General features: G+C 44.9%; 1 protein-coding gene across 2 annotated transcripts; it reads left to right on the forward strand.

Moving 5' to 3' along the window:
• Positions 1-7,075: 7,075 nt before the first annotated feature.
• Positions 7,076-117,232, forward strand: VPS37C (VPS37C subunit of ESCRT-I). Of its 2 annotated transcripts, XM_069628884.1 has the most exons (5): positions 7,076-7,214; positions 39,873-39,981; positions 80,973-81,144; positions 81,622-81,704; positions 112,637-117,232. In XM_069628884.1, exons 2-5 carry the CDS (start codon positions 39,889-39,891, stop codon positions 113,438-113,440), a joined length of 1,152 nt encoding a protein of 383 aa, XP_069484985.1. In that variant the 5' UTR covers positions 7,076-7,214; positions 39,873-39,888; the 3' UTR covers positions 113,441-117,232. The 2 variants fall into 2 exon arrangements, with proteins under 2 accessions (XP_069484985.1, XP_069484986.1); XM_069628885.1 differs by lacking the exon at positions 7,076-7,214 and having other exon boundaries at positions 39,933-40,055.
• Positions 117,233-144,179: the final 26,947 nt, after the last annotated feature.

Genomic DNA, 144,179 nt, shown 5'->3' on the forward strand with positions numbered 1-144,179 from the left:
ATTGCAATCGCAATGGGGGTCGCCACTGCCGTGAACCCAAATAAGCAAGTAATACGGCACGAAAAAAGCACCTGCAGGGCAGCATCAGTGTTTTAGTGCACTGTGTTGCAGTGGAAGGATAGTGAAAGATGGTAGTAAGCAAGGAGAGATGTGGTCGACCTTGTACGTTGGTGGTATAGGCGACCTCAATCGTTGTTCATCAGCTCGTTATCAGGTGCTTCCAATGGGAACTGTGATTCGATGAATTTGACTGCTCCATCCGGAACCGTGAAAAAGTAGACCTTATTGTGGTAGGTGAATTTCAGGCGCGCCGGGAATAACATAGCGTATTCGATGTTCCTTTCACAAAGCATTTTCTTCACCCCATTAAATTGTCTGCGCTCCGCCTGGACCCCCACCGAGAAGTCCGGGAAAATTCTAATTATTTGCGAGTCCATTCTCAGTTCGCCCTTCTCACGCGCAAGGCGCAATATATGGTCTCTGTCTCTATAGCTGAGGACTTTCGCTATTATTGGCCTGGGTAAATCACCTGGCTTGGGGCGAGGAGCGAGTGAGCGATGGGCCCGCTCAATGGTGAAAGTGGAGGGTCGCCAAGGAGGTCTTTGAGGAGGGATTCGATCGCCAGCTCAATGCTGCCCTTCAGTGCAGACTCCGGAACCCCCACTATGCGGATATTGTTTATCCGTGATCTCGATTCGAGATCGTCGCACTTGGCTTTGACGCTCTTCATGTCGCGCACCAACACTGACACAGTATTTTGGAGGGTGAGTATGCCGTCCTCGTTTGCCCCTATTCTGGATTTGGCCTCTGTGATCCTGGTGCCATGCTGGTCCAGCTTCGACCTTAGTGAGGCAACATTAGCGTTTATATCATCTAACTTCTCGTGGAAGGAGGCGAAGTTCTTTGCCATGGACTCCATCATTGTTGTCAGGTCAGGTTGAGGGGGGTCCAGCGGGGTCCCCGCGTCGGCATCATTTGAGGGGGTGGCGCTCTGGTCCACCCTGAGCGCTGGCTTGGTAAACTTATCCAGATCCCTGTCCTGTTTGCTCCGCGGTGCTTGTTTGGCATCCCAAGTGCAGGTGGTATTTAGTGGAGATAGAGGAAGGTGTCACTTGCGCAGTTCGGGGGGAGGTCAGGTAGGCCCAGGGGGCGACAGAGCCAGGTGGTATGGGGGTGGTAGACACAGTCTAGGCGATAATGGGCGCTGACTGGGCTCCTCGTCGGGATTACCTTCACTGTGGTCCGATAGGGGGGGCAAGCAGGAGCTGGCAGGTCAGGGGCAGGGCACTGTGTCCTGCCCTCGGGGTCAGCTGGAGAGCACTGGGCCCAGGCGTAGCAGAAGTGGAGCCCCAAGGTTAGTCGATCTCATGGGGAGGGCAGAGTGGGCCTCAGGTTCAAAGTACGCTCAAGTGTGGGCACGTTAGGTGAGGCGCAAGGGGGATTGCCCTGTTGGCCCTGCCTAGTGTGGCAGGGTGAGTCCTGGATGTCAGGCAGTGGGGCCACTTCACACGCCCGAGGGGTAGGATCCTAGTGTAACAACAGTAGTCGAGCGTGGGAGCCGGGGGCAGTGTGTTTGGGTAATGTGATTAAAGCACCTTTAGTGCCGCAGCCCCCCAGCTCCTCACCTCTGGCCACAGCAGTCCTGGTGGCGCACGATACGGGCCACGCAGTGGATGGAGTGGCCTCGGCGCCCGCGTCCGCATGGGGCACGGCGCAAGCACAGCCACTCGTCTTCAGCTGCCCGGAGTGTTGGGCCCAGCCCACAGGCACACGGGTGGGGAGCGGGTGGCCAGCACTGGGCGGATGTCTCCCACAGCACACTGCGGGGCGGAGCACGTATTAGCCCTCTGCCGGGGAGGGGACGCAGCTCTGCAGCCCGCGGCGGCCAGGGGTGCAGCGGCTGTTGGGCGGATTCTCAGCTGGCACCGCCGCTGGGTCCCTCGCGGAGGGGCTGCAGAGCCACATAGGCAGGCAGACGCGCCTCAGGCGCCAGGAGCGAGGGCAGAGCGCGGGTCGGGGAAGGCCTCTCACGGCCCTCTCAGCACAGATGTCCGGGCACCACAACGCGGCCTCCGAGGTCCGATTCCTTTCAAAATTAGGCGTGGGTGCAGCTCAAGAACTGCGCTGCACTTGGCGAGTGTATTCGATACAGGGTATGATGTTTCGCTGCCGATGGAGTATGATGAGAAGTTGCTGGGAACGGAGCTCTTCAACTAGGCAGCCGGTTTGTAGGCTGCTCAACAGCGCCCCCTATCATATGAACTTCTATCCACATTCGCGCACCCATTCTTCAGGATACTGATCCTCTGCTCTGTAAATCAATGTTAAAAAGTTTTTTTAGTATTTTTGTGTCAAAAATGCTTTGTGTTTACTGTAATTTTCATTAAATCAGTAAAATAAATACATGTCAAGAATCTCCCACCTATACCCCTTTTGCTGCTACTTAGGTGCAGTTCAGAGAACCACTGTCAAAGTGCAGCCTTTAGCGGGCCATCCCACACTATGCCCCCCCTCTCCAGGGTCTAAGACATCTATGCAATGGTTACATTCTTCAGAATAATCACAAGGACAATTGTTATATATTTGGAAATACAACATCACATTTATTAGAGTCATACACAATTTGGGGGCGGTCCCAGCCACATAAGTAAAGCAAGATCTCCTTAGATTTCTAAGATAGCCCTTTTGGTTTGTCGGGCTATCATAATTTTATTGTTATCGGGGACACTTGTCACTTCCAGTTTTGCAGAGTAGCTGACACCTGCTTCTGATTATAAACTGTCAAGCAGTTATTTCCCAGGACCACTGAATCTCGTTGATGAGGAGTCTCAACTGTCCATAAGAGACTCAGTGCCCGTCAACTGAACCTGGCTCGAGTGCGACCATCAGGAACCGCCCACTGCCGAAACCACAGCATCAAATGCCTCACCGGCTAGGACCGTCCCGTAACTCCACTTGTGACAGAAAAGAAAAGTTAGCAAAACATTACACACCTTTATGAACAAACATATTTCTTAACTATTGTTAAGGACACTGCTCCTATGCTCTGTAAATCAATGTTTAAAAAGTTTTGTTAGCATTTTTGTGCCAAAATGATGTTTTGGCTGTAATTTTCATTAAATCAGTAACATAAATACATGTCAAGAATCTCCCACCTTTACCCCTTTTCCTACTTCTTGGGTGCGGTCCAGGGAACCACTGTCAAAGTGCAGCCCTTACTGAGGCCATCCCCGACTATGCCACCCCCCTCTCCAGGGTTTTAGACATCTATGCAATGGTTACATTCTTCATAACAATCACAAGGACAATTGATATATATTTGGAAACACAACATCACATTTATTAGAGTCATACACAATTTGAGGGCGGTCCCAGCCACATAAGTAAAGCAAGATCTCCTTAGATTTCTAAGATAGCCCTTTTGGTTTGTCGGGCTATAATAATTTTATTTTATCGGGGACACTTGTCACTTCCGGTTTTGCAGAGTAGCGGACACCCGCTTCTGATTATAAACTGTCAAGCAGTAATTTCCCGGGACTACTGAATCTCGTTGATGAGGAGTCTCAACTGTCCATAAAGGACTCAGTGCCCGTCAACTGAACCTGGCTCGAGTGCGGCCATCGGGAACCGCCCAATGCCAAAACTGCAGCGACAAACGCCTCTCTGGCTAGGACCGGCCTGTAACTAAGATTGTGACAGAGAAAGAAAAGTTTGCAAAACATTACAAACCTTTATGAACAAACATATTTGTTAACTATTGTTAAGGACACTGCTCCTATGCTCTCTAAATCAATGTTAAAAAGTTTTGTTAGCATTTTTGTGCCAAAAATGATTTGTTTTCAATGTAATTTTCATTAAATCAGTAAAATAAATACATGTCAAGAATCTCCCACCTATACCCCTTTCCCTACTACTTAGGTCTGATTCAGGGAACCACTGTCAAAGTGCAGCCCTTAGCGGGGCCATCCCCCATTATGCCCCCCCCCCTGTCCAGGGTGTAAGCCATCTATGCAATGGTTACATTCTTCATAATAATCACAAGGACAATTGTTATATATTTGGAAACACAACATCACATTTATTAGAGTCATACACAATTTGGGGGCAGTCCCAGCCACATAATTAAAGCATGATCTCCTTAGACTTCTAAGGTAGCCCCTTTGGTTTGTTTGTTTGTTTTGCTTTATTTGCTTGTATAGCGCACCTAACCCGGAGGTATCTGAGCGCTTTTACTTGCTATACAACAAGGGTTACACAAAGAACACTGAAATAACATAACAACTTTAACATGGTATATAAAAGTGGTTGCAGAGGAACCAAAAAAATACAATTACAGGATAGGTGGCAGAAAGAAGTGACAGACAAGGTACGTACCAGAAATAAGTTTTAGACTTGTGTTACAGATCAAGTTGTACGATTGCAGCGAGAAAGGTTAAGAGTCCAAACATAGGGAGTATTCTTATACAGTGCAGGTAGAATACTAGACAGTGTGTCAACACCGGGATAGGTATAAGGAGAGGAAGTGGAGTGCAGTGCTGAGCACAGGTCCTGGATTTGTGAGACAAGTCAGGTTACCAGTTAGTAGAGGATATATACAAAGGTTCATAACATAGTTTAGGCCTGTCTTGAGGTGTGACCCTCAAGTGGTCGTCTGTTGATACATAACTAGGCTATGGGCAAAGTCAGGTGTCGCAGTTTGGTCAGGAATCACGATAGTACGTTTGTGGCGGTTAATTAGACTGGGAAAACAACCACGTTTTAACCTTGTTATGGAATGATCGGAACAGTGGTTCTGTCCTTAGGGCGGGTGGCAGAGTGTTCCCAGGTTTTGGCAGCTAGCACTGGGAAGCTAGCTCCTCCAGCTTTGGCCAGTTTGAATTTAGGTATGTTAAGGCAATGAGTGTAGTTTCTCTGGTAGGTCTAGTGGAGTCCTTTCTAGAGAATTTGTCGATTAGTTACTTGGGGGCTGAGTTGTTTAGACACTTGTGAGTGATCATTAGAGTTCTGAAAGTGATCCTGTCTTGAATAGGGAGCCAGTTAGTATTCCACCGGATTTGTGAGATATGGTTGGAGTGGGGAATATTTAAGGCTGTTCTGAGAGCGTTGTTTTGCAATATTTGAAGCTTGTGAAGGCTTTGTCAGGCTATCATCATTTTATTGTTCCCGGGGACTATTGTCACTTCTGGTTTTGCAGAGAAGCGGACGTCCGCTTCTGATTATAAACTGCTACGCAGTAATTTCCCGGGACCACTGAATCTCGTTGATGAGGAGTATCAACTGTCCAGTAGGGACTCAGTGCCCGTCAATCGAACCTGGCTCAAGTGCAGCCATCGGGGACCGCTCATGGCTAAAACTGCAGCGTCAAATGCCTCCCCGGCAAGGACCACCCCGTAACTCCACCTGTGACAGAAAAAGAAAAGTTAGCAAAACATTACACACCTTTATGAACAACCATGTTTGTTAACTACTAGTAAGGACACTGGTGCTCCGCTGTGTAAATCAACGTTAAAAAGTTTTGTTAGAATTTTTGTGCCAAAAATGATGTTTTCCCTGTAATTTTCATTAAATCAATAATCTAGATACATGTCAAGAATCTCCTGCATATACCCCTTTTGCTACTACTTAGGTGCGGTCCTGGGAACTACTGTGGAGTCGACAAACTCACTCCCAACCTCTCACGAGAAGACGGCAAACCGATGAGATGCGGTGACTGCCCAAGAAGCACGATTCGGAGTGCAGGAGTGGCAAAGGATGCCACGGCAGCCCTTGCGCTCCTCCTCAGTTCAGCCTAATGTCGACTGCAGCTGCATAGCTCCACATCCTGCACCATCCCATATAGCTGCTAGCTGATCTGTCACCAGCATAAGGACAGTAAGAGCCAGTATCTGTAAATATGCAAGTTGGCAATAAAGCATAGTTTGCAACCTTTTGCGTCAACAAGGCGGGTGAAAACACCTGACTTTCTTTTTGGCAGGTAAGAGCCCATAAAAGTGAATGGGCGTATGAGGGACCTGGCAGGTAATTCACCTGCTTGCATTCAGGGCCGGCCTTAAGGGCAGCAGCGCCCTGGGCAAAATAGCGCCCCCCCCCCCTCACTCACCGCGCACCCCTGCTTAACATGGGGCGGGCCGGAAGGGGGCGGGCCAGGATGGGCCACTTATTTTTTTTTCTTCTTTTAACCTCCTCGCCGAGGAGGTTAAATAGGGTGTGTTAGCACCCCATTGTCATTAAATGAGCCTGCCGCTGCGGGTGCATTCAATGACAATGAGGTGCCTGCCACTATGCCTGCTCGGGAACCCCTTGAAAGACTCCCCCGAGCTGGCGTGGTGGGGGCTAATGGTGCCTATGAAAAGTGCCCGCGGCGGAGGGGCGCATTTAAATGCACCCGCCGCCGCGGGCACATTTTACAGTAAAAGGCCGCCTGCCACGCCTTCTCCCACAAGTCCAGCTCAGGGGAGCCCTTGAAAGATTCCCCCGAGCTGGCGTGTCGGGTGCTAATGGCGCCCTGGGGGCGTGGCGCTCCGGGCGGTCGGCGCGCTCGCCCCCCCCGCCAAGGCCAGCTCTGCTCACAATGCGGGTGACACGTGCCAAAAGCGGGTGAGTTGAGCCTCCTCCTCTTACAAGTAACCTGTGTGCATGATCATTGAGAGGGCCACTACACACTGTCAAAGAGCAGCCAATTACTCTACTTGTATGTTGGTGGTTTGTCCCGTTTTTTTATTTAGAAATTCTGATCGCCCTCTACACAGGACAAATCACCACTGTACACAAGCAAAAAGGCATTTGCGTAGCATCGAAAATCCGAAATGTAAACTAGTTTGCACAAATTCGTCTGGGAATTGCTTGCATCACCATCGCTGCCCAGCACCCACACTCTTTCTCAATCTCAGAGGAATGTATGCGTTCTTCAGATTGCAAGCGCAGCCACAATGCTCGCTCCCGCAGAGGGGGTGGTGGAGGGGTTTGGAGGCTGGAGCTCAGCCACGCGCTAGCACAGACAACAGACGTATGTGGCCTGAGCGGAACGTGCCTCTCACGTGACGTGTAGGAGGTGAAACGAAACGTTGAAGGGTCCGTTTCTCAGATAGGAAGTAGCAGATAGTACCTATTCACTTTCGGGAGTGGCAGTAGGCGCAGCTTTGTTGCTCTTTAAATACGGAAATCGCGTAATGCTTACTTGAGACTTTTTGGGGGCAACCAAAACCTAACGTCAGGTGCGTTCGTTTAAACATGACTGAAACGTGACTTCATGTTTGTGTTGTGTACGTCCGATTTCAATTGACCTAAAGGGGGGGTGGATGTTTTCTCTGAAGTGATAATCTGATTGATACATTTCTTTTTAGAAATCTTTGTAACATGGTAGTTACGTATAATTGCTTCTTTTGAAGTCATCCAAGACTCTTAAGGACCAGAGCCCATTATTGTTGGAGAAGACCATGTTGCGTATGTGTGGCACATGACATGTGTCATCTAGTCTTTTGCAATTCATAGTGATACTGAAACATTTTGTATGCACAACCACTGTACGTTATGTTTCTGGATAACGAGAACGTTTCTGGCCACACTGTAATTGCACATGCAAGTTCCGTAGATATCTGCATAGTTATCTCATCAAGTGATCCTTAACGTTGACTTTCGACACTGAAATCTGCATGATGATGCTGTCAGTTCTTACTCTGTAGGTGTGAGGGTTTTATATTTCTCTGATTGAGGTTTGGTCGTTCTCTGTATGTTTACCTTGTTGGCTTTGTTTTCCTCCAGAGTACAACTCAATCTGTGCAAACAGCCTTAAAACAAACATTGGCAAAGCCAATAGGTCTTACTTTTTTTGCATGTGTGTGTGAATGCATATGGTTGTTTTGGTGGCTGCTGAGTGGTGAATTGGGGTGGATGGTTGCGTGACCATCCTATGGATATCTTTGTGAACGGATGGTGGGTGAGTGAAATGGTTGCATGGAAGAATGGATTGGCCTAGTTGGATCAGGGGTTGACTATATTTATGTTTGGCTGGGTGGATGGATGATTGGAAGAACACAGGTGACCATTAGTGGAAGAATAATGATAGATGAGTGGATGAATATGGCTTGCATGCAGGGCAGTTTCCAGCCAACTTGGTGCCCAGGGCGAAACATCAGAATGCGCACCCAACCCCCCCCCGCCCCCCCCACGACTGGCACATGTCCCTCCCAAGCTACACCTCTGCAGTGTGACAAAACCCCTCCTCAATATGAATAAATAATTGCTATATAAATGAAATGAAGCTGGTTTCATTACATTGTAATTCAAGTACTTTACAGAAGAATTCTAATGTGAAAACACAGCTTTTGCTGCCAAGTAAATGTTTTTTCTGTCACCTGCTCTTAGGGAAAGCCTTGCCTGAATGCAGTTTCAAACTGTCCATACTGGCGCACTGCGGTGTGAAAAGCCTATCGGGGTCTGTGGGCCCACTGACCTGGCCCTGTGTTGCAGGTGTTCTGTTCGTACCACCTCACTTGTATTTCGCAAGGGGCACTACTAGACTAACCATATGAATTATTTTCTGTTCGAAGGTTATCATTCCAAGATGGACAGTCTGGTACACTCTTATTGTACTCTTTCAAAATACCTGTCTGAGAGGGAAAGGAGACAAATAGCACCAATAAGGATACCTATATGCTTTTAATTAAATCACAGAGCATTTCAGGACTGTAACAGTGGTCAGAGATGTATACATTTGATAAACAAGTCTGTGATAAAAAGGATTGTGTGTGTGAATCTCTAAATTCATAACTGATGCATGGCTTGGTGCTGGCATCACGTTCACAATACTCACCCTAACATTAAAATGTTTTGTAACCATGAACCATGGACAGCTTATGTTTTTGGATGCGAGTATAAAATGGCTGCAATATCAGCCACTTGAATGGGGTAGAAGGGCTCTTTTTGCTTCTTGTTTATGAAGAATTTTAGAGGAGGAAGGGTTGGGTCTCGGTGTGGGCATGCCCAACCCCAATACAGAAACATATTTAGGTAATTATATCTACAGATAGGGCAGGATACTGCACAACAGAGACCCATTAAACAATGCACAGAAAGGCTACACAGAAAAGAATGTACCTCTTTCAAACTTTAGCCTGACCAGTAATAAGCTGATGAAGCGTTTTAAAGGGTCCACAGTTCCTCAGTCACTACCTCCTCATTATTACGCAGGCCTCAGGGGTTATTTCGGCAAAAACGAGCAGGCCCATGCTTTAACAGAGCTGGCATTAGCATCTGGCCTGCTAGTGGATTTACAATTTGCGGCAACTTCTTTGATTGTTTTATGTGTTTAAGTCTGGTCAGAGTGTGGCATGCTCATCAGAGCCACATACACAAAACATCCCAGTGTGCTCTTGTATTGACATTGGGCACATCAGACAAAAACAGGTGTATATGTATGTTCTTTTACATAAGGGAGCACCACATAGACGCCATAAACCAACATGGTGGTGACTTGTGCAGCACACAAATCATTGCTGCACACATCACTGCATTGATTTGCCGTGGACTACTGTCTGCACGGTGACACACAATTAATTCTACTTTCCTAATCAAGGTGCTAGGTGACATTGAGTTGCCATTTGGTGTGTGCACTAGGCAGTGGCTGGCTTGTTTAGACAACTAAAGTACCTTTTGATGCTGAGCAGATACCCATTAGAATACTTAAGCAAGAAAATTAGAGTTAACCTTCACAGGGATGCACCACATGTATAAGAGTATTAAAGGTTACATCAGTCGCACAGGACAGACCTCCAGCATTCCAATATTTGTGTTTATGGTGATTTATTTTTATATATAATATATATATACTGTACTAGACATATTGTGGCAATATATGCATGGTTGGGTTATTGCATTAGCACTTATTTCTGCAGGCACTAAGCACTTTATCTATATTGAAATTTATAGAGTATAATTTGTGGCCTACACGAGACATCTTGGCACAGCGTGGGCAACTAGCCGAATCAGATAATGGTTGTAGATTTTGTAACAATCTGCTTCAAAAGGAAACTTTAGAGCACTTAATTGTTGAGTGCCCTGCATTATGTTCAATACGAAACAACATGTTTAAAAGACATTTATCCACTGTTGCTAATATCCAACCTAACCTGAGATGGTCCTGTCTACTAAACTCACCTAACATGAGTATACTTATTGCCTCTGTCAATTTCATGAATAACCTTTGTTTGCCAATTTCATGAATAACCTTTGTTTGCCTATGACAATAGATGATTAATTTTTTTAAAGTTAAATACTATATGATTCAAATAATATGAATGGAAACTTGATGAATTTTAATTTCATGAAAAATTGTATAGATTTTGAATTATTGTATAAAATCATTTTTGTATGACAATCTTGTAAAAAATCATAAATGATTAAATAGAAGTGTATCCAATAGACACTCTGGAAAGTTGCATTTAGAAGTTCGCCCAATAACCTCTCTGGAAAATTGAATTTAGAAATGTGCCCAGTAGACGCTGTGCGAAAATTGCATTTAGAAGTGTACCCAATAACTTCTGCGAGAGTTACACTTAGAAGTGTGCCCAGTAGCCTCGCTGATAAATTGAATTTAGAAATGTTCCCAATAGCCTCTGTATGGAAAATTGTACTTAAGTTTGCCTAGTTGCCTCTCTGTGGAAAATAGAACTTAGAAGTTCGCCCAATCTGGGAAAGTTGCATTTAGAAGTTTGCACACTGAAAGAGCATATAACCATTCATACCACACCCCACGCTTACTCTCTCCTTTACATCACCACTCAACTAGAACACAGAGATACTATGACACCATTCGGTATAACTGTTCTCATATGAACATCCGCCGCTTACTCCACATCATTCTATGTAAACACTGCTGATCTCACACCCTCAGCCAGGCGTTTTCCCCAGGCCTAACGCAGCCACATCCGTTCCGGATTAATCCTGCCAGAACGAACACATTCTCCTGATCTCTCAACCACCGCACCTACCGATAAGAATCAGCTATTACACGCGTACCGCACGAGCTGCACACATATCCGGTGCACACACCCACCTTTTTGACTCTCCCTACTGATCTGAACTTCGGTTCCCAAGGGCGTTCAACCTACCAGCGCCTTCAGACCATACCAATGGTATATAAGGCGCTATATAAGTGCAAAATAACATAACATAACATAACATAACAAGTAAATAAAAAAAGAAATTGCTAATTTATCTTTATCATAGAGTAGAATATTCAGATTGCTGCTTATGATTGCTGCTATGTTGCACTGAGCAATTTATTACTATTTGGCAGCTAATATGCATATTTGCACAGACCACTGTGCAACTGAGCCTCTTATATTTACTTACAACCAGTGTCTTTGTCCAGTTTATATAAGGCGAGCACGCTGAATATATAGTGATGTCGTGATGCAGGGCAGCGATGAGTGGAGCATAGCATGACAGATTGTTGTTACTCATGGTGATCCGTTTCTCATATTGTATCCCATAGCCGAGTAAATTGCTCTCCCTTTTTCTTCTATTTTAACAGTGGATGCGAACTCCATGAATCGAGCGGCATCTATTTTAACTTTAAAATAGCATTACTACCATTATAGGAGAATGAGAAGATCGCTGATTTACAATTATACAGGGAGGATACGCAATTATCAGGCAGAATTAAATTGAGAATCGGATACACGTAAAGCAACGCAAAATAAAATGAAACTTATTCATTGATGTGATGCACACTCCTAGCAATTAATGCTTATGATAAAATGCTGTCACTAGAATTCAGAATGAGAATCACAAAGGAATATTCATTGTGTTAGCCTCAACATATCACCATTGCTACTACTTGGGGCATTTCAAGATGTCTGACTGTCCAATAATGAACTGCTTCTTGATTTAGGCAGAGTACTGTCTAGCAGCCCATTATCACAGAGATGATGTATGTATTTGAGTCCTGCATCTGTGTCTACACCCTTAACGTGATCAAGGGGTCTGTGAACCGCGTCGTTATGATGTTGCTTTCTTTTTTCCACGGCATTCTACAATAAAGGATTAAACGTTTCCTGGTAATTCTGGGTGATTTTTGACTCAACGCTAAGAGGACATTTGTTCTCTTTAAGCTGCCCTTCGGAGTGCATTCCACTTCCCCGTACAAAGGCTTTTCTTATATTAAAAAAAATGGTTTGGTGTGTGAAATAAAGAGACATAAAGAAAATAGTTTAAAACATGGCTGTGTGGCACGTTAATTCTCTTTGAAGAATGCATGGGTTTGGTCAGCTAATTGGCACTTGTGCTGGACTGGTGAATACAAATGCTCTGATCACTTACCAGTAATCTGCATTGCTCCTAGTCATACTCTTCCTCGTCACAGTACTTACCTCATGAGGCCCCTGCCTCTGACACAGGACCTCCTTCTTCTATTTCTTTAAATCCCTATAACTCCTCCCCCACATCCACGCCACTCAGTTTCATATTACCAAGCCGGAGCCTGGGACCGTCCCCGCAGGGAGGGTGAGGCGGGTCGTCAGTACTGTGACGAGGAAGAGTAGGACTATGAGTAATGAAGATTATCGGTAAGTAATCAGAGCATGACCGCCACGTCCACTCTTCCTCGTCCCAGTACGTACCCCATGAGGTATACCAAAGCAGCAACGGGGAAAAGGTCCCAATGAGACACAGAGTCAAAAACAGTGCAGCAAAACACACACCCACAATAACTCTTAATTCACAGCCCCACAGACAAAACTCCAACCCTAAAGGAACCAACCCCAGAGTGGGAGAAACTCAACCCATAGCGGTTGATGAAAGTGCTTAGACCAGCCCAGGCGGCAGCCATACACATCTCTTGCAGAGAAACCCTCCTTGCAACATTCCAGGAAGCCGCCAAACCCTTGGTGGTCTGCACCTGAACGTGTACAGGCACAGGCAGGCCAGAAGCCACATAGGCCATGGAGACCACAACACGGAACAACCATCAAATGGAAACCACAGATGCCTTACGCCCAGCCCCAGCCGGACCAAAAGCAATCAGAAGACTATCAGATCGGCAGAAAAGAGCAAACCTAGCCAAACACTCCAACACTGCCTGTCGGACATCAATGTTATGCCAAGTCACCTCCTTGGGCGTTTTCACATCATGAAAGAAGGCAGGGAGAACCAGATCCTGAGAGGTGTGAAAACCGAGAAACAACCTTAGGGAGAAACTTCGGACCACACCTCAGCACCACCGAGTCCGGCAGCACCCTCAGGAAAAGAGGGTGACCCAACAGAGCCCCAATCTCCCCAAGCCTACAGGCAGAAGTGATGGCAATAAGAAAGGCAGATTTCAGTGTAAGATGTTTGATGTCAATCTCGGAAATGGGCTCAAAAGGAGGCCCTTGAAGGAACCGTAAGACAAGAGGGAGATCCTTAGCGGGAAGCCCCTTATAAGTACAAGGACGGGAAGAAGGAAAACCCCGGAGCAACTTCCTCCCCATCCAAGTGACCATCAGAGTCCCCCAAAGGAACTTAATGGAGGCCCACTGAGAGCGAAGCGTGGAAAAACCGCCAGGCCCTTGTCAAAACCCCTCCAGGAGGAATTGAAGGATAGCAGGGAGGCCGGAGCGCAGCGGAGGGATCCCAGACCGCCCATACCAGTCTCGGAAATGGCCCCAATGCCTGCCGTACGCCTTCAGAGTGGAAGGTCTAAGTGCATTCATTATGGATTCGACTACGGACCCGAGAACCCCTGAGAAATCAGCCTAGACCGTGCAATTGCCACACTGCCCATTGCATCCGGCGGACTTCCAACCGCAGATCCCCTTGAAGGGGACAAGGCCACTTCGGAACCAGCCAAGGTTCCTGGGGCCGAAGCTCCAACAGAGAGGGGAACCAACACCGTCGGGACCAGAACGGAGCTAACAACAACACAGTCACCCTGTACACTGTGATGCGTCGAACAACCTGTGGCAGAAGGGGAATAGGCGGAAAGGCATAAAGGAAACCCCAAGGCCACGGTACAGAGAGGGCGTCCACCCTCCAAACCCCTGCAGCCTAAACCGAGAGCAGAAGAGGGGAACTTTTGCTGAGGCTGGGGATGCAAACGGGTCTAGAACAGGGGACCTGAAACTGACACAGATCTCCGCAAAGACCTGGGCCAACAGGACCAGTTCCGCAGAGGAGTGAAAACGGCATCGGAGAAGATCTGCTCGAACATTGCCATCCCCTTGATATGTGAGGCCACCAGAGACACCAAATGCGATTTTCCCCCCAGGTGCCTATCAGAGTTGCCAGAGCATTCAAGGAACGGCCGGAACCCCTTTGGCGGCTGACATATGCCAAGGCCGTTGTATTGTGCGTTCGGACCAAAATCGCCCGACCATCCAGCAACCCCTCAAAGTACACCAGAGCTCAGAGAATGGCACACAACTCTCGCCAATTGGATGATCGACGGCTCTCCCCAGATCTCACAACCCTTGAGCTCAGAGGACCCCCAATGTAGACCGGCCCAACCCATTCTGCTGGTGTCGGTAGTAAGAGAGGCCACAGGAGGAAGGACCATGAACACCTCAGCCTGTAGATTTGGAACCCCCAGCCACCATAGCAGGGAGACCCGCAGCGCTGTGGACACTGAAATCAAAGCTTCGAAAGCTGAGATGTTGGGAGCCAGAGGGAGAGAAGATAAAACATCAGGGGACGTAACTGAAGACGGGCCAAAGGAACTAGAAAACACGCAAGATGCCACGTGCCCCATAACTTCAGCAACAGGCGACCCGAGACATACTGCTTTCTGAGAACCCTGCCCAGAACAGTCAGCAAGCGACAGGACCTCTCTAGGGACAGGAACACCCTCTTCATTCCGGGGCAAACCAGTGCCCCAATGAAAACTAGATCCTGAGAAGGCTTCAGCTGAGGCTTCCGCCAGTTCACTATCAAACCCCAGTCCCGCAATGCCTGGCAGAATAAAGGGAGATGAGGCAGGACAGCCTGCCGACAGGACTCCTCGACCAACTAATCGTCCAGTTAGGGAAAAAAAATATGCACTCCCTGCAGATGCATATGCACCAACAGGGTAGTCACTAGCATGGAGAACACTCTGGGAGCCGATCGCACCCCGGACGGGAGCACTCGGAACTGAAAACGCTGTGATCTCATCCAATTCCCCCCTGCACAACATCCAGAGTACATTCTGCAAAGCCTCCACGTTGAAGCGTTCCGTCCGGATGAAGCGGTGCAGGGCCTCGAGACACATAAGCAGGTGACACATCCTAGAAGGCATAGGCCCCAGGAACACCCGCAAGTAGAAAACTTGACCTGGAACAGGGAGAGGAACGGGCAAGACGGTAACCCAGAACAACAATTCAGAGAGAATGGATCCCATGGCCAACTACTTGGTCCGTGAGCTGGGTACCAAGTCCTAACCATGCAAACCTGGACTGGAGGAGACAGGAATGGTAACTGATAACCCCATCCGGAAGGAGCCCAGTACCCAGGAAGCCGAACCCCACCGGTCCAATACACCTCAGAGAAGATGGAGACGAGGAGCCAGGGAAAACCGCCAGTCACTGCATTTGCACCAGAGTAAAATCACAGGATGTTGAAGCAGGCCTGCGCCACAATATAGCAGCAAACCTGTCAGCCCCCAAAAAGATAGGACTATCAAAAGGAAGATACAGGACAGCCCGGTAGTCCGGCAGACCATGGCCCCCTCAGCCGACAGAGGAGCCACCAGGCTGGCGTCAATGGGCAGAGTACTGTCGCCAAGTGGGGCAATGCAAGCCATCCTGGCTAGCAGACACCAAAGGCAACCCCATACCTGGGGTATGCCTATACCGGAAAACTCACAGAAGGAACAGCCCTCTCCACTGGCACCAGGGGCTCAGAGAAGCCCTTTAAGCAGAGACATGTGCTACAATCTGCCATATTACTTCCACATTTCTGAGAGGAGGTGTGAAAGCAACACGTTGGCACCAGAGGACCTAGGCCCTAAAAGAAGAGACACTGGTAACTCCTTGCATGGCTGTTACTGTTAAGAGGGATTTCTGAACTCTGACCTGGAGGGGCAGAGGTTCAGAAGGCCAACCTAGTTTCTTGGAACAGGGTAACCTCTGGACAAGCCAGACAAATCAGGGTAGCTATGGCAGGCGGTCAAGACTAAGTCTCAAGAGGGGTGAGGGTGACTGAAAGACCTCAATGAGCACACAAAGCTAGGACACTTACAAATTACTCCAGACAAGTGTTATATTAAAAATATAGACACTTTTATTACAAGGCCTTTGTAACATATTCCATAAGGATGCTAACTAGTTACGCGACCCCCCCGCAAGCTCTCAAGTCTCAATCGAAGGACTTTAAAGAAACTCCTATTGGGGTAAAACAGCACAGGGGAAACCCCAAACACACATGTTACCAAGACCACTCCAATTTCAAACTTATTTGGAATCTAAACATGGAACAAGCTCGCTAGATGAATGCAAATATTTAATAATTAGGCATGTTTACATCTAATCAATGAATTTGAATTGAATTTTCTGTTATAAATCCCTCCTGATGAGCCAATAGATTTGGTGAAACATGTGTAGTGGGCACTACTATTTAAGAACAATTTTGGGAGGATCATTTTTGGAATAAAAAAGCCTCATGATACAACAAACATGATTTTTGGAACATCATTTAACCTTTAGTTAGCGTTAACTTCAGGCGCGCTAGAAGGTGACTTGAAAATTCTGTTCTTCATAAATTGTGACACACTCAACAGTCTTGAGTGTTACTAGTCACCACCAAGCAGCCTCAAATTACCTTTATCAAAATAAAAACACTGTCAACCAAAGACCTATTCGCTATCAATTGTATTTGAGACTGCAAATGTATAAACAGTAACATAGACCATAGCAAAGAATCCCAGTAATACTAAAGTAAACCAATACATCACAATCAACACAATATATATACAAGACCAATGCGGTCTAAGCGGTTAAAAGCACGAAATATGTAGACCACCTTGATTCAGAGGAAAACGGGCAGTGCAAGTAATCTTTAGACCCAGTTCAACATCAAGAATACACCTAACTAAGAGGCAGTCCAAGCCCTACAAAGAGAGGAGCCTTATGCCTAATTGTACATGCTTGTGCCAATGGACAAAATAGGGTCTCTAGCAGCTCAGGAAGGTGGATAAGGCGATGAAGAACAAGTTCCCGCTATTCAAGCAGTACCTCCACTTGAAGGCAGAGGCCGTTTGAGAGTGCGGGATGGAGTCGCTATTTCCCAATAGCTGTGGAAAGGAAAGGGGCCCTCAGGGGCCACTTCGTGTGTAAAAATGGGCTCCTGCGCTAGGGGCCACCTGTTGGGGTAAGGACTACTCACCGGTCCCCGACGCAGGCAGACCCAAACCTCGCCAGTACAGTCCACTTCGCTGGCAAGTTCGAATGCAACAATCAGGACGTCTCGACACTGTGTAGTTTCTGAGATACAGCGGGGATTCCCAAACGGGACAGTCGCGATTTCTCGGCTCCGTGTGGAGGAATCGGCCCAATTCCACTTCGGGTCAAGGGGGTCACAAATAGAAGGCTTCGGGTCAAGGGGGTCACAAATGCAGCAAACTTGCACAGGTCGTTGCCACAGCAGGGCAGCACGGTAACCGCGTTTACTCCGGTCCGGGCGCACTCGTCTCACTTCAGACCTGGGAAAGCCAAGTGTACAAAATTCGGTGTGAGGGTGCCGTGGACACAGAGCTAGCAGTATACCAAGAAACGGCCCGGTGACAGAGCAAAGGTCCCGCGTAAGCTGGTCAGCCCACTGGTTGGCCCAGGGACACTTCCGAAGAGGCTTACTTGCAGGATTTGTTGAATGTGCCGAGAATAGTTGATCCCACTATTCCAATGGGTCGAATGGTCTTCGCAGACCTTCTAGGACGATCAGATGCAGAGGGGTCCCACGGGACGACAGCGGGCTCAGGGTGCCAAACCTTCCAGCGGGTCACCAGCGGTTCCTTGACTCGGCTTCTTGTTGCAGGACACTTGGCTCCTTATCCTTTGTTCGTATGAACTCAGGAGATCGACCTGGTAGTGGTGTTTTCAGCCTCCTCTTATCCAAAGTTCCCTTTGCGCCAAAACGGAGAGGACCCAATGGGAGCTCTGCTCACAAACACTCACTCCATACGTGGGCCAATCACGGACCACAGTGGCCCCAGGCATTCAGGACACTCCAGACTCTCTGGCACCCAGGATGTGTATTGGGAACAGACATCCCAGCCCACATCCTGGAGGCACACACACAAGGCATGCAGAAGCCCGTGAAAGCATTGGGTTTCGCGGGAAAGTGCATGACCAAATAAGGACTGACCCGGGTTGACTCGACCTGGGGAAGGCGAAGGGGCAAGATGGCCAAAGGAAAGGACAAAGAACCTCGTGGCATGGCCATTTTGGAGCCAGGCCACCTATTCATGCCAAACGCGGTAAGCGCGGTTTACATGGCAAGAAAGGGTTACAAATATAAGAAAACGATAGCTGCCACCAGTCCTGTCCATGACACATCTGCACAGTTCATAAAAAGTCCAGCGAGTTTCTAGGGTCTTTGGAAAGACTAGAGACCCAAGTGTGCTGTAAGGTAAGTTATATTGCACACTTGTTACATGTTGCACAAAAGCTGCAACATGAGGAAAGGACTAAGGGAAACAAAGTCTCCCAGTACTGACTGTCTTAAGGGCATGTCAGTTTCCCCATAAAAAGTGCAGCTGAGGGCTGTGCTTCTCGGGCAAAGTCAGTCATAGGTGTTTAAACAGCAGCAAAAAGTTTGGGGGTTGACACATGGAGGGAAAATGACATACAATTATGAAACCTTTCCTAGCAGTTACTTCCATGATGCATTAGCAGTTTCCATAATTCCATGGCGGACAAGGGAAAACAAATCCATCTCCTTCGTCCCCCGTGCAGTTCAGAGGAAGAGGACAGAACAAGGTGCCTGCGTCCATGGCTAGCACAGACACAACCACACCACTAACTGACCACCTGTATACACAGCACAGGACTGAGAGGTGGCTTGAGCCCTGCATCAAGTAGCTGGCAGTCCCATTCTCCACCTGTCAAGCCAATGGGTACCCCTCCAGAAGGCACCAACCAAGAGGGAAAAACCAAACAAAACCATCCCCTAGGCAACGCTGCATTAAACAGGAGGCATGTCGTTGCACAGCCTCAATGGCAGGAGAATCAGGGCACAACCATCCACAAAGCCCCCAACTCCTTACCGCATCCCGGGCCCTGCAGGACCCGGACCGTGTTGTCCTCGCGCCGGCCTACAAACTTGCAAAACACAACCGGGCGAGGTACCTGCCTCCGTAAGGCACACCAAGGCGCCGACATGAATGGGACACCAATATGGCCATAGCAGCAGGAGAGCGGAAAAATATCAAGCATAGAGCCCCCTCCCCTCTCCTTACCTTCCCCCGGGCCCAGCAGGACCCGGGACACAATGCCCGCGCTGCGGTGCGGAGCCCAGCAAAGGACCGAGCGAGGCAAAACCCGCTCAACCGGGACCCAAAGCCCCGCAGGGGGACCAGGAGCAGCGCAGCACCAGAGGGAGCCGAAGGCCCGGCCACTTAGCCGTCCCTCCCCCCCCAGGGGGCCAGCAATCGGTACTCCCTGGCGCCCCGCACTGGGAAGAAAAAGTCCAACCTGCCGGAGGCAGGAAAAATTAAACTGAGTGGCGTAGATGTGGGGGAGGGGGGGTTATAGGGAGTTAAAGAAATAGAAGAAGGTTCTGTGTCGGAGGCAGGGGCCTCATGAGGTAAGTACTGGGACGGGGAAGAGTGGATGTGGAGGTAATGCCCCATGTTCAGGTCTTAGTACTGAAACGTTAGGCAGATACCGTGTAAAAACAATGGCATGTTAAGTGAACCATCACTTATAAATTGCCCCACTTGAAAGGCTATTAGCACTAAGACTGAGGGGGCACAGGGTATGTGACTCAAGAGCACCTCATACGCTACGTTTGGAATATGCATTCCTTTTTGGCATATTCAGAACGCATGCAGTCATCCACAAGTTGAGCAGCCAGCCGCACATCGGAGAGGAGCACTCACCAGCACAGCAGGCTGCTTAAATATGCTATCCAGCAAGCAGCTTTCTGGGTGGGTCCCCTTACTGCGCCCACCTCTTGAGCTTTTGAGCTCTGCGCCCCGGGCCATCGCCCGCCTGGACCATGAAACATGGTTGCTTGGGTGGACCTGTGGATGGATGAGTGCGTAAATATATGGTGGATTAAATGTAAGGTGAGTGAATATAGTTGTAAGGACGGGTGAATGAGGGGGTAAATAAGGGTTGATGGAGTAGTGTGGTAAATTGGTGTTGGATGACTGGATGAATAACCTGTGGCTCAGTGAATACGGTTGGGAGAGTGCATGGATGAGTGGATGAATATGTTTTGGTGGGAGGATGAATGTGTAGGTGAATAAGGGAATAAGGGTGGGCAGATTAATGGGTGTAAATTGTTGTCTGGATGGCTGAGTGGATGGCTATGGTTCGATGAGATGTTTATACCCCTATTTTTCTACGTTCTGAAGTGGGGCAGTCTGCTGGTAGCACACGCCTTAGAGTTGAGTCTAGGACCAAAGTATCCTAGTACCTGCATGGTGAAAAGCAGTTCTGCTGTGCCGCATTTGAGTTTACATGAATTGTGTCTTATACGTCACTGGCAAGGGCCGCCCTAGGCATGGGAAGTATGTTCCGTGCCCCTGGGGCAGATGCTCATGAAGATCCTGCAGCTACTAATTAAAAGAGGGTGTTTCAAGACGGGTATTGCCGCTTCCAGGGTGAGGCTCTTTTTCTTGCCTTTCCCTGTCTAGGCTGTGTTGTCCCTTTGCAAACCCACCTCCCCTGAGACCACACACACACGCGCACACACGCACCGCCCCCCCCCCTGCGCAGTGGCCCAGCAAATGCTGCATAGCAGGTACCACTGGGGCCTCGCTAATATTTTACTAACTCTTGTTTTTTTTTATATACAGTAGAGTATTTTAATTGGGAAGGTAATTGTGAGTGATGCTTTATTTGTCTAACCATTATTTGCAACAAGACTTTCAATTTAGGTAATGAGAACTGCGATATTGGCATCTTTGTTCTGAAAACGCACACATGCTTTGGTGATACGACCTGTCGGCTCTCTACATCTAGGACTTCTTTTTTTTTTAATTTCTTTTTTTTTTTTACCATGTTTATTTTAAAACCCAAGCGGGGTGACAACAGAATAACATTCGACAATGCACGTTATTCAACATTCAGGAATCCCCTCTATCTCCCCTCCGCCGCCCCAGACTGCCCCCCTCCCACCCAAGTTAAAATCTCAGCAGATCGCATCCTCCACCTCCATCTCGGCCCTTTCTGCCCCCTGGGCGACCCCCTTGGTGTCCAAGATCCTTCTAGTTCCCTGGGGTTTATAGGACAAGGCTGGGAACTCTGTTGAAGTCCAGGAATGGAGCCCAGACGTTCTGGAAACAGTGTAACAATCCGGCCCTGGCTGCCACCACCTTCTCTGCTATCAGGATGTCCCACGGTTTCCTCCACCACAAGATCATGATGGGACCCTTAGCCGACTTCCAGAAGCTGGCAATCACGATTCTCGCTGCCAGAAGACATTGGGTCAACAATTTGGATCTTTTCCCAGATCTCGGGTAGCTCCCTTGGACCGGGTTTCCTAGGAGAATAGGCTCAGGTTCTAGTGGGATAGTAACCTGAGTAATGCTTTGAATGGTGGCTAAGCATTGTTTCCAGAATAGTTGTACTTTCGGGCATGCCCACCACATGTGAAAGAAGGACCCCGGTTGACCGCAGAATCTCCAGCAGGCGGGGTCTAGCATCCTATTCATATGATGCAGCCGAAGGGGGAGGGGTATTACCAACACAGCAGGAACTTGTAGGCACACTCCATATTGGTGATATAAGAGGACGATGACCGTGTCCGGGTCCAAATGTCCACCCAGGATTGGTCCTCTATGGGGTGCCCTAAATTGGCCTCCCACTGCGCCATACACAATGTTTTGGAGGTAGGAAAGTCCCTCAGGAAGCGTCTGTACAAGGTGGAAATCCTACACCGGGCCGGCAGGTCTATTAGGGTCAGTTCAAGGGGCGAGGGGGTGCGAGTTGCTGCCTGAAGGGTTTGTGGATGCGAGCACCAGTGGCAGAGTTGGGCGTAGGAGAAGCTGTGCGATTCCTCCAGCTGAAAAGTTTCTTTACATTGTTAAAAAATGCAGGAGAGGCCCCCCACAAAGAGTTGGTCCAGAGTCTCAAGGCCCCCTGCAATCCAGTTCCTGAAATTTCGGAGGCAGGCACCGGGTGAGAATGCCGAGTTATGGAAGACTGGGGAGAACAGCCCAAGACCCCTCGGAATCCCCTTGTGCTTTAGGGCCCCATCCCAGACATAAAGAGTATGTTTTGTGGATGCTAATAAAGAGTTCCAATGTCGCCGTAGAGGGGGCGGAATATATGGAAGAAAGCGTAGTGGCAGCGGTAGGCAGGATTGCTCTAGTTCAACCCATCTAGGGTGGCCCGAAGACATGAGCCAAGCGTAGGTGTGCGCAAGCTGTGCCGCCACCTGATAGCTCTGTAGGTCAGGGACTCCCAAACCTCACAGCCGAGGGTTACCTAACATCGTCTTTAGGGGAATCCTGGCTCTTCTGCCCCTCCAAATAAATCGGAGCATATTCCTTTGAAGGCCCCGGAGTGCAGATGGCGGAATCTTGACGGGTAGGGAGGTGCAAGCATACAGAAATCTGGGGAGAAGGTTAATTTTGCATGCAGTGATCTGCCCCATTAGGGAGATTTCCAGTGGTGCCCACCTTTCATGTCCGATTGCAGCTCTTTGAAAAGCAGGGGGAAGTTTACATGATAAATCTCCTTTGGGTGTGCGGGGACCTGGACTCCTAGATATCACCTTCCCCTCCCACTGGACAGGACATACTGGGGCCAGGGACTGATGTTCACCCGGGGTTAGGCCGATTCCCATGGCTACTGATTTATCAAAATTGATGGAGAACCCTGTGACCATCTCATAGTTATCTATTTCTGTGAGGGCGTGTCTTGACGAGGAATCAGCTTCCGAGATGGTGAGCAGGACGTCATCTGCATAGAGGGCTATTTTATGTTGGGAGGGGCCAACTCGGAGCCCTTTGTTATCATTCAGTCTTTCTTTATTTATTTTTTTGGGCAAAGGGTTCCATGACAAGCGTAAACATTAACTGGGATAGGGGGCATCCTCAGCCCTACAGATCAGGGGTGTATCGGCTACTTTTACTCCCTAAAAATTGGCAAATACTTCCCAAAAATTCTAATAGGGAGTAAAAATACTCCCAACAAAAACAGGAAATTGGCACATAGGAGCTTGTCTCCGAGGTTTTATCCACACAGCTTCAAAGATATGTTTGGACCAGTAGTACACATGGTGCCAGAGGAAGAAACTACTATTATTACTGCTTAATCCAAGTGGTAAAAAGTTATCTTTTAATGACCATAAATACCTAGGTGCAAAGAAGTGTTTATTATGAAAATATTACTGCTTTACTGTAAAGCATATTTTTATTCACATATCAGATACTCTCATTGGGAAGGGCACTGACATTTTTACTCCCTAAAAAATAATTTTACTCACAACTTTAAAAAGTAGGGAGTAAAATACTCCCACTGCAAAATCTTATCTGGAGCACTGGGCATCCTTGTCTCGTTCTGCAGGTCAGGGGCTTGGGGCAGAGAGCGAGCCATTAATTCTCATGAGAGTTTTCGGGGACTGGTAGTTGGCCAGAATCATCCTCTGAAATGCCGGTCCAAAGCGAAATGCCTCAAGCGTGTGTTGCATAAAGGTCCAGTCCACTCTATCAAACGCCTTGGTGGCGTCTAGGGCGACCAGTACCAGTTTCTGAGAGTCTTGAGAGGCAAGATCTACCAAATTTAAAGCCTTATGAATATTATTCCCTGTGGATCTGATTTTAATGAAGCCAGTTTAGTCGGGTTGAATTATGTCGGGCAGAATAGGAGATAGGCGGTTAGCAATGATCTTGGAGTAGATGTTAGCATCTATGTTTAATAGGGCAATTGGCCTATAAGAGGCTGGGTCCTTTGGGTCTCTCTCCGGTTTAGGTAAGAGAATGGTGATTGACTCCTGCATCAAGGGGGTCACGGTACGTGACTCTCTGAAAGAGTTAGAGAGCCACCAAGTGGCGGTCAGTTGGGACCAAAAAATCTTATAAAATCTGGTGGAGAATCTGTCAGGGCCAGGGGCTCGGGGTTTAAGAGATTTTATGATGTCTTCAACCTCCTCACCTGTAATTAAGTCATCCAGGTTGTCTCGGACCGAGGTCTTCAGCTGGGAGATCTTTGCCTCCTGTAAGTATTCCGGAAGTGTGGTCATTACCTGAGCCAGGTGGGCTGCTGCTAGCTGCTGCTTTTCTTGCTCGGCATAATGTATTACGCCCCGTTGATCTCGCCGACCTAGAATTGTGTTGCTCCTCTAAGCTTTGGCTAATTTAGCCACCAGCAGTTTATTTGCTTTGTTGTTCTTAGCGTAGTATAACTGCCTGGCTTTAGCCATGAGGTGTGCTGGGTGTTCGCCATAGTGGGCTTCTAGTTTCTGTCGGGCGGTGCGGACAGCCCGCTGGGTCTTTGGCGTCCAGCCTTTTAATTTATGTATTTTTTTCGGCTTCCTGTAGGTCCGCCTCAAGGGCCAGGCGGGACTGCCGTTTACTACTATGGTATGCCGCTCCTTGTGCTATTAGTTCCCCGCGAACCACAGCCTTTATGACGTCCCAGGTGTTTGCTGGGGAGGAGTCTGCGTTTGGGATTTCCCTAAAAAAGTTCCGAATTGCTGTTGCAATTGAGTCTCTCAGCGGCATTTAGTTGAGTATGGGATCGTAGAGGGCCCATCTTCGCGGTGGGTTAGAAGGCGGAAGACATGCTCGGAGCTCCAGGGTTATCGGTGCTTGGTCGGATAGGGTCCTTGTTCCGATGGATACCTCGTTAACATAGGTTAGTAGTTGAGGAGACGTCAGGAAGAGATCAATCCTTGAAAAGGTCCTATGTACAAAGGAGTAGAAGGAAAAATCCTTCTCAGTGGGGTGGAGTACCCGCCACAAGTCTGCCACATCTAGAGTTCTAAAGAGGCACAGAAGAGCCAGCGCTGTGTTGAAGTCTTTGGAGGGGTGGGGCTATAGGGGGGTGCGACCTGTCGTTTGTGTGGTCTGGTACCCCGTTGAAGTCACCTCCGATCACCGTCTGTCCCTCGATAAAGGGGGAGAGCATATGGCCCAATGAGTCGTAGAAGGAAGATTGCCCGTCGTTGGGAGCATACACATAGATGAAAGTATGTAACTGACCCAGCAGGCGACACTTAACTGCGACATATCGTCCTTCGGGGCATAGTTTAGTTCCCAAAATCTGAGGGTCCAGTCCCTTAGCAAAGAAAATTGCTGTCCCCCCTTTCTTGGTACCGCCAGCGGCTAGAAATTGCAGTGGGAAGGATCTGAATCATAACCGCCCAAAGTCTGATGGCAATAAATGAGTCTCATGTAGTAGAACCACTGCAGCCTTTTCATCTTGCAATCTCTGCAGCATAGATTTCTGTTTGGGGGCAGAGTTCAGCCCATTAACATTGAGGGAGACAATTTTCAAGGTCTAGTAATCTGGGGTGGAGTTCTCAGCTGCTGCGGGTGCTGGATGGGGGGGGGTCGAGATGGAAGTGGATCAGCCATCCACTTGAGGGGCGGGGGGGTCAACAGCTGTATAACACCCTGTTTTTGGGAATTTAATACGGACCACCAACGGGAGGCCGGACCTTTAAACGGTGGGGGGGGCTGAAGTTTTGGGTGCGGCACCCCCCCTTGGCCAACTGGGCACCTTGCAATTGGGATTTTAACTTCGGCCACCAACGGGCGGCGGGAACTGTAACTGTTTGGGGAGCTGACATTTTGGGGACGGCAACCCTTCTGGCCAACTGGGCCAAATGTTTGTTCCTTGCCAACGTGGCCAGGGTGAGAACAGTGTTGGGTTCTTTACCAAGGAGCTTTCAGTGGAACGTACCTTGGAAGTGGGCATGAACCGTGGGAAGCCTGATGCAAGCCTTCTATGTTTCGTGTTTCTGCCTCACTGTGGGTTTATTGTCCTGGCACCGGTTATCTGACCGTTCCCTCGTAGGTTATTTCCCCCTTTTTATTCCTGTGCGTTTTTGACCATGAAGCCTGTCTTGGTTTTAGCAAGCCGGGATCGGTTTCTCCCTCTGCGTCTCCGGAAGTCGGGCTCTGCGAGTCTTCAGGGGGGCCTGGATGTAGTATCTTTTCTGCGTCCTCGAGATGACTGATTCTCCGGGAGGAACCCTTATAAGAGAATTGCAAAGCTGTTGGGAAGCCACCTGAAGTAAATCTGGTGGTCCTGCAGGAAGAGACTCAGGGGACGGAGCGCTCTTCTTCTCTGTAAAATGAGGAGGTCTTGGTATATCTGAAGGGGGGGGACCCTGACAAGAGAGCTCATCACAGGTTCGACTAATTGCCAAATAGGGGACGTCTGGGTCCACTCCTCGGCGGGGTGTAATCTGTGAGTGCAGTCCAGCAGTAGTTGTTGTTTATTCAGCTGTGGCAATAAGAATTGGAAGAAGTCCCCCACGTAGTCCGACAGATCTTTGTACGGAATTGAAGATGGAATGTCTGGGATCCGCAAATTGTTGCGTCAAACCCTGTTTTTTCGAGGTCCTTTTTGTTTGAATTTGAGGATTTCGCACTTATCTTGGAGAGCTTGAATCGAACGGAGTGTTCTTGGGAGCGATCTTCTACTTCCCCAAGCCTCTGCTCCGCGTCTGTGATCCTTTGGTCGCTTTGTTCCAGTTTCGCTGTGAGCTCAGTCATACAGGATCTAAATTCAGCCTTAATGTCCGACATAAATGCTTGAATGTCTTCTTTAGTGGCTCGGCTCCCTTGTCATCCGAAGATTTTGGTGGTGTGAGTTTAAGGGGATCCATTTTCTTGCCTTTGTCTGACGAGAGGAACATAGCAGCTATGTCTGGATTTTTGGTGGTTTTGGACTGTCTAGACATCGTGGCTCGATGTTTGACACCGGGCGGAGGGTTGAGGTCCACTGGGCAGGAGAGATGCAATGGTGGGGGATGGCCAGCCCCTTCCTTTGTCAGCAGGGGCTTCTGCTCCAATTCCCTGGGCTTTCGAGGATTACTGGGCGCTGTGTGTGGTCGTCAATAGGTGAAAGCTGTCGCTATCCGGGTTCCCCCAGACTGTGAGAGAAGTAGGCCTGCTTGGGGGGTGGGAGGGAAAGCGACGCAGGGCTCCAGACTATGTCAGGGGGGGGGCGAGCGGTTGGGGGCCTTTAGGAGTCTTTGGCTGAACACCTGGTGCTGTCAGGACGTTGTTGCTAGTGTAGCTTGAAGTGGGCCAGGGCGCCCCAGGAGATGGCGGGGGGAGTCATCTAGGACTTCTTTCATCACACACAAAAGAAGTAACTACCCATATTTTCATGTATGCTTATGTTACACGCAAAAAAGGTGTGTGTGTGTGTGTGCTTTTTTAAATTTATTGGTCACTTGTTCAGTGTTAATTAGCAAAACTGTTTCAAGGCACCCACAGGGCAACAGGGTGGGGACAGAGGAAGTTAGTCCATGAATTGTAACAAAGATAAATAATTGAATTAATAGTACATGCAAGTAATGAGAATAGAAAGGAGGGGAGACACACCTACTATGCCTTGTGAGTGTTCAGAATGTGCAAGTGCAGTGGGGAGGGGGTGAGGGATAGGTGCTGTGGTGCTCATGGAGAAGTGCTCAGGAGAGGAGAAGAATGCAAGTGCAACCACCGGTGGGTTGGGTGAGCCTAAGTAAGTGCAGTAGAACACAGCAGCTGGGATGAGAGATGAGGGGCGGGGGGGTCAGGGCCCCGAGGACACATAAGGGCCCTGCACATCAGCCACACTACTGCATGATTATCAGGGAAGAGAGGAGGAGAAGGAAGAGGTAAAGAGAAAGGTCTTGAGGCTTTTTCGGAATTTGAAGGAGGTCATGCTCAAGACTCAGTGAGAGCAGGAGGCTATTAGCAGGAGGCTATTCCACAGGAGGGAGCCAGCCGAGAAAAGTGATCGACAACTGGCTCTCTGTTTAGCAAACCGCTTAACACGCAGGGAGTTGGTGCCAGCAGAACAGAGGAGTTTAGAAGGGGTGTATTTGGTCAGGAAGCATTGAAGATGGAGTGGTCCCTGGCCCCAGATAGCCTTGTGGATGATGCAGAGGGATTTGAATTTAATCCGTGCTGAGACCGGGAGCCAGTGAAGGCTTTGTATGGCAGGAGAGATGCGGTCTATGGGCTTGAGGCCAAGGATAAGTCTTGCTACCTTATTCTGGGTTAGCTGGAGGGGTTGCAGGGTGGACAAAGGAAGATTAAAGAGGAGGCTATTGCAGTAGTTTAGCCTGGAGAGAACCAGAGCACAGGTAACATTGAGTCTCTGTGGGAAGGTGAGGAAGGGTAGAGTTCCTTTGAGAAGGAACAGCTGAAAGTTGGACTTCTTGACAATGTCCTAAATATGAGGGATGAAGGAAAGGGAGGAGGCGAAGATGAATCAGAAATTCCTGGCCACAGAGGAAGGGGCGGGGTGGTCCATGGAGGAAGGCCAGAGTCCCGGGAAGAAGTACGGTGCAGGGGCCCCAATGAGGAGAATCTCTGTTTTGCTGGCATTGAGGCAGAGGTAATTAGCAGTGCACGAGGCCTGGATGGCAAAGAGGCAGTCTGCGATGAAGGAGGGTGCAAAGGCATCAGTGGAAAGTTTGAAGAAAAGTTGTGTATCGTCAGCATAGTACTGGAAGTTGGGGGTGGGGGGGAGGAGGAAATGAGTCGTGCCAGCAGAGAAATGTATATGTTAAAGAGCCAGGGCGAAAAAAATGAGCCCTGGAGGACTCCACAGGTGCAGGAGGAAGTAGGGGAAGAGAAAGGGTCCAGAATGGTTTTGGAGGAACAGTCAGTTAGGAAGGAGGAAAGCCAGTCCAGTGCCCGCTCCGCGTTTCCATTGGTGTTATGGAGTTTTTTGAGGATGGAATGGTTCACTGTGTCAAATGCAGAAGAGAGATCAAGAAGGATGAGGACAGCAGGGAAGTTGGAGTCAAGAGATGCAAGCAGTTCTTCACAGGTGTTCAGAAGAGCCGTTTCCGTGCCTCTGGAAGCTCGGAATCCAGACTGGTGGTCCTGTAGGCCACCAACAAGTTCAGTATGAGAGTTGAGTTGGGTGAAGCCCAACTTCTCAAGCAGTTTTCCCAGGAAGGGGGTTAATGGAAATGGGGCGGTAGTTGGCTGGGCACGAAGGTTCTGCAGAAGGTTTTTTAAGGAGAAGGCACACAAGGGAGTGCTTGAGGGATTATGGAAAAGAACCAGTAGCAAAGGAGTGGTTGCAGAGAGCAGCAAGAGCAGGGGCGAGAGAGGCGATATTTTCCTTGACGGTGCTGGGGGAGCATGGGGCAACCTGTTTGGAGGAGACCTTCGTGGAGTTGACAACTCTGGTGACTTCAGAGGAGACCGGAGTGAAGGAGGGGAAGGAGGAGGGTGAGTGGTAGGAGGGGGCAGAGGGTGGAGGGTTGGGTTGGAAGAGTGTGAGACTAGGCTGTTCAGTATGTCCTGGGTTTTGGAAGTGAAGTGCGAGGGCCTGGGAAGGAGTAGGGGCAGAAGATGCTGCGGATGGGTTGCCAAATTCCCTGCAGAAGAAGAACTTTGAAGAGTTCAGCCGGGTTATTGGATGCATTGGACACTCGTGCCTGAATGTGGGGTCTTTTTTTTTGGCAATGATGGAGAGTCTGTAGTGTCTCTGGCTCAGACGGCAGGCCAGTAGTCAGAGGGTGACCCTGAAGTGTGCCACTTCGTTCAGCAGCCCTGCACTTACGGTTTTGGTCTGCAAGATTGGAGTCGTACCAAGTGTTACGCTTGGAGGCAGGTTTCAGGCAGAGCCTCATTACTGGGGCAAGGGTGTTGGTGATGGACAGGTTACTGAAGGCAGAATCAGCGGTAGCGTCTGTGTTGGGCAGACCAGAGGGAAGGAAGGTGGAAGAGAAGGCGGCAGCTGACACTCGTTTCATCAGACGAATGTTCGTGAATGAGGTTGTCAGGGCTTTATGAGGAGTTGTCACAGGTCCATAGGGACCCAAGTGGGAGGTGAGGAGAGAGGGTCAGTCCAGGAGAGAGGGGTGACCAGACCAGGAGAGAGGGGTGACCAGGACCATAGAGAGGGTGAGGTTTTAGTGGATGATGGAATCTAGCGTGTGTCCAGCAGAATGGGTAGGACCAGAAGGAAGAGTGGAGAGGGATGGGGAGGAGCAGAGGTCAGTGAAAAGGGTGGTTGCAAGGGGGAGTCAAGGTGGATGTTGAAGTCACCTAGTAGAAGCAGGTTGGAGGTGGTAGAGAGTAGGGAGGAGCAGAAGTCTGCCCACCCAGAGAGGAACAGGGAAGTGCTGGTAGATGGTAGCAATGGTCAGGGTGGAAGAAGGAGAGATGACCAATTTGCATACTAGGCTCTCAAAGGACGAATAGTGCTGAGTGGGTAGGATGGTAGAAGGAATCCACTCTGGGAAGATTAAGGCAACCCCACTGCCAGCGCGGTGGGGTTGAGGCTTTGAGGTGATCTTAAAGCCGTCCAGGAGGAGTGAGTCAAAGGACGTAACTGAGCTGGCATTTAACCAAGTTTCAGGGAGTGCAGGGATGTCCAGGTCAGTGTCTTCAAGGAGAAGGCGGATGTCGGCAGAGTGTTTGGCTGAGCGTGAGTTGAGGATTGCAAGGTGGACGATTGCTGCCTTTGAAGGTTTTTTGAGGCGGAGTGTCGGGACGTGGGCCATCCGTCTGGAGTGGAGGAGCAGAGTGGGTAGAAGGGGGAGAGGCAGGGGAAGGAAGGACATTGATGAGGGAAGGCAGAATCCGGTCAAAGAGAAGGAGGTTGGCCTGAGGGCCTTTAACCAGGACTGTGCCTGTGAAGTAGACATTGATGCAGCAGCGAGATGAGAAGAAGCCTGAAGGAGGACTTCCCTCTTGGTGCCGCCATTAATGGATGTGGAAGAGTAAGGTGGGAGAGTGGTAGTGAGGTGGGAGGTCTATAGGTCAGGAGATAGGACAGAAAAGCGGATGTCAGTGAAGATTTCTCTTGAGGATGCATTGACATATGTGTCTGCAATGGGGAGGCCAGGGATTGCAGCAAGGGTGTCTTTTTTTTTTTTTTACCGCTTTTTGCATCCAGATTTAATGAGGGAGGATAGGTGATGGTGTAGCAGTTGGAGTAGATAGCGGAGGTGGAGAGTGGCCTCTCGGAAGGAAGGAGGAAGGAGGGAGGAAGTGAGGGAGGGAGAGCGAGAGGTGAGGTGAGGGTGAGTGTGCTGCAATGCACAGTTCTGAACCTGAACCACTTGGCACAGTTGGCCAAGAGGGTAGTGGGAGTACAAACAATGTAGGATGAAGGCACAGCTACAAACTTTTACACTAACAAACGCATACTATGGAGGACTAGCAAAGGAAATGCAGCACAGCATTAAAGAGTTGGGGTCCGTGAAAATGAGGCGCAGGGAGTGTAAGCAGAAGTTTCACCGTAGTGCAGGTGACGTCTGCTCAGTGATTGACTGGGGAGGCAGAGAGAGGGAGTGAGATAAGTGGAGCCAAAGCAATAAGCAGCAGTACTCACGTGATGGCAAGGGGGGGGAGTCACACTTTTGTGTGTGTGTAGAATGTCGCATTTTCTTCCCATCATACATGAAGCATGCCTTTGACAATGGAAAACAACCTGGTAACCTTTTCAAAAAACGTTTGGGGAGATTCCTTAAATCTTCAAAGTATGTTTGCAAAACCTACAGACCATTTTTAACCCCCACACTGATTTTCATTGTGGTATTTGGAATCTTTTTTTTGTATGAAATGTGGCGTGGAGAAATGCTACCTTTTGTACTCTGTCAGCCTAATCTAGTTGTGCAAGGATTTGTGTGTCCGTATTACAATTTGTTTACTTTTCAAGTCCTCTCTATAAAACGAGTATTCTTGAAGCCAAATATGGGGGTGAGGAGGGAAGGTGTAGAGCAAGTTGGTCATGATGATTTACCGGTCTAGTGATCTAGAGAGTTGGCTGGCCTTTAGACCTGGGAGGTTGTTTTTCCTGGTCCTTGCCTTTTTGCAAATTTTTATTTATTTGAAGAACGACGTGCACATTTAACTATCACTGCCTCAAGACCACCTCCGTAAATAAGCTCTACTCCAATCACACAATAAGGCAATCTTGCAGTAGAGGCACTTTGCTCCGTCTGCCTCCCAGGCGCAATCCCAGCCATTAACTCCTTGGAACCTGTGGTCAGGCAGGAGACATTCTTTAGATATGTAGCTTGACTTCTGTTTTAATAATTAAAAATCTTGGAGATTCAATTTCTTTTGATAGTCAAGGTAATCCTCTTCTCAATTTTATGAATTAAAAGCATATTGTTGTTTGGACAATATGGTAAAATATGTACACCATAAAAATGAAAGCCATTCCGAAACCTGTACTTCAGTTAGCAAAACATTACCACCATTTATTGCACTGTGTTCTGAAGCAAGATGGGGTTTTCAAACCAAAGTTGCACAAGGATCTGTGGCAAATAATATTTTTACCAACTACATCTGGGAAGATGGCTTTGTGACATAATTTTCTTTGATGTCACCACATATGCAAATTGAGGATACTGCAAGGTCCCACAAATTCTAAGGCCAGCCCTGCTTGGGACAACCCTGTTTTTTTGCTTCTTGTTGGGGCCTTAGCTAAGTAAGATTTTGAGACACACATATAATTTCAGGAGTGCAGTATTATACAGAAATTGTGCTATTTAATGGTCTTTTAAGGGACATTTGCCAAATGAATGCATAAACTTCAGCCATTGATGCAGCAGGTGACTAGGGGTCTATTTCATCAAGTTGTAGTCTGTGCCATGCTAAATCGAAAGGGCTGTGCGCTGGATGGATTATATGCAATTATCGGATGTGTGTGGGATTTACATAATTTGCATATTCTTGAACCACTGAAAAATTAGGTGTACAGGGGCCTATTTCATTGGCTTGGAACCGTTGCTTTGTTTCACCCAAAAGAACTGTAGTTAAAATTTGATTTTATTTTTTAATTTGTTTGAATACTTTATGATGTATCATTTTACTGTTCTTATATGGAGATCACAGATGTTTTAGTAGCTCTTCGCAGAAGCTGTTTATTGTATTTTCTTTTTTCTAGGCAAATGGCAACTCTTGAGGCAAATTCACTACTTTGCCCAGCTCAAGCTACACGGATGTACTATAATTATCCATAAACCAGGGTTTGATTAGTGAGAATGGACCGTTCTTGTATGATCTCGGAGGAAAAACTGAGTGGGTGTGTTTCGTAAACTGTGAAATGTGACATTGGTTGTGAAAAATCTGCTAGTCCGAACTCAAGGGGGAAGTCTTGGACAATCTGCCTTGAATTTTGTGGCAAAGGGGTCAAGTGAACCTGCTTTTGTCCCAGAGCAGCTCTGCCAGATTAAAATCCTTTTGGAAATAATAGTTCTGCTTTTTATATAGAGCAGAATGTATGAGGTCAGTGCAATGCTGTGAAATGTATTTGGGTACAACATACATTTTTTTAAAAAAATGTTTAAAGACACACTCGGACTGCCTAAAAGTGCCTAGAATGACTGTATCCACTTTGAACTGGACTTGGTGAGAATCTAGCATTGCTCTTCTCTGAAACACGTAGAGTATTGGATTTGTCTCTGGCTGAACGCACTTCTTGGTAGCTTTAATGATTGGTCAATGGATGTTTTGACTCTTGCAGGAAGTATTCCTTATCTAGGGTCTGACATGTGAGGGATCAGGAAAATCACTGAATATGAAGTACCATACTAGATGTTTGATTATCAAAGCATATGTCTCTTGGATTCTGGAAAAATAGCGCAGCAGTACTCTATCTGAATTACTATATAGGGTATCTGGCAGTGCATTTTGAGCTGATACTAACATATCAAAACATTGTCATCATAATGACTTGTACTATCCCTAGAAATTACTCTGATGGTCCAAGGAAACTGCAAGCTATTGTTTGAACCAAGGTACACAAATTCAAGTGGCAAGCTACTCGCCACCTCAATTGTATACATACAGACAGCACACCATTTCTGACTCACCAAGAATCGAATATCACTAGCCATATAGTGGAAAGTACACATTGCACCCTCGTTTGAGCAAATAGAAAAACACTGATAAAGTGGAAAGGCTTCTGTCCGTTAGGCTAGATGGATGTCTTCTTTTTACAATGACTTTCTATAAAAGTATGTGTGCAAACACATTTTTGTCAAACGATAAACAACAATTTAATGGTGCGCAGAGGTGGAATACACATCAAAGTATGAAGCGGCTTTGAAACAAAGCCAATACATTTTAAAGCAACATTCAGCAACTCTCTCCCTCACCTAAATTGTTCCATTTGCTCCTCCAAAACTGCTATTGCTGTAACAGTGATTTTATCAGTTTTTACACTCGTTCTTCATCCCATATAAGTTGACTGACACCAGTGTCTCTATAATATATAAGTAGATAAAGTTCCTAAAGAAAAAAATACTCTGTGCTTACCCCAGGTGCAAATATATGAATCAACTAGCTAGTTAATCTTGAAATTTGTTTCAGCGGAATCAAAGTATCATAGACAGAATGTATTCCTTGTTCTAGATTTATGGAATTGTATGCTCTTTGCAGGAACATCAGGTGCCACCACTTGGCCAGTGTGTCACACACACATTTCTCTTTTTACAGGCTAGAAAATCGCTTCAAAATTTCAGAAAGCATCTCATGTTACAATACGTTCCAGATATTTGCAGTTGTATGCTTTGTACAATTCAAGGGTATTGCTTAAGTATCAAAACTGATTCAGTTAAGGGAACAGGTAGCCTTCAAAACTTGTAATGTTTGTGTTTGAATGTGTATTTGGTGAACTGGCAGCAGTTGTTTAAAATTGTTTTCCAATATGTCAAGCGGTTAACTTGGCGATGGGTGTGCATTCTCTGTAAAGCTGCTCTAAGCTAGTAGACACATTGAAAACATTATTTAGCTGTCGTTAAGATGATTGCAAGGTTTGCAGAGTTCTGGTTTCCCACAGTAATGTTCCTGCTTGGGGAAACAGCGATTCAGCAAGCCTTGTGATCTTCGCTGCAGAGAAATCCTTTTTGTCTGATATCAATGAATGAACCGTTAATGGTTGGATTTCTTTCTCCCTTCCCACTGATGACAAACTTATGGATTTAATGTCACGAACAAAGGCCAATTTTATATAAATGATCTGTGTCCTGGCATCAAAGTTAAGGAACACTTTCAGATTTCTCTCCCTTTTTGTTCTTTTTCTTTTTTTTTTTTTTTATTATTATTTTTTTTTTTAAGAACACTTGTTCATTTGTCAATCGCCCCTGGTTGTTTTCTAGATTATTTTAAAGTTTGCCAAGTCTTCCCTCTGTCGAAGAAAGCTAATTTGGATAAGGATTGTCTGACTAATTGCAGACCAGTATTTTCGCTTCATTTCCTTGGCAAGTATATTAAGAGTGGTTTTCGGATCATCTGAACACCTGCATTAGCACTTTTCCAATATGGGTTTTGGTCGGGTGTAGGACTGAAACTGCCACCTTCACATCCCAGATGATAACATTTTGGATGCTGGTGGCTTTTGTCTAGCGTTTGATAAGATCGACGACAAAATGCTCCTTGAAATCTTGTCAACATATATTGAGATTGGAGGCCAGTCCCTGGAGTGGTTTTGCTCTTTTCTGTCTAATAGACAACAACTGGTTGTCATATGGGATAATCCCTCTGACCCCATCTGTGTTCAATTCGGTGTCCCCCCAAAAGGTCAATTCTGGCTCATTTGGTTGTTTAACCTATACATGGAACCCCTGGAAGATCATGCAGTGGCAATGCACCAATATGCTGATCACACCCAAGATTATTTGAAAATCTCTTAAACGTAATCTATTTTCTCTACTGTAGTTGTCTCTTCTCTAACTGGTCCAAAGAGCCTCCAATTCTGGGGTCCTCAAATGGACTCTGGGACATTACTAAATCCCTAGGTTTTACATTGGATTCAAGATGAACTCTAGTGCCTCATATTAATTGTCTGGTTTAAGCTACACAATATCATCTCTTCTAGGAGCTATAAAATATTTTGTCTTTCGCACATTTTTGTTTATTGGAGTAGTCACCTGTACTTACCCGGATTGTTTTTGGGAATTCAGTTTTTAATTGGGCTTCCCTCTTTTCTGGGCCTGCTAAAAGCAGGTTTTCATGCAACAGCATGCTTAGTTTCTAGAGCTCAAAAGTTTGATCATGTTTTAATGGCCCTGCACTGGCAGCCTTTGCATGCTGGAATTCTTTTAATTTCTTTGCGCTGTGCATAACATTATATTTGAAATCCCCATCCTATTTGACAGGTAAATTGAAGATCTACGGTGGTTTGAGAAGCCTCTGTAGTTATGATTCTCTACGTTTAGAGGTATGTAAGTTTAGGTACACTTATACCTTGAAAAGATCATTTACTGGTGCAGCAGTTACTCATTGGAATTCTCTACCGACTTATGTTCAGAAAATGTCTATGTACCTGATATTTAAGAAAGTTCTTAAAATATGGCTTTGAAATACTGCTTTCTGATTGATTTTTTTTAATCTCTTTTTCTCTTTTCTTCATGACCTGTTCTTTTCTACTTTTTCATCTAAATGTGTTACTATTTATTACTTGTTATTTTGAACAGCACTCTGATGCTTTTTGCTATGTCTGCGCTCGCTAAGAATTGTAAATAAATACACATTTTGGTGTTACCACCATAACACATTTCAAGACTAACTAGCTAAGGGAAAAGGAAAAGGGGTGAACACATGGAGGTTTGGCCACAGAGAGGAGAGAAATTTGCGATCAGAGTAGACACACAGCGATTGGTAGGAGACCAACGAAGAAAGTTAGAATGGGGTGGGTCCATGAGTACTTTTGTAGTCTTGTATATTTGTGTACAGATAAAAGTGAAACATCCACTGGAAAAAAAGGGCACAGATGAATTTGATAGGCACAATATGCCCATGAAAAACGGCTCTGCTATGTTGTATTCTCACTAATCCTTAGTGGTAGGCTGTGTTAAAACCCTTACAGCCTGCTCTGTCTGGGGAATGAAGAAGGAAAAGAAGCCAAATTTGTTGACTTTCCACTAACCTATCCAGGGAATAAAATAAATTAATAAATGGGGCATTGGAGGGCACGCAAATGAAAGATGGGAAACGATTTGGGTTCTCAGTCCAGTGAAAAAGAGCTGAACTATGGATAGTGCCCATTCATGTTTAAGATGCGAGAGTCTGGTTTCTGTTTAAGTAATGAAGGGAGCACTCTCCTGTTTGCCAGCAGAGATGAGATTGCTGCCAGGCGATCTACCGGACCACCCTCCCCCGCCCCCCAAGACCAGCTCCAAAGGCCCTGTCTGTGCCTGTCTGGGCCTGTCCGCGCCTGGCTGGGAATGGGGCCTCCTTTTTTTTACTGCTGGCATAGTCTGTCACGCTGCTTAAGGCCGAGTACCATGCGCCTCTGGACTGTGGCATCCCGCTCTTGCCATCACGTGAGTGCTGACTGTTGCTCCGTTGCCTGCCTTATCCTTCCTTGACTTTCACCATCTGCCCCCCCCTTCATTCTCATTGCTCTATCTGTGCTGTTTTATGTCCCCTTGTACTTCATGGTCAAACTTTCACATTGCGTTTTCACTCCCTGAGCGATCACCAACACTGCCCCCACTTCTGAATACCTGTGTCGCATTATTCAAATTTAGGTGTTTTTCATCCTGCATTGTTTGTGACGGATGTTAGGTAAGATTGTATGTAGTAACCCTATGGGAGACTACACCAGCCTTGTCCTCCTGGCAATAGATACCCAACTATTGGTAAAGGTCTGTACTACACAAGTTGGTAGAGTGACTGAGTAACCACACTTATCTCAAGAGGGGTAATTGTGAGTTGTAGAGATGTAACATAGAGGTTCACAAATACAAGTAGTCCAATAACACTTATACTCAAGGTTTTCTAGTAAAATAATTATTTAACAGCCAGTTTTAAAGAAGCCTTCTTTAGAAAGGGCAATTGGCAACAATAAAAATACACTTCAAAAACACATCCTCAGATTTAAGTTAAGCAAGTAGATGCCCTTTTGGGATGTCACACACACACTTCCTACACCCTGAGGTGACCTCAATAGCTAGGACACTGTGGACATTGATATATCACTTTTGATACTTAAATGCAATACTGAGTTGTGGAAAAGGGGAAGGTTAGGGAAGGAAAAAGGTTAACAAGTTCTCTGAACAGGTAAGTACTTCACAGCCCCCCAAATGAAGTATAGGTTAACCCTTTCCCAGAAATACAAGTGACATATGTACCACCTATAAGGGACAGATAACCGCAAAGTCAATGGGCCAGAGGAGTCTGCAGGGAGCCAGGACAGCCAATGTCAATTGAAAATGTCTAGGGGAGCCAAGGAACTTCTTCATATAGTAAAAAAAAAAAGTCTTGCACAATGTTATATAGAGAGTTTGATGAAAAGAATCACTGTTGGGCCACAAGCTGTAAGGCTTGTGAAAGCAAAGCTGCAGGCGACTCTGCAGAAAAACAGCCACTTTAAGTCTCCAGTGAGACAGACCAGCTACAGACCAAAAAGGCAAGTACCCCTTAAGTAAAGACATTACCTTAGGTTGGAAGAAGAGGATCCAGCTGCCTTCTGTTCAGGTTGCAGTCCTGCAGTTCCTGGGCCTCAGTCGTGGGGACAAGAGGGAGGACGTCTGGAGGACTCCTGCACTGCAGTTTGAAGGTTGACGGTGGTGGAAAACGGCTCTTTCCAAATCCGCAGCACTTTGCGGTTTCAGCTACCGGTCAATAGCACCACCGTGGGTCTTTGACACCTTGTGGGCTTCCCTTGCTTGTGGGGTCCAGCACTGTTGAGTTGGCTCAGGCTTGGGTCGTCCTGCTTCGAGAGGGTCCTTGCAACCATGCACTGAAAGGTTGTTGGCCTAGTACGGTAGTTTAAGGATTGTATGTTGTTCTCCCTCTCGTCCCACCCTCCCCCTTTCTCACCTTCCTTCTTGTCATGCACTTGCACTAGCAGTAATGCCGTCAGGCCAATTTTGCTAGTTATTTATTTGTTTGATCATTCGGAAACTTCAAGGCCTAAGAATGACTCTGTATTCCATTGCCCCCTTCCCGCTTTGAAGCACTTAACTTGTGTATAAGCGCTTTACAAATAAACAATTACCATCAATGGGGAGAAAGATGATGCTGAACACATCACTGTGCTTAGAGAGACAAAGCTTCACCTCACTGATGAGGCCCAACAAGGCTGAAACACGTGTATGGGATTGCTTTTGGTACTCTTGTTCAGAGAGGAATTGCCATAGCATTTCGGTGCTGGACTGCCCATGTGGGCGGGACAAAGACTGATATGCAAATGGATATTTCCTATCTGTGAAAGGTACAGTGAGCAAAAAGCGTGTGCTGCAAACTCATCTCAGAACAGGTTATCATGCCATGTTCTTTCTGGAGAGGAGCACCTGCTACCTTTTTTGAACACATCTACTGTGAGATGGGAGGAAAGACCAACCAATGGATGCCAATTACCGGCTGTATCCGTATAGGGAAAATCCCTCAATTACTGGTACATGATGATCGGTGTGAAGGGTGGGAGGAGGAACTCAGTTCAGCCATAGAGTTGGATGTTGTAATGGATCAAAAGAGTATATATACATATCTGTTTAGTGAAGGCAAGAGGGACCAATGAAGTCAAACTGCTGTGAGTACATGAGCATAGAGTTCTCATTTCAGTGAAGGACCATTCTTAAAATGTTTTTATCTCCTCCTGTAGCAACATCTGACAAGGCATGGAGTCTCTCCGGAATATGAGTGTGGAGCAGTTGCAGGAAATTCAGGAGGATCCTGAGCGCATTGATCAACTCGCTCTGGAGGACGATGAGGTAAACCAATCCTGAATACCATCAGAAGTCATGTAGAGTTGGAGGACGACCTGTGCGTGCAATGGAAATAACGGGTGGGCACCTCCAAGCGCATTTCTTCCAATCCAATAAAATCGAGCATTGGCAAAGCAAACCGTTCTTATGTTTGTGTAAGCATAGGATAGGTATTTGTTGGGCACTGCCATAAAGGGTACTACCTGGCCATAAGGTGGCAACAGCTGGCAGATGGTGTGACTGCTTGGGCATATGATGGCAGTGCTGGCAAATGCCTAGTTACTGTTAATTAAAGAATACAACTGTGCTTTACCAATGCTTATTCCAAGTTGTGGTCATCCATTTGTAATCCTCATATTGCTCTAACACCTGCATGTAGCCCTATGCATCTGAACTAGGTAAGTTGGGAGAGGCCCTTAATAGTGTCTGGGTTGGTGATTCTGCTACCATCTTGCAAAAAAACGATTAAAAGTCATGACGTCACAGCTGCACCCCAGAAACAAATGAGTGCCCACACCACAGAAAGGGGCAGGTGTCTTTGGGTTTGGGGGGGAGAGGAGGGGTACTGTTTTTGGCATAGTTCTCTGGCACATGGCATGGGATGCTTGTCCCAGCCCTGATCACCCGCCGGATATCATTATTTGGTGATGGACAAAAGTGGAAGGAGTACACAATGGGCAGGGCACTGCTCCTTTTTAGCGCAGAATGAGGCTTGTGATTGGGGGCAGTCACAAGCCTCATTCTGAGCTGAAAAGGAGCGTTGCCCATTGTGTTCTCCTCCCTCGTCGGCTGAGAGCTTTTCCCGTAATAAACGTGCAATGGGGGGCCCGCTTTTTTTCTGGTGGGCGCTTCCTCCAAATGGGAAAGTGTATGCCTCCCAGCAGTGCGCTTTAGTAAATGAGAGGATTTCCCAGGCAGACCCTCACACCATACCAGCTAGATGATGATCAATGTATCTAATGGAGGGAAAGTGCAAGCAAGAGAAAGAGACTGTGGTAGAGCGAGACCGTGAAAATGTGAATGGTCGGCGGAGGCCAGTGCTTCTGTCCATCTGCGCATGCCTGCCCCATATCTAGATGTTCTATCTAACAGGCCTTTTAGAATGCCAGAAATGCAACCAAATGCGGGAATAATCTGTGGACACGAATGCATGGCTCACAGTTACTCACTTTGATAAGAGACTCCTTACCATTGCTTAAAATAGTTAAGACGCTTAAACTGCGGCACCACACTTTCTTACAGGGGTCTTAACACGACCTAGCCTGATATGCCCACACCACACAGCTTCTTGTAACCACAATCAATGCATTGAAACCTTCAGCATTTCTGTGCTGGTAGTATCTGCTTAACGATTCTATGCATCTACTTTGTTTTGCAATTTATAATGCATTGTCGTGTTGTTTGTATAACCCAAGCATATCATTGTTAAAATGCTTATGTGTTTACAGTCCGTGTATGAAAGGCCATTGGTTGTGCAGCTTCTTTCCTATGAAAAAGTAGAGTTGTGCAAGAGTATCCTATGTGGCTTTCAAGGACAGAACAATGCAGATGAGCACTATACAGTGACTGGTAGCAGTGACAATAGAGAAGACCTTGTTCCAACCCTTGCTTCGATTTGGCACGGCTCCTACAACGGGCCCTGTTCTTGGTATTAAATAGGAAGTTTTATTAGTTCCAGCTTGTAGATTTGTGAGAAACTACATATAAACTCCACTCCATATTTATTTTTATGTATTTGTTGACCTTTTAAGTGTGTCCACCTAAGCGTGATATGTAATTACAAATGTGTAATTACAAAAGCAACCGTAACAAAGGAGATGAGAACAAGTGCATGGGAAAACTGTGACGAAATGACTAATGCTTTGCAGGTGTAACACGGATTAATGGTGCTTAAACCACCTACTCGGGCATCGCACTACTACAAACCAAGAGTGATCCCAATCATAAAGGTGAAAGAGACAGGGTTCGAAATTCCCAGGAACTGGGAGCTGTTTAGCTCCTGGTTATAGTCAAGTGGAGCTTGAAACAAACGGCTACCAGGAGCTACTTTTAACACTCCAAGTAGCTAATGCCATACAAACATAGCTATTTGATATTTAGATTTGGGAATAAGTATAAAGGAGAACGAAGGACACACATGAAGGACATTTAAAGCATATTCGATAATCTAGATTCGACAAAGTTAGGGTTTGGATTTTGAACACAAGTTAGATTTGCTGCACGCTATGTACTAGCTCCTGGTTCCTTAGAGATGGCTCCTACTTTACGGGTGATGACTGATATGCTGGAGCTGCTTTTTGCTGCTGGTCATTTTAATATAACAAATGAAAACAGTCAAACCTGCATTACACCCCTAAAATATACATATTTTAACACACACCAATATGCAAAATAACTACTATTAAAACAATCGCTTAAAAAACATGTTCTAAAAGGCCTTTTCATAACGTGCAGAACGTGAATTTGAAGGCACTCTGGGTACTATAGCAGGGGTTAGGAGCGAGAAACTGCAATAATGTTACTTGTAAAAAGGATATATCTGGAGAAAAGGTTCAAATGGGTGGCTTAGCAGTCAATAGTGTACCAAGAATGGACCAAGGGTCTAGGGCCTCTCAAAAGTACTTTAATCTTGCTTGGTGGTTCAATAGAATTAAACTGGGATTCTCTGCTGTGTCCGGATCGAAATGGGTTTGAATGCGTTTATCAAAGTGGCGAGTCCGGTTCGATGTGATGCTCCATGCAGTCCGAAGAGTCCTCCAGATTAGTTACACTTTCAAGATGGATCAATGCGATGAGTTCTGCTCGGTTGAGTCACAAGCAAAATAATGCTTCCACCATTTTTAGTTGATGTCGCGCTCAATTCGCTGCAAATATCCTGGTGGTTTGAGGTGCTGTTTGAAGACTCCGCAATTATGAATCCCACAGCAGTGAGCTGCTTGTTCGAGCCGGAGCTGTTGATGCACTCTAATGGTGTGATGAGGTGGCAAACTGGTTCAAAGCAGCCACTCACCAGTTTGAAGTTTCGATGAGTACCAAAGGCAGCACTCTGGTTCCTGGATGTTTTGAAAGCATTTAAATGAGGTTGACTCTGGCTCAAGGACAGCTAGAAGTGATGCAACACAATAACCCAGTTGCTTTGGCTTTTCAGATGCTGTTGGAACCAATCCAGTGGCTCGGGGAGAAACTTATTCTTTTCCTCCTAACTCCCACTCTCGGGATGCTAGCTGTGACCTGCAGGAGTCCTTCTCCACTGCAGAGCCTGGGTACAAATGCACCTGCCAGAGAGTACATGCCTTGATCACCAGCAGTAACCCCCAATGTTATTTAGTAATGGTTAAGGACCAGAGCTCTTCAGTGCCTTGTAACACCTGTCTTCACCTCTGGCAGAGTGCTTTGGAAAGGACTGCTCTCCCAACAGGAATGAATTTTTCTGGCCTTATAAGACCAAGATGAATCCAAGTGGGAGTTAGAGGTGCCTTCCCTATGAAGGCAAAAAGAGTCTCACAGAAAAACAAGCTGGTTAAACCTTCCATCAGTTCCCTTGTGCTCTGTCTGAACTCTGCTCCCTTTCCAAGACTGCAACTTCAAAGGCTCTCTGGTATGCAACATCCTGGTTTTAGACTGGCCCTTTTTGCTATGGGTGTGGCTCTTAAAGCATGGTTCCCAGGTGCTCCCCTGCTGAAAGCTTCCTGTGCTGGGGGAGAGGCATTACCCACCTCCCCGACTTTTAAAAGAAGCAACCTTCCTGCCCATGGTTTTGCTTGCTGAAATCAAGACAGCAATCTGGCCTGGCCTGAGTTCGCAGGGTTGACATGAGTATGATACAAATCTAATGTGGCTTTAATAATGGTGTGTGTACGATCAGTCACCTTACCAAATTCCCTGCAACAACACAGTCTTGCACAGTACGGTTTTGGATCAGAGGTGCAGGTTAGAATGCAACCTCTGTCTGCAGTGACTTTGGTGTGACAGCAACTGTCAAATGGGGCCTGTGTGACCTTTGAACCTGCCCTGTGCCACTGCAGAGCTGGTACTGCAGACAAACGGACTGATGCTATGAGGCACATGCGTGTACTATGCTTTTAGCATGGAGCTTTATGAAAGGGGTTCTGATTAGCAGACCTCCCTTTCTGAGATGGTATTACTCGCATAAGCTGGGGCTTTCACACCCTCGCCAGATAGCAACTTTTTCACACGAACAGTGGAAATGGTGAGATGGGAAGGTGAGTTTTGAGGTTATAGGAAGCAAGTGAGATAAGAGGAGCAATGCGGCATGCAGGCCTCCCCTCAGTTGTGCACTGATGGAAATGCTGGGATATTTAAAGGTAGGCTTCAAGACCAAAGTGTTGAATAGTCATACAAGCAGAGGTTGAACAGCCACTTTGGGGAAAGGCCACTTAATCCTCGAGGCCGCAATGGAAATGCACTGCGAAGATGTAAGAAAAGTCCACCTCTGTTACAGGGCAGCCTGCACAGGAATGAGATGCACAAGTATTGAAGTAGGATGGGACAAGGAATCTGTGGCAGGGCACCAGAGATGCTAGCAATGATGGCTTATAGATGTTGACCGAAGGTGATAAGACTGGCTGACTCCTGGGGTGCAAAGAGGCCCTCGTCAAGAGCCACGTAGGCAGAATCAAAGTGTGTGTGTGAGGGAAACTAGCAAGAGCTTTTGCCTAATTGGGATTGATCCGACTGGATACACGCATGAGCTATTCAAACCTTTTCCCTCTTGTATACTTAACACTTAACCTGCACTGCTCCACAATCACAGTCCTTTCAATGTATCCTGTATATTACACCACAACATTGTATCCTTCCAAGCTTCATCAAGCCTCTTTAGGAGAATACGAGGTATTATTCCCCAGCCTGTTCCAGGGACATGACATGAGGGCCAAGGGCCTGTGTGGGTAGAATCGATCGTCTGGACCACCTCCGTACCCCAGTATGGGATAGCCTGGATAACCTTGATTCTTCTATGTCCCCCAGTGAGGTGAGGCATGACGGTAATGAAAGCCTTGACCCTCCCTATTACACTAGGTATACTTTGCGGGGCCGCTCTTTTGAGCCACCCCCCCATCCCCTCCACCCCCCTGCCCCCAACTGAATGAGCGTTAACCTCTCTCCAGGCAAACCCAATGTCCTAGAGGAGAAAACAAATGCATCCTTCTAACCAGCCCACCATGTAAAGTTTGTATCGGGGCTTTTTATTTTTATTTTCGTACCATTTACGCAGGCTGACCACAGTACTTTTTTGTGAATTCCCCTATTTTTTCTTTCTAGTAGATGGCGCTGGAGCACATCATTAGCAAATGCTAGCTTTGTGTGAAGACTGCTGTGCTCTTGAGTTGAATGCGATCCATCTTCAGTGATGGAAGTAGGGCCTTTAACTAGACCGCTAAGTGTGACCCTAGCAAACCCATTCATAGCCCTGCCACACCGCACAGTACAATTAGTCACACAATCCTGTGCATTTATAGCTGACTAACAGTGCATTAAATCTCCTCAAAGCTCAGCCAATTACAAAAAGTCAGACCTGGCAGGCCTTGCAAGTGGAATCTGCAAAGCGTCCAGGCGATGCAGATGTTTGACCATCAACAAAAGGATTCAGCCACTATGTGACAGTTTTTCCCTCAGCTTGTATGGAGAGCAACACAGCTCCTCCTCCTTCCTATAGGAAGACCCAATCTTCCAGTAAAGTTGTGTGAGCAGTTAACTGTTAAACACAGGCACTTCAACCAATGCGCTGGTTTACTTTTAATGTGGATTACGTGAAATGTTTTGTGACAACAGATCTCTTTTGCTCAGTGCAAAAGAATTGAATGCTTACTATACTCGATGAGTGAAAGTAATCATCTAGGCTGCAGCTCTGAGCTATCAACCCTTTCCCTGTCTGGGAAATCACTTGGGAGCCATTATCACTCACAAAGAGAAGGGCAACTTAACTAACACAATGACGATTTCTGAATGGGATTAATACAATAGTTAATTAAAATATTTAAAACAGAGGTGGATCACATTGCATTATAATTCCAATTACGTCATGCCACTATCGGGGAGCATCTCGTTATCATAAGCCATAATGTAAATTACTTCATAAATAGAGAACACTTAGACCAGATAGAACATTTTTGATATTTTTTTCTTTTTACATGTCTAGTCAGCCCTACAGATAAGGGGTGTATCGGCCACTTTTACTCTAAAAAAAAAAAAGGCAAATACTCCCAAAGAATAAAAATAGGGAGTAAAAATACTCTCATTCCCATTTTCGATCACACAGCTCCCATTAATATGTTTGGACCAGCAGTGCATATAGTACCACTAGAATAAATTGCTAGTATTACTGCGTAATTAGAAGAATTAAACCTGTATCGTTTAATTTGTATTAAGAAATGGGTGTAAATAAATCCTTATTAGAAAAACATTTCTGTTTCTCAGTTAAAACATATTTTTATCTCATTGGGAATTGGACTTATATCTTTACTCCTTTAAAAAATTATTTTACCTCCAACCTTTTAAAAACGGGCAGTACAATGCTCCCATGTCAAAATCTTAACTGGAGCACTGCTCCTAACCAGAGTCTTTCTTTCTCAAAATGTTTGTAGAACTCAACTCGAAACTCCCACTACTCCATCTCTCTTCCACCTTTTTCCAATAAACAGTACTGACAAGCTAACCATACCTCCTCTAACACCTATCCACCTTGCCTCTCTTCCTCTGATACTCAAACTTCTATACTCTTCCTTACCTTGTCAACTGAACATTGTACTATGGAATGCTTCGTCTGTAAGTAACAAAACCTCCTTTATCACTGACTACTTTCATTCCAGCTCTCCTCCCCTAGACCTTCTTGCTATCACTGAAACATGGATTTTTCCTTCAGACACTGCCACTCTGGTGGCCCTACACAATTCCAAGCTATCCTTCGTTCACTCTCCTCAACTGACTGGCAAAGGTGGAGACATTGGACACCTATTCTCTTACTGCCTTACAAATCTCCAATGCCACGCCCTCGCCTACATTTGATTTCACTATCTTTACTATTGCTCTGCCTCACTCGGTTCACATCTCCATCTATTGCCCTTGTGGTCCCAGTGGACCATTCTTGGAGGATCTTGGGCAACTCCTTCATTCAATTTCCACCAAACATCACCTCGTTCTCTTAGGTGCCTTTTAACCTTCCCTCTCCAACCACTTCTCAGAAATCTGAACTTCAGTCTTTTCTTAGTGACCACTCTCTCCACATCAGGTGTGTTTCTTTTTAAAACATTTTTTTTTTAATGGGGACATCAGGAGGTGAAGGTGGTGCAGAGAAGATGGTGACGTTGAGAGTAAAGTAAAGTTGAGAGTAAAGTAGGGCAATGTGACATCAAGAATGAAAGGGGATACAAAAGAGGAGGGGGTGGTAACCTGAAGTGGTGAAAGCGAGACTGAAGAAAAGGACAATGCAGTAGAACCAGGAGCCCTACACAGAACCATAAAGTGAGAGGCGAAACAAGAGTAGACATTGGTGGCTACATTTGGATCAGAGAGGCAAGAGGAGCAGAAACTAAAGGAACCAGGGTTTAAGGCAGACTTCAAGAGATTCTGCCACATTTCCTCTTGCAGACTACTCCCGCTGACCTATCTGCTGGCAAGACTATGTGCCAAAATGCTTGCGACGAGACAATCCTCAGAATGGTTTGGGAAATTCAAAAGCCTGCAACTCTCAGATGGCAGAAACCCTTGCTGCACTGAAAGGACATTGAAGAGGCCCGAAATGCCTGAGGGCACGGTTGACCATGGAAGGCCCAATGGTTGTCTTCCAGGGGCAGAGAAAAAGACCAGTTATGCCCAAGGAGAAAGAGGAAGACCCCCCCCACCTTTTTATTTTAGGTTCACCCCTTTTTTAAAAATTATTTACCTAATAAAGGTTTTGAACTTGAAGAGGAATTCTTGGCAAACTACTTGGTCCCAGGCAACTGTGTGCCAAAGGAAAATGTATACTAACCATAATAACCGATGGTACTGCATTATTATTTACTTGAAAGTGTTAGTACTCCACATGGTTAGGTAAGCCTGCACCTTCAGCTGGACCTGGAAAAAAACTTTCCTCTGAAATAAAGTGGTCACTAAAAATTGAGGATGGACATGGCACAAGCGTTGGCTCCCATTGACGAGCTACGGCATGCCTGCCGAGCAATGCTTCACTAGCAGTCGCCACCTAGTTGCTGTTTTTTCACCCCATCTATTGGATATGGGACCATATTTCTTTGGCACCTTCTCTTTTTTTGGGTAGCGTTTCCCTTCATCAAGTTGGGTATTTTTACAATTTAATTGGATAATATTTGTATTGGCTAATTAAAATATAAAAATATTAGCCAATTAAATTGCCCCATTCTCCGATCTACCTCCCACTCTGCACATGCCATCGATGACGTTGATGACAAGGTTCAAATGTGCATGGGATGTTGTAATTGTTTTCTAGTGGCTGACCCTCACAGGGCTTGTGTTAGACATTTACAACATGCACGCATTCAATGAGTTCCTGTCTGAGAATTAAACTGAGAACAAACACCCTTACTCTACCTGCTGAAAAAGGACCCAGTAACACGGGCTAACTTGGGTTGGGAAGGACTAAAAGCAAAGTGTCCTAGCAGTAAGAGGTATTCAGGATGAAGTGTGGTTTCTGCGTCAGTAGAACCTTTAGCTACCAGTGATAAGGTGTTGCCCCACCCTTTGCCCAAGGACCTTCCTAGGAGTAGACTTCATTATACGCATCTGTAAGTACCTCACAGCAAGATAGCTCCAAGAGTTTTGGCTTGACCTTGGGCACCAGTGGACCTTTTCACACCTGACCGGTACAGACCATACAGCAAAGGAGTGCCTTATTCTCATTGCCGACCTGAACTGGAAAAGGACCCTGAGGGATACAAATCCTCAGGAAGATTGGTTATATTTCACTTCAGTGTTTCTGAAGTAGCCAATGCAGGATACTCCAGTCCTAAAAAAACAAAGAAATCCACTGAATCCACTCTTCTGCTCTCCATTCTAAACTCTATAAGGGAGAACGTGGCACACATTAACCACTGGCTCCGTCCTGACCTCTGCTTCTTTGGAGTGCTCATCAAAGTATAAAAAACATAATCATAATCACATGCTGTGCATAGTCCGACATCCAGTGGTAACCGCAGAGTATTGCATCTTGTCTTTCGAGAATCGAAAGGGGACGTCGAAATGAGCGTGCCTGTAACACTATCCCTACGTGATGTGTAGAGTACCCAAGAACCCTCACGCGTCGAGGTCCCTCAAATTGTTTTTTCTGGCCAGATAACTGGTCACCCTTATGCAGAGTTCGTAAAGAACATTGCTATTGTCCAACTGACCTTTGGTCGAATAATTCTATAAAATAGTTAAGATCACTCCTTCCGTCCCTTATCTCGACGGCTGTTCCAGTCTCCGCCGAAGACCTGCGAGAACTTCGACGGACGGTGATTCTGTCGGCGTTGCCGACCATATGGCCGGGCCTTCCATTAGCCTATACAGTAGGGAGAGTGGGGTCGGGGTGGACATTTTATTTTCAAACTGAAAATGCCTTTCCCTTTCCTTCCTCTTTCCCGTTTGGTTTTAGTCACTCTGTGTACCCTCAGTTATGGAGAGGACTCCATTTAGATTTTTCCCTATTTTAAGATCAAATTCCCATGGAAGGATAAGCACAGATGGTGTAACCGCTGCTTGCCCCTCGATCACAAAGAGGAAGGGTGTGCAGCTTGTAAGCTCCTCCGCCCCAACACTTTAAAAGAGCGTAGGGTAAAACGGTGGGGGGCCTACGGTATGTCCAAGGCCAAGGTTTCTCCCACTGCCGCTACCACCGAATGTGACGACAGCGAGAGTGATTATCAGACCTCCGAACCGGAGGTTGTTGACCTTTCGAACGTACAGCTCGCGTTCCACATCGTCTGTCCCCGGCCCCGATGAGCATGGCATAAGCTCGGCTATGGGGAAGTCGCACACCCCGGTGACAAAGACGGACACATGCACAGCACTAACCGCACAACCCCAAGCCTTACTTCGACTACGTCGAAGAAGACTTTGGCGCTAACGGGTACACGAGTAAGTATGGCGATAACCGCCGATCGCTGGGATCGGCAGCCCTCCCCGCAGCCGCATATGCGCTTAGCGATTGGGCAATCTAAGACAAAAGGCACTACCCCAAAAATACATAGTTCTGTCGACACTCATCACAAGAAGGCGCACGGCGACGATAAGGTTTCGGCTCTGCTGAGGACTGCAATAACTCAAGACCAGGCCTTACCACCTCTGAACATTATGTCGCTAATGGAAAAGGTGGCCGATAAAGGCAAGGCCACGGCTCCACCGAAAAAGACTCACTTACAATCGCTGGCTATAACTACACGCCTCCTGTCTGAGGATGAAGTTGTAGACAGCCTGGAAAGAATCGTGTCTGCCGATTCTCAAAGACGGGAGTTTAGGAACTCTTTGAAAGTTTCTGAAAGGCCCAAAGATCCGCCGAGATCTAAGGAGAGCATTCATAAGTCGAGAGAAAGACACAGCGATACCCCACCTTCATCGGTCCCGCCAGAGGAATTCTCTGAAGGAGAAGGACGTTAAGGCAACAATCTCTACAGTTTTCGACGGAAGACCGTGCTGGAGACACTTTTCCACCTCTAGACCCTTCTAGGTCCTCAGTCTGGACTAGAGAAAAGTTTGAGGACTGCATGGAAAGGCTGGACAGGTTTGTTTCATGTTCAGAACAACCTACACCACAGGATGAAAGCCCTTTTAACCCTAGAGCTAAATTCCTGAGGCTTTTTTACCCCTCTTTAGAAGAGGATATGTATAATTATGACCTTACTGAGGACATTCCACCAGTTACTGTAGAGGAAAACCCTTTCTCTAATGAAGAGGAACATGAGCCCATTGAGGGCTGGGGGAGGACCCAAATATGTGTGACCCTCAACCATGGCAGTCCCCCGATCCACAAGATCCAGATCCATATATTCTGGCTTTGGATTCCCTCAAACCACCCCTACAAGAAACCCCTCTCCAATTGATGATCAGTTGACATTTAATGTAATGTTACGTAAAGCAGCTGAACACTTGAAAATTGCCACTGAAGAAGCAGCCCTTGAAGCCAACTTCATTGAGGATATACTCTTGAGAAGCCACCAGCCAGCCAGGCTATCCCTCTCCTCAATTCAATTAAAAAACGCCTGGCTCCCTCTTTAGCAACACCTGCTCTCACAAGAGGTGTAAACCCAAGAATTGAAAAACTCTTTCACCTTCTCCCTCGGATCCTCTATATATATTAGAGGTCATTCCAACCCAGATTCTTTGGTAGTCACTACCACAAGAAAAAGAGCAGGAGTCCCTTTGTCAACCAGCGAGGTACCCCCTGACAAAGAAGGGAAAAGACTTTACGCCCTTGGGAAGAGGGTTATCACAGCAGCAGCAAACTCTATGCGTATTGCCAATAACGCTACTTTATTGGCCAGTTATGCTGATGCGCAGTGGGCTTTAATACAAGAAGGCCTACAAGAGGCGCCTGAACCTCTACGAACCCGTCTCCTCACCACAGTCTGTGGGCAGGCAAGTTAACCAAAGCATTTTAAAGAACACTTTGGATTCTGTCGACGGCCTGTCGAGCCCTGGCTCAGAGCATACTCCTCAAAAGACACGCATGGCTTCGGAACCCAGGATTTAAACCTGAGACACAAGCATTGCTTATAAACAAACCTGTGGAGGAATCCAACTTGTTTGGGAAGGCGGTGGACGAGGCCCTAGAGACCGCAAAAAAGGAACAGGACACCCTAAAGAGTCTGGACCAAATTACTCAGAGACCCTCCATAAGACGAGGATTTGGAAACAGAAGGTTTTTTCGTGGCCAACGCTTCACTCATCAACAATGCTCTTCAGGAAACAACTGAAACTCTCCACAGGGAACCAACACTTAAACCACCCGGTACACCCAAAGGGGGCAGCGCTGTGGTAAAGGAAGGGGCAGGAACCCTACCCCCAGAGGTTCTCTAGCCTCAAGTTGCAAATGACCCGAGGATTCGGGTCCCCTCCCATGCCTCCCCGGTCGGGGGGCCAGTTTACATAGTTCCTTCAGGCATGGGAGGGAATAACCATGGACCAGTGGGTGCTAAAAACCATAGCCCAGGGGTACTGTGTAGAGTTCAACCGGTCCCCAAAATACAGACCTCCACAACAGCGAAGACTAACACCAGAACATTTTCCCATACTTCTTCAAGAAGTCGAGATACTGGAACAAAAAGGAGCCATAGAAATCGTACCTCTATCACAGGTAAAGGAAGGTATTTATTCCTGGTACCCAAAAAGGATCTAACCATACGCGCTGTACTAGATCTGTGCCCAGTGAACACATTTGTAAGACCACAAAAGTTCTGCATGGTCACCTTGCAGGAAGTAATTCCCCTGCTCACATAGGGGGCTTACATGGCAGCTCTGGACGTGAAAGATGCATACTTTCATATTTCGATGTTGCCAGTGCACAGAAAATACCTCAGATTTAGGATACAGAACAAGCACGATCAGTTCAAGGTACTACCCTTGGGCATAGCATCTGCACGAAGGGTATTTACAAAGGTACTAGCAGTAGCTGCAGCACACCTGCGCAGGCATTCCATTCCAGTATATCTTTACCTCAAAGACTGGCTCATAACCGGGGACTCTTACGAGAGGTGTCTGTCAAATACCCAAAAGACGATAGATCTTTTATTCAGTCTGGGATTCTCTATCAACGAGAAAAAATCCAGCTTAGACCCCAGTCAAGTCAAACAATTCCTAGGGGCTGTAATTCGAACAAAGGACAGCCTCATCTTCCCCTCCGTCGAGGGGGTTCAAAACATGTTATTTCAAATCCCTCACTATGTAGCCAGTCGAGAGGTAACAGTACGCAAGGCTATGCGTCTGCTAGGAATGATGGCGTCATGTATCTGCTTAGTTCCTCACGCACGCCTGCGCATGCGCCCAATGCAAGAGTGGCTAAGCAGCCAGTGGTGTCAGGCCAACGGACAGTGGGAGGATTTAGTGATGGTCTCGCCGGCCCTAGTTCTCTGGCTGCGGTGGTGGTCGAGGGAAAACCTCTTGAAAGGGAAATCCTTCACCACCCCCGCAGTGGAAGCCACTCTAACTACAGATGCCTCCCTCACAGGGTGGGGAGCCCACCTGCTTCAGCAAACAGCAAGCAAAGTTTGGTCATCGGACATGGCGTCCAACCGCATAAACCTGCTGGAACTGCTGGCAGTGTTCAAAGCACTAAAAGCTTTCGAAACACAACTGCAGGGAAAGATGACCCTAATCCTCACAGACCGCACCACGGCCATGTACTATCTGAACAAACAAGGGGGCACTCATTCTCCACGGCTGTCCAAACTGTCTCAGAACATTTGTAAGTGGGCTCTCAAACGTAACATGTTCCAGGGGATCTCAATCTTCTGGCAGACGCACTCAGCAGAGACTTTCCGTTGACCAGGGAGTACGAATGGCGATTACACAGAGACATTGTCGCCAACATTTTCGCACAATGGGGCTTTCCAGAGATCGATTTATTCGCAACTCTGGAAAACACACAATGCAAAGATTACGCCTCCAGGTATCCCCCGAACCGCTCCAATGGGAACGGACTCTGGATAACATGGTCAGGGAAACTTGTCTACGCTTTTCCCCCCCGACTCCCCTTCTCAACAGGATTGTGCACAAGATGCACCAGGACCCAGTCACAATGATATTGGTGGCCCCCATGTGGGCCCACCAACACTGGTTCGCTCATCTGATGGAGTTGTCCATATCTCCTCCAGTCAAACCACCTTGCCTGTACAACATGTCGCAAGACAGAGGGGAGACGCTTCACCCATGCCCACAGACATTGAATTTAGCGGCCTGGCTCCTGAGGTCATAGAATTTGGACACCTGCAGCTCCCTCAAAGATGTATGGACATTCTCAGGGAAGCAAGAAAACCAAACACTAGATATTGCTCTTCTAGTAAATGGAAACGGTTTGTCATCTGGTGTAACTCAAAGAGCATCAACTCAATTGACTGCTCTGCCACTCACATTGTTTTATACCTAACCCACTTACTTGACTCCGGCCTAGTCTTCAACTCAATAAAGGTGCACCTAGCTGCACTTTCAACATACACACAATCTCAACAGAAGGTGTCATGGTGGAAGATACCAGTGATTAAGGCTTTCATGGAAGGAGTAAAAAAAATTCACCCTCCCATTTCTAACCCGGCTCCCGAATGGGACCTAAATGTGGTGTTAAGTAGGGTTATGGGAGCTCCTTTCGATACCATGCAGAAAGCAAGTCTTAAAAACCTCACCTTCAAAACTGCTTTTTTAATAGCTATTCCCTCCATTAGGAGGGTAAGTGAACTACATGCACTCTCTATTCTAGATCCCTTTGTAACAGTTCACAAAGATAAACTGGTTTTGCGCACTCGTCTCAGATTTGCACCTAAAATAATTTCCAAATTCCATGTGAACCAGTCAATGGAGCTATCAACGTTCTTTCAAAATCCTTCAAGCCTGGGGGAAAGAACCCTGCACACACTGGATGTACGCAAAGTTGTCATGTTCTATATGGAAAGAACTCGTCCACTAAGGAAAACAAATCAGTTTTTCGTTTCAGTGGCCACAGGAAGAGAAGGAGACAGTCTCCAAATCCACTATTTCTAGATGGATTGTCAATTGCATTACAATCTGCTACAATCTTGCTAAGAGAGAACTGCCTTCAAGCCTAGAGCACATTCCACTCGAGGCACTGGGGCATCCATAGCATTCATAGCGGCAACCTGGAGTTCTGTACACACCTTTACAAAACACTATTGCCTAGACATTCATTCTAGATCTGATTCTCAGGTGGGACAGGCAGTATTAAGACATCTTTTCTCTACTGTTCCTTCTCACAACCCACCTCCAACTCTGGGTACTGCTCGCTAGTCTATGCACAGCATGTGATTCTAAGCAGATTGACAAACATCAGACGACATGCATTATTTACCGTAAAAGCATTTCTGATGGTTGTATCTGCTTAGATTCACATGCGCACCCTTCCTCCCCGCTCGGATGGAAGGAACATAGATGTCTTACTACTTTCTCTCTCTTTTCTGTACTCAAATACAATATACCTTCGCATTCTATTATGAAGTTTTTTCCAATATACTATTTGGATTAATGCATTGTTAAATCACTACATACCTCATGATATTTATTCCAATGATCCTTGACACTTTCTTGTTAACATTACAATAAGAATCCCATGTACAGACTTTTCATGAAAAGTAAATGCACATGTGATGTCATCAGCGATGTCATCAATGACATTTGTGATGTCATCTTTGATGTCCTTGGTGTTAGTCTTAGCAGTGCACGGAGGTGGCGCAAGTTATGGTTGCTTAGCTTACCATAACTGGCGAATTTCAGGGGTTTTTCGGTTTTACTTGGAACCATACGTCCCTTTCACAAAGTTATTTCAGTGAATTTCATGGGTTTTTACCAGTGCATGCTATTTTTCCTACAACTTAATATCATAGTAACCCAATATAGCAATATTTGTGTCCAATTCATTATTTCAACTAGTTTTGCATTCGTAGAGGTCTACGAACATCTGACTTCATTGTGGACCTTCCAGACAGTGCCACATGACCATACGTGGCGCGCAGCATGATGTGTCCGAGAACCCATCGCACTTCACGATAAGATCCGTGCTTTGCGGACAATTCGGAACTGCATTTTCTACTGTTGTAGGAACTTTCAACTTCAAAATTTCCATTGCACAGCTCCAACACCTATTCCTACTCATTATCCATTAACAATCTAGTACACAGTGCATACTTTTAGCAAAACTGCCATTTATCTCATAATGACATCAGCTAATGCCGCCCCTTCTCCCCAAGAGCCTCCACCACTGCTGTAATCAAGGAGCATGAGAAACACGACCCCCTAACTTAGAAATAACACACGCGCACCATTTTCCCCTGTCCACCTACCCCTCCATATTAGTGTTTGGTGCCTCTTCCCTCATTTCCCTCCCCACCTTACGTTCTTCGCTTTCCTGCCAAAAAAAAAAAAACCTCCAAAAACAACAAAAGTAATGTTCCTTTAGGAACCACCTTTCACAGTTAAAACATAGAACTAAAAAAAACTTATAGACTCCATCTACTTTATATTTCTCAGTAAAGTACCTAGACTCAATAAGATTATCCAACATTCCCATTTGCATTTTGTGTTATGCTAATGGGAATATTGTGGTGTTCATCCCCCATTCCAGGGACTGGAACGGTGGATACCGGCCAGGCAGCCCAAGAGACCAGCCCAAGTGAAGCAAGGGTGGATAACGAGGTCTCTGGACCATTACCACCCCATTCCAGCCCCTGTAATGGGGGATGAAGGCCATTAGCACCCTAGGTTCCCAAAGCGGGAACCCAGGATGCTAAAAAAGATTGCGGCATCCCGGTGTAGGAAGGAAAATCCTTTACCAAGATAACCACCATGGAAAGGGAAGGCGGGGTTTCCATACAGGGCCCTTCTTCGCTTTCCATGGCAGCCTACAGAAGGCAAAAAGAGAACTATATGACCATGTTACCACAAGCACATTTTTCTTCCTTTTGAAATCTATACCAATTTCGAATAACTTTACCACAAAGCCACTCCCAGGCGGACAAGGCGGACATGGCCATGTTTTGTCCCTTATTCCATGACCCGGACAATGTGGCCACTGCCCATGGCCACAGGCTACACCTCAGTCACCAAAGGTATATCACTATTTGTTGTACCTACATTATGAGAAAGGTCAAAAAATAAAACACGGGCACATTTTCAAAACCATGCTTTCAGGTCCTTCTCGATGCTCCTGATACAAGTTTGCAGGAAATCCAACCATGTTGTATTTTTTCAAAAGTGTCAAATATATGCACAAACAATATAACCTAGCCTTCACTTGACAAAATCCATTCAGACTTTACGAAAACATTAATATCAAGATCTATAATCTTTTAGCAAACCTTTGTTAATTTTGTCAAATGGCACCACATTTTATAAGCCTTAACAATATTTTGGGACCCCCGCCCCCTCTAGTTCTGCCCCCTCTTGACAAAATCCCTCCCAACTTCTCAAACATTTATATCTAGATCTATTATCAGTTTGCCAAAGCAAGTGTAGATTCGACAAATGGCAACTCATTTATAAGCCTTTACATTATTTTGGGACCCCCCCCCTCTAATTGTGCCCCCTCTTGACAGAATCCCACCAAACTTTGCCAAGAGTGGGTGAAGTAGTTGCGCATTTGCACGGTTTTCGTTTGCTCGTGTCACTAACTCTGCTGCTGTCTTCACTGATACGTGTTTCCTCCAACGCGTGTGAACAGACTTCTCTGCTGCGTGAAATCTCCTATGCGCGTGCGCATTGCTACGTGAACTCTTCTACGCGTGAGCATGGTCTACACTGCTACGTGCTTCCATCAACACGTGTGTGTGTGTGCGGTCTTCGCAGCTACGTGTTTCCCCAATGCGTGTGCGTGCGGTCTTCGCAGCTACGTGTTTTCCACAGCACGTGTGCGCGGTTTTCACTGCTATGTGTTTTCCGTTAATGCCTGTGTGTGGTCATCATTTGTGGGTGTTTTTCTTCAACGCGTGTGCTTGTTCGAATGAGGTGCATGTGAGCTCGGATTCATCTGTTTAAGAGCGTGCCCGCGAGTTTGAAAACGATACACTGCTACGTGCTTCCCTCAACGTGTGTGCGCGGTCTTCACAGCTACGTGTTATCTACAGCGCGCGTGTGCAGTCTTCGCAGCTATGTGTTTTGTGGTCTTTGCAGCAACCTGCCATCTACAGCGCATGTGTGCGGTCTTCGCAGCTACGTGTTTTCTACAACACGTGTGTGTGTGTGTGTGGTCTTTGCAGCAAAATGCCATCTACAGTGCATGTGTGCGGTCTTCGCAGCTATTTGTTTTCTACAACACGTGTGCGTGGTCTTCGCAGCTACGCGTTTTCTACAGCACGTGTTTGGATGAGGCGCATGTGAGCTCGGATTCATCTGTTAAGAGCGTGTGTGCGAGTTTGAAAAAGAAAGTGTCTGCGCTTTGACTGGCCCAGTATATGTCAAGAGCGGGTGAAGTAGTTGCGCGCGTGCGCTTTACCACATGAACTCTTCTACGTGTGAGCGTGATCTACACAGCTACATGCTTCCTTCGTGTTCGGATGTTTTTTAGTTAACACATGTTTTTTTGCTTCTTGCAGCCATATTCCATCCCATCCTCATCACCCCTCGCCTCCCCAAAGATTATTTGATAAGTTTGACAAGCGCAATGTTGTGTTTTTTTATGTTTTACCGCGATGTCCGCGGACACCGATCGCGAATCCAAAATGGCAGGCGTTTCCAAAAATCTGATGCACTTCACGCTTCACCCTAGCCAATCAGAAAGCACGTTGCATGTCCGCGGACATGACACAAGCCGCTTGGCCAATACGTGTCATGTCCGCGGAGCGAACAGGGAAGTGTGTCCGCAGAGCGGATATAGATTAATTGTTTTGCCTTACGTTTTGGTCGTTAAAACAAAACAAAAACTACTGGATGGATTTACACCAAATTAACAAAAGCACGCTTTTGGGACCAAGCCGCCGATCCTGCCGCAAATTTGGTCAAAATCCGTCCAGCGGTTTGGGCTGTAGGCGTGAGCAAAGTTTTTTTTTTTCCCATTATGTCTATGGGAAAAAGTTTTGGGAACGCCCTACAACTCCTCCCCCCCCCCCTTTGACCAAACCTCACCAAATTTGCAAAAAAAACCATTCAGAGTGGGCCATATACTTTTTCTGCAGTTTGATGAGGATTAATACAGGGTGAGCGAAGTTATAAGCAGCCCTAAAAGTGCTCTTCCTATGGGATTAGCAACTTAACCATAACTACAATGACCAGATATGGTACAGAAAATTAAAATGGCAAAATGTAACCCCTGTGTGTAGAAGCAATCAGAAAACCAATCGCCAATAAGCAAACCCAGGCAGAAAAGTTCGACTCTTCATTAATTTCCATACAACTGTGCAGAAATGGACAAGGAAACTGGCAGAGTATCCCTGTGCCAAAAATTTGACTCCCCGATAACATAAATATCTGGACTTTGATAGGGTTATACACAGTGACTGTCATACAGAAAAGTCTGTAAGAACCGTTTAGTCAGTTACATTAACGATGAACTTCCTAAAATGACCTCTGAATTTGGAAGGGCATGTATTCCATGCCAAGGCTACTGAGTACACCCAGTCCCAAATCCGTCCTTCCAGACTTCGTTGCAATCTGCCCTTCACCATCATCATCTTTCTGGTGCACGAGTCCTATGGCCGCTCCAGTAGAATTATTTGGAAAATCAGATGTTACTTGAAAGTTTAAGACTAATAGAAAAAGCTGTTCAGAGCTAAGTCTGGTATTCAAAATGGGCCAGCTCTTCAGACTAGGTACTTAGCACTTTGACACATAGCACTTTCGTTGCCTGTAGTACTTTTTGCAACAGCATTTCCATTACTTAATGAAATTTATGGATACTGAAATGGACATGCATGATTTCTATTAGCAATGGTTAGGGAATTTATAAATCCAAAAAATGATTTTATAAATGTTTTTGATACAACTATGCTGCATTATTGTTGAATTAAATGATTTTTAAGGTTGATATTATGCAAATGTATTATGTATTTTTATAATGTGTTTGATTAATATTAAAATATGAAGCTATCATTGGCCACCTGACTGAACCTCTTCCTTTTTCCACATCCATTCTATGATATAAGTACTTAAATAATTTCGGTACTTATCCATGTGACTGCCTTCCTTTGGTCCTTTATGCATCTTTCTCCCCAGGTCCATAGTATAGGGGACACCCATCCTTTTTTGCCTACCAGCTCTTCTGACTTGACTAGTATTCAGAGTTCTGTATAAGAGTGATGAGGCTTTGCCACAATAACCTCTTTCAACAACTTAGTCTATAGTGGGCAATAAAGTACTTGCTAAACGAGGATGAACATTTCAAGGCACAGGCAGCATATCTATGCAAGCCACTTTTGCCATGGTACTTAGTTGACCGCTTAGTGTGGCTTTAAAACATAACACATTTCCCCTGTGCTTTCCTCTTCAAAGGGCATGCAGAAACCTGAGGAGTTATTTTAATTGCTTTTGGTAGTTGCATTTGGTAATATAACTCATCCTTGAAGAATTGATGTGTCATTACTGGGTACTTTACCACTATTGTGCTGCCATTTGTCTTCCATTGAACTGATAGTTGATGATCCTTTCCCTGCTATTTAAAATACACGTCTCATTAGTCTCTTGTGTCGATCTAGACAACCCTGATTGTTTAACCTTTGATGAAATCTTTTTTAATCTTTCCTCCTAGCCTGCTCTGGAAACGAGTGTGGTTTTATGTGAGGAGTCCAGAATGAAACTTGGACACAAGTTAGCCATGTTTTTGGTTACAGACTTTTATTAAAACAAAAAGGGTTGGGAAAAATCCTCCTACCTTGCTCTAAGTGGAATTTCGCTTCATAAACCATAACGAAGGGTCAGTCTATATCAGGATGTCAAAATCAAAACGGTCCTTGTGTACAAAAGTTCTACTCTGACCATCACACTATAAACAAACAAAGGTGAAACGGGGAATGTTTCTAAATTTTGATACGTTTTGGAAAAAAGTGTTCATAAAGAATTCCAAAGGTCTTCAGGGATAAAGAATCCTTGCTCCATAGGGAGATTAACAATCATTGCATCACGGTACAATACAAATTAGAACAATATTTATGAACTAGAGAAACGACTGAAGATGAGCTGAAGAGCAGAATGAAAAAGAGAACAGGAAGAAATAGAACGAAGATACCGAGGAAGAGCGTTTTGATGCAAAGGAGCAAGTTAAGAAAAGAAACTAGATTCAGCACATGGGGAGGCAAGGAACTGGGAGAATGACAACGAGAGGGCATCTAAAAAGAAAACAATTAAGAAAAATGAGGATAAAAGTTGAGGAGAGATATAAAGACCATACAAAGAAAATTCAATTTAAGACGAGTGAAGGGAAAGCCAGCTAAGAAAGGATAATGACAAAGAAATAGAATCATGAGGCGAAAGAGAACATAAAAGACAAATATAAGAGATCATTTGAGAGGAGCCTTACACAAGGCAGGAAGGCCAAAGAGAATACAAGAACAGTAAAACAAGGAAAAAATTATAGAGGAAATTGGAAGCTTGCTAGCACGAAATGTAAGTAAAGTCCTTGCCTTATAAATATTGTAGAGATGGGCCCAGCACGAGTGTGGAGGTAAGGAACTATGAGAAAAAAGTTAAAAATACCAAAATTACGGACAGAAAGAGAAATGGGAAGCAAAGAAGGAGGAAAGGAAATGGAAACCCGAGGGAGAGAAGAAATAGTAGTAGCAGGAAAGGAAAGCACTTCCGTTTTAGAGAAATTAAGAATGAGATAATGATCGGACATCCAAGATTTAATGGTCAATAGACAGGATATCAAAGTATCATGAATAATGGCGGTAAAGACATGTATAGAAGAAGTTGGTTGTCATCAGCATAGAAATGGTCAGACAAACCAAATGAAGAAATAATAGATGCAAGAGAAGCATGAAGAGAAAAAGGAAAAGGTCCCAGTTCTGAATCTTGGGGAACACCATGTTGAAGAGGGACAATATCAGAAATTTGCCAGCCCAAGAAACGGAAAATGTGCGATTAAATAAATAAGAATGAAGCCAAGAAAGAACAGAACCAGAAAGCCCAAAGGAGGATTGAGGGGAAAGAAGCAAAGTGTGATCGACCGTATCAAACGCAGCAGATCATTCAAGCAAAATTAATAAAGAAGAGTGCTTAGAATAGTGACAAATACTGAATGAAGAGCAGTCTCAGAGTGAAACTGACAGACGCCACGTGGAAGAAATAAATTAGGAACAATGAAAGGCAAGACTTGAGAATAGATCAGACATTCCATGAGCTTGGATAATTAGGTAAGGAGAGATATTGGCCTAAAATTAGAGGGGAGGGATCAAGAGAAGATTTCTTTTCAAAATGGGAAGAATAGTAGCATGCTTGAATGAAGATGGAAAAATCAAAGAGAAGAGAGCAATATTAAACACAAGTAAGGTAAGACACTGAGAAGGATAGACGTTAAGAATAAGTGAAGAAGGAATGCGATCGGAGGGAGCAGCAGTGTGGTGCGCTTGGGCCAATAAGTGTCCTATCAGAAGTAGAAATGGGAGAAAAGGGTAAGACAGCCGAATGAGTAACAGCAGAAGAGATAGGAGAAGGAGGAATAGCAGAATGTAAAGCAGTGACTTAAGAGACAAAATCAGCTGCCGAAAAGAGGAGCAATAGGAGTACAATCAGGAGAACTAGGAGAAAGTAAGCGAGACAGGGTTTGAAAGACGGGGATGAGAAGACCGAGTTAAGAAGATCAGAATAATAAGGGCGTTTAGCTGAAAGAAGTGCTTCATCATAAAGGGAATGAAATGAAGAAAGAGCAGAGGAATCTGAATCTAGTTGCGATTTCCTCCAGCGACGCTCCAAGCGGCAAAGAGTTTGTCGCATGGGACAAAGCATTGACATGAGCCAGGGTTGCGATGGCTTACGAGTAGGAGAAAAAGAAGCTTCTTGAGCTATTGTGCATGCTTGCATTAATGCTACAAGTTATGCTACGTGTGCCATAGACAAATCTGGGAGCTGAGCCCTTTCAATCACTGTGCTGCACTCCCATTGGTTGCTGAGTGTTTTCGTCCATCCAATCAGGGACCGGCAGGCTTCACCCGGCCCTCTCAGCAAGGCCTACTGGCTGGAACTGGTTTCTTTCATCTGCTCCTCACTGAGAGTGAGGTCCTGTTTCCACCCTCCTGGCCATCTGTTGTTCTCCTGCACGTGTGGAGTTTGTGCCTGGCCGCTGTCCATTCCATTAGATAGGTGCACTTTCTGTGCATTACTGCACCTCCAGGGGAATTATTGAACCTGAAAAATCGAAATTGGAAAAAGAAAAAAAATATGAAATTTGCATAATGTTGTTGGAAAGGGCTGTTTTATTTGGCATTTTCATCTTGCAGCCATTTTCTGAACTTTTTAATACCTGGAGCTGCCTTGCTATTTTGAAAGCACAAGTTTTTCCCCACTATTGCCTGCTTATTTGACTGTTTTGTGGCCCTTCCAAGATGGCCACCGTGGTTTTCTTTGTTGTGTAGGCAGGCTGTGCTGAATCGCCTCTCCCTGTGCTGCACTCCCATTGGTTGCTGAGTGTTTTCTTCCATCCAATCAGAGACCGGCAGGCTTCAGCCGGCCCTCTCAGCAAAGGCCCACTTCTAAGGCCCCTGTCAGCTCCCTGTCCGCTTCCGGAAGGCTATTTGGGGTCCTCCCTGCACCTTAACCACAATGGTGCTGCCACCTCACTCCTCTAAGAAATCCAGACTGCCTTGATTTTGCATCCTTCAGAACTATGGGTTAGTTCTCTCCTTATGGACTCGCTCCTACTGCCTTTTGACTATCACTGTTCTTTCTGCTTGTTACTCCCATGTTGTCATCCTGCTGCACAGTGCTTCCTAAAACCCTTTGCTAACATCCGAGTCCAAGATTGAAAAGTCAAATTCTTGCTGTTTTTGCTTTGTGCTAAAAAATCAAATCTTGCTTCCCATTGCGAAATTCTCTGTATTTTGCATTTATATTGTTTCTTTTCTGTAACTTGCCAGCACAGTGACCTCACCACTCTCTTTTGTCCCACGCCTACCTGCCTTAGCCCCTCAGTATCTCCATCCTCTCCTCACTTCTACCCCAATGGCGCTTTCTGTATCTCCTATCTTTTCCAACTGCTTCTCCATTGACTATCCTTCCCTTCTCACTAAGTCTGGTAGGAAGAAGTTCAAAAAGGATATCTTGGCCTCTAACCCTGGTCTTCCTATCGCTGACACCTACTCCAATGCTTCCGCCAGACAGACGCTCACTGACATCCTCTTTGTCATTCCTTTGCCAGATCTATGGACTCCTCATATGGTCTCTGTGCACTGCCCTATCTCTTCCTCTTCCATAAATGGTGGCACTCGCTGGGAAGTTCTCATGGCTTCCTTCGACTCCTCTAAAGTCATCATAAATGTCTTCCTAAATGGCACTGTCATGGTTCAAGGCCCTCTGGCCAATCTCCTCCTCTTTGATAGGCGCTTCTCTCGCCTCATCAATTTCCTTTCATCTCCTGCTGTCCCCTCCTCCCCCCCCCTGGCTACCTTGCCCTCTCTCTCCTCTTCCTCTGCCCCTCCTAGGGCTCTTTCTCCTCCGCAAGGCGTACCTCTGATCTGTACCCCCTCCCCGGAAGGTCTTTAAGGCTGGCAACCTTCTTCATATTGCCACTCTCAACTCTCGCTCTGCCTTCAAACACTCCTCCGACATCTGCCACCTCCTTGAAGAACTAGACCTTGATGTCCTTGGTCTGGTTCACGGCCAGCTCTATCACAAGCTTTGACACTTTCCTTCCTGATGGCTACAAGATCCTCTCAGCACCCAGATCCTCCCGGTCCGGTTGGGGGGGTAGCGCTGATCTTTCCTGAGTGGATTCCTGCCTCTATCATTCCCACTCAGACCTACTCCTCTTTTGAATGCCTTGTCTGGAGGCTTTCTCTCCCGCATACCCATTCTCTTACTGTGGTTACCATCTACCGGCCTCCTGGTCAAATCACCTCATTTCTCTCTGAGTGGGCAGACCTGTCCTCCTCCCTCCTGGTCTCTATCACTCAACTCCTCCTCCTCTGTGACCTCAATATACATTTAGACATTTAGACTCTCCTTGTACCTCCTCTGTACTCTTCCGTGACCTCTGTGACTCCCTCTCCCTGTCCATCCTCCCCTCTGGACCGACTCACTCTGCAGGGCACACACTTGATGTCTTGATCTCCTCTGACCTCCCCCTCTCCATCCCTCTGACCACTCCTCTCTTCTGGAGCGATCACTCCCTCCTCTCCTCTCTCCCTCTCTTCCCCCCAAGCCAAGCCTACCCCAACACTGCCACCTACCTTCTCGGACATCCGGCCCATCAAGCGTGTCAGTTGAGGCTTTTGCCGCCACTTTCTCTCCCCCGCCTCCACCTTTGGCTGTCTCACATCCTGACACAGCCCTGTCTCTGCTCTACTCTTCAATTTCAGATACACTTGCCCCTGTCATGAGGATCCGTTTGAAGTCCAAAGCCAAGTGCAATTCCTGGTATGGCTCTGACATAGCTACACTTAAACGTAAGTGTGGGGCAGCTGAGAGGAAATTGAGGACTTCCTGTTCATCCTCTGACAACTTGGCTTGTCGCCTGCTACAAAGACAATACCTACTCTCTGTCCTCATCAAGAAGAGAGTCCACATTCAAGCTTGTGTCTCTGCGGCATCTAACAACTCAGCCGAACGCTTTAAAATCTGCAAGGAGCTGGCCAACCCTGCTGCAGTCTCTACCCCTCCTGTTGCCTCCCAGGCTCTTTGCAATGCCCTTGCCTCTCGCTTCATCTCAAAATCCCAGGACATCCTGTCCACCCTCTCCACTCACACCCCTCCGCTCCCCTCTCCATTTGTGCTTGCTGACCCTCCTTTAGCCACCCTCCCACCATCCTTCTCATCCTTTCCTCTTTTCTCCCCTGACGAGGTCGCTAGAGAAGTCCGATCTATGAAAGCCTCGTCAAAACAGGTTCATCCCTGTTCCTCTAAAACAATCAAGGACCACATTGACACCCTCGCTCTGGCCCTTGCTGATTTTTGCAACCATTCCTTTGCCTCAGGATCCTTCCCCTCCCCTCTGAAGCACTCCTTTGTGCATCCTCTTCTCAAGAAACCCACAGCTGATCATTCTTGTCCAGCTAACTATCGCCCAATTTCCATTACTCCCTTTCTTGGCAAACTCCTAGAACAGTTGGCCATCTCTCAGTTTAACCTTCATTCCAATTCTGTTGGCTGTCTCCATGACCACCAGTCTGGCTTCAGAGCTGCCAGAAGCACGGAAACTGCTCTCCTGAACATCCATGAAGATCTGCTCTCCAACCTTGACTCTAACATTCCCTCTGTCCTCATCTTCTTCGATCTCTCTTCTGCCTTCGACACGGTCAACCATACCATCCTGCTCAACCGTCTAGGTGAAAACCTGGGTATCACTGATCAGGCTCTGGTCTTGCTGACCTCTTTCCTCTCAGATCGACCCTCCCAGGTCCAACTTGGGTCCTTCCTTTCATCTATCTTCCTCTCTACCTGTGGTGTTCCCCAGGAGTTTAACCTCTCGCCCTGGCTTTTCAACCAATACCTGGCAACTCTCACCCACTGCATTGCCACTTTCTGCTCAAATTTCCAGGGCTACGCTGACAACACTCAATTCATTTTCAGGCTGCCCTCTGCCACCTTCTCTCCCTCCCTCCCTCCCTCATCTCTGATTGCCTAACTGCCATTCAAGATTGGTGTGCCGCCAATAATCTTTGTCTGAATACCAGACGGAGATCCTCCTCATCGGCACACCTTAACCATCCTTTCCCCTCACTCCCTGGCCAGCCTCCATTGGCCCTCCGCTTACCCCCGCCTGCGAGGCTAAGAACCTCAGGGTCATCTTTGACTCCACCCTTTCCTTCTCCGCCCACATCTCTGAGGTCTCTAAAAAGTCAAATTTCTGACTGCTCCTCCTCAGAGGTACTCTGCCTTTCCTCTCCTTCCCCCAGAAGCTCGTGGTATCCCAAGCTCTGGTTCTCTCTAGTTTGGACTATTGTAACAGCCTCTTTCTAAATCTACCTGTCTCTACTCTCCGCCCTCTGCAACTAATCCAGAACAGGACTGCGAGACTTGTCCTTGGCCTCAAGCCCTGGGATCGTATCTTCCAGCTCTGAAATCTCTCCATTGGCTCCCAGTGGATGCAGGGATTAAATTCAAAACCCTCTGCATTGTCCACAAGGCTTTCTGGGGCCTGGGTCCAAAATACCTTCAGCTATCCCTCCGCAAATACCTCCCCTCTCGAACTCTTCGCTCCTCTACCTCCAACTCCCTCAGGGTCAGTCAATTTTCAAAGAAACGAGCTGGGGGTAGATCTGTCTTCGGCTGGGGCCTCCCTCTGGAACAGCCTCCCTGCCACTCTAAAACTTGAGGAGAACCATCTCTGGTTCCGGAAGCACCTCAAGACCTTCCTCTTTCTCTGCCTTTGCTCCGCCTCTCCCCTGATGATCTGTTCTCTCGTGGCACTGCACCTGGCACCCTCTGTCCTTCGGGCCCAGGTACCTGCTCACCCTGCCACCCTCCCGCACTGCCTCCGGGCCACCCCTTGCACTGGGGTCTGTATCTGTACCCATACAGCCCCCTCTTTTTCTTCCTGCACTTATCAGACCTACCCTGTCTGTTGCTTTAAACCTAGCACTTGCAAATTGCTGGCTGCACTACCACTGTTTGTTGCCTCTATTATTTATTTGTTATTTATCTGTTTCTCCTCCGCGTCACACTTTCCACTCCTCCCCCCCTTCCATGCACTTTTCCCCTCCCCCATGCACTTGCGCGTTCTCAATGTCACTGGGCCTAGTAAGATCGCCGTTTTCTTTTCTCCCGTTCCCCTCCTTTGCCTTGTCGCGCTCTGAAACACTGGTGTACGAGCACGATAGAAATAAAATATCATATCATATCCTATCTTCTATAACCAACGCACAGTACTTGTGTATCCTACTATTCACTGACGGCAATAACGTTATGCCCCGAAAATTAACCTCATTTGACTAATAGTTGTTGGTTTGGGTCATTTCCAAGTAGCTTCTATGTATGAATCTGTAATTCGTCCCTTCACTGCTTTTGTATTTTCTACTAAAGCTGTCATCTGAACCAACATGTCTTCTAAAGGTAACGCAACAGTATGCCTTCCACATGGTGTACTGTCACGGAACCGCATGGAAATAAAAATAGAAATCTCAATCTTTTTTCAGTATTTCTGAGAAGAGGGCCCGACCTGATTACCACTGTGGGAGCAAGTCCCATGTATACTAGAGCACAGAATGAGTAAAGGCAAATAAATACTAACTATCTGGATGTATGGGAATGGAGAAGACTGCAAAACATCAATCAGCAACAATTATATTGCATTAGGTGGGATGCATGGTGACATTGCAGCTCGATTAGTAACTATCGGAAATAAGGGTGAAACTATTGTATTCCCTCTCATCAAACCCCGCACAAATTGGTAAACCTCTCTTCTGGGTTTTTTAACTATTAAAATTGGAGTGTTAAACAGACTAGTGGCAGAAACAATAATTCCTTGATCTTACAGTGATTTAAACACTATTGACATACCCTTTACAGCACGAAGCAGAGTGAGGTATTGGGCCTTTTGTGGCAATGGTTTAGTGGCATTTACCTGTATGTTTACTGACAGTGTTTCGTATTCGTTGCGCCTCATTTGCATGTTGTGACCATAAATCTTTGGGCACCCAGGACAGAAATATCTCTAAATCTGCCTGCTTCACCACCTTCTCTGTTTGCATCTATGTAATTACCTCCTCATCCATTTTGGTTATCTAAAAAGAAAAAAACATACGGATTACAATAGATTGGACACCTCAATTTGCACACGTCCTGTCCTAATACATTTACTGTTATTAATGGACTTAAAAGATATGATTACTTTCCTGATATCTGGCAAACTGATGCAGTTAACTGTTTGGTCACTGGATTATTGGAAATACCTACAGCCTGCAGAGTACCAGATGAGTGGGATTGTGAGAAATCTGAGGGCGTCCTGACTTCTTTCACCAATATATCCTCCTCTTAGGTGGCCAGGGAAAGGCCGTCACTATCAGATCCTGACCCTTGGGGTGGATATGTGAGGGAGGATCATCTGGGTGGAGGAGACTTGGGGGGGGGGGGGGGGGGGGGGGGCGGGGAGGAGTCAAGCACCCTTGGGTGAGACATGGTATCCCCCATTTCCCTTTCACCATGGATCCAATGTTCCCTAAGCCTTTATAGGCTGTTGTCAATCCCTTCCCTAATTCTCCTGTAAATCATTCCCTAAAACACACCAGTTGTATACTGGGGCGGGGAAGAGACCCACTAGGAACACACAGCCTCTCTTTATTGATATAAACACATACAAACACCAGCAAGATACTGGGACGAGGAGGAGGCATCCAGGGGTAATACAGAACTCCCAAACCAATAATGAGCTGTCTAGTCTTTTGTGACCAATTGGTCTGGAGGGAGGTTAGAAAGCAGGAAGAACATGGTGGCAGCTGTTGAAGCAGGTATCGAGAGTGCTGTGCGAGAGCAGACCTTTCGGAGAAGGCAGCATGGCCGACCGAGCTCTTGAGGACCCATTGAAGATGCAGAGCGTATGCAGGGGGAAGCGTAGCTAAAGGAAGCTGGAGGCCGGTAGCAGAGTACAGAAGAGGAACCGGCGTGAGCAGGAGAAGCTGCCGAGTGAGGCCTGAGCTGCGAGAGATGCATCGTTGGTGGGATCGAAGACACAGAGAGCCACTGCGGAGGCGAAGCGAGAAACTGTATGAAAGAGAGTGTTTGTGACAGCTGGTAGCCACGCTGGAGGGCCGTCGGCGCCGACGAGTGAGAAGGGGGCCCCGGGACAGGAGGCGAGCATGTAAGACTTATAAAGTTATTGAATACCAATTTTAAATGAAAGCAAGAACTTTGAATGCAGATTTGAATGAAAATAGGTACATGGTTGAATAATGTGGGTTAAAGTAACTGCAAATATTGGCAAGAGTCACACGTATAAAATTGTGAACTGTGCAGCTTGAGAAAACCCGCATTGGCAAGAGCCATAAAGGGCTATGAGAGTGTGAGAGAGTGCAACAAGTGAATGGTGACAAAAAAAGGATGTGAAAACACCACTTTAGAGATGAGACAGTGGCAATGTGCCTATGAAGAATAAGCAACTGAGGTGTGCCGGTTGCGTGATTTCTAATGGGTGTACTATGTGGTCCAACAACTGCGCCCAGACCAAGTTTTTGGAAATGCCACTTAAAACACCACAACCAAGCTTGTGCTCGATTCTTAAAGTAAACCTTGTGTGATTTGAAAGTAAGGAGTTGAACACTATGACATTGGTGAAAGATAACCAAGACAGAAGAGCTGGGAAGGATCCAGAGTAATTGGTTTGTGTTGAAAGACTTGGAAGCTTGGGAAAGGGAACCACTTGCTTGAACTGTGAACTATCTGAACTTTGGGGAAGGGGAAACCTTGTGACCAATAGCTAGACGAAGCTCAGAACGTTGATGTTAACACTTATCATTTTGAGGCTGACATCCCTTCACATTGTATACAAATGGATGTGAGGGCAAGTATAGGTTTTGGACACAGACATTTGCTTTGGGCTTCCTGACATAGACTATCCTTAGTTGTTTTTAGGTAGGGAACTCGCACTTTAGCTTGAGGAAAGGTAGGCCTTTTGCCAACCTTCATTATTTTAATAAAAGTTTGTATCCCAAGCTTTCAGTGCATTGACTGTGTCTCATTCATGATGCCTTCACAGGTTAAATAAAGGGATTTCCCAAATATAATTACTGAGCGTTCTCTCCTGTATCTACCAAACTTGGCACACTTTTGCCATTAATTTGGCAGCCTTAAAAGCACCTTCCTGATCAATTGGTCTGAAGGCTGTGCATGATTGCCACTTTCCCTTTGGCTCTCCTAGCCATTATTCTGTTGCTTGATTTGTGGGCGAACATTTTTTGTGTTAATGGCTGGAAAAGGAGGGAGGGCGTAAATGCTCCCTTAGCTTGGAATTTGGGCTAATTTTGGCACTCAACCTTCCAGTGCCCATCTGCTTTGCAATACTGACCCACAGTATTACTTGTTACACAGTTTAATTACCCTGGGGGCCGGGAGCACAACCTCTTTGACTTTGGCCCCTTCTCCTTAGTCATTTAGTTCCTCTTGCAACTCGTGGCCCCCCTGTCATTGGCATGTATATACAAAGCACGCCCCTGCTACTTCTGTTGTTGAAGATTCTGTAATTTAGGAGAGTGGCATTCACTAAATTCTTAATTTGTTCTTGGCATGAAACCTAATGATTTGCCACTGACTTTAATTTTACATTGCCTTTGTTTGCCATCCTACACATATATTTTTCAATTTTATTTTATGCTTCAGCAGTAACCCTAAACTCAAGTAGACACTATGCCCTCATGTACCGCCTTGGCAGGTTTATTTATACTGCAATGATGAGCAATCTCAACCTTAAAACGATTAAGATAATCTGCTGGTGATATATCAATCTTTTCTTTTTACATTTATTGATTTCACAAAAGCTGTTTTCGTGGGTTGATTCGTATCTGCCCAGAAGTGGTTGCAACGCTGGATTACAGTTTTCAGCTACTTGGTAAACCTCTCTGGTTCCTCCTTAATGTTTGAAAATGATTTAGACAATTTCCTCAAATCTCTTGATGTCCACGCAACATGTTCCTTTACCAGGCTACCGGCACTATTGCCACTCACTCCTGACAACTGTCTCAGTGAGGTTTGTAATTGCACATTCACTGCTCTATACAGAGCTCCTGCGCCAGTATCCGATGAGCTTGGGGTAGGAGTAGTAGTAGTGTCAGAAGCTCTAGTCATTTGCCTGCCTTGGGCTTGCATTCATGTCTAGCTTCATGCACTGGAAGTAGAGCTGCTTTGGGGCTATTCTTGCTGTGTGCCTTGGGGATGAGCATTCGCTGCTGCATCTGATGTGCACATGGCATAGTGGTACCTAGCAACTCAATAACATCCTTACTCTCTTTACCTCAATCATCCATCCTCTCAGCTGTAAATGTGGTGAAGTAATCTGGCTTCATGGGATGTGTAAACCTGACCCCACCATTTCTTTCCGTCCCTACATCTGTCTTTGTTTTCTGTCGCTCACTTCTCATGTTTCTCAATTGTATTGTACCGTTAAGTTTCCTTCTAGATTTTACAACTCATTTTGAACTTCCCCAAACCAATTAGAGTGTTTCCCATTCTTCTGGCTTCATCAGTTTTTATCCTCTAAAGTGCGACAGGCAAGTGTTGCTAAATCAAAGCTACTTTCACAGGAAATTGTATGCATTTATCTCCATTTGCTTGGAGCTCCATTTTCCCAAACATTTACTATCTTTAGGCCAATATTTCTTTAACCTTGTTACCTCAGGTGATTCCTCAAGGTTTGGTCAAAACTTAAGCCACCTGTCTCGTGACAATACATTGATACATTGATGTGCAGTAGGTTTGTATGTGAAGGTGCCATCATGTAAAACATGATGGTAGACCTTTTGGTATGAGTATTTCCTTCTGAAAGCCTACTCCAGGGTTGGATAGCTGGGGAGAAAGCAGAACCAGGTGCGTCAGTATCTGCTGGATGGTCTATCCTTCAAAGAAAAGGCTTCCGGCTGTATGTGGCATAGTACACAATGACCAGGATGTATTTGTTTTCTGCCTTGGAAGGTGCTACAGAATGCAACAGGCATAGTAGAGCCTGGTTCATGGTGCAGGGGGTTTTAAGGCTGTATTCCACGAGTAACTGAGAAGGGGGGAATTATCTGGAATGTACTGTAAAGGAGGTGTTGGAAATATTGTCAACCAACTTGAAACATAGAGTGGATGATAATGCATCACAAGCTAAAACTAAGCAATAGTCTGACCTTTTAAAACCTTTCATGAAAACGATAACCATTCCTCGGTTTAATCAAATACAACATCCACATACCTTTTAATTTAGAGACTCATCGCATTAAAGCAGAATTTAAAAATCTCAAGAGAAAACTGGCAGCATCTCAAGATCCGCTGCGATGGCAGCACCTTAAAACGGCTAAATGCTGTTACAAAAACTGGTTAAAGAGTAGAAGTGCAGCGCAATTCCAACAGGACAGTGAAACAATGCAAAACGTCATGACTAACAAAAACTCGCCCACCATGTGGCGATTACTGAACGATCGTAGATTTCATCTTCAGGCAGACGCTCAAATCAATGGCGTCCAGGAATCTGCGTGGATTTCCCATTTCTCTTCCTTGTACGCCGACCCAGCTTTCTCAAAATCTATATATACACCTTCATCTGACTCGCCGTGGCAGTTACAGATTGCCATAAAAAGCATTTGTGCCATTATTATGCAGGCAAGTTCCTCTAGGGCAATGGGTCCAGATGGGCTGTCGAACGTCATGTTCAAAACACACCCAGATGAATGGGCCAACATCCTCAACTCAATCATTGAGGAAATATTAACATCTCGTGCCATCCCCCTTTCGTGAAAACTTCTATAATCATTCCTATTTTCAAGAAGGGGGAGCGCAGTGTTCCCGCTAATTACCGGCCGATTGCCTTACTTGACACGCCAGGAAAAATATTTGCCAAACTGATTCTTGGCGCATTTAATGCCTGGACTCTACAATCCCAGCTCCGAGATCCCCAGCAAACAGGTTTTGTGGCTGGAATGGGAACTACTATAACTTTGTTTGCCCTTAATTCAGTTAAATTGCAATGCCACATGTCTAAACAACAGGTTTTTTCTGCTTTTGTTGATCTTAATGCCACCTTTGACTCGGTGAGTCAGGTGCTCTTGCTTTCTAAACTTTGCAAAAATAAGTGCCCAGTAACATTGTTTGATGTAATTCATTCTTTGCACTCACAAACCTCCATCAGAGTCCGCCTAACTTTAGACGGATTGCTATCGAATCAGATGAGTACTTTTCGAGGTCTAAAGCAAGGATGTCTTTTAGCGTCAGCCATTATCAACTACTTCATCCACGATGTTAGGTTCGCCTTGGCGGATGTAGTGTCGGATTCTCCAAAACTCAATAACCAACCTATCCAAACACTTATGTATGCTGATGACCTAGTTCTCATCTTAAAAACACAACTAGGTCTGCAGCGTTTATTACATGCATTCTATATCTATGTACAAAAAAATGAGTTGAAAATCAATCTAAGTAAAACGCAAATTGTCGCCTACTCGCCCAAGCGTCAAGGCCCGCTATCATATGTCTGGACTTTCGATCAATCTCCTATACAAATGGTACCACAGTACACCTATCTGGGCATATTGTTCGAGGGCCAGTACCATGCAAAATCCCATATAGCGCGATTAGAGGTAAAGCTTACATCATTACTTTCGCAAGCTAGAATTTTAATGTTTAAATTTGGCAAATTTTCAGTAAGACCTGCCCTGTTTTTTTGGAATATGAAAACAATTCCGGCTATTTTTTGTATGGCCTTGAAACATTAAACATTAACATTTCTTTCCCGTTTGCTCAATGGGAAGCAAAATATTGGCGATGTATTTTTACATCTACCGAACGGTATACCGTAGCCTGAATAAGATATGAATTGGGTTTGGTCTCTATCCATGCCATATATCAGTGGCGCTTGTGTGCGTTCTTCAGGAAATGTCTGATTTCGACTACTTTAAATGTCCTGTTGAAAACTCTGACAAATTATTTATTCACCACCAAACATACATTCATCAAACAATGGCTCACAAAGGTTTATCAAATTCTAAATGCAGCAGATGTGTCATTAGATCTCTTAATACAAAATCCTGATAAATCAAAATCAAAACTGTTTGAGCTTGACTGGATCAATACCAGAACCTTGTGTCTTTCATACCATGGAGGAAGCCCGGTTTCCACATAAAAAACTACGAACCTTGCCTCCCTATTTGGTCCGGTGCCCCTCTCTGAAAATCCACTATGGCATTCTAAGATTGCGCTTTAATGTGTGGAATACCAGGAATCTCCAAGCAAATCAGAAACAGATGGCTACAAATGCCAATTTCTGCCCTGTTTGCTCGATGAGAGACACTCGTGAAACGTTATCACATATCATCACAGAATTTTGTGCCCTATGGCCTTTACGTAAAATACACTACACAAGGCACTGTAAATATTTATGCCTCATGGAACAGGGTTTGTGTTGGTCATTAATCTTGGGTGTTCGCCATTTACCCTTACAAATTGCAACTGTCAATTTCTTAACATGCTTAGATTTGGAGATTATAAAAAAGAAAAACTGTTCCTTGCTGAACAAAAAAATATGACTTATCGTGCATTGGACATTTTTTTCTTTTCAAAGGCACCATGATTTTAAAAAACTTAAAACTTTACTCACTCATGATATTAAGAAACCACAACCAGAAAGAAAAATGTTTAAACGCATTTGTTGATCTCATATCGATCATATGATTATGTTTATATTGATTATTTTCATTTTGGATTTAGTTTTTGTGGTTTTCGTGAAATGAAATGTAATTGAAATATAAAGGTAAATATTATGTGCATGATTGTTTATTTGTATACACTTTTTTTATTTATGTATTTTGTATTTGAAAGTTGATTAAATTCAGCTAATATAAATAAATAAAAATATTGTCAACCTCACAGTAATCATAGCAAAAGTCCTTTACAAACTGATGCTGCTATGCATTAATATTGGGAGGAGAACCACAAATGGCTGGCAAAATTATAACAGATCACCGCCTGGGCACATTACAAACAATAAGCCCTGCTATCTTCTCACAACTTTTTAGAATGTGTGATGGTACACCTCAGGGCCATGTATAAAGGCTACTAGAGTGTGATGATAGAAGTAATACAGATAAGAAAGTCAAATCTAATGAAGAACTAATGGGCTCAGAGCTGCATCCATCAATAATAACAGCTGAACACACAGGCCTGGTCAGAGGGGGATGGTATGACGAGCAATGAGAACATGGATACACAAAGAATCCACGTAATAGCTACATGTTGAGAGACGACTGGTTGGCTACGCCTACTTGTCCTCGCTACGGGGGTGCGGGGGGTTTACATGAAATGCGTAGATGGAAGGAATTGGATTACCTAATACTGTGGGCATTGTCCGCAGTCTGGAAAATGCAGCAAGAGTCTACTGAATTCTCTGTTTGGAATTGTTTAGGAAAGGGAACTACAAGATGTCCTAGACATTCTAACACATATGTGGGAAAGTCGAGAGGATACGGCAATGAGCTCTGTGCAGTTTGTGCAAAAGACCAGAGAAAGGATGATCTGGGTATTTGATCTGTAGAGTTAACATATGTGATAGGCTCAAGACAAATTGAAGCAATTTTATGTCTTACAGGCATTCCTTAATGCATTTTACGTTTGAGACCAGGTACTGGTATTGCGTCCTACCTTAAACAAAAAGCTGGTGCAGTGGCATGGTCCAGATGCGATGACGTAAGTCATCAGGGACCTTCACTACAGGGTACAACAACCTAACTGTCATGAGCCCTCACGTCAACCGTTGAAATTGTTGAAGACTTGGAAGGATCTGCATGAGCCATTCACCTTTCCTAGAACCCACTGTACATTTCCAGATATACACCCAGCTTTACTTCAGACGATGATCCTAGAAGAACCTAAACCACATTGAAGCCCAAGAGACCTGGAATTGTCTTAGTATTCGAGGCTGGTAAGGGTGGAGGAAGTCTAGCACCACATACAGAGTCTGGCTGAATTGCATGCCAGAGGTTCATTAGTGTGTAGTACAAGAAACGGTCCCAGAAATGCTGTACTGCTAGGTTATCAAACCTTCCTAAAGTTGTTGGGCTGCTTCCATTTTCCACGTCGCAACCCGATGCAACGAGGAGCCAGAGCACAAACTCCAAAACTTCCCACAAATATCAGTGGAGGCATTCGTCAAGCTGGTTAAACATAGCAGGAAAGCAGGCTCGCCCATGGATCCCTACCCCTCCCCACTCCCCCACCATCTACAAACCAATCCTCACACAAGGGACGTCCTCAGAATATTACAGAAATCTCTTGAATCTGTAGCTTTCGACAGGGACCGTACCACAATCCTTCAAATCTGCATATATTAAACCACTTCTTAAGAACACAAGTGGCGACGTGGAAGACCTCCAGCTACAGACCTATTTCAAACATCCCCTACCCAGAAAAACTCCTGGAAACCTACATATACAAACTAACCCAAGAGCACGTAGAAAAACACCAGTTGCTGGACCAAGCATAAGTCAGCTTCTGCCTGCAAGAGGAACAGAATCAGCACTCCTATCCATCTCGGACGACCTAAAGGCAAACACTGACTCCAACACAACCTCAGCCCTGATTCTGCTCAACCTTTCGGCATCATTCGACACAGTAAGCCATGACACCCTCAACAAGAGATTAGAAGATATTGGTATAACAGACTTAGCACTGCTCTGGATAAAATCATTCCTAGCGAACAGAAACTGTCTGAATAAAACCCTTCAAATCTGCTCCACGAGTTAACGACTGCGTTGTACCACAAGGATCCCCACTATCGCCACTGTACTTCAAACATCTCCCAGACTCGCTATTCAAGATCTTCAAAAAATACAATCTTACGTGCTACAACTATGCAGACGACACTCCAATCATCTACAAAATCGAAGATGCACAAGAACAACACTCAACTCTAGGAGAATGTCTCAAAGAAATCTATAACTGGATGAATGCTAACAACCTAGAAATCAACCGAGGAAAGATAGAAATCATGATTAAATCCAAAAACCAAGAGAATACCTACATACCGTTGCCGATAGAACTGGGAACCGCGCCCACACCATCAAACGTAGTCAAAAACCTGGGAGTCCTAATGGACAACGCACTAACCTTGGAACCACAAGTAAACGCAATAATTAAGAAATGCTTCTTCCTCCTTCACTCAACAAAAAGAAGCCAACCATTCCCGTCTTTCACCCACAAAACACAGACAATCGTCGCCCTCATCTTGTCAAGAATCGACTACGCAAACAGCCTCTAGCTCGGAATGCTGCAGAAGAAACAACGCATCTAAAACGCAGCAGCTAGACTCCTCCTCAAAACTATCTAGAAGAGATCACATCACGCTAGTGCTAAAAATGCTACATTGGCTTCCAATCAAACAACGTATCACATTCAAAACATTGTGCATAACACACAGGGCAATAGGCGGCCAGGGATCAGAATTCCTACAAAAGAAAATCTACAAGCCATCAAGGCTCCTCGGATCAAACAAAGAAATCTGCCTGGACCCAAAGACATACGCCAAGAAAAAACTAGGGGGGGGCTCCTCTTTCTCCCACCTGGCGGCTAAAACCTGGGACAACCTCCCGAAAGGAATAAGAAACACCAAAGTCCATCTAAAATTTAGAAAATGACTAAAAACCTGGGTCTTCAACACCTTGGAACCAGATGGAAACAACTGAAACAAAAACACGAAAATGGAAAGAGAACCAGCTGACGGAACCCATAATGGTACAGACACCACCTAGAACTGACAGAGGGGAACGCCCACAAGAACAAGAGAGACAATGCTAGGCGGAACTGACCACGAGCGACAACCCAGCCAGGACAGAACCATAGCTAACAAGGCTGACGCAAACAGGCAGAACTATCAACCTTACCCACTACCAAGCATCCCCCCTACTTGCATGACTACATGAACCTTGCATTTACCCCATCCCAACGCTATTGTGCATCCACACTATACAACTACTACCTCACACTCACAAGACAACCATCCTCAAACCAACCCCTCCATATAAGCTAACCCGCCAGTCAAATGAGACCACTATCACCACAATAACAAACCCACACCCAAGCTAGTAAGTAGAAGACCAAATGCACTTGACCGACATACATGATATGGTAGCAGCCTTCTTGGAGAGCTACTGACTTCCTAGCAATTAACGCATCGCACACAACAAAATCATCTGAGACCTATGTATGGCGATTCACTTGCTCCAATCCAGACTTCCTTTTATAATTTGGAGAAACCCATTGTTTTTCAATGGCTCAAAGTCAGTTGTAAACCAGAGCTGTCATGCTTGCATCAGCACAAGTCGCAGTTTTACTTAGCTTGCCCCCACTGGTTCCCTACGTTATTCAATGCATTAAAGACCAGTGGAAAGCTTTCAGCTTAAGGTTAGATTTAAAAGGGGCTTCCACAGCCTAGCACGGGTGGTCGGGGTATGATGGCGGTGTCCCCTTGCCAAGGAAATTGAGTAAAGAAACCATGATCATGTAACTGGCATGAAGAAAAATAAAAAATATCCAGATGCTGGGGTTTTGTACAGATGCTTCATTCAGTGTTTGGGGTTCCAGCCTACGTCATCTGTTCCTCAGCGGTTCAAGGGGTGGATAAGGTGATGGGGCAGTTGTAGCTCTCATGCTCTACCCACTGCCAGGCCTTTGTAGGAGAATCCTGATCCCAACACAAGCTGAGGCATGCATGGCCCACCAAGTGCTTTTCAATGTAACTAGGAGCTCTGGCATTGAAGTGACTGAACTTTGCCTGCTGAGTCAAATAAAAGGGGACAACAGGGTTGTGTCCTGTTGTGTGGACTGATTGTGCAGAGCCAAGCAGTTCTTTGCTATTTGTTTATATATTCAAAGCGGGCACCTATGCAGAATCCTTTTTTGGCACGTTTCTTTCCAGCTGCTCCCGGACAAGTCCCAGTGATGAACATGGGTAAGGTGTCCTTATTCTTATACAGTTCAAGGGGTCTCGATCCAGAGGCCTCCAGTGAGGTACATTGGCCACCAAATGTTTGAATGGTGCAACCAATCTGGGATGGTCGCCACATTCCGTCCTTCCCGGGCAAACACTTAGAATGTGGATTCAGTAGTGGATCTCATTCATACATCTGGCAAGATCTGGTCATCCCCAGTGGTCGAAGTGAGCGGGAACAGTATCCCCAGTGGTCGAAGTGAGCGGGAACAGTCGGGAGCGGTGCTCCTATACTTTTTTTAATTACCTTGTACAGCTCCTATACTTTTATTTTAAAAAGAAACCGTTCCGGAACTGTTTTCTTTTAAAATAAAAGTGTAGGAAGAAGATGAAACCTTCACTTTCAGTGCACTGCACTGAACGTTACCTTAAACAGCAGGTGCACGTGTTTGGGGGGATGTTTTGTGTGTGGGAGGGGTTGTGGCAATGAGGTTTGCGGGGAGCAGGGGCAGGCCAGCAGCGGACATAGTTACACTATTTCTTTTCGCACACTTCGACCACTGGTCATCCCTTCTTGGAGTCTCAGGAAGGCCATCGCCATATGTAGACTTTTTAATCAACCAGATAAATGCAGCCTTGTTTTGGTGTCTACCCGCACTTTTAAACCACGGTTCCCATTTTTGGGGACCTGAATGGGACAAATATTGGTTGATATTCTTTTTTTAAATAACACAAAGAGCTGCCACCAAGCACAGTGTTACACGGGGAGCCAGAGCTGCCACCGAGCAGAGCGTTACGCAGGGTAATTGCTTACGTGTGGGAAAATTACTACGAGCTAGCCACCTGGGAGTCTTACAAGCTGTCGGGAATAAATGCAGTTAAATTGCCAGTGAGGCCCTAGGTGGGGACTGTCTGTCGAAAAAGGTTGAATCGGCATGGAAAACTAAACATGTCACGGTATTCACTTTGATTAACAGATTAGGCCTGCAATTCAAACATTGTTCCGCCCTCAATAGTTCGACGTTGGTCACTGTACAACATTCAAAAAAGGGCCTGGGAGCCCCTTTGCCGAGAACAAACACAGCCAACCTGTTCTCTAGAAGGTGCACACTTGGGAGGGTCTACAACCACGTTTTAGCTCGCTATACCTTTACCAGAGAATTGCCTAACATTTCTGTGCTGCACTGCCCAAGTGGGTGGGGCCAGACTGATATACAAAGCCTTATTTCTCCTCTGTGAAAGGTACAGTAGAGGGGCTCCCAGACCTGTTTTTGCACTGTACAACATTATCCTGTAAAAAACACTCTGGAAAATCGAGAACGGGTGTAATGGATATTTTGAAAGATGGTATGAAGAGTGAAATGTGGACCGAGAAGGGGGGAAAATAAGTGCATTTCATAAGAGATGGGGGGTCAGGGCGTGGCCAGGGAGAGCAAATGTTGCATTCAGGGGGTATTGTTTTGTTAGTTGAGAGCAAGCGATTGAACATAAAGTGGGTGTATTGGGAGAATGATCAAAAGGAATAATTAAAAAATAATAGTCTCGACTTCTGTCATACCTCACTAAATCTTGCTTCTTCCTTCAGCACCAAAGCCTGCAGCTAGAGAAGGAGATGCTCCTTGCCCTGAACCGCAGGTTAGCAGAAGAAAATCTTTCTTTCCAGCCACGCTTGGACACCGGCCGAGTCCTCCTCCAGGAGAAATATGAGGGTCTCGGGCAAGTGGTGACACAGTACAGACAAAAGAAGACAAAGCTAGGCAAGAAGGGTTCCTTTTTTGTTTAAATACTGAGCCTACAGTTATTCCATGATCTTAGTTTTAAACCGAATACTTTACGTTCTTGGAGACTGAGTTCTCATTTCATCTAAGGAGTGCCTCTGGTGGTTCTTACACAACCTCAAACCCATTGAAGTAGAGAATGCCATATATTTTATGTAATTGAGATCTGTGGGGATGCAGCCTTATTCTGTGGCATATGAGGCAGTTTCCTGCGATACCACATGAGTTCCTGCAGGGTTATGTAACGCTAAAGGCTATGAAGTTCTGTAGTCTTGCTGCAAAATTCGGGCGTTGTAAAAACAATCCACTTTGTCAAGTTCCATTTTGTGTTTTTCAGTGCATAAAGCACATTTGCCAATTATTAGGAAGGTTTATTGGAGCATTAGGAGGCATGTCTTATTAGTGATGTACTGACATTTTTTTTTTTAAAAAAAACCTCTGCCTGTCTCTTGACAGATGCGTTTGTGTCTGCCATGGACCCAAAGTCCTTGCTGCCCACTCTACAGGAACACCTGAGAATCATTGAAGAGGAGTCTGAGGTGAGTGATGCAACAAAAGATGTGTATTTGGCAAATATATGTAAACAAAGACCTGTGCGGCCCAATACACTATCCCAAAGGGCCATGCATTGCCTCTGGGGGCGTATGTTTGTCTGAGTAGGTATGTACCCACCTGAGGAGAAAACCAATCCTAGTGAGTGGCCTCCCACTGACCGAGGAGCTACACCTCCTGAAGGACCACACCCACCCATTCACATAATGTATTTATTGTACGTTTTTGGCATATGATTGACTATTGTATAGACTGCACATGGATCATTGTAATTCGTTTTTGTTTGCTTTATTTATAAGTCATTTTGCAATCTTTAATGGAAAATAAGTCTCTGAAATAAAGAACTATTTTGTTTGACCATAAACTGGCATGACTTTGCTTCAAAGAGCCGCTACTTCTGAACATGTTTCTTCTGCACAAAATACTCCAAACTCTCCATGAAGTTTTGTAACTCTACATATATTGTACAATTGTGCATTCTCCTATTTGTGTTATTTTCTTTTTACCTTGTTGGGATTAAAGGCTTTTACTTTTAAATTTGGTTGAAATAGTAAAAAATCGTATTATAACATTGTTAGTGGGGTAATATCGCTACTGAAATGCACCCTTTCACTATAAACTTTGTGAAACAAATTGAAAAACCTGTTCCTTTTCATCCCCAAGCCTGTTCTGCAACTGTAGAAAGGAGCATTTTAAATGTATGTTCTTGCAGACGTTGTCCCAGCAGGTGTCCTTTGAGTCAAAGGCATGTTTGCCCTAGAACCCGCAATTTTCTTTTCTATTTGCCATCATTCAGAAAAATGGAAGCCCAGAAGAAAGAAATTCCACATGCATAATTCATCTTTGGTTAAGTGTGTCTCGAGCCAGTCATGGCATCTTTGATGCCCACTTTCATCAATTACCTATAGAATTCAAGGATGTTAGATTCCTTTGCTGGATTAAGTGTGTAGTCCTTGACATTTCCAAAATTCATCTGGATTGGATAGGTCCTATGGAGTTGAGCAGTGCCTTTGTGGTCCTTATGTCTGGGTAGTCCTGATCCCTGAGGAATCCTTTGACATCTATTACGCAGATGGACCGCCGTCAGCCTTTCACTGGTCTTATCACCTGAGGTGCCTTGTACTCCTGAAACTGGGACCCTTCAAAGGTGACTGGTGCCGTGGGTGGCTTACATGTGGTTGGTGGTCTGGCTTACATAGCGGTGAGGGGCGGGGCCTAATTAGGTGCTCTCGCAATATTGTATGCAGCCGATTCTAGAAATGGCATTCAGCCTTTTTCAGTGATGAGCTTTTTCACTGCATATCTCCAAAGTTGCTCATAGAAACCTTGAACTGGGTTTCTGCGTTTTGTGCACTTTTTGCCTTACTTTGAGTTGTCTCCTGAATCCACGTACACAACCTTGCTCCAGTGTTGTTCTGTATTACTACATTGGCCTTGTTCTTGGTTGCCATGAGGTGCCATTTAGTGTTCATTTATTTTTTATTATTATTATTATTTTTTTTATTCTATCCTCACTGGCAAAAGTGGCTTTACACTGCCATTTCCCTTCACCTTGCCTTGTCTCACCCGGTCGCCTTACTTTGTCTACGGTGAGACTGTTCTCCCATCCATTTCCATCCCAAGGAACACCCTGCAGGACGTTATGTCAGAGCTTCAGTTGAGATGCCCTCTTTCCCTACCATTAGTCCCTATTGCTAGGTTCCAGGCTTGACTTCACATTAAGCTTTCTTAGCCATTTTCCTTTGGAACCCTTACTTAACCTGACTTGGGTCCACCATCTGCCAGCACCTGAGATGGATTAAGGTAGCTTTTTGCCAGAGCATCGCAACATGCCATGCACAATACCATCCCTTGGACACGCTGACATGCAGAAAGGGTAAATGACTGGAAAGTTGGGTTGCTGTACATGCACACCGCTTATTGCATAGCATTTTATTTTGCAAGGCATACTAGTTCTCATGTGCCGCGGCCCACACCTATATTTTTTGCATTCGTGACATCAGTCAACCTTAGGATGGATAAATTGTCATCGAGTGGGTTGTGTGCGCGCTTTAGTTTCACATTACATTTTCCGATATGCACTCTTTGTCATGCTTTTCATTGAAATACCATTGAAATAAATTAGCTTTCAAGCTGTTGACAGAAGAACATTATTTTTTTGTGTTGTGAGTGGCATTTGGCTCCTTTTTGTTATAGTATCGGTGAAGCCCACATAAACCTTGTAGGTGGTTTCTTGGCACTAAGTATTGCTAATGAGGGCTGGCAAAGCCTCATATGGAAAGTAAAAGACGTTTTCAGATTTTTCGGCTAAGGATGCAGCCTGAAATGGAAGTGGTTCCATTCTGAGGGGCCAAGACTGAGAAGTATCTGCAACCTATTCAGGAGGAAGTGTAGCATGTGACTTTGAGAAGGAATTGTTTAGAAGAGCGTGAAGTACGCCTGGGAGCATGAATTACAAGACAATGAATGAGAAAGTGAGAACCAGTGGAGTAAAAGCGGTGTACAGTGCAGAAAATGTGGTCTTGCTATTGATGATGAAACGAGCAGCATCATTCTGAATCAGTCGGAGATAGGAGAGGCTGACTAAAGGAGTCCCAGTTTGAGGGCATTCCCATAGTCAAAACTAGATTGTGCCAGAGCAGTAATTGCAGGGATAGGAAAAGAAGGAACAAGACACTAAAGCAGCTGCTGTAAAAGGTTTGGCTGATCAAAGTAAGAGGAGGTGATTGTCGTAATCTGAGGCTTAATGGAAAGATCCTGATCAATGTCGAACCCGATATTGCAAACCGAAGGGACAGGAGGGGGACAAGGAGGAATGGCAAATTAGCAGAATAAGGAGTTCCAGATAGAAAGATTGCCCGGACTACTGTGACCTCTATCTTTATCAAAAACCAATTAGAAAATTGAAGTACAACCAGGCAGATACTGCAGACCTGCAGGTAGTGGAAGTGTTCAAATCGTTGTTCGATCTGACAAGAATCTGCATGTAATGGGCATAATTGAAAAGTTTAATCTGGAATATTCAACCCGCAGTGAAAAAGGTTGACATATAAGATGGGGGAATAAATGACCCTTGGAAGCCCCTATAGGTGAAAGGGGGAAGAGAGTCAGCCTGACAGTAATTGGAGCAAAAAGAGGCAAAACAGTTAAAGGTGGAGCCAGAGATCCCTGCTACTGCTACTCAGTAGCTCAAAATAAAATGATTGACAATCGTGGGAGAGCTCGGAGTGTGACCATCGAGCCAGATATCAAGCACCGTGGTAAGCATGTGCTCTGTGACCTTCATGGACGAAAACCTATCTGAAGGGGAAGGAGCAGAGAGTGGCGTTCAGTAAAGGGACACAGTTGCTTCAAGGATCTTGAGAAGTGGGAGGAGAGACATAAGTTGGCAATTGAAGGGCAGAAGAAGAGTGAAAATCTCCTTTTGGAATTCATCAGGAACAGAGCCAGAAGAAACTAACAGATTGAGAGTGTGAGGTGCACGTTGGAGAGTTTTAATAATTGTCATTAGAGGAAGTAATTTTTAAAGTCTAAGGAGCAAGAACGAAGCGATAGGGAGGAAAAAGATCCTGGACATTTGAGCCAGAGTGTTGGAGTGGGAAGAGCCTGGGTTTTGGAAAGTTGACAATTAAGAGAAGATTGTTTTCTGCTTGTATTCTGGGGAGGATTTAAAATTCTTGATGAAAAATGTCACTTTTTGTACTTTGCTGGTCCAACTGTTGAGTTGGATTGTTGTAGGCAAGCTGATGTGCTGTTATCTGTTGTTTTGGAGCCAGCAACGTAATAGACCCAGGTTCAAGTGCTTTGATGATCCCTTTTTTGACTCTCTCCTTCCTCTGCCTAGTTGTTTCCTGGGGCTGATCCTGTCTAAATTTAATTCCCATATCCCCTCAATGCCTTTTTAATCTTTTATCAAAAAGTGGTCCAATATGGGTCTTCCTAGCATTTGTCCTTAAAAGAATATTGCATGTGGCTGCTCTATAGTTTCATAACTTTCCAACATGCCACCATTCACATGTTATCTATGCTGATGCTAACTGTTCCATCACTTGCCCAAAACCTGGTCTCATGATTACCACCACTAAATATGCCATCGCTAGCCCCTCACCTAGGCTTCTGATTGCTGCTACTTTGTTGTTCGAAAGCATGCCAGAGTTAATATATCATGCATCACAATTTGGGTTGATTTGTAAATAATATATTAGTAATTTATTTTGTTAACAATCTCCTAAATGTACAACATTTTCATAACCTGCATATATTCTTAGTCTTACCTCATCTGAAATCCCCCAATTACCTAAAAAGGCCCTACTCAACTCTAAACCTCTGTTGTCACTGTGTTACTGTGTGGAGCTCTCAATCTGTCATTTCTAGAGCTCATTTCTTCCGAATGTGTATTGTGATGCTTTTGTTGCTTGCGTTCACAGCGTTGGTTTCTCTCGTGTCTTTTTGCATGATCTGATCATCCTCAAACTATGACTTAAGATGTAGTGCTCAGGCACTTCTAGTGGTGTTCCTAGCTGTGCCACATCACCCATGTACATTTCCTATTTTGGTATATTCCTGATTTTGCAAATTGCAGCCATCTACATGTTTAATTATGAGTTGGCTACCATGAAATCGCCATATTGGTCTGGACATTCTCCTGTTCTTACACCACCACCCTGTCCAGGGATGGGGTTGTTGCTCCTTGACATCATACAACCGGTTGATTATTACCTTGTCTATACATGAAACATGGTGCCATTGGAGGACACTGGGTACTCGCCTTCCGTTTTATTTTCAGAGAGGAACTGGAAAAAGCCAGCTAAAGATGTGTGTATTTTCATGTAATTGGCATGTCATATTTCAATAACAAAACTATTTCCTTCCCTATGTACTCTCATTTGTTTCTAACGCTGTATTGTCCTTAAACATCTCTGGTTAGTCTGCAACTCGGTCTCTGCTTTCACACCTTTCTCTATGGTCTCAACCATGTCTTTGTTTTCAATAGCTCATTTCAGTCTCTACTTGGTATGGTCTGTCGGTGTTGTACGCCCTGTCACATATGTGGCCACTAAACCAGCATTATTCTGTGTCCCCAATCTCATAAACATCACATCTTTCGTTGCAATTAATCCTATTCCATTCCCGCACACCATCTGCTGTCCTGGAGCTCCACCTAGAGCGGAACTTAGTGGCATCAGCCAAGGCCTCTTTCACTTTGGTCACTGCTGTAGTGTCGTCAGGACCCCAACCCCACTCTTTGGCGCTCAATAAATCATATAGAGTGCAGGTAGTTCCTAAAAATGGAGACGTTGTAGGAGAATCCTCATATCCCTGCAACCTCTATATTGATGTCTCATCAACAGGTAGGGGCAGTTACCTGATCTCCTCCAGACTCCCTTTTGTATTCGTTTTGCCTCTCCTGTCCTCAAAAGAAGACGTTACTCTATCCTGCCTGCACCTCCGACATGTTGAACATAAGATCTCCCTCCAAGGAGCCTGGAAGGACTCAGCCATGTGTGGAACATATTTCTCTTCATCTGTACTGATTATGGAAATAAAAGCATGTGATATCTTCCCCCCCCTTTTGTTATGTCTTGCTAGAATTCTAAAGTCCCAAAACGTAAAACAAAATTGTTTAACCAAGACCACCCAATATAATCTAGTGAATGAGCTGGGAATAAAACCACTACTGCTTTGTTACCATGCAAAGGCTAAATTAGTGTGCTTTCACTCGTTCGCTCTCTCTCATAAATCTAACTTGCAATGCACCAGCACATTAGAGTCTTCTTTAATGATTAACAGGTCTGCAAAACTATATGATTCACTTCAGGAAGAGTTGAGCCGGCTGCATGAGGATTCAAATAGGTATGCTGGCATGCAGGCTACGCACATATATTGGCAACAGCAATTCAAACCACTGAGATGCCTTCACCTATCTGATCTTATATTTGCATCTGGAGTTTCTGCTCCTATGTTAAACAAAATCATATTTCCTCATAATTCTAATTTCAATTAAGTCTTTACTGCTTTTTCACATTTTAACCTGTTCAATGCTGGTCAAAGCCTAAGCACAATCTAGAATAAGGGTTATAGCTTCCTGCCACAAAATCATGATTTCCTTCCTCCGCAATGCTATAATCTGGTGCTCCCTGTTAGGCAACGATAGTATCCAGTACCCTTTGGGTGCACTACAACAACCCTGACCTACAGGTAATAAGAACCCAACCTTTGGTATACGCTTGTACTACACAGGTTGGTAGTGTGTTAAGCAGCCAGGCTGATCTCAAGAGGGGTCAATGTGAGCTGTCGTGGAGTTAACAGAGATTCACAGTGGCACGTATTCAAATAAACACTTGTACACAAGGTTTCTTGAATAAACAATTATTAATTTATTCATCAGTCAGTTAGAATACGCCTTCTTCAGAAGGGAGCAATATAAAAGCAACACACACATACACTTCAAAACTGTACACTCTTAGTTTCTAAATCAGTAAAGACCCTTTTGGGATTGCCCACAGACACAACCTACACCCTCAGGTGACTTCAATAGCAAGGTTGCTGGGGACATTAATATCTTACTGTTTGCATTTAGAATACTTTTAGAATTTGATCAAAGGAAAAGGTTATTCGAACAAATGAGAGACCACAAATATTCTTAAGAAGGCAAATACTTTTGGATCCCCTCAGCAGAGTCATTCAGTATAACAGGCTAAGACAAAGTCAATGAGCTAAAGACTTATATGGCGTGAAGCACTTCTGGTAGGTAAGTAGAAAAGTCTTTGCACAATGTTTTAGAAGTCTTTGAAGAAAAGAAGAAATGAAATGTAGGGCCACAAGCTGTTCAGACCTGTGAGTAGTAGAAGATGCAAGCAACTCTACAATGAGAGGTAAGTTCTCTCAGACTTTACAGTACCTTTTTGTATTGAAGAAAAGTTGCAGCAGATTACACCTGTTCCTGTGCAGCTCTCGCTGTTCCTGGGCCTCAGTCGTGGGGACTAGAGAGAGTACTTTTGGAGACGCCCGCTCTGCAATGGGACGGTCACCGCTCGAAACCAGCAATCTTTCAAACAAGTGGCACTTCAATGTTTCAGCTCCTCGGGACTACCGCAAATAGCAACAGCTCGGTTTCTGGCTGTCGAGATGGACTTTCCTTGCTTTTGGGGTCCCGGAACTCTGTTGTCCTGCTTCCTGGGAGTCCGGAGGATCTTCCTGGAGAACTTGGCCAACTTTCATCCATCCGAGGTCGATAAATGAGTACCAATTTCGATTGGGTGATATTGTATGTAAATGTGTGCTCTGTAAAGCGCTTTGGATTAAGGCGCTATATAAATAACACATCATCATTAAAAGCAACGCACACAATCTGGTGTTCCTCTCCCTGGCATTTCGGTTTCCAGCAGCAACTCTGTGGACATGCAACCAGCTCTGAGAGAATGTCCAGGTGGCTCACTTTGGAGTTGATTGGTCCCACCAACTCAAGGGGAGAAGTCGTCCTTGCAGGGGCTTCTCTGTCAATACGAATTTGGAGTTTCAGCACAGCAGCAGGGCTTCACCGGGCAAACCAACGGTCCAGGAGTTGTAGCAGGCATCCTCTTCAAGTTCTTCTTCGGTTCCTTTGTCCAGTGGTCGACTCTGCCTTCCAAGCCAAATGTCTCGCCTTTTATCAGTTCTCTCCCATTAATTCCAGCCTAGCTGTCAGTCACCCAGCAGGGTGGCTGTCCTTGCCAGACAGTCAGCCGGCCAATCACAGAGTGCATTTGGGTCTCCTAGGAGACTAAGCACAAGGAGTTTCGGGCACCATACTCACTTGCTGCCCACCCTAGACACGCTGGAGCCAGAGGCGGGCTTCATTTGTGAATCCCGCCAAAGGCAAAGCGAACAATCGGACCAAACCTGGTTTGGCACGCAGAGTAAATCTCACGAAGGACCTTTCCACAAAGAAATTGCAAAAAAAGAAGACCGGGCCATTTTGACAAAAATGGCACCCTTGGGTGCTTTACTGCAGCTGCAAACGCAGCCCGCGGTAAATGCACACCACGGTAGATAAAATGAAACCACTGCCATCAGACATTCAGTGAGAAAAGGGTAACATAAACATGTTCCATGAGAAGTTAGACAAAGTGGATACTAGGTAGCCCATCCAGCACGCTATTGTAAGATAGTGTGTGCTGGGTCTAGAAAGTTACAAATGTAAGTAAAGTCAATTTCACTTTGCTGCTCTTGGAAACAGTAGTTTAGCCAAGAGAAGGTATTTAAACCTTTGGGAAATCTGAAAGACTTCCCCGTGCCACTGCACTGAAGGTGCTGTGTGACAGAATGTAAAAGATATCATCTATGGAGTTTGTCAGTCTTCACAACCAAAAGAAACAGAGTTCAAAATCAAGTCCTCAAAATCCAGCAAAGTTGCTGGGGGTCTCTAAGTGGAGGGAATTAGCACATTTCTGAGAATTCTCACTAACACTCCCTGTACTTTTTATATATTCTGGGGTTTCTGTGTGAAATCGGAATGAATAACCTCGACTCTTGAGTGACCCACTTACTTGTGGCCTGCCCCACCTTCCTTTTTTTTCTTTTCTTTTTTTAATACTTTATTGTGCGTTTGGTAATTCTACCTTTTACACATGAACACATCTATAAAACAACAGATAGTGTAGCTCATAAAAACAAGAAATATCACAAGAGACCATAACATTCAATGAGTAAAAACGGCCTTCATATAATGATAAAACCACATAATAATAAGAGACGTCAAAGTTTAAAAGCCATAATAAAAAGGTGGGTACAAATGCAATGAGGGTACAACAATGTGGGTTCATCGAGGGTGGGAGAGAGGAGAGGGGCTATATGCCAAGCTGTTGAAGATGTGGGATAGTCAGATAAGATTGTCCTGGATACATGTCCAAATGTGTAATGCAGCTGCTGTATTAACCAGGGATTTGTAATAGATGGCACTCCAAAATTGGTCAGATCCATAATCACAAAATTCCTCATAGCTTTTGGAGTAGAAATTGGTCAAGAGCTACAGTTGGTGAGCACATGTCGAGTGGTTTCAATATCTTGATTACATATCCTGCATAGTCAGTCCTCCCTAACACCCCGTTCCAGGCACCTATGTTGGCAAAGACTGACAGCTGTTTGCTACACAGATATGGGATAAATAGTATAAGCGGGGGCAAGTAGCACTTAATAAGGTAACTACAAGGTTCGTTAAGGAAATTACCTTGGTGAGTATAATTCACAAAATTGACTTTGTCTGTTAAATAGGTCAGGGACTGGATTCTATCCCATTCCATCGTTCTTTTCACCTGACGAGAAAGATGGAAATCATGAAAGGTGGCCGGGGGTTATCCACCCCTGTTTCAAAGAGATGGCTTCTAACCATGCGATCCAACTCAGTGAACCAACAGCTGTGGAACGCCTCTCCTGGTGGGCCTTAACTAGCCTTGGCAAAGAGTTGCTATTCCCCTCTGGGTAGGTGATATTTGCCCAAAGTCTACAAGCAGAGATATTCCAGCGCGCCAGTAATGATGGAAGTCCCAGCATGAGTCTAATAAACTCCAACGGGGTGGTACAGGGTAAGCCGAGAAGAGAACAGAGTATTTTGGCCTCTAATGGCGTCAGCCACTTAACTGAAAGTTTCTAGGCCATAGAATATAGTGGGTACAATAGACATCCTGTGTGCTCGGACCATGGCCTCTATGGAGCCTCCCACAATCTTATTTATAGTCCTCCTAAGTACCAGCGACTTATTCCAGGTCCTGGTCTGGATATAATTTGAGAGATGTATGGCGAAACGATTGTTCCGTAAGTAGATGCCCAAGTATTTGTACTCGCTGCTACACTCAATCAGGCAGACGTCCACCCGCCAGGTGAAGTTTTTATTTTTTGTGACCTTCTTCCCAAAGAAAACGATCTTGGGTTTTATGCGCGTTTATCACGAGGCCGTTCCTTTTGGCATACAGCGAAAGAGCATCCAGAGAGCGTTGTAAGCCAATTGGAGTTCTGGCCAGTTTCGCTGTGTCATATGGTGAGGCAGTGCAGGCTCAGATTACCATAGGTGGGAGGATGATTGTTTCCGAGCCGTTCAAGATGTTTGGGAAAATCTGCAACATACAGATTGTACAAAAGGTTGTGCAGGCACAACCCTGTTACAGCCCCTTGTTTGTAGGGTACGGATTGGACAGCTCCCCCTCCTGGGATAAACGTATTCAAATTTTTGTATCCGAGTACAACTATTTGAGGAAATAAAGGAGAGAGGGGTCAATGCCTCAACAAACCAGTTTGTCCCAGAGTCGGCTGCATATGACCCGATCGAATGCCCCAGAGAAACGTATGTAGACTAGAGAGTCGGTATTACGCTAGGAGTCAGAAATAAGCGTCTGTATAACCCAGATCGGGAGCGGAAGTACTATAATTCTTTCTAAACCCTGTTTGAGAGAGGTGAAGGAGTCCCTTTTCAGTGACCCAGGAAGGCAGGAGTTCAGCAAAATGCTTGCAAACATTTTCGAGGAGCAATCTAACATTGCAAGCATACGATAGTTCAAAGGGGCCCAGCGGGGGCCCGATTTATGGACCGGGTCCAAGATGAAATGTAGCCAAGTCTCTGGGATTATTCCTGTGTCACAAATCGGAACAAACGGGGAGAGGAAAAGGTTTGGCCCAAAGAGCAGGGTCAGACTTAATGACCATGTTGTTCATGCCCTCAGGCCCTAGCATGCAGGATGATTGCATTTTACCAATAAGTCCCACATAATCTGGTTCTTTACAGTGGGAACAGTAGACCCCCTCATAGATGGGTAATAATTCCCTTGTGGTAGCACCAGCCGAGGCAGAATTGATCACGTACCAAGATTTATTTTGAAATTATTGGTGAGAATCAGTCTGTTGATGAAGGACCAGTTTGCGTTGGAGGTGACACGGCGATGGTTGGATTTAGCAAGGTGGGACTCTGTCCGTCTTTCTTCATCTTCTAGGTTGATATTAGGGCAAATGGCCCTCAAGGCTTTATTTTTCTCCCTCCTTTGTTTTTTCTATTTCCACATCGTAGATTTGATTTGATTTTTGATTTGATAGGTTATTTATAACGCACTTAATACCCAGAGGTTTCTAAGCGCGAACCCGGGGATCGAACCTGTGTTGCTCCTTGTCGTTTTGCTGCCAAGGCGAGCACGTTGACCCTAAGCTATCCTCCTGAGACGAGATTGCTTCAGATGTAGGTCTAGGTCTCCACCGTAAGAGTTGTCAGCCCTGGGCATAGCTGTGCATACTGACTGATCAAGTTGCCAGTCATGTGCCCCCAGCTTCTCCTCTAATGGTTTGTAGTTATTCTGCTTCCTAGCCGTGAATTGCTCTGTGTGTTATGCACATTGTTTTGAAGGGGATTTATTTTTTGACTGAGAGCCAATGTAGTATCCTTAGTGCTGCAGTGATGTGATCTCTTCGGGAGAGTTTGAGTAGAAGTCTGGCAGCTGTATTCTATATTTGTTGGAGTTTTCTCAGTAAGTACTCCCGCATTCCAAGGTTTATCCTGTTGGTTTAGTCTATCCTGGACATGATGAGGGAGATAAGTGTTTTGTGCGTGAAGGAGATCAAGGGTGTGACGGTGGAAGAAGCATTTCTTAATTACAGCGTTTACTTGTGTTTCCAGTGTTAGCTCATTGTCCATTAGGATTCCAAGGTTTTTTACTACTTTTGATAGTTCTGGTGGGGTTCCCAATTCTGTGGACCATGGGATGTCCTGGTTCTTTCCTTGATTGTCGGGTGTAATCATGATTTCCGTGTCTGGGTTAATTTTAATGTTTTTAGTGTTCATCCATTGGTAGAGTTCTTTGAGACAGTCTGTTAGCATGGGGTTACCCTCTTGATTGCCGTTGGTTTTGTAGATGTGGGTATCGTCTTTGTAATTGTAGCATGTGAGGCTATATCTTTTGATGAGTTTGATTAGTACAATCATAAAAATGTTGAACACTAGTGGGGATAACAAGGACTCTAGTGGTACCCTACAAGTGGTGTCCCGTGGTGCGGATTTGAATGGTTTTGCCATACTGTTTGTTATTTTGGACAAGAAAGATTTAATACAAAGCAGCACCGTGTTTCCAATCCCTATTTCTTCCAATCTCTTGAGGAGGGTGTTCTGTTTGACTGTGTGGAATGCTGCAGAGAGGTCGAGTTGTATCTGTGCTGAGTTTATGTTGGAGTCAGCGTTGGTCTTGGGTTGTCCCATATAGAGTAGTGCCGTCTCCATTCCTCTCATAGGTCTGAATCCTTTATGTGCATGGTCCAATAGTTGGTTATTTTCTTTATGTTCCAGTATTTGTTCGTAGACGTAGCTCTCTATTAGTTTTGCCAGGTAAGGAATGTTTGAGATCCGTCGGTAGTTTGAGAGGTCTTCCAAATCACCTTTGAGGAGTGGTTTGATGTAGGCTGATTTGCAGGCTTGTGGTACTCTTCCAATATGAAATTGACAGATTGAAGAGGTTTAGGTAGTATTCTGATGGAGTACCCTGTGTAAGGATCCATTTGTAGATGTCCGGTGGATGTCGTATTCTCTTCTCTTGGTTGTACTATTTCCTTCATTCTTGTTCTCGTTTCGAGTTCATTCTTTTTATTGCTTTGAGGAGGGGCGTGAACCATTTGGCCACCGTTTTCTTTTATAGTGGGAGGAGTGTTTTTTTTTCTATTTTCTTTTGCGATCGATTTCAGGATTAGGTCTGCTTTTTCGTCCTGTGAGTAGTGTCCAGGGTTAAAATCGTTGGCTTCCATCTTCTTCTAGTTAACTGTTTTTGACGGTTCTCTAGATTCTTTTCCAGATCGTGGGGTTCTTTTGATGCTTGTTGGATGCTTTTGATGGTATTTGGGCCACAAAGGGTATAATGAAGTGGTCACTCTAAAGTAGAGTGGAGAAATGAGGCTGTGCGGAGAAAGGGAGAGGAAGATTTGAGAGCATTTTGGGAGGAAGATGGGGAAGAATTTCAGAAAGTGGGTTAGATGGAAGATTTAGGAAGAGATTCGGAGGACGTGTAAAGGAGGCAGAGAGAACATTGACGTGGATGATAGGAGGAGTATTGGGATGGAGGTGGAAACCAGTATTCAGAAGGCGGTTGGAAGAACCTATGCAGAGATAGATCGAGAGTATATGAAAGAGGAAACTAGGAAAACAGTCAATGGAGAGATCTGAGGTGGAGCCAAGAAGGTGTACGATTTGTGAAAATAAAGAAGGGTAGATAATAGGCCCCTTGAGGAAAAAGAGCACTTTGAATTGTTGCGGAAGATGTCAGGATTTCAGGGGATAGAGCTAGGACTCTGGACAGGGAAGGTAGTAAGCAAGATAAATTAGGGACAGGCAGGGTATCGGTTTACTGATGGAATCGCTGTGGCTTTTCAAGCTCTTACCAAACCCTAGCTTCAGCACCTTGTAAGGCTTTCCTTGCTGAAGGACCTCCCACTATATCAAGGACAAGAAGCAGAAGACTGGAGCCTACAGAACCAGGGCGCAAAAAGCAGTGACAGGGACACTTTTTTAAAAACCCAGAGCTGTGAGCAACTGTGGACTGACCACCCACTCCCGGGTAGGGACCAGGACTAATGCCATCCGATTGTTTAAACTTTTTAAGGTGCCTAAAATTACTTATTTGGACTAATCCTGTTATTATTCATGATAAACCCTACTTTAACTATACCTCCTTGTGTCTACTTGTTGATCCTACTTGACTTTGTGACAACTCCATGTGCATAAATGTGCTACAACTCAAGGCTATCTCTGAAGGCCTGTCGGATAAGAGGCCACAGTTTTTATTTATGGCAACAACACCACTGCCAAATTGTACCTGTACATCCATTGTGGGGACTCTATCCCCTCTGCTGTGTAGACTGGCTAGGGAGATGTGACATTGCATGCCCTTGTAGCATCAGTGGCACTCCAGCACAGCATTCTTCTACAAGAAATGTCTACAATAGCACTTGAGCTGTCATGCCTTCTTACAGACCAGCTCGAGATCTGATGCTGTTCAGGGAGGCTGTTCTGCCCATCCTTATGGCCCAATAATTGGCTCCGTACATATTCTGCAGATGATGGGATGCAGAATAACTCTGATACCAAATAATCGAACCAGCTCGGGAAGATGGCAATATATTTTCTGTTTTAATATCAATTGTCTAAAACAGGGAGTTACAGCGGACATCAACGGACGTCGCACAAGCGTTCTCGAAGCATTTCATAAACAATTACACTTTTATTGCAAACATTTGTCATACTTGATGTCACACTAGTGGCAAACTAAGAAAAACTTAGAGGGGTTATGATACGTTCAAGGATACGTTGAAGGGGAACATCCAAGTATACTTTCTATAAGGGGTTGGGTTGTGATTGAATATCTACTGTCAGGTGGACAATTTATGCCCACCTCTAGTGCAAGTCATTCTTTATCATTATTAAGTACACAGTATATTATTTAGTTTTAAGGTCCTTTGTTATATGGCCTTCTACAATTGGTTGGCACACTCGTGCCAGTCTGGAACATTCGTCTCACTAGCAGCACGTAAGCACCTACCCAGGTGCCAGGAGGTGGACATGACTTACCTCCCCATCCAATTAGCCCAACGTCTCATGACCCATGCCTTCTGCCATGAATATTGTCTTTGAACTTGGCTTTGCAGTATATTCTCGTCTCTGGGAATTTGAGGGAGTGTGAGTACATGCTATCATAGTTCAGGAGCTGCATGCCCAACTCTATTTTCATCCTTGGCTCACATGACAGAAGACCACACTTCAGACCATTTTGCAGCATTTAATTGTCATGAATGAATAAAACTTGGCACTCATGGTGTTCTTTCTTTGCACCTTAACAAGGGATGGTTCAGCATCTCGCGTTCACCACCTTGAAGGATAGATGCTTCAAACTTGACACCAAACCAGACAGCCCTTACACCCTGTTCCATGATCTTGGCTAATTGTTTGCTGCGACACAGCTTTCGATCTTTCTCTCCATGGGTTTGAACTCACTAAAGTTGTGACACTGATGTCCAGTTTCTATACAATGGCGGCTCCACCTCCAGTCTATTCATTACGTATAGCCAGCTTCTATGATCAGTTTACTTGCGTTGCTGCATCTGTACAATTATGAAAACAGCTTACATTTTCTGCAGTGCTCTTCACACGTGCAATCTTCTTTTCGCATATGAATGTTAACTCGATTCTTTATTTTGTCATAGGTTTCTATAAGGTCCATACATCTTCAGCCTGTCTTCTGAGTGCGTCACATGCATCTCTTGTGACGTCACCAGCTCCTTTTCTTTCTCTTTTCATATTCCTTCAGGGATTTCCTCCATGTGATTGTCTTCTCTTCGGGAATACATTTGATGCAGCTTTCTCAATGGGTACCTTTTCTCGAATATTCGCTGCAGAATGGTCACTACTGCTGGTGTCAAGCATGGCATGCTTTCAGGTTCCCAGCATATAGGTAGTGGGGGGCAGGACTTCCTGCAGAGGCATGGAACTGCTCCTCTACACTTGCCCCTCTTATCCAGCCATCAACCACACCTTCACTGGTTTCCACATCTTGATATCAGATTATAGAAGTGTTTCTTCAGGGTCCAGATCTTCGTCACTCCCTTCAGTGAACCTGCTGATTTGACATGTTCATCCACACTCCAAGTCACGTAGGTGCACTGTCTATTCGGATTACTATAGACCCATCGTCCCACATACTTCTTGTGATTCTTCGGATACAGTAATTTAGTTCCTTCAGGTGCTACTATGCTAGCCTCTGTATTTCCTGACATCTTTATCAGTTAACTCTTTGGGTCCGAACCCTGATTTGACAACGATCATTACCTTTGTTCCTACTGCTTTTTTTGCTGTCTTCTTACACTGGGCGATTATTATCTTGATTATGCAGAATCCAAACATCAACATGAGCAGTAGTGCTCCCAGGAACTTGAAGATGTTTGCAATTCACTGCGGAATCCATGAGAATATAGATGCAAACCAGCTGTAATCTATAATGTCCTCTGTCTCGTGTTCAATCTTGGTATGCAGGTCTGTTAGTAACATTATAGCCTCTGTCAAGGTTTCATTTTCGTCATCATGATAAGGTATGCATGTGCAACATGCTGGCCGAATTTTAGTGCAAACTCCTCCTTCCATCGCAGTGATCATATCAAGGACATATCTGTTCTACAGGGTCATCAGTCGTATAGCCCTGAGCTCTTCTTTGATAGCATTGAATCCCTTTATGGTGGTGTTAATTGTCTGCAGATAGTAATTTGTAACCATTTAGCATTGGCCATAGTCTAGATCCCTGGCATGAAGATAGTTGAACTATCGAAGCAGTCTGGCAAAACCACCTGTGCTCATATGGGATAGCTTCAAAGGCTTCTATTGATTTTGCTGAGAAGTAGTTTTCTCTCTTGGTTCGATTGAGAAATTCAAGCGCTTTTTTCTTACTCAAATGGGCATCTACTTTTGGAAATTCTCCAATTTTCAGGTTGCTCTGAGGAATCACTAATGCTGGAACATGGATGAGCACCAAGGAACACATACCTCCCCAATCCTTGGGCAGCTTCATGTAGGCTCTGGACCCACAAGCCCAATATCGATCCATCAGAACAGCTGTCTCTGCTTCCATTCTCGAGACATCAACTGTAGTCTTGCAGCTTTTTTTATCTAGCACACACATTTTTCCTTCTCTCTGAAAATACAATGTTGCATTCGCCAACGGAATCATCATCATTGGACCTGATTCATGTTCTACCCATGTCAGCAATTTGGCATGTTTCGCCCATGACCTCAAACACCCATCGTTTACTCTTCCTACTTCTTGCACATATTCTGACTTCAGTAGATGAGCTGCACAGGACATCATTTCTGCTTCCCATCCTTGCTTAGATTTTACTTGTCCATAAACCAAGAATTGAGTTTGTTCCCAACATCCAGGTGATCCAGCTATCTGTTATATCGGGGCATTCTATTCTCAAGTCTTTTATGACTTTTTCTTCCTGTCCGCCTGCAGGATACACAAGCGTTTTGCTCTGCCATCCAGGTTGTTTCGCCATTTGTGGCGTCTTGATATAATCATCCTGAAATGGAAACAACCATTTCGATCTCCATTGTAGAGTTGCCCAACTTCCCTGAAATTGTCCACGAGTCATGCCTGCTGCAAGATGAACAAGGCACCTGGCATCGTGCTCTGGAATCTCTCTGGAAATGAAAGTTTGTGCGGCATTCATGGCATAGGGTATGGGAGCGCAGACATAGCAACTTTCCTTCGATGGTCTCTCCCCCACACTTTTCATATGCTGATATCACATGTTGTTATTCACGTCTGCTACATTGTCTAGTTAAGCATTTATCGTCTCTTTATCTTCTTCTGCACTTCTCTTACGTCTCCCGAACATAAGGGTTGCGTAATGTGGAAACAACTTGAAAGCAGCTCTCATATTGGGGGTCACCACGAGAGTTTCTATCTTAGCGGGAGTAGGCAAATCAAAAGCAGTTCCCATAGTGCCAGGAACTATAATGGTCTCTGTCTTAGCAGAAGTACTAATGTGATAGAGACTGTGAAAGAGGAGTAGAAAGACAAAGTGTGATTATGCAAACATATATTATACAGCAAAACATAAATAACCACCTTTTGTGACATTTCAGTCTTTGTGGTTCCTCCTCTAAAACTGTACTAGCTTCCAAATTGCTCATCTTTTTAATAAAACTCATCAGATTTCCTTAGTTTGCTAACTGCAGTATTTGTTCAATGAGCAGCCCCCTAATCACAGGGCCATCTTTAGGATCCTGTAAAAAAGTGTGAATATCAATGTCTCTTGTCAGCTTGAAGGACAAATACAAAAAGAGCAAACTCAAGCCTATGCACATCCCTGTCAGTTAACATCATGGAGTTACTGTTTAGAACAAGTTTGCACCAAGAAATTAATCTGGATACTGAGCACGTTTCCAGTTCTTGATAAAAAACGGGCGTTTAGGCATAACTTTGATATGTTAACAATTTCTAAACTTCGAGTTTCAAAAGATTCCTAAGGCTTTCAGCAAGGGTTGGCACTCCTGCTACAATATCTATAAGGAGTGTCCGATTGAGCCTTAGTCCAAATGCTATATCTGCATCAACAACTGATCGCTTTCTTGTCCTCCCTCATTATTGATTTAGTCTGCACAAGCTGAAATTCTTCTTCTTATCTTGCATCTGAATCGGCAACAGTGGGACGGTCAGTCACGCCTTTGTAGATGTTCACGTCCTTCAAGCGAAGCCAAGCTCGCCTGCCCTGGACTTTTACTGCTGAGGGGGTTATATTTTCAATGCAAAGGGGACCATTAAAGTGTGGCTCGTGCCACTTTCGGGTGAAGTTTTTAATAAGCACTAGATCTCCAATAAATAACTTTGGTGCCGATAATAGTTCAGATGATCAGGTTGTTGAATGGTCTTCATCTGTTTTCTGAGACCGATCTCCCCACTGCCCCCTCGACGCTTGTGTTGATGTGAAATGAGAGCGATGCTAGAGGTCATACATGTCAAATAGTTATTCAACTCATCACCTAACAATTTAGCTTTACTGTGGGCATCACTTCTACTCCTAGACGGAGGTGTAAGAGCTGTTCTCATTAGTCTCCCTGTCACTAGCTCGTGTGGGGGTGAGGTAATGGTCTGAACCAGGCTGATTCCGAAGGGCATATGAAGCTAAGGTCAGGCAATATAGCCATCCCTTCTTCAAGGTCAATTTTATTTTGGAAATCCTCTCTTTAAGGAGGCTGTTGAGTCTCTCACATATTCGTTTGCTTGCAGGTGATAAGCAGAAGAAAACGTATGCTTAATATTTAATAGAAGCCCTATCTGTTCATGCACCTCATTCACAAAATGCTGCCCATTGTCTGATCTCAGCACTTCACACACACCCCATCTGGGAAAGATTTGGCGTACTAGAAACTTTGCTGTGCAAGTGGCATCAAGGTGTGTACATGGACCTGCCTCGATCCACCTAGAGAAGGGACACACCACCAATATCGGATACCTATATCCATTACATACTTGTAGCACATCAACATTATCAATATGTAAATGCTGAAAAGGACCATTTGGTCTGGGTATTACCCTTCTAGTAGTTCTTAGTGTATGTCTAGCAGTAAACCTTTGACACACGATGCAATTTACTACAAAGAATGCAACGTGTTCCAACAAATTTGGAATGAACCAGTCTTCTGCAATTGTTGCAGCAAGACTCTCCCTAGTTACATGCGTGGGGTAATGCAGCTGCCCAAGCGCTGCTTTTAATAATACTACTGGCATCACCAGCTTTCCAGTGCTATCCTGTTGCCATAATGCTTCTCTGGGGGATAAAGAACCCCCCCCCCTTCTTTTACATAATTCCTGCTCTTCCTGTGGTGCACTTCCTTGAATTTCTATTAATTGGGTCATTGGTAACTTATTAAACCCTTCTTGCATTACCATGGTTGTGACTACTAGCTCTTTGACATTTGGAGTATCAAAACTTAAAATATCTGGCGAATATGCAACCCTTTTGGCTTCTACAGCTTTGTTTCTGCAAGAGATAAAATCTGTTTGTTTAGTGTGAGCTCCACATTATTTATTTATTTTTTACATTTGTATAGCGCACAAGGGAGCCCCTAGGCATCGCAGCACTGTTACTTGAAAGTTTACAGCTTAGTTACAGTAGTAGTACATTACATTTATGCATTTAGGTGATTAATATAATAAAAAAGCATTATGCATTAAGGAATTTAGGCATGAGCATGGTGTGGCGTGATTAGGTGAAAAAGAGTTTTGGCAGCTTTTCTGAAGGCTAGGTGTGAGCTTTCACCTCGGAGTGTAGGTGGTAGGGCGTTCCATTGTGTAGCTGCTAGGTACGGGAAGCAAGTGCCATCTGCTCGAGCTCTTAAATTTGGGCACTGTGAGCATGTTTGCATAGGGCGTTCTGGTAGGCCTGGTTGTGGAGATGGGGTGGACTCTTTCAGAGAGGTAGGCGGGAGCGGTTTGGTGAATGCATTTGTATATTCAACTACCGCTATGGCCACTGGGAGTTGTAGTGCTTTAATAAGCCTGTCCAATAAGGATGCGTGCTGCACTGGAGTGCCAACCGCACGGACGCAGCCACTCCTTTTCCATCGTGCTAGCCCTGCGTGTACTGTTGACGTCACATAGGCAGAGTCACTATACACCATCATTTCCTGTCCTTCCTGTTTCTCGAGTGTGGCAATAAACAGCACTAATTCTGCTGCTTGCGCTGAAAAGTGAGACGGTAGTCTTGCACTTGCAACTTCAAATTCTCGATTTGTTCTGTGTCTTATCACTGCCGTGCCAGAATGCCTTTCTCCACTTGTCTGATCAATTTTCGAAGAACCATCAATAAAGAGGATTCCTCTCCTGCCAGAGTGTTTTCCTTCACACAGGTTATATCCTCATAAAATTCAACGTAATTAGCACAGTCATGCACTTGATCGCCCTCTGCTATTGGCTCTGGTATAAACGTGGCAGGATTCACTAATTTACATCTAACAATTTTAATTGCTGGATTCAAAATCTTTACTTCATAGGCAGAAGCTCTTTGGTATGTCAATGTACCTTTTGGGCTTCTCTAAAATGGCAAATCGAGCATGCTCCACAAAAAGGATCATAGATCAGCCCATGACAATACTTTTATACTTCAATTGTGAACACGGTGGCTGCCAATGACTGTTCGCATGGAAAATGTCCTCTCGTAACTGGATCTAAAATCCCTCTGTAATATGCTAGAGGCTTGTACCCCAATGTAGTTCTTTGCATAAGCACTGCTGTCATGACTGTCTCATTTGTGTGTGAAAATAAATAAAATTCCTCTCCATAATTGCCAATTCCCAAAACAGGAGTCATACAAATAGCTTTTTTCAATTCCTCAAACCATTCCTCCATTTCCTCAGTCCGTTCTATTTTCACCTTATTCAGTTGCGCCTTCTTTTAAGCTTGCAAAAGAGGTTTTGTGTACGAATTATAATCAAACACTCAGGCTCTAACATAGTTGAATTACTCCAAGAACTGCTGTATTTGTTTCACTGCATTTGGTTTTGCAGTTTTCATAATTGCCTCAGCTCTTTAAGGTGTCACCTTTTTTCCCTCATTCGAAGTCAAATGTCCTATGTATAACACTTCTTGACAATACTGCAATTTCTCCTTTTCTACTTGTCTGCTCGGATAGTCATCAATTGAATTGAGTCTTGTCTGCACTCATCTTCTGTCGTGCTACAAATTAAAATTTCATCCACGTACTGTATTACCGCACTCTTAAGATCAATATTGCTTAGATCGATCGATAAGTCTCTATTAAAGATAGATGGAGACTCACAGTACCCCTTGGGCAAACAAGTGTGTTTTAGTTGAGTTTGACGGAACGTAAAGTAAGTCGAGTCTTGCGAGTCCTTGTGCAACGGGATCGAGAAATGCATTTTTCAAATCGATCACTGTGAAATATTAAGCTTCCGCTGGGATACTGTGTAGTATCATCGCCGGATTAGGAACTAAAGCAAACTACAATCTGTTTCATCTGTCTCATGTCTTGTATAAATCTCCACGACCCTCCCTTTGATTTAAAAAAAAATAATAATTTATAGGATACACCGCAGTATTACACAAGGATTCTGATGGCACCAGAATACCTTGTTTCATCAGTGCTGAAATGGTCTGAAATATACCCTCATCAGCCTCTCGAGACATGGGGGTACTGTTTTGCTCGATGTTAAATTGCCCCTGGCTTCAGTTTTATCTTAGCTTCCCCTATTCCTTTCAGCAGACACACGTCATAAGGGCCTGTGGTCCAAAGGACACTCGGCACCTTTTCCAAGTCTTCCTATAAAAAATGCTGTACGCTGCTGTATTATTGCCATTTGCTGTGGGATTTCCCCTCTTCTCTATTCTTTTCCAGTATGTGATGCTCATAAAGAACACTACTTCATCATCTGTTGGGTCTTCTCTAAACCGGTCATCATCAGTAATATCAGTCAACCTGTACGCTTCTTTGAGAGCTATTACTGTCCTCCATGGTCTACCCTCATCATCCATTCCTTTGAGCATCACCGTTTCCCATTGTACTATGGCTGCTTCTAGCTCTATAGGGATTGTCTTTCCCCCCTCTTCGTCCATAGGTATCTGTGGTCTAAACAAAAACGTCTTTGTATTCTCAAAGTTTTTCCCAACTAAGCCAGGCAGCTATGGCAATAGAATGCTCACCCCATCCAGGAAGACCTTTGGCTCTACTGGAACACCTCGCAGAGCCACTTGCCCTATGAATGCCAGTATAAATTCACCCACATTTAAGTAGTGTATTCCTGGAGCGGAACACACTATCCCTTGATCAGTAAATTAAATCGTCATGTTAGGTTTTGTCATCAAATCTCTTCCCAAAATGTTAACTGGCGGCTGTTGTGAGTATAACAAAGGAACAGACATATCACACTCTCCTGTAGAGACTGGTAATTCATCAGTGAAAGGAACTCTACTTGTAGCTCCAGAGAACCCTTGAGCATTCATGGCAATTCCTGACATTGGATATTTTCCCTCTCGTATACATGAACTAGTGTCTACTAAAAAAAAAAATAAAGCAAGATTTGTCTCCTATCATCACATCGACCCTTGGTTCCTCTTGGGGGTCTGGTATCAGAGATAGTACTGAACACATCGTCACCCTGTGAGCTGGCCTATTGTGGGTACAGGCTTATCCCCATACCTGTGAAAGGATTTCTTCTACCATTGTGGCACCTCCTATTCTAGGTGTCCGTAGTTGTCCCGTGTTTGCATACTGTTGTGTCTGCATGGGGACTGGTTGCGACTGCACTTGCGGTGCATTCATCTGCACTTGCTCTGGTTGCTGTGCCTGTTTCATTTGTGCGCTTGTGTCTGATATGCTGTGTGATCTTGGGCAAACCCTTCCCTTGTTTTTGTGCTGTATGGTGGAGGATAAGCTGTCTCTCCTCTTGAGAATTGGCCATTCGGCACGTTTCCTTGGCTCCCACATATGCACGCAATATGCCCTGTCATCCTGGAAGTCCAACATACTGGGGGTTCTAGTCTGACAACTCCCTCTTGATTAAATCCTCCCAGTGCGTTTTGATTCTCATTCTGTGCATTCTGAAGCCCACCTTGGTTATTTTGGAATCCACCCCATCTTCCTCTGTAGCCCATACCTCTGCCTCGTGGCATGAACCCATATCTTCCCTGGTCCATCGGGTGCTGATTATTCACCTGCGATGCACCCACTGCTTGCTGCATTCCCAATCCTTCTTTGCTTGTCAATACCGCCCCTTCCATGGCAAATTTTGACATTTGCTTCTGAACTAAATTGACTTCGTCAATTTTCCTAGCCTAATCTTTCTTCTTATTTTTCTCCTTTAATAGCCGACAGTGATGCAGTATTGTCAGCTGTATCTCAGCCCATGGTTTTGCTTCCATTCCCACTTGCTTCTTCATTTGCCTCTGTACTGGCTCGGGCAACGCCCGACATAAAATGTGGTAAAATAATGCCAGTTTTTTCCCACGGCTTACATGTTTCAAGCTGCCATCGCTCTTGAATATCCTGAATGTAAGCAATTGGATCTTCATCTTCCTTCATCATGCGTGTCATAATTGTACCCAAATCTGATGTCTCGGGATACTGCACCCTGAGAGCCCTCCAAACATCTGCTCTGCAATTATTGAATGGCGCTCCGTCATGCACTGTGTTTTGTGCTGTCACACCTGCTCTCCAGGGATAGCTGCCAAGAGACCCTTAATGTCCCCTATGGCCAATGTATTTCCTCCTTGCATTTTCTCTAATTCATAGATCAATTTCCCGACGTCCAACTCGGGAGCTTGCACCTTAAATTATCCTTGTCCATCTGCGGCCATGGGACATACTGTGGACTCGCTCCCCCTTTTTATAATGACGGAAACTGCGTAAACCCCATCTGCAATCAGCTCCCATTGTAAGCCTATCCATGGCAAGTACAATCGTCCCTGACCGTCTCCTTGCTGGTAACCATCTTAACCTGCTCATATATGGCAGGGATTCTCCCTTCTCACTATATGACCGTCCTCTAGGACGCTCTGGATATGGTATAGGATCTGGAATCCTATCCTTAGGTTGTTCCAGATCTGACCATCTTCTTTTTCCAATTGCAGGCTTCCTTGAGGAGCACACAAACTCCCTACTTCTCCCCCAAGGAAGGATTCTCTTTCCTCATCTGACATTTCTTGTCCCCAAGAAGTGGGACGGTCATCCCCTTCACCCTTGTCCAGGTTCAGTTTGCTTAAGGACAATGTTATATGCTTGTATCTGTGCAGGCTTCTCTCCGCCCTCTGCGCTCGAGGCAATAGGGATCGATCATCGCTCCCTCCAGTTTCACACTCGTTATTTCAGCGTAACTGTTGATAAACCTTATCAATCCTTTCCCCCAACGCTCTCCTTATCAAATCTTTCTTCTTCCAATACTACTCTAGATGCCCCTGATGTTGCTTCCTTAGCAGAAGGAACTGTTCTATTCTGCCCCATCGTATTTCTGGGCTTGGCCCTACTTGTTCTTTACAAATGACACAGCGTCAAGACCCCTCTGCCTCCTTCTTCGTTCTATTTCTTCATATAATTCTCTTCGTTTTTTCTAACTATCTATCTGATTCTATCCTCCTTGTCTTCGTTCTTCCCTTCTTACTCGGGGCCTTCACTCCTCTTCTTCCCTTTGTCTCTGTATTCTTTTGTCCCTTCATTTCTGCACTTCTTCCTCTTCTCTCTTCCATTCTCTTTTATCTGTCTTCTATCGCTCTGTCTATTGTCATATTTTCTTTGCTCAACTGCTTTCTTCCTTCTGTTGTTCCTCCTGATACACCTGCTCTTCTCGCTCCCTGCTCTTTCTTTTAAATTCATCTTCTTTCAATCTCTTCTGCCGTTCCTTGTCCCTTCTATCTTGCTTATCCTCATCTTCCTTTTGCCTGACTTCCTCTATGCTTTTCCTGGCCAATTTCAATAATATCTGTCCACCCAGCCATTCGTTCTGCACAAGTGCTATCAGCTTTATCCTTCTCTCCTTTCCATCTCTTAATACTTTTTTCTATCTATGTCGATACATTCAACCGCTCCCGCTTCTATTCTTGGTCTTGTATGATCTTAAAGATTTCCTCTTTTCTCTTCTTCTACTCTGGACTATCGTCACTGCTATAAGCGGGCAGTTCGTATATTGGATTACTAGACCCAGTCTCCGCTTTCAGTGCCTTCAAAGGATGCAGCCTTATTTCTTCCATGCTATCATCTTTTACTTCGGGCGAGGTAAGGGGAGCAAGGGCTCAACGCCTTCCTCTTTTCGCTGACTAAGCATCCACTCCTCAGGTGGCAGATCTTCCCTCTCTTCCTGAGCTCTAGAATAGCTAACCTTTTCTCCAACTTCTTCCCCGTGTATGCAGAGTGCATGTATGTGGTCATTTGTTGCAATACCGCTTTTGACAGTGATTTCCCCCCCCTTGTGGCCATGGCATGAACATCTTATCTGCTGTGCCTTCCACCCTACCACCCATTCCACAAGATACTGTTTGGTGTTGGGCATGTGCTTTGGCAGTGTCTGGTGCATAAGTGGAGTGTCTCCCATGAAGACCAGTCTCAATTGACTGTCAATACTTACCGGATTTTATAAAATTATTTCACCACTTTTCAATATTTTTAAAACAACAAATATGAGCGTGTTCCAAAGATTGCCGCTCAAGCCTCCTATTTTCTCACTTTACTATATCTACCTCTGGATTGGTACCAACCACTTCACTAGGGTATTTACTATAACTTCTCAACTCTTCTTTCAATAACTCTGCAGCTTCTACCACTTCTCCAATATTTCTTTTCAACAAACAGACAAACTAGTTGACCTTTCAAATTTAATAAAAACACCCTGTGATCACCTTTTTTCTGTTTGCTTCTTTAAATACCCTGTCACAGTGTTTAAAAAGTCTCCTTTTGTGAACCTGTTTGCACGTGGCCTATTTTACTCACGTTGGAGAGCGAGACATTTTCTTCTGGACTCCCTGAGTCAGGCCTCTAGGCGCTACTACCTCTTCACACAATATTTCCTCTTACTTAAAATTATCCTAACCCCGTCCCCTTATCCCAACCCCATCCCCTTATCATTCCCCTTAGTCTACTCCCCATTTGTTCATTAATCGACGCATGGCCTCCGATTAACCACTTTGCCTTCCTTCCGCAGAGCGCCTGTGGAAACCAGGCAGGGATTCCTTTAAGGGGAGGGTGAGGGGTCTGCCCACAGTCTCGATTCTACTTGCAAGTTTTCTATTTGGCTTCACGGGAAACCCTGCGATCGTCCAGCTAGATGGCAGAGGATGCCCAATCGTCCAAAAGAATGGGGACAAACTAGTTTGGATCTTTTAAAACCATCCGCAGTGATACCACGTCAGCTTTGGAGCCCTTTTTGGTAGCACGCATGCCCTGGATGGGATGCAGAATACCTCGGATACCAAATAATCAAACCTACTCAGGAAGATGGCTGAATATTTTCCGTTTTAAAATCGATTATCTAAAACAGGGAGTTACACCGGACATCATGGATATCGCACAAGCGTTCTCGAAGCATTTCATAAAAAAATACACTTTAATAGCAAAAACTCATCATACGTGGCTTCATACTATGGCAAACTAAGAAAAACTTAAGAGGGGTTGTGATTCATTCAAGGGGAACATCTAAGTATACTTTCTATAAGGGGTCAGGTTGTGATTAGATATCTACTGTCAGATGGACAACTTATGCCCACCTCTAGTGCAAGTCATTCTTTATCATTATTAAGTACACAGTATATTATTGGCTCTCAAACTATAAGCCCCTTTGTTATAAGGCCTTCTTCAATTGGTTGGGACGCTTGTGCTACTCTGGAACATTCGGCTCACTAACAGCACTTAAGCTCATGCCCAGGTGCCAAGAGGTGGACTTGACTTTACCTCCCCACCCAATTAGCCCAACGTCACATCACCCATGCCTTCTACCATGAAGATTGTCTTTGAACTTGGCCTTGCAGTGTATTTTTGTCTCTGGGAATATAAGGAAGTGGGAGCACACGCTATCATAGTTCAGGAACTGCATGCCATGCCCAACTCTATTTTCATCCTTGGCTCACGTGACAGGAGACCACAATTCAGCCCATTTTGCAGCATTTAATTGTCTTGAATGAATAAAACTTGGCACTCATGGTCTTCTTTCTTTGTACCTTAAGAAGGGATATTCAACATCTCACCTTCGCCGCCTTCAAGGATAGATAACCAGTCTTGGCTGCTTCAACATTGACACCAGGCCAGACAGCCCTTCCACCTGCTTCCATAATCTTGGCTAATTATTTGCTGCAATGCAACTTTCGATCTTTCTCTCCATGGGTTTGAACTCACTAAAGTTGTGACACTGATGTCCAGTTTCTATACAATGGTGTCTCCGCCTGCAGTCTATACACTACGTATAGCCATCTTGTATGATCACTTAGTCTACTTGCCTTGCTGCATCTGTACAATTATTAAAAAGGCTTACATTTTCTGCAGTGCTCTTCACACATGCAATCTTCTTTTTGCATATGAACGTTGACTCGATTCTTTATTTCGTCATAAGTTTCTATAAGGTCCATACATCTTCTTCAGTCTGTCTTCTCAGTGCGTCCCACTCATCTCTTGTGACATCACCAGCTCATTTTCTTGCTCTTTTCATACTCCTTCAGGGATTTCCTCCATGAGATTGTCTTCTCTTCGGGAATACACTGAAATAGCAGACCTGTTATCCACAGATAATCTTGACATTCTAGCTGTCACTGAATCATGGCTGCATGACAGGCCCAGCCCTTAGGCTAGCAATACCCGACAATTGCCAAATACTCAAAGCGGATAGATCCAATGCCAGAGGAGGCGGCCTAGCCATCATAGCAAAAGCTAACCTCACTATAAGACTCCTGACTCCACCTCCTCAAATCTTGCGAAATGCTCATTGCCAAACTTCCTATCTCTAATTGCCACACCTTAACCATCTACTTGCTATACAGACCTCCGGGGCCTAAAGGTACCTTTTGAGGAGGACATTTCCAGCCTTCTTGCCAATAACACAAAAGACTCCTCACAATTATTAATACTGGGCGATTTTAACCTTGGATTTAATGATCCAGAGGACAAATATGCTCAGGCACTAGCTACTATCCTCTCAGAGCATGGACTGACCCAAAATGTCTATGCACCAACCCACGTGCAATTGTGGACTGACCACCACCTGATTGTTTTTTCTCTGGCTATAAACAAACAAACAGCCAAAAATAAAGTCATGGCACCAGCCCTTCCAACTAGGAGCAAATAAAATATCACGTCAGACAAGCTACTACCATATATCCTTCCAGCCCTCAATTCTCTCCCAAGCGACTCCGACCCCAACCTCCTTGTTGAGGCATTCAATAATAAAATGTCTAAGGCTTAAGACAGTATTGCACCGGTCAGACTGCGCAAAAGCAAACAGCGTGCACACCTCAATGCCTGGTTTACACCCTATCGCAAAGACCTCAGACTAGAAAAAAGAAAACCTAGAATCTCTATGGCGCCACACCCCTTCAGATGAAAACAAGCTGCAACTGACTCATTTTGCAAATAATTACAAAAAGGAAATCATTTGCACAAAAAAGACCTCTATAATGAAAGAAGCTCCAATGCCAGCTCCAACACTAAGGAACTTTTCGTGATCCTTTGGGAACTGGAATCCCCCATTCCTCCTCTACACAATGCACCTAAGGACACACTATGGTGCACTAGCATTCCGAATGCCTTAACCAACAAAATAACGGCATTAATCGACTTAAAAACACAAATTGATGAGCTCAAGGAGAAAGGGAAAACTGCAATGCTGCTCCTCCTCGACTTGTCTGCGGCCTTCGACTTGGTGGACCACGAAGTACTGTGCAAACACCTAGCCTCGGCTGCCCACTTCTCGAGGGATGCAATAGCATGGGTCCAGTCCTTCTTAGACAACAGAACAATAAAAGTGTTCTCCCCTTCGGCATCGGCAGATCCTATCCAGACTACATGTGTCGTTCCACAAGGTTCTAGTGTGTCGCCAACCATGTACAATACATATACCAAGCCTCTATTTTACAAGTTGGACAGACTGGGTGTCACCTACACAAATTACACGGATGACACTCAGATCCTCCTCCACCTTTCGGGCAGTTTCGACAAGGATACGGCCTTCGTAAATAAAATATACCTCCTCATTCAGGCATGGATGGCATTTGATGACCTCTGCCTGAATGACGACAAAACAGATATCCTGATTCTTGGATCTGCTGCCAACCTAAAAAAACTGAATTCAAACTATTCTGCCTTTAACATAGACGGAAATACAATCAAGGTAGTTAAAGAAGTAAAAACCATAGGTTTTTACCTGGATTCCACCTTAACCCTCAGGAAACAGGTAAACTCCATGGCATCTTCTACTGCCTACACCTGAAAGCTCATCAGGGCCTGCAGACCATTCTTATCCAAAGCGAGCTGCATTATCCTTGCCAACGCCTTAATACTGTCAACATTTGATTACTGTAACGCCCTATACCTAGGGGCCAGCAAATATATCCTAGACAAAATCCAAATTTTACAGAACAATGCCCGAACAACGGCCCTGTATATAGCCAATAGAGAACATGTCTCTAAAATTAGAAGAGAACACCACTGGCTAAAGATAAATGACGGGATCCTACTCAAAACAGTTTTGCTGACATTCAAATGCCTTAACAATGCAGCACCCCATACCTAACAGAGAGAATGGTTAGGAGAACATCTACCCGACCCTCCAGAGTGGCTAACTCCTTTTGCCTGGAGATACCCAGATACAAGCTAAAATAATCTGGAGGAAATGGCTTCCCTGTAAAAGCTGCCCCATCCTGGAACGCATTACCTCCAGCTCTCAGAGCTGACCAATCCTACCTTAGCCTTAGGCGCAATACCCTGAACTGTCTGCGCTCCAATGACATAGGATCTCTACTGGACTTAACTCTGTTGTATATGCCTACGTATCTGCTTTATGTAACCTACTGTACCTTTTTGCTGTACTTCCTTTGTATATTTCCTAACGCCCTACTGTATCTATTTCATTGTGTAAACTAAGTATTCTTATACTCCTTGCGCCCAGTTACCTACAGGTTCGGTGCGCCCTACAAATCAATAAACAAACATTTGATACGGCTTTCTCAATGGGTATCTTTTCTTGAATATTTGCTGGGGAATGGTCACTACTGCTGGTGTCAAGCATGGCACGATTTCAGGCTCCCAGCATATAGGTAGTCGGGGTGTGGGGGCTAACTTCTACAGTTACTTTTGCAATCTGCCATCAATAAGGGATGAATAGGGCATAAAGTAACGTGTTCTCCAACATGGGATCTGTTTAGGTGCACATGTTTATTGAATATTCCCCAAAGTCAAGGTGAGACTATTCCCCTCGACGTCTGTAATATTCAATAAGCATTTGAATATATACAAAATGTCAATGCTATACAACTATAGCTACAGGTAAATGACTTGTCGTTGTGACTACTGCACTCATAATCCAGTCCTTTGTCCTCCCTACACACCCCATCCGTCCCAGCTAAGCTGAAAATAGTTTTTTTTACTGATCAAAGGATTAGTAGTTGGAGTGAAGAGTGTGTCTGTGCATTTGCCCTGCTGTTATTTTTTAAAATGTATGCTGCTGAGCAGCATGCTCAGGTGCCGTCCCTATTACTAGACAACCTCCCATTAGATGAAGGAAAGGAGACTATGGTCTAGGAGTGCATTAATAGTGAGGAACGTGTCATTTTAACTTCAATTTATCAAAGTGTGACATATGCAAATACTGTGTAGTTCAGTGATATCTTGGTTTCCTGCTGTGTTTTGCATTTCAACTTACAGCTTGTGATGTCTCCTGTTCTAGGAAATGGCTGAGAAATTTCTGGAAGGCCTCATCCCACTCGAGACCTTCTTGGAGGACTTTGCTTCTAAGAGACGTCTATCCCACCAGCGCCGTGTCAGAGTTGAGAAGCTTCAGGAGCTGTTAAAATTGCAGGAGACTACCACCCAGTCAAACCTGCAACAATCGGAGAGCCAGACCCAACCTTTTATGCAGCCAGGCACTGGACCATTACTGGTTGATCCGCAGACAATTCCAGGGCTACCTGGCAGGCGTTCAACTCCACCATTTCCATTACCGTACTCCCCTAGTCCCCCACTTACAGATCAGCCTGTGGGGCCGATTGCCCAGGGGAGCTTGGCTCCAGCCTCATTTCCTGGATACCAAAGTTCACAGATCATCCAGTCGAGCCCCCAAAGGACGTTCCCATATGGCCCTCCTTCAGCCCCTGGCAATTCACGACCTGCAGTTCCCAGTTTCTCCTATCCCCAGCCTGCAGTCCCAAGTCAGGCGGCAGGCTACCCAATGCCTGCCTACCCGCAGCCTGTGAGCTCCAGTTATCCTTACCCTCCAGCAGGTGGGCCTGGATACCATCAGCCAGGAGCCACAGGACCAGGATACCCCCAGCATCCTCCCGGTGCCCAGCCTACACATTCATTATCATCAGCTGGTCAGACTGCGTGCCCATATCCAACTCCGTCACAGATGCAGCCATACCCACGGCCCCCACAGCCCCCTTACCCTCAGTATCCAGGTCCTTCTCCTGGATTCCCACAGCCTTCCCTGCCCGTGGGTACTGGGTGGGCCAGGTACCCCACAGGACAGTGAAGGAGATGGATTTACTCTTCCCTATTTAATGAAGGCGACATAAGGGAGTCATGGTGATTGCATGATGTGAAGGAGTGCATTCTTAATTACCTGGACCTGACCCCAAAGAGCAAAGAGGATAGAATGACTTCCAACTGATGGACAGTACAAGCAGTTACACCAGTTTCTTTAGTCGTTATTACTCTTAAAATCCAACTCCATTCATTGCCTGCATGTGGCAATAGTGTCACCTTGTGGGTAGTATTTTTCTCAAAGTAATCTTATTGCTACACATAATTGATGAAGTTTGGAGTGGGATATAGGTGTTACTGAAAGTGACTGGCAGTCTCTTATATTCATTGCCCAACTTTATCCAAACAGACACTGACTCTGGAATGATGTTCATTCCTGTCATGATGTGTATGCAAAAAATGTAACTTGAAAAAAACTAACCTGGGTGAATAACCTACTGATACTAGTGATGGGGGCATTTGGTGAAACTTTAACAAATGTTTGCAAACACAGAAATGCACTTCCACATTTTGCACAGGCCTGCCTCAGTTAGCAGTCCTTTGATTCAGACTAAGTAAATGGAATGAAGGTTCAGCTTTTTTAGGTTCAGAATCGGCTTTGGGAAAGATCTGGCTCTGGGTTTAAATTGAGGCTAAAGATCACACTTAAAGTTAGTGTGATACTGAAACACTGTGTGACAATGTGCCTATCAAGAGCAAGGCCATGGGCTCTTTGTGTTGAGTCCTTGTGTCTTAGAGATGGAATAAGACCGCAGTCCCAAATTTGAATGCCTCTGAGCTATCAGTTGTGTATTCCTCAATTTTCAGATATTTCAGCTCTAGTATTCGAGCCAGAGCAGTCATGCCTTTCAGAGCAAGAATTCTAATGCACCAACCATTTTGTGAGTTCTAGTTCTCAGAAATTGGTTTAGAGGTGTGTAGTAATGTGTTTTAGTCACGAGTTATACACTGGGATGAGTTGAGTAGTCCAAGTTTCTTAGCAAACCCTCAAACCTTGAGATAAGAGATCTGGATTTGTCATCCGTTGGTCTGATTTTTCATTAAGAGGTAGGGTTTGTGTGCAGATGGTCTTAGTTTTCATGGGCTCTTAAAGATTATACTCGAGCTAACAAATCCTGAGCACTGGTGTCTCCTGTAACTGGAATGAAAACTCGGGTGTAACAAGTTTTAATGGTTCCTAGAGCTCATTAATCTCTATTTATGCTGCATTTTCATATTTCTTAGAGCCCACATTAAAGCTCAGAAATCTTCAGACCGTCACATCTCTCTGGGTTTAGATTATAGCCCAACCAAGATCCCTCACTATTTGTTCTGACTTACGTTTAGTACCATACTTGGGTCTTACATTTCTCTTAAGACTTTCATTAGACTCAAAGATCTGCATAAACTATGTGCTGCCTGGTTTAGAACCTGGAGTCTTACAGTACAACATAGAGGAGATATGGCCCGAGGCGGCGTGCCAACCCTGTTTTAAGGGTGCTAATGACGAATAAATGTTCTGCTGCCTGTCCTGCTCTACCAAAATGTTGAGGGGCTGTGATGAACGCAGACTATTGCCACATAGGTCTATTCAGTTGTGATATTTCAAAGCGGTTTGAAGGAAAATAATGCATATTTTATATATGTGCCTTATTAACTGCAAAACAAGTGTATTTTGACATGTCCATATTTAATGTTGCGACTATGTGTACTGACTAAAAAATGTTTTTTTTTCTTCGTACTTTTAAAGGTAAAGTAATATGTTTTAATAATACAAAGCTCTGATTAGCGTCCTTATCCCACATTGTCCTTCACCCACATTCTGCCTGACCTCTCAGGTCGCTTACTGTGTGGTTTAGCTCCCCAGAGCCCTCACTTTTGGTTCAGATGTTCACCTTTCTCAGAGCTGGAATAAACGCCCTAGGCTTCTCCCAGAGCTGGTTTTAGATCCTGCTCTAGTTCACCTTTCTTAAACAATACAAGAGCAATTTAGTGCCCTGGGTCCTATTGGAATCCTAGTTATACCCTACTCTTTTATAGATGGGATTGGAGCCCTACATTACCCTCCATTCTGAGAGAGCTGGGATGATGGACATTCAGAGCCCTATACAACCCCTGTGTTTCTGAGCTGTGATTATAGCCAGATATATCATTTGGCACTCTGAGGCTGAGAGCAGCACCATTTGGAGCCCCATGGTACCCCTTTCCCTATTTCAGGCCTGCGATTACACACTAGATATCCCTACCCTCTGAGAGATGTGTTGCTGCCTCAGAGCTGGGAATTTAAGCAAAATACATAGGCATGCCTCTTCACTATGATTTGGGATTAGAACCCTAGGTGGCCCACCCCTCAAACAGAGCAGGGAATAGATTCCTAGGTATGCATTCATTCTCTGAGCTGGGATTCAAGGCGCTGAGTGGTTTAGGCGCACACACACCCCTTCTAATGCTGGAATTGGTGAACCAGGAATACCTCTTATTTTTTACATGTTCGATTAGAGCCCTCTATCCCTCCCCTTTCTCAGAGCTTTGATTAAAATCATTTAGAGCTTTAGCTATCCGCCCCTACTTTAATGGTGGAAGTAGTAGAATCAAGGTATACTTTCACTTTCATAGCAGAAATGTCTCATTTATAGTCAGAAGAATCCGGCACCTCTCTCAGAACAGGAATTGGTGTCCCTAAATTGCCCTCCAGAGTAGATATGGGCTTAAAGCTTTAGCCATCAGTCCTATTTCTGAGCTGGGGTTAGAGCCATATATAGCCTTTGATACCATTCTGCTTTCAATTCGGGGAAAGGGGACTTTGGTATCTCCTTTTTTCAGAACTTGGCTTAGGGCGCTAAGTATCCCTTTCCCCGCTTGGGTGATGTTCAAGAAGTGATATCCCTACACTATTAAGTGCAAACATTAGAGGTATAAATATCCCTGGATTCTTGGATCTTGAACTAGATACATATGTAGCCTTCTACTCTTTCAGCGCTGGAATGAGATCCATTTATAGCCCTAGATCTCCCTCCCCATCTGAGAGCTGGTCCTGATACCTGCCTACCTCTTCTGGAGCTATGATTAGAGCCCTACACATCCCTACCACCTGTGAGTGTTTAGGTTAGTACCCTATGTGTCCTACCACTCTCTGAACTTGGATTTAATCCCTTGATTCCATTACCCATACACAGAACTGGGATTAGAACCAGAGATACTACTTTGCTCGCTCAATGCTGGGATTTGAGCCATTTTAAAAACTAGGTTTTTGTTCACTTTATTGGAGCTGGATTTGAGCCCTCATTATGTTGATCATTGGACCTCCATTCACAAAAAGGGTTTGCAAAACCTCACATCTCTTAGATCTAGAATACCATTGATTGTTGGTCAGAAAATCTTATCCCCTGTAGATCTAGATTAAGGAACCTCATCTTTCTGATCTGGGATTAAAGACAACACCTCCTTTGGAGTTATAGGAATATATTTCATACCCTGGTTACGGTTGGATTAGAGATGTAGGTCTTTGGTCACCAGATATCATCCCTTAACTTATAATATCCCCAGAATCACATCTGGGTTCAGTGTTTTTTCCATACATTGCATATTTGAAGTTCATACTTGGAGTAAGAGGCAGGTTGCTATGTATTAATTATGTGTAAGCACAATGGGATAAATATCAGTGTGCAACACACGACTTCCACTGGCATTGTAGCTGCCATATTTTGAATGTATTTATTGGCGTGCATTTTCAGAAGTGTGACCTTTTGGAATGTGTGGGCGGAGATGCCTGAAGATTTTTATTAAACATCTGATGGATCTACTTAGGATTTTGCTTCCTTTTTTCCTGTGCACATCAATTTCTGTTTTCCTGTCTGTTTCATTCAAGGTTTAAGCCTACACTTCCTGCTAGGAGAATTGCTGGTTGAAAGATATAGTTTTAAAATTATTTTATGATTGGGGGTCTTAAATGATGACAAGTGAACCCCCTTCCCTGTAGAACCACCTGCAGTAAAATCATTCATTGCCAAGCCCAGATCATAGGTGGGCTCAACCATACCACTTCTAGGAGAGCCAGGCAGTTTTGTGGCCTGACCTCCAAGCCAGGCCTCATGTTGCTTGCATTCTTCTGCTGTGGAACAGTGATGGGAGTAAGCATGCTATCTGCCACCCTTTCAGGTGTAATTCCCAGGATGACCGTTAGCCATAGGAAGGCTAGAGGTGCTAGTGCAGCTGCCACTGTCGACACTCAAGATCGCACATTGCTGTCAAACATGAACAGCAGACTGGTAGCAGATGTGCGTGGCTTCTCTAGCCCTAATGGTCAGCACACTGGCAAGTGGAGGACGTGACCTGAGTTCTCAGCCAGGGAACTGATACAGAGAGGTGCCAGGCTCTTCCGTCCGTCCTTGGCTGGAGACAGGAGAACATCCTCAAGTGAGCTGTATTCTGTTGTGGAACTTTGTACACAAAGGACCCGCATAGTCCCTGGGGAGGACTCCTTGTATGGCTTGTAGTGACTGATCTAGCTCGAGGCTGCAAAGGGTGGAAGTCAGGAGTTGGGTCCAGAGATAGCTTCAGGGGAAATATCTAGACCTACAAAATGGATCGGGCTATTCCCAAATAGTGTCAGGTGGTGGAGCCACATGACTCTCACCAGGAAGTGGGAAAGCACTTTCTGAAGCTTGCTCTCTAGAAAAGCATACAGGCTGCTGCTGGCCTCTCCCAGCCTGCGAGGCGTGTGTAGCCTTTCCCATCATCCATAGGCCAGCTAAGACTAAGTAGAGCTGGAGGGGTGCCATCCCTTGGGCATCCAGTGTGCAGCCAACTAAGAGCAACTGTAGGGCTTATTGGTACTCAATGTACCTTGTGACTAGGCCTCGCCAACTTATTCAGCTCTACTAAGAGGATGCCCTGGCAAAGGGAATCTTCTCTTTGCTGGGCCCGTTCTCTTGCTATTTACCTTGAGGACTGGCTGACCAGTTAAGTGTTTATTTACTACTTGTCTCTTGCTGCCCCCAACCTAAAACTCTCTAGTTTTCCCTCTCTTCCTGTATCCTTTCTCTCCCAACTACTTAATTCAACCCTCCCCTTCTTGCTTTCTTGTGATCCTGTGTCAATCTTTCCCACCATCTCAATCAGTTTTCATAGCCATTTGCAGCCCGGCCCATCTCTTTCTCCCGCTGCTCTTTTCCCCACACTTCCCCCACCTTCCCTCTCCCTCTCCCATCCCTACTTTAAATCTTTTTAAATACATGAACCCCCTTGCATTTACGCGCCGCCCCTCTTGGATGTGTCTTAATACCTCTAGCTGCACATTCACTCTCCGATGTTTCTGATCCCTGCTTGACAGACTGTGGTGAAGTCCTGATTCATTTCTGAGTGCTGCAATATTTCACCAAGTTGGGATCCCCGTTCAACCTTGCTAAATCCATTCCACTCATAAGCTCCCAACATCTAAGGGGCAATTCAGACTGTCTCCTTTCATTGCCAGCATTCCACTCATCAGCACTGCCTCTCTTGAACCAGCACCATTCTCTGATAGAGCTTTGATCTCAGCGCTGCCTGAGCCTTTGAAATAACTTGCATGCTATAATCCACAACACTGGTCCCCACCTGTAAGCCATCTCTTCCATGGATGTATTCCCCTGTATGTTCTAATTACTCCAAAGGACCCCTCTGCCAGTGTTTGAGTTTGATCTGGCTTCTATTGGCATGCAACCTTACACCGACTCTGTGTTGGCTTGTTCCATCTGTCTGATATTCCAAGTTCATGCTAGGGTGTGGAGATGTTTTCAACTATTACATCCAGGGGGTTGCACTGATATGTTCAACCATAAGTGTAGTCAACCAGTCTTCTACCATCTAGATTGTGTAAACATGCTGTCATTGCTTGTCATACTATTCCCAACATTCATATGATTTTTAAGCTGTTCGGCCCTCTGCCAGGTCCTGTGTGGTATGCCATTATTGATGCACCCAGCTCTGAGCGTATTAGCTCTTCATTAAATTTGACTTCCATCTCTGTATTACTTCTAACATCACACTTATGTATCCTTTGTACATCTACCTGGTGTGGACCTCCACACGTTCCAAAACGTTGTGTTAAGGAGCAGGGATTCTTGTTTGTAATTTGCCCAGACGCTCATCTGTAACTATGTCAGACACTTTTTCTTTTCTCCTCCCGATGTTAATCCATAGCAACATCCGTTTACAAAAGTCTCTTGCTGTAATTATACTGTCTCATATAGTGAGGTTGACAAATTGCCAACACCTCCTCTTGCAGACATTCCCGATAATCCCACCCCCTTTCTCAGTTGCTCCAGGAATACAGCCGTAATGAGCCCTGCTGCATCAACCAGGCCTCTTGCAACACCTTGGTTTCATCATTAGTTTGACCATTCTTTGGATGCACTCCTCTTGATTGCAGCATCTGTATTTGACACCCTTCATTACCTATAATGTTCCTTTACTCCTGACAGTTGCTCTTATCTAAAATCGTGTTCACCATCCCACCACCAACTTGCCCCACTCCTTAATTGTTATGGCCTGGGAAGCCTCACTCACCATACCAGGGTGCATCCCTAAACGTCTGTAGTTCCACTAGACCTCCTTTTTTCCATGACTGCCTACAATTCATCTTGCCTAAAAGTCATCTTCCCAGTATCATTGCACATCAAATATAGTAAGTAGTTCAGGTCACACATGCTCATGGAAAACCCCCAAATTCCTTTTGCTGACCACATCTGATCTATAAACAACTGACCTCTGTTGTTCTCTCATTCTTCCAATAATGTGCGTTTCACTCTGGCCGGCCTCCGTTGACACTGCGTCCGTACCCACCTGCGAGGTAGAAAACCTTGGGGTCATCTTCAACTCCCCTCTCTCCTTCTCTCACATTTTGGACATATCTAAAATGTCTATCTATCAGCTACACCTCCTCAGAGATACTTTACCTTTTCGCACTTTCCCCCAGTGGCTCACTGTCTTCAGAGCCCTGGTTCTCTCTAGGCTGGAATATTGCAACAGCCTCTAGTCTTCTTCCCTTCGCCCTCTGCAACTCAACCAGAACAGAACCGCAAGATTTATCCTTGGCCTCGAGCACAAGGACTGCATCTCTCCGTCGCTGAAATCCCTTCACTGGCTCCCCTTGGCTGCAAGGAACAAGTTCAAGACCCTCTACATTGTCCACAAGGCTTTCTGGGGCGTAGGACCTACCTACCTACCTGCAGCACTGTCTACCTAAATACTGTCTGTCACAAGCCCTCCAACCTTCTGCGAGTGAGCCGGTTCTCCAAGCAGAGATTTGGAGGGATATCCTTATCCACAGCAGGTGCCTCCCTCTGAAATAGCCTCCCTGCCGCCCTCCGCCTTGAGCCTGATCTTAAGTTCATGAAACTCCTCAAGGCCTTCCTCTTCTCCTGTTCCTTCTCTCTCCCACAACCCTGCTTACCTAGCACTCTGCTCCTTCCCTCTCGCTCTCCTCTTCCTTACAGCTTGCTGGCTGGCCCCTGGTGTACCTCAGAGTCTCACAGGTCCCAGACACACACGCCAGTCCTCTCTCGCACCTGCCTCAGGGCCCTACACCCCACCCACCTCGCTGCACTTGAGAAATAACTCAGGAGAGTGGCTCGCTCTGCACTTATCCCAGTCTCCACCGACTGGGTGCACTTGTACCTCCCCCCCGCTACCATCTGTGCACTTGCACGATCCGAATGCACTGTGCCTGAAGACAGTCTGTCTGTTCTCACCCCTAATTGCACTGGTAAAACTGCAGAATCACTGTCAGGCCTACTTGCTGTGTCTCAACTGTTAAATGTATTTTATGCACTTACTCTGCCTGTGCAGACTACTATTGTCTCAAAAGTTCAAGGGCTCTGAGCGACTGTTGTTTTTTTCCCCACAATTTCCAACCCTCTTTGAGCGCTTTGAAACACTTGCATGTGTATAGGTGCTTTATAAATAAACAGTACCATACTTTACCATCCGTGGGGGGGCCTACGATTTGTTGCTAAACAGATAATCGACATCAGTTACCTGCTTGATACCATGAGCTGCTAATAAACCTGATCGGTAATGATTCAGGCAAATTCATCCACCCACATGGGCTTGCTTAAACCTTTAAAATGTTCATCAGAAGACTACCTTTTTGTTGAGAGAATCCACAACATCAATGTCCACCTGATATTGGGAACCCATCTACACAGTCTGAAGTTGGTAGAATGTGGCCAAATCCTTTCCTTTTAAACATGCTCGTCAGGATAGGGGCCTGTTCTACCATCCAGGGGTCTTCTGTTAACCAAGCATGGCCAACTTTCACTTAAAGACACCTCTTAAAGGAGAAGTGCATTCAGGTGTTCTAATAGACAAATCGCAGATACATAGATTTTGGACCAATTAACGATCCGTTAAGAGATCTTTCAGTTCATCTTACCTTACATTTGTGATACTAATATGTTAATGTTAATGGTATTTATATAGCACACCGTCACCAACGGAGTTGGTCTCCAGGTGCTCAGGCGGATCTGTAAAGAAAGGTGGACGGGGTGGGTTAGTGGGTGAAGAGGGCGTAGGAAAGTGAGAGATGGTTGGCAGCTTCAGTTCGGTTTTCACTGTGCGCTGAGCTTGGGTGTGCAAATAGGATCGAAGCGGGACCTCGCGTGCTGTTGCAATCTATGTGCTGGTTGTTTGTTGTTGCGGTGTGGTGAAGTCTTGTGCAGTTTGCTGTGAGAGTGGTGGTTGTGTTGGTTTTGTGTGAATTAAGTAAGCAGAAATTAGAGGTTTTGGTTAGTGAGTTATATGTCTCATAATCCCTGTAGTTTAGTTTATGTATCAGGTAGTCATAGTGGGTTGGTATATTCTCTCTCTTGGTTTAATGATTGTCTAGTTTCTGTGGTGATATTGTGGCTATTTCAGCAGATAAAATGGAATAGTACCCCAGGTTAGGTGAGCATTGTCCCTAGATCGATAGTGGGGTTTTATTATCATTACCCAGCTTATTTCTATCTATTTACGGTAGTTCATTGGGTAGTATACATTTCTCTTCCCTTTTCTGACTGTCTAGTTTCAGAGCCGGGGAAAAGTTTGGCCCCCAGCTAGGCTGTTGAGCTTGGTGCACACAGGGTGCGGGCATAAATCCTGCTTATGTGGTGGAGTTATATTATCTCTCCCTGTTCTTTGCTATACATTACTGTCTATGTTTCATTGCTGCCTGTGCCCCCGAAGGTGCCAGGTGCCATATCTGTGAAGTGCATGAGCCCCCAGCCATCATTTAGTCACATTCTAATCAGTTGGGCTATTTCCGTGCCTTAGCACCAATATATCACCTCTATTTGACATCAGCAGCTGCGACTGATATGCAACGACCCTTGTCATGACTTTCTTGCACTACTTGGCAAATGTTCTGTATGCATCTACGAAATCACGTTTCCGCCTGCAAAATGCGGAAAACCCTGATTCAATGCATACACATTGGTTTATTCGCTTTGCGCAAAGACACCTTGTTTTACTTTTCAATCAATGTAAAGTCGAGATTTTAGTTTATATGTATGTTTTGTATTATAATGCAATTTTTTTCAATACATCGATCACAGCCATTTCAACGGTGTACGGTCATCACTATGGAAAGTACAGGGCACCCATCAATTATATTGTGGGTGATAAAAAATGAATCACATTGGTAAAGATTTTTCGTGGTTAACATCCATAGTTAAAATCTTTCAGTTGGCTTGCTGGTTCTCGTTATTGGTACAGCGAAGGGGCAAACAACGGCAGCACGGTTGTTCTAGATAATTGACATGATCATTCCATTGGACAGGAAGATGTTCATATGTTGACTGCATTGGATCTCTTTGAAATGTGAGGATGGATATTGTACCAGTATTTATATTTTATGCCACCGCAGAATATTATTGTATTTGTGCCGAGCCTCCCTGGATGCCATATTTGCTAATATTTTCGATTGAAAGTAGTCACTGTGATACCTTTTTGAAGGGCCTCTCTCCTCTGGAGTTCCTTCAGGGCCCCCTTGGGTGGGGGGGGGGGTTTATGTGTATTGTAAAGTAACATTTCATTACAGAAAGTGTAATCTAGACACATTCATACATGAAAATAATGTTATTCATTCAATTCTTGTTTTTAAAAATGTTTTCAGATATGTTTCATTTAACAGAGGCAAGAAACACAGGCAGTATGAAATACAGGTGCGGTGAGGGTGCAAGACATTCATGGCGGTAGTAGAGGGGGGCATAGGGAGATGCAGAGATAGAGATGGGAGATGAAGGGGAGAGAAAAGACATAGAGGAAGGAAAGAGTAAGTGAAAGGGATAAAGAGAGCAACATAATGAATTTGGAGTGCTAGAGGGATCGGGAAATAGAGGATGAAAGAAAAAGATGAATTGAGCGAAAGAGAGGGATGGAGATATAGAGGTTGAGAGCTAGTGTGAGAGAGGGAGACGCAGCATACAAGATATAGATTGAGAGAAAAAGTAAGATACAGAAAAAGATATAGAACTATTTTTTTTATTATTATTTTTATTTTTGGTTTATTCAAGTAAAAACCTTTACAAAATCAATTTTACATTTTTCATACAATACTTGAAACAATTAAAAGAAAAATAAGAAGCAATTCAACATACTTCTAACACATTTCTAAGAAACCTTTACTATTGAGTGAGAGGAGAAATGTGATAGAGATGATGGAACAAAAGTAAATAAAAGATTGAGATAGGCACAGTGATAAAGTAGGACAGGGAGAAGAGGAAGTGAAAGGGTGAAGAAAGAATAGTGTGATCAAGAAATCAAGATGGGGGATGGGAAGAAAGTTTGAGATTGAGAGATAAGAATAGTGATAGAGAACGTAAAATAGAGAAGAGAGGATGAGTAAGTAAAAGGGAGAAATGGTGATTGAGGAGTGAAAGCAATAAAGAGAAATAAAGCAACAGTCGGAGGCCTATAGTGAGCAAGAGGAATATACAGAAATTGATCCATTAAAAAATAAAGAGAAAGGGGAAGAGAAATAGATATAGAGAGCTGGCAAGAGAGTGAAAAAGAGTAAGAGTCATACGTAGAGCAAAGGATTAATATAATATTGACTTGGAACCAACTTTCCTGCAAAACATCAAGCCTGTCATCCCAGAAAACAAATTCAGATCTGTTGTCCAAGCCTTGGCCCTCTCCCATCTGATTGGTGGCAATGCCTAAGGCCTTCCGGCAACTACCCCGGCAATTACCCTGGCTCCACTGAATCGTGTCCTGCAGGATGCAGCGGACTCATCAAAGGACACCACGAAGTCGACATCACTGACCCTCATCGAACTGTACTTGCCACCACTGCAAGACTGTATCATTTTCAAATCCTACTCCATCATATACAAGACTCACCCTGAAGTCCATGGGGTTCCTCTGTGAAAAACGCTCCAGAGGCCTACGATCCACCAGAAGTAAAGACATGTGCAGACTTGAACTCAATCAGTGCAGTAAGGAAAAACCCCGAAGACCGTCCTTCTCTGTCTATGCCCCAAGACTCTGGAAGCGCATCCCCATTGATATCCGAATTGCCCCCTCGCTTCTACAGTTCAAGGAGTAGCTCAAGATCCTCCTCTTCAAGGAATGGCTCCACCCTAACACCTAGGTCCGTACATCGTCCACTCCCCATCTTACTTGTTACTGGGTGATCTAATCCTTACTGTTTTCTCCCCTGGTCACTTGTCGATCCATTGCTGACTATTGCCCTCCCTTACCTGTTAGATCCCTACTCCTTTGTTTCTCAGCTCCCTAACCATATTCTTCCACCTATGATTGTAAAGCGCTCTGTTGCTCCCCGAAACTAGGCTGACGATCAATAAATGCACAGTAATAAAAAATAATATAGAGCGCGAAATTGAGAGAAGTGTGATAGAGAAAGTGAGTGATGGAGATGGGAAAGAAAGAGAAAATAGTTAAAGAGAAATAGAATGACTGGAGAAAGGGGTATCTGGTATTAATATTGCCACATATATGGTCACCGTAAATAATATCGCTGCGAAAATGTCTTGGCGATATTATTTGGGTGAGCATATATGTGGCGATAGGGGCAACAAAAAAAAATGTGGGGGTTGCAGGGGTGTCTCCCGCATGTTCCATGCAATAATGTCGCCACAAAAAACGACCATTTTTCGGCGATATTTTTGTATGGCGATATTTTTGTGACGACATTAATACATGGAACCGAGAAAGGGACTAAGAAAGTAAGGGAAAGAGACTGAGGCATAGAAATAGAGAGGAGAGTGAGAGAGAAAGTAAAGTAATAGGAGAGGGAGAAAAGGGGGAAAAGGAGAATGAGTATGTATAGAGAGAAAGGGTAGGTAATAAGAGATGGAATTAGAGAGTAAGAGAACGAGAGAAATAGAGTATGAGAGAAAAAGAAAGAGCAATAGAAAGTGGAAGAGTAATTGAGAAAGTGACAGATTGGGGAAAGAAATGAAGAGTAAGAGAATTTGAGATTGGGAGAGGTAGAATGATCAGGTAAGAGAAAGCATAGAGAAAGGGATGGCAAGAGACAGAAATAGAGTAAGAGTAATATAGAGGGAAATCGAGAGAAAAAGCGACGGGAGAAAAAGAAAAATGGTGAAGGAATTGGAGTAATAGTGATATTTACATAGAGAGCTAAGATACAGAGAGTGATAAAGTAGGAGAGAGATTAATAGGGAAACAGAGAGAATGGATGGGTAGAGAGAACATGGCATATGTCTTTTTACTTTCAAAATGAACATATTTTTGAATAAAAAGTTATAGATGTACATTTGAGATGCACGACATTGATGAACACGTATCTTCTACATTTGTTGAAATAATTATTCAAAAATAAATAATACCACACACATCGGTCAAGATCTCATTTTAGATGATCTCTCTTTAATTTCACTCACAAATGCACACTATTTTTACAAGTGCATGTGACATTTCTGAAGATGGCATTTATCTAATAAAAATCATAACGGGTACATTTACAAATATGTTTTATACATTTTCTTAAACATTTTTAAATACAATTTTTTTTCACCTGCTTTTTGATTCACAACACCACTTTACTTGAATCTGCATGGCAGTTTTGCTACAATTGCATACTATGGAGGACACTAAACTGTTGCAATGTTCTTCAGCATAGAGGGCGCCTTTGGAACAAAACCAGTTCTCGAGCTGTACGTTTCCATTGCCAATACAGTCAAAGTGAGATGTCTCATGAATTCGATCACCATAAGCTTGAATACTGGCTTGCCTACCCCTTTGTACTTTTCTTTTTGTAAAAGCCATATCTTAACGCAATAGTCCTGCAGAACTAGCAGTTCTGACCTGTTGCCTTCTCACTGTGAGCCAGTAGCACTAGCACTGCTTGTAGGGGCATCCATACCATCTATGCCGAAATGCAACCTGTTGGAACACGACTATAGATGATTGCTTATGGACTGAGATAATTTTTGTATCTCTTCACGTCCCTTTTTTCCCCTTCGGCATTCATTTTCTTAAATGATTTTGACACGTGTCAAATTGATGTTTTATGTGTGGGAACCGTACTTGCAAAATCTTTGCAATGCTGCCATGTCTGTCTGTGGCTATACTATTTGCAATCCTTTTGATTGCAGTTTGAATTTACAAAAGCATGCTTCTCCATGTCAACAGAGGGTGTACACTCGTCACTTGCACACATCAGAGCTAACCATTTTCTGAGTGTTCGTGTCCTGTAAGTGATGAGCGCAGTACTTGGCTGAAAATCCAGGACTGTTGCACTGTCAGGAGCTAGCCATAGGCTTGTACCTGCTAGAGCATTGTCAAGTGTTCTCTGCTCGGAATGGGTAATGTTGCAGATATTTGTAGTATACTGATTTAGCAAGCAACTCAAGTCCTGAAAATATATAAAAAACTCAGGTCCTGCTAAATGTTGACCCACTAAACAAGAAAGCAAAAGATTGAGCGGTCAAAGAAAAATGTGAATGTTGTTCACACAACTCCCCTTGATCTTGAAGTGTGATTCCAACCACTTTTCTTTTGACATTTCCAAATGGTTTTCCACAAATCTTCCCACGTTTAGCAGTTTTGAAATGTCAAGCAAGTATCAGTCCAATACAATGTATTCGCTTTCCCTGAAAAGCCACTCGTCCTCATATGTGGTGTGTTCATTCAAAGTTGGTGGAGCCGACTGCCTATTCACTTCTGTCATGAGGCTAAGATTCTATGGGTGAAACAGAGAAGTATCTCTGCATAATGAATCGATCCTTTATCCAGGATTTATTAGGTGAGTGCAGGGATCAAGTCCGGGTCGGTCTGGGAGAAGATATAGGGCGGACACCCAAAATAAAGTGGCCCACCCATCGCCTCAAAAATGTGGCCCACCCCTCGCCTAACAAAAGTGGCCCTCAAACCATCATCCGTGAATCGCGTCAATTCACGACTTTACAGAAAATGATATCCCAAAATCTCACACCTGGATAAATTGCCCTTTGCAATAGGGTGGCCAACTTTTCAAAATGGCTTTGCGGGACACTGCATGCAGAGGCTCAAAAATGGTTTGTAACGCGCAAGATTTTATACGGCGCCAATTGTTCGCACAAACATATGGATACTTTTGTTTACATATGACTGTTGTGATGTTAAAATGTCATGTCTTCTCTGGGTGCAGAGCAGTCGACCATTGACTGATGACTGCACACCTAGTGCACATTATTTTATAGGCTTAGCCATTCTTGTATGTCGCATGTATTTTAGGCCTGGCTTTTTCAGGTCTGTTTTTGGTCTCGTTTCGACATAACATGTCTATGTGTGTGCAATAAATGGAAGAGGGCATTAACCCTCCGGACTGTGGCCACACCACAACTCCAAGGGGAACCTGAGGCAAAATTGTGTTGCCCCGGCACCCTGAGCCGCCAGAAAGAGAGTGGTTGTGTGTGTGTGGCAGAGAGGGGTGGGCCTTATGATTTGAGTACTTTGCATAGCACATACTGTCCATATCTTGAGTGCTGTGAGCACCTGGGCATTTGATGACAATACCTGGGAAGATACCTGGGAGGGCAGAAAACAATTTCTCTATGCATAAGATGTTTTATCAAAATTGTTTAATGAAAGGTTAGCAGAAGTTAATAAGCCAAATTACTCAATAGTGCTCCTTTTATTGCATCCAATCGGACTGCTTGGCTAACATTAATTCTATTGTCAGAACTTAAAACATTCAGCAATCAGTGTTCGAAGTGTATGAAAAGAAGTAGTGGAGCTATGTTCCCTGCTGGCCTGCACCGGTCCCCACAAACCCCATTGCCAACCCCCCTCCCACGCACAATGCAAACCCCAAAACACATGTGCCTGCTTTTTAGGGAAACTGAAAGTGCAAGTTTCAACTTCTTCCTACACTTTTATTTTAAAACGAAACCATTCTGGAGTGTGGTTTCTTTTTAAAATAAAAGCATAGGACCAGAACCGTAAAACTGAATTAAAAGAAAAGTGCTTACCACTTACCAATAGTGACAGTGTCAGCGAGGTCGGCGGCTCCAGAATCCAGATGATGGCAGCTCCAGATGATGGCAGATTCAGCCGCAGACTCCATCCCACCCTCCCAACCCACACCTAGATGACCCATGCCATCCTCAGGACACACACCCATGTGCCCCCATCCCTCCACCCAGACCCACACCACTGTGTCCCTATCTTTCCCCCAGAACACACCACTATGTCCCTATCCTTCCCTCCAGACCCACACCATTGTGTCCCTATCCCTCCCTCCAGACCCACACCAGCGTTCCCCAGCCAACCCCCTCTAAAACCACCCATCCTAAGCACATCCTCATGAAACATTAAATGACTCTATCAGCCCACTTTGATCAGTTAAACACCTCCATCCACTGTCTCAGTGTTCCTTTTCTTAGCCCTACATACCTTTCATGTTGAAAAGCTGAACATGATTTTTAAAGTAAATGTAATTTTCCGCTGCCCTCAGGACGAGAGAGGCTTGAGAGAGGGACTGGGACGATAGAAGAGAGAGATGGGGCGTTGGTGCAGAAATTATGAAGTCACGTGGAGTAAGAGAAACAATATGGGGCAGCATTACAGAGAGGGTATACAACTGACAGGGTGACATAGGGGATTATGGAAGGGGTGGGATATAAAATACCAAAAAAGGGCAAACTCAGCCTCGAGCTGGCGTCACACAGACCAGTGCGAGACAGTTTTGTTGGCCAGTTGTGATGACTTATTGCCCCGTGCAGCCGTTTGTTTTTGACCAATGTTACTGCCCCAAAAGCACTTTTAAATGCACCGTTTGGCGTTTGCCATAAATGTTATCCCATCCAGTATGTGCTCACGTAGTGGGACTGCTCTGACAGGTTCTCCGTGTGTAAAAGAGCAGGCAACAGGATAAGGTTAGAGACGGGGCGATAAAACCGAAGGGGAAACAGGACAACACAAATAGGAGGGCAAAAGAAAGTAGGGGTTGACGAAGGGCAAATGTCGGGGGAGAGGGCGCTGCAATGGAGGCTGATCTGGAAGGATAGATCAGAGTCAAAAAGAAAGCAAAGGCTCGGGTATATGGACATATTGCGAAAGAAAGAGACGAAGTAAAGTGTAAAGAGCGTTTTATTCGAAAGGCAGAGGTACAAGGCGGGGCCATAGAACCGTGAGAAGTAGGGAGTGGCAATAATAAAAGCAGTGGTGTAAAAGTGGGCAGCAGCAAAGGGAGGCATGTGTAGAAAGGGGTGAACTTATTAAGGGAGGTGGAGCAAAGGAGTGGGGGAGCAGGGCAGCTTAGAGTAAGCCGAGAGGAGTGGTAATGGAGCGAGTGGGGAGTGGATGAGGGCGGCCGCCTTCCAGCTATTCACACACTGCCCATGTTGTCTAATGACATTTACAACACACTGCAGGGAAAAGAATAATACAAAAAACTGAGAGCACCGAATGAGAAAAGTCCTCCTCTTTTCAACAGCTCCAGCACTTCCAGGAATAACCAGACAGAGGGGAGGGGACGGGGACCAGACTCTGGCAGCAGCCAATCCCATTGCCGCAGTGCACCAGGGACTCCCTGGGAAAGCCAATCCCATCACAGGGAAGGGAGAGAAATAAAAACACACGCCCTCGCCTCTGTACCATGCCGCCCTCCTCCCCCGACTAGCCCTGTCGGGAGAAAAGTATGCATTGCAAGTGAGTGGTGCTTGCTTTTTTTTTTTTTTCTTCAAACCGGCCTACCCAGGCATGTCCAGAAACCGGCCCCCAGGGACCCGCACGCATTTTAGCCCGGCCACGGGCAGATTGGCCGATGGGCCAAACCGCCCCTGCATCAAGTTCAAGACCCTCTACGTTGTCCACAAGGCTTTCTTTTTGACATTTTGTTTTATTTATTTGCATTTTTAAAGCTCTCATCGGCCCTTGGGCATCGTGGCGCTGTTACAGGATACTTGTTTCGATGAACAACCGTTAGTGTATACATACAGTTCACAGCAGTTTACAGAGTGTGTTCATACGCCTACAAAAGCGAGATGTGTTGCAAAACAGCCAAATTCGGTTTTCACATTTCAGAGAAGGGTGCAAGTGTGGGACAGTGGCTAGTGGAAGAATTGAGTTTTCAGAGCCTTGCGGAACACTGTGCGTGAGGTCTCTTTTCTGAGTGCTGGTTGGTAGTGCCTTTCAGTTTTTTGGAGCTAGGACTGCAAAGCTTGCGCCTCCTGCTTTAGTTCTTTTGAATGTCGGGACTGCAAGCTGGTTGCAGTGTTGGGCCCGCTTAGATATTTCTGACTTGGCGTGGTTAATGGTTTCTGAGAGGTAGTGGGGTGCTGTATTTGAGAGGCACGAATGTGCGATTGAGAGGGCTTTAAAGAGGATGTGCTCTTTAACTGGGAGCCAATGGGCATCCCTCCTGACTTGGGATATGTGCTCCCTCTTGGGTATGCTGAGGGCTGCTCTGAGGGCGTTGTTTTGTGTGGTTTGGAGTTTCTTCAAGTTTTTGGATTAAGTGCCTAGGAACAGGACATAACAGTAGTCCAACCTTGAACCTACTGTCACTCTTCCTATGGACAGGCAGTTTTTGGGGGAGAGGTAGGGTTTGACAGCGTTTATGATCTTTGTTGTTAGTGCGACCGATAAGGCGATGGCGCTAACTTGCCTTGACATGATAAGGTGGAGTCTATGTAAACTCCTAAAGTTTTGGCTGCTGCTGATGTGGCGATGGAGTATTTGCTGTCCAATTTGTTAAGGATTTGTTTGGGACCTACCAGGAGTATTTCGGTCTTGTCTCCATAGGAGCCGGTGAGTGGGAGTAACACCTGCGTATCATCGGCGTAGTTGGTGTATGTTACGCCGTGATCGTCAAGGTCGTTGAAGAGTGGGAGAGTAAAAATGTTGTAGAGGGTCGGCGAGGCACAGGATCCCTGAGGGACTCCGCAGTGGATTGGGGTGGTGAATGCTTAGTCTGAAAATATACTCCTTAATCTTACTTCCAGGAAGGAGGTGATCCAAGAGGTGGTTTGCTGGGAGAAATGGGCTGCCTCTTTGAGGTGTCTGCGTAGGGTCCTGTGATCTACAAGGTCGAAGGCTGCAGATCAAGGAGCAGTAGTAGAGCTGGTTTCCCTGTGTCTGTGGTTTGTTCAATTTGCATTTTTAAGTCGAGTAGGGCGGACTCTCTACTGTGCCGTGGCCGGAACCCTGTGCCTCTTAGCCAGGATGTTGTTTTCTTCCAGGAATTGTTGAATCTGGAGGTATGCCGCCTTGTACAGTATCTTAAGCAGGAAGGGGGTGGTGGTTTAAGCAGGAAGGGGACGGTGGTTATGGGTCTGTAATTTGGCATGTCTGGATCGAGTGAGTTTTTTTTTATAGAAGCAGGCAAACCCAGGCTTCTTTGAGGGAAGCGGGGATGATGCCCGTGGAGAGTGATGCATTAATGATGGCTGTGACCAACAGGGCTAGTGGCTCTGCACAGTCTGAGTGCTGCACGGCCAATATCGCCTTTGCATGGGGATGGTTTAATGTGCTTCATGATGGCTATAAATTCTGTTTCAGTAACTAGTCTGAAGGAGAAGGGTTTAGTGTCTATGTTATCAGGGTTGTGGGCTGGGTCATGGGGTGAGTTGGCTTTAGGCAGGGCGCTGAGGTCGTTTTTTATTTTCTCTTTAAGGGTGTTTATTTTGGTAAGCATGGCTGTTTGTATATTGTTGCACCATGTTTCTTCTTTTACTGTTTCCTGGGTGTTGGTAGGGGGGGGGAGCAAGCTCTTTGTAGATAGCAAATAATTCCTACGCCTCTGAGTTTGCATTGGAAATTCTAGTGTTGTATGATGCGGCTTTGGCTAGGGTGATTTCTTTTTTTGTAGCAGGAGCCAAGGGATTTGTATGCCTCTAGAGTGGATTGGGACGGGCAGGTTTTCCATGTGGCTAGTGTCGCTCACTTTAGGAATCTTTAGGTCTAGTAGCTCTTTTGTAAACCAAGAGTTGGCGTGTTTCCTAGTTTTTGCTTTTTTCTTGGTTATAGGCGCAATGGCTTCTATGGCTGCTTTGATGGTTGAGTTGCATGGGTCAACTAGTGCAACCGGTTCCGTGGAGAAGGGGGGCCTCAGGGCGGATGAAGCCTCTACGATGGGGAGTATTCTTTCTTTGGTGAGGAGTCTGGCCGATCTGGTTATAGCTGGGGAGCCGGTACATTATGCTTGGATGTGGTTGTGGTTGTGGTGGTGATAAAGAAGTGTATGAGGAGATGGTCATTCCAGGGACAGGATGTAATGGAGCTGATGTCTATGGCACAGTTGTGGTCTGTTATCCAGTCGAGTACACGACCTCTGGTGTGGGTAGGGTCGGTGATACTCTGGATTAAGCCTAGGTCGAGGAGAGCTTTGTCCAGGGCTTTACTTTGTTTGTCCTGGGGTCTCTAAGGCCAATATTGAAGTTACCTAGGAGGATGGCTTTGGTGTTGTTTTTCAAGTTGTCCCCTATCTTGTGGAGCAGGTTGGCTTGGAAGTCTAGTAGTGGGCCCTGCGGGTGGTATATGGCATGTATGGTAATAGTCTCGTTGGGGGAGCGGGCAAGTTTGACCGATAGCATGTCCGTGTGTTCATCGAATGATGAGCTGATCTGTCTGATGGTAAGGGAGTCTTTGGTGATGGAACGCCACTCATCTCCTTTGTTGGTGGTTCTATCCTTATGGAACATAGTGTATCCTGGTGCAAGGCTGATGGAGGGGCCAGATGCTTCATGTAGCCATGTTTCGGTGAGGTGAGATATCTAGGTCTAGGTCAGTGAGAAGGACATGAATCTCTGGCGTGGGCTGGGAGAGATCTAACGTTGTTCAGCGCGCACTTGAGCGGTGAGTGAGGTGAGGCCGGTGTGGGTGCACAATTGTTTATGCTAGGCTCTGTGGAGATGGCCGTTGTGGCGGATGATGGTGCCTTGGCCGTCTTGGCTAAAGAAGGTGCCTTGAACTTGTTAGTGGCAGATGAGAGGGTGTGAGATTTAGGTCTGGACATGGATGGTCTGAGCAAACGCCTAGAAGTTGGTTTCTTATGAAGGTTGGTCTGGGGTGAGAGTTGGACATGGGAGAGTGAGAGGGGAGGTGGACCAGTGGAGTGTTTTGGCTTGTAGGCTGTTAGGTGGGCTGGTGGGCGATACCGGGAGTGTGGGTGTCTGTTTGTGAGTGGGGGGGCAAGCATAGGGAGGGTAGGAAGGATATAGGGGTTATGTCCTGACTGCGTGGTGGAGACTGAGACGCCATGTGGGCAGTGAGGAATGTAGCTGGTCAAGTTGTGAGAGCAGGCAGGAAGGCAGCACTAACAGTGGCCTCAGCATGGTAAGAGCGTGAGGGGCAGCAAAAATTGCAAACATTAACAGTGGGCCTCTGCTTGATCACAGAACCAAATGCAGGAAGTATGCAATGATTAACATGGGGCTAGCGGCAAACTAATTGCAAATGTCCGCTCAAAAGTGGGTGGCAGGCAAAGGGTGCAAATATCATCAGGGTGGGCGGGCAGACACATTTTCTGGGGCCTAGGACCTACCTATACTGTCCGTCACGAGCCCTCCGCTCATCTACTTCCAACCTTCTGCGGGTGAGCTGGTTCTCCAAGCAGAGATGTGGAGGGAGATCCTTATCCTCCGCAGATGCCTCCCTCTGGAATAGCCTCCCTGCCACCCTCCGTCTTGAGCCTGATCTTGTTAAGTTTGTTTATTTATTTCTAATGTGCACCAGACGCAGGGGTATCTGGGCGCAGTAGCAAGACAGTGCAAGGCTTACAAAGTTACAGAGTACAGGTTAAGGTCAGGGTAATACATATATACAGATTGTAAACAGGTAGGGTACATAAACATAGTAAACGGGTGCTATAGAATATTTAAACATCCTAAGCATAATGTGCAGAAATCAATCCTAAGGGTCAATGGTTTTGAGGAGGTTAATGTAATTTTGTCTAAAGTTCAGGTAGGGTTGATCTTCTCTAAGGTGGTGTGGCACGCAGTTCCAAACTTTGGCTGCTTTCACAGGAAAGCTACTACCGCCAGCCTTGGTAAGTCTGAATCTTGGCACAGTAAGGCAATTCTCAGTGATACAACAGTCATACTCCTCAAGACATTACTCTTTTTCTCATTCTCCTTCTCTCTCCCTCTACCCTGCAACGGCAGAACGTTTGTCCTAGATAATTGCCATGATCATTCCATTGGACAGGAAGATGTTCACATGTTGCATATGAAGTCCATCAATAATTGTTACATCCTTGTCTATATTTTGACTGCACTGGATCTCTTCGCCTTGTGAGGATGCATACCGTACAGGTATTCAAATCTTTTTATGTCACCACAGAGTATTATTGTATTTGTGCCGAGCCACCCTGGATGCCATATTTGCTTATATTTCGATTGAAAGTAGTCCATGTGCTACCTTTTCGAAGGTCATCTCTACTCTGGAGTTCCTTCAGGACCCCTTTGGGGTGCTTATGTGTATCGTAGAGTACCATGTGAATACAGAAAATGAAATCTAGATACAATCATATTTGAAAATAATGTTATTCATTCAATTCTTGTTTTTTAAAATGTTTTATCAGGTATGTTTCATTTTAGAGAGGCAAGAAACATAGGCAGTATGAAATACAGGCGGGATGAGGGTGGAAGACCTTCATGGCGGTAGTAGAGGGAGACATAGAGAGATGCAGAGATGGAGATGGGGGATGAAGGGGAGAGAAAAGATGTAGAGGAAGGAAAGAGAAGATGAAAGGGATAAAAAGAGCAACATAATGAATGTGGAGTGATAGAGGGATTGTGAAATAGAGGTTGAAAGAAAAGGATGAATAGAGCGAGAGAGAGAGGAAGAGAGATGGAGATATAGAGGTTGAGACCTAGTGTGAGAGAGGGAGACAGAGCATAAGAGATATAGATTGAGCGAGAAAGAAAGATACAGAAAAAGATATAGAACAATTGAGTGAGAGGAGAAATGTGATAGAGATGATGGAACAAAAGTAAATAAAAGTTTAAGAGTGAGATAGGTACAGTGATAAAGTAGGACAGGAGAAGAGGAAGTGAAAGGGCGAAGAAAGATATAGTGTTTGAGAAGTGATAGACCAATATAGACCAATATAGGAAGTGTGATAGAGAAATCAAGATAGGGATGGGAAGAAAGTTAAAGATTGAGAGATACGAATAGTGATAGAGAATGTAAGATAGGGAAGAGAGGATGAGTAAGTAAAAGGGAGACATGGTGATTTAGGAGTAAAAGGAATACTGAGAAATAAAGCAACAGTTGGAGGGATATAGGGAGCAAGAGGTATATACAGAAATTGATGCAGAGAAAAATAGACAGAAAGGGGAAGAGAAATGGATATAGAGAGCTGGCAAGAGAGAGAAAAAGAGTAAGAGTCATACAGAGAGCAAAAGATAAATATAATATTGGCTTGGTACCAACTTTCCTGCAAAGAATCAAGCCTGTCATCCCAGAAAATAAGTTCAGATCTGTTGTCCAAGCCTTGGCCCTCTCCTATCTGGATGGTGGCAATGCCTTTTGCGAAGGCCTTCCGGCAACGACCTGGCTCCACTGAATAGTGTCTTGCAGGATGCAGCGGACTCATCAAAGGACTCCACATATTCGACAACATCACTGACCCTCATCAAACTGCACTTGCCACCACTGCAAGACTGTATCATTTTCAAATCCTACTGCATCATATACAAGACTCATCCTTATGTCCACGGGGGTTCCTCAGTGAAAAATGCCCCAGAGGCCTACGATCCACCAGAAGTAAAGACATGTGCAGATTTGAACTCCATCAGTGCAGGAAGGAAAAACCCAGAAGACCATCCTTCTCTGTCTATGCCCAAGACTCTGGAAGCACCTCCCCATTGATTTCCGAATTGCTCCCTCGTTTCTACAGTTCACGGAGTAGCTCAAGACTCTCCTCTTCAAGAAATAGCTCCTCCCTAACACCTAGGTCCGTACATCGTCTGCTCCCAACCTTACTTGAGACTGGGTGATCTGATCCTTTCTTTTTTCTCCCCTGGTCACTTGTTGATCCATTGCTGACTATTGCCCTCTCTCCCCCATTAGATTCTTACTTCTTTAATTCTCGGCTCCCTAACTGTATTCTTCCAACTATGATTGTAAAGTGATCTGTTGCTCCCCGAAACTAGGCTGATTATCAATAAATACATAGTAATACAAAATAATATAGAGCGAGAAATTGAGAGAAGTGTGATAGAGAAAGTAAGAGATGGAGATAGGAAAGAAAGAGAAAAAAGGTAAAGAGAAATAGAATGACTGGAGAAGGGATTAGAAAGTAAGGGGAAGAGAGTGAGACATAGAAATAGAGAGAGAAGAGTGATAGAGAAAGTAAAGTAATAGGAGAGGGAGAAAAAAGGGGGAAAAGGAAAATGAGTATGTATAGAGTGAAAGGGTAGGCAAAAAGAATTAGAGAGAGAAGGAGCGAGTGAAATAGAGTATGAGAGAAAAAGAGCAATCAAAAGTGGAAGAGTGATTGAGAAAGTGACAGAGATGGGGCAAAGAAATGAAGAGTAAGAGGATTCGAGATTGGTATAGATATAGATAGAGGTAGAATGATCAAGTAAGAGAAGGCATAGAGAAAGGGATGGCAAGAGACAGAAATAGATTTATATAGAGGGAAATAGAGAGAAAAAGTGACGGGAGAGAAAGAAAATGGTGAAAGAGAATTGGAGTTCTAGTTTAAAGTTGTCTTTTGCTCTTAGTTTTATTTGAGGAGAATGGACACATTCCCTCGATTTGTCACATACCCTTTCCCTTATATCCGTGGCTTCCCCTTCTCCTTTTAGAAGGAAACATTTTGTTGGTGTTCGAGAGTGTGATTTGGTTCTCTCTGGGTCTGGGTACCTGATCTCTACCCAGTTCCATATGTTAGTGCCTGAGAGTTCAATGGATGGTTCCCAAGATTATAGAGTAGAATATGGATGCTTCGGGTTTTGAGTCCTTGAAGGTGTTAGGAATTCTCTAAAAGTTGGAAGGTCTGTGCCTATGATTACCTCTTCTGCTACATGAGGAACCCCTGCTATTTTCATAGTTGTGTTTCTAATTCTCCAGTGCAAAGGTATCATAGGATAGGTTTCAACATCCCCATGTACACAGGTTATTCTTACGGGTTGACTATCTTGTATGTCTTCAGGATACAGGAGGTCCGCTCTGACTGCAGTGTGTCTGCTTCCTGAATCTACAATGGCATTAACCCATACACTTTGCACCTTTGTATGGGTCTGAAAATGTTGGGACCTGCGATGGCATATCTTATAATTGTCAGTATCTGGCTTTTGTTTCGTTGTTCTCCTCTTCCCATGGCTCTTCTGTTAGCCATCCTATCTCCATTGGCTCTTCTAGGTTGTTCGTTGGACAAAACTTAGCGATGTGTCCCTTTTCTCTACATAAACATAGAGGGGCCCTCGGGAAGGTTTCCATTCACCCTGGTACCTCTCAAAGGGGTATTCAAGGTTTATTTAGTGGTATTAGAGGGCTTCCTTTATGGGTTTCTCCCTTACTTAGATTTTCTTGAAGTCATTTCCTCAGCTTCGCCATTTTTCTGGTGACACAAAATTGGGTCCGAATTTTACCTCTTTACTTCTATCGGTTTCCCTATATGTTTAATATATTTGTCCACTTCTGAGTGGGCTTGTGCTACCTGAATGGCCATTTCTAATTAGGGTTCAAGTTGTTACAGGTTACTAGGTCCCTGCCCAGTCGACACCAGCACCGCCCTTGTGGTCCCCCTACCTGGCGACTGTGCATCCCACCCTTGGGATTCTTCTTCCGCCCTTGCATTTAACCAGCGGCCTCCTCCCCTGGCCCCCTCAGCAATTCCCTCCTAGGCTCTCATCAGCACTTGCCCATAACATGCTCCCTCCCCTCCCCTATCTCCTACACTTTTCTTCATTGCACTTGCACGTCCGAATGTCACAATGCCCAGTCAGACCACAATTGTATATTTAGTGTCTTTTTTGCCAATACTATTAACTGCCCTGTCCCCTCCCCACATTGCCTTGTGGTGCCTGGAAACAATATTTTGTTGTATAGGCGCCTAAAATGCTCAATAAATAAAATAGATACAATACCTCGTTATAAGGACAGAGGAAGGGCATTGTTGAATTGTTCTAATGCTAGGTCCTTAAGGACGCTTGCTAGTTTTTTTTTTTTGTGGTTCCTTAGTAAGCGTATTCTGTACTCGTCCTGTTCATTCTTCAGGATGGCTTGGTCGTCCTGCGGGTATCCGGGCAGTATGCGGTTTTGAGCGCCTTGTGGTTTCAGCATTGTTTTGTGGGCCGCTGATCCCCCCACAAAGCCACTGTGGTCAATCCACCACCATGAGCGTCTTGCTCTCTCCTTCCCAAAGGGCGCTCCACATTCAGCGCTCTGCTTTCAGCTCCAGAGCAGTTTCCAAACTCGGAGGCACCACGGGTTGCTGAGTCTCCTCCCCTCTCAGCTGTTATGTTTCCCTGGGATCTTCCTTGGCTGACTTTCGTATCTCTCTACGTCCACTTGTTGCAACGTCTGTCTCTGCCCAGTCTCCTCGTCCCAGTTAAATGGAGATTTCTATTTTGTAAAGATATATGCTCCCTTTCTTGTTGACGATAACCTATGTTAGTTCTCTCTTCATACAAGTATCTGTATTATATATTATTTTGTAGGTCTGATAGTCCCAAGTAGGCCATTGTGGGGTATACTGTAGGGCGTTCCTCACAGGAATGGGACTCCTTGTCCCCAGAGGGGGAGTCTATCCCGGTGAGTTCCCACTTGCCTCGACCCTTAGGGAGCGTGTTGCCAAGCTGTCTCACCTCCTTAGCTTTACAGGAGGGGCTCCCCCTTGAGGAGAAGGGACGAATATTCTCAACTGTCACAAAACAATTTTTTTTTTGTTTTTTTTGGGGGGGGGAATTTGTAGATCAATAGTGACTGTTTCTGTGCCTATATCAGTGCCAATCTAGAAGATTTTAATTACAATAATAGAAAATTAGGTAACATTTAGAAAGTACATTGAACACTTGACTGTTCAATTCAGAATTCATTATACAATGTTATGTATGGCAACTGCAATAAATTAATACAGATACAATTTGAAATTGACTGTGAACAAACACAGTAAACAAATATCCAATATACCTGTGACCACTTCATGTTTTTAATTATGCCATCATCGAAACTAGTAATGAAACTGTAATCATGCTTTAAATAAAGTTTGACATGTTAAATAAATGCACACATTCAATCTTACTTTATTCTTTAACAGTGGCACACACAGAGAGAGAACATTTAGACATTTTAAAATGTGTGAACATAGTTGATTGCTTTCAAACAACTTTTGTACCTGTCCACCATGTTTTTATTCATGCTTCACTGAATCAGTAGTAGATTATTATCTAAAAATACTAATAGTTTCAACAGAGAAGTTTATATCCATGTAATGTATTTCATACATATCAGTATCTCCGATTTCATAGTCTGATACATTCCCGATTGATGCACAAAGAACAAATAGTAATCTAGCAGTTCCTGTTGTATTTATTTGTGCGATACATAAAGATGACTGGCCTTTACAGTATAATCTGCCAGCACGAGTGATTATTAAAGTAAAAAAAAGAAACATTGAAAGGCATAACACACATAATACGGAACAAACAAACACTTTTACAACAAAAAATAGCAAAATGTCATCTGTAAATTGCAAATCTAGTGAAATGAAATGAATTAAAGAAATATTTAAGAAATACCTGTTGTACATCGCTAGTGTTATAGGGAATTGAAATCAAAGTGAGAGCAACAATCTGTCTGTAAATCAGATAAAAACTGGTAAAAACTCAATAAATATGCATGAGTTGAAAGATCTTGTTATTTTTTCATGGCTCAAGTTGGCAATATATTATCACTTCTATAGATCATTTCTGTAAGGAATGGAGTAAAGAATGAGAACAAAACGCACATTTTCATAAAAGCAGAACAGTTCACCTTAAACCATTTCTAGTGCATGCCACAACATTTCAGATATGATTTCATACTATTTCAATAAGTACATGATGAACGAGGCAGAATTGCAGAGTCAATAAAATGAAAATACCAATTGGTCCAATGAATGGAGATGTGGCAAACCAATTGGGAAGCTAATCTTCATACAGATCAAATGATCACACACTTTCGTTAAGAGGCCTCCATACATCCTATTGTTACACCACTTTGTCTTGAGCAGGTTGCAATGATGTGTACGATAATAATGTTCTAGTCATCTCCCATACAGGAACTATTGATATTAATATTTATAAATTCATCATTTATACTATGTGTTTACTGTTCCAGTCTACATTTGATGCAGAAATATTACACACACGCTGGTATTCAATGCAGAATTTGCTACAATGAACACATTCTTAATATTTTGGTAAAAGACAACCAACCAAATCAAATATTGCTTTGGAATAGTTACATAGCTGAAATAAAGATAATTACTTCTAAACAGCATCCAGAGTAATCCATAAATGTAAGCAGCATACTTGCAAGCCAATCGATGTGTTTAGATTCTGGTTCTAGATTGTCCTTGTTGAAAATGATGTAAATGGAAAGAAATATAGAATACATAACATTTACATTTACATTTAAGGCTAAATAATTCAATCACAATGCAAGACATATAGGTCATATCTGTCGTCTCTTCCAATGTACCAAAGTGCTTATTCCATCAGCTGTGTCTACATAATGAAAGTTGAAATGACTACACTGAAATAATAACTCAGCATTACATATATTACAGTTTATTTAATATGGATAGTGACATTAGTAATAACCCCTTGGATCATTCAGATTCTAGAATGTAAACTGAAATGTTGTTTGTCATACCACAAGAATTATTATTGAAATAAAAACTGGAATTAGTAGACAACCATCCCAAGAGACATGTTGGAAGACATTATGGGCCCCGTGGGAGGAATATACATTCAATACTTTTGTACTGTATACAGATGTGTTCATGATGGAAGACAGTCAGAACAGCATTCAGAAGAAAATTGTCAGTCATTCTGGGGTGACGCTTTATGGTGAACTTTGAAGATTCATACATAGCTGAGAAGTGTATGTTGCACATGCAGAAGTGATCTTCCCCTTACATCCACTTAGAAATCATTGGCTAGGCTGTCAAACTCTGAATTAGGGAAGCCGCAATTGAGCCAACATAAGTGCTGGTCAGATAACACAGTGAGTAAAGCACTCGCTTTGATATCCGTGCAGAGCCTGCTGACGCTGGTTCAAATCCCGGCAGGGCCAAACTCAGCCTTTCATCCTTCTAAGGTCGATAAATGAGCACCACACACCCGTGGGTAATAATGAGCAGCGCTCAGATGCCCGAGGGTTCGTAGGGCTATGTGAATGCAGAATTATTATTAAATTATAATTGTACTTGTATCAACGACCAGTCTTTCGGGGAAATGTGCAGCACTGTTCTGGGAGTCTTAGCATGGCTGAAATTCAGACATCCTAAAAATAATACAGGAATGGTTTTTGTCCACACGTGGGAAATACAGTAAGGGTTTTTGTCCACACGTTGGACAAGAATACAGAAACTTTACACTGTTGCATAGTTGCACGGTACTAGCACTAGAACAAAGTTTGCCCTAGTGCAAAAAACATTGGGACCAAATTAAATAACCTTAGCACGATGACAAGTGCAAATTTGCATGGTATTAACATTAGTGGAAAAAAAATCACACACTTTGAATGCATTTTTTAACCAGGGTAAAATTTGCACTAGTGCTAATATGGAACAGTATTGGCACTAGAGCACACTTTGCCCCTGTGCACAAATTCATTGAAATTGTGTTTGCCCTAGTCCTAACGCTGGGAAACATCGCACTTGTACCTGTGCAAAACCTGGATCCTTGTAGAAGAGAATCTCTCTGCAAAGGAGTTGAAGGAGACAATGGAAGTCCTAGTGGTCAATGAACTAATCCAAGTGCCCAAGCATACCCATAGCTGTTCCCACAACAGACTCTTCTCCACAACTGCACCTGGTCCAACACCTTGATTTCTCCATCTGTTGGTCTGAATATTCTTTGATTCAAGTTGAACTTAAACACAAGATGTCTAGCCACTTGCCTCAGGTTGTCGCTTCCCTCAAAAAAATCCCCTGCAGTCTTCTCCACCCGGTTACCCTTTGATCCATCAAGCCTGACTTTTGACAAACATCCTGAAGCAACGCTTATGAATCTTTTATAGGTCATCACTAAATCTCAGAACACCTTGACCCCTTTGCTGACCAAGTGCCATGAATCATCAGAGCAAGAATTGCAAATGGTTTAACATAGACCTCACACTTCAGAAACAAGCAGGCTGAAGACTGGGGCACATCTGGTCCAACCCCCAGCTTCTAGCAGAGAAACGGAAACGCTTACTTCATACAAGAGCCTACTGTCAAGACAGTAACAGAAAAAAGCCTATGTTCCTTCAACAATGCACCAATCGAGCACAAAACCAGCACAAGGAACTGTTGGCCATTGTAATAGAACTAGTAAATCCAACTCAAACCGCCTCTGCTGAAAACGTTCCAAGACTCAATGGACAAGTTTGAGCATTTCTTTATGTTCAAAGTGATGGCCATAAAAAGTGCAATTCCCGCTCAAAAGGGCCAAAGTCCCATGGTCTTCTAGGACCTGAAACCCAAGTCTGTTTGAAGAGTTCCAACCCGTATCCTTGGAAGACTCCTTAGCCATCACCAAGAACATCAAGCCTTCAAAAACGTAAGTCTATCCTCGATAGTCTTATCTGACAAAATCTCTTGTGCAGTCTTTGGGTGCCTGTCGTGCAGCTTTTAGCAATGTATCTTTAGCCACAGGAATCCTCCCAACCTCTTGCAAGACAGCAGTGAGTACCCTGCACCTCAAAAAAGTATTTTTAGGACCTTGACACTCTACTGTCCCATCTCCACCTCACTGTTTGAAGCCAAGCAGATCAAAATGACCGGCACAGAACAATAGCAAGAAAATGGTGAACATCATAACCTATTCTGCGACTGACAGGCTGCTGTTAGACTGGGAGAACTTCAGAGTGCCAACAATCATCAGCCCATAATCCATTTAGACACTGATGCAATACTCAGGTCATCACACTTTGGGCCCGATTCATGGAATTAATTCCGCTGAAAAATGTGGTCTTGCGCGCGAAAACGCGTGCAAGCGCCCGTTTGTCGATTGATGGAACACAATGCGCAAGGCTCACCCAAGACTTCGGCTGAATCCCTGTGGGTCCAACATGTCACTGCAACACCACAAACGCCTTGCACGAGACTCCAGCGAAGG

Source organism: Ambystoma mexicanum, chromosome 12 (assembly GCF_040938575.1).
Source record: "Ambystoma mexicanum isolate Mex_15411 chromosome 12, UKY_AmexF1_1, whole genome shotgun sequence".
NCBI classification, from domain to species: Eukaryota; Metazoa; Chordata; class Amphibia; order Caudata; family Ambystomatidae; genus Ambystoma; species Ambystoma mexicanum.

Bases quoted from the DNA above. Each gene is read 5' to 3' on its own strand.
- VPS37C (XM_069628884.1), top strand. From the start codon at position 39,889: ATGGAGTCTCTCCGGAATATGAGTGTGGAGCAGTTGCAGGAAATTCAG. The intron at 81,145-81,621 runs GCAAGAAGGGTT...GTCTCTTGACAG, and splicing joins ACAAAAGAAGACAAAGCTAG to ATGCGTTTGTGTCTGCCATG. The intron at 81,705-112,636 runs GTGAGTGATGCA...CTCCTGTTCTAG, and splicing joins TCATTGAAGAGGAGTCTGAG to GAAATGGCTGAGAAATTTCT.